Below are 144,179 nucleotides of genomic sequence, written 5' to 3' on the forward strand. Positions count from 1 at the left end.
ATTTATTTAAAATCTCAGGATAAACCAGCAAAAGAGAAAAAAGTAATAAAGAAACAATGAAAATTAAAACATTTTCTGGTCTTTCTATTAGGTAACTACTCCTTTCTAGAAAACCAAAGCACAGTCTAAGGGAATGAAATCTTCTAAATAATTCTGATCTCCAATCTCAGCTTCACCTTTAAAGCCACCCTTCCACATGATTTCATTAAGTTCTCTCTCATTATATGCATGTCTAACTGTAGGATTTTAAACAAAATTTTGAGATCAAAAACTATATGTTCTGCAAAAAGGTTTTTGGATGAAATATTTACATTATAAAGAGTTGAAGTCATCCAACATTAATCTATTCCTATAGTCCAACGTCAATCAAAAATGTATGGCTGGGAGAAGAACTTCTGGTTACAGTGGTAAGAGGTCAGTGATTCTGCCAAAACAATAAACAGATAAATAGGTCAAAATATTCAAAATAAATTATTTCAGGATATGAGAAATTGAGCACAAGCAATCAACAAATTGGAAAACATTTATTCCAGCTCTCCCCAGCCTTTCCCAGCTTGGCTGGTGAGAATGGTAATTTTACCTACATGTAGTTTGTCACGAAACCTGGAAATTTTGTTGCTAATGAAGCAGGCTAAAATCTGGAGGTAGGAGGCAAAAGCACATGAATTTGCTATGTAAATATAGTGGAATAAATTGGTATCGAGCTATAAATACTTGTACCTGGGTATCCTAAAGCTGCAGTGACTATTAAGGAGAGCAAAATAGCCAGATATTTTTTATTGACTACAACTAGAAATCAAAAAAACCGTAAGAAGGTGAGATAAGCTCTCCATACATCCCAGGCTGACGGGAAAACTATGCATGCACAAGAATGAACCAAGTATGTGCAGTGAAAAATGAAAGCAAAGGAGGTATGAAAATTGGCTACAACTCTGACTGCATTCCCCAACCCATACAAAGATCACTTGGTAGAGATAGGAAGACCTATGGGGTCCAGGGTGTTATGTACAATCTTTACCAAGATCATTGTCTGATCATTAATTTCTGCAGATACATGAATGACCCCCAGGAAGCCAGGTTAAAAAGTAAAAATAAGAATCAAAAAAAAAGAAGTAAAGGAGCAGAGACGTCAGAAGCTGCGCATCAGAGAGGAGACAGGTTCCGAAGTTTGAGTCTAGGCAGTTACTAAAACAAAACCAACAGTCCTCTGAAAAATAAAACACAATCCAGTGTTGTTATATTATCTAAAATGTCTATTTTCAATGATAACAACATAATACTACAGATGCAAAGAAACAGAAAAGTATGGCCCATACTCAGGAAATATTATAAAAAGAAGCTAATCGAAACTGACTGAATTAAAGTAAAATATATAAAAATGACAATAAGAAGGAGATAAAAGATAATCTATAAAAAAAAGTTCATGTGGAAATTCTAGAGTTGAAAACTATAACAAACAGAATAAAAAAATTAGCAAATAGACCCAAAAGATTTTAGATGTCAGAAGAAATAATCAATGAATTTGAAGATAAAACAATATAATGTTTCCAATCCATAAAATAGAGAAGAACAACAGAAAGAACCCTGTCATACTGTCATAAGTCTTTCAACACATATAGATTCCCAGCATGTTATTATTACAAAAGTAATAAAAGGCTGCTGGAAAAAACTATTTGAAGGAACAATGGCTAAAAACTTCAAAAATTTGATTAAAAAAAATTACCCTATTGATTCAAGAAGCTGAAAGGATTCCTAGTAAGATAAACACAAAGGGAACTCCATTTAGACAAATCACAGACAAGCTACTGAAAGTCAAAGACAAACAGAAAATCATTAATCTAAGTTTCCACCACAAAAAACTTTGAAAAGCAAATGAAACTCAAAAGAGAATAAGAAAATAAGAATACAGCATAAATCAATGAAATAGAGATGAAAGAAAATCATTAAAAACAAAAGCTTTTTCTATCAGAAATCACTAAAATTGTTAATCTTTTAGGTAGCCAGACCATCGAAAAAAGAGAAAGGCACAAATTACCATCAAGAATGAGAGAAGGGGCATCTCTATAGACTCTTCGAAAACTAAAAGACTGGAAGGAAATGTTATGGACTACTTTATATCAACACATTAACAACTTAGATGAAATGGACAGATTATTAGAAAAACACACATTACCCAAATTAATTAATTATAAAGTGCTGAAGATAACACGTAATTCGAATGTATTTATTGTGTAGATTATAGATAGAGTTAATTGATACACAATAGAAAGACAAAAAAAGAAAGTAATATTTTAATGACTTGCCATGTGTTAATTACTGAATTTGGTGCCGTAGATACAATGTTTTAATCTAATTTTCACAAAACTCTATGTAGCAGCTATAAACTCCCTTAATAGTTGAGAAAACTGAAATATATCTTGTAAAATATCACACAACTTGCAAATCATAGACTTAGATTTCTCTGCTTCTAAAGTCATTTTTTTTCAAATGCAACTAACTGCCACCCCAACTCAAACCACGTCCTTATGTGTTAACAAAACTCCATGGGATTTGGATTTAGAGAATAATTCCAGAGGTGAAACTTGCCTTGGACTTTGAATGAGGTGAAAATGGTTAATGGGCATAAACAAACAGCAAAATTATCAGATCAAAGATAAGTAAATAGAACTAGCCAGTTCTTCTTGGGACAGAGAGGATATGTTGATGAGGACCTATAATGGAACTAGAGAAATATGTGGAGATTAATTAAGAGTTGAAGTAAAGAAGAGAGAAGCTTATAGCGAAAATGGGGCATTATAAACTCAGGCCTTGGAGATGTGTGGATAATAATCAAGGGATCTGAATGCTGAATAATTAGGTTCAAGCAAAGCATTCTTGCCTTACTGAAAATTACATTGTTCTTGGTGAGTAGTTTTCTTCTTCAGTGCAGTGGGAAAGATACTTATTTCAAAAGTTGACCTTAAGGATGTTTTAATGCTATTTCAATTTAATGCGTTATAAAATGTCTTTGCTATTCGATGACTACAGTTGATGAAAAACAAAAACAGAAGCAATAACAAACCTACAAAGAATATTGCTATTGCTGGATTAAATCTTTAAGAAATAGCCAGAACAGGCTATAATACACTGCCCCAAGACCACAGGGATTTTGTTAGCAGTGATAATATAGAGACGTGACTTAAGGCTTAATTTAAGTGACTCTATTTTACATTTCCATGAGCTAAGACTCTCCTTGAATACTTAGGGATATGGTAATATCCATTATTGTTACTAATTAACAACTAGTTTCACATGAACATACATTGGAGAAGGGCGGGGGGGACCTGAGAGTGTGCATATTTTTGGGTAACCAAGCCTCAATATCTAATTACTTAAAGACTTAAAATTCAGAAGAGCTATACAAGAACCTTAACTCTAACATTTAAAATCCTTTCCCCATTACTCAAAAGACACCAGGATTTGCTACCAGTGGTAAAAGAGTTAAAATGAAAAAAACTTCACTAATAACATTACAGCAAAATGAATGAGAAAGAATTTCTCCTTCAACTGGAGGGAATCGGATAGTGAAAAGAACTTAAGAAAGTTAAAATTGTTCCAAGGCTCAAACCTTTGTAACTTTTAGGATGAATATTCCTGAGAGAAAAATATTCTTTGTTTCCTAGAGTAATTGAAGATAAAAAAAAGAAAAGAAATAGCAACTAGCTAAAAATGGCTTTTATCTTTTAGATAAAAGATATTCAGATATTTCTAAAATGTATGTTTGGCATTACTCTCATATACATTTATTATTTTACAAGGATTTTACTATATAAAGACATTAAAATATGTTGAAAAGATTACTTAGAGTAGCAAAGAAATTTCTATGGGATGACTTTAAATCACTGCAAAAAATGCTTTAGGTCTGAAAAAGAAATATACTAATTAGGTCACCTGAGGAAAGAATTCATATTTGAAAAATGCATGTCCTTTGTAAAGACTTACCATTTGCAATCTTGTTCAGAACTATATGTATATTGGTTCCAAAAAAATGATACTACGTGAAAAGCTGAGACTACAATTATTTTTTAAATGGCAATTTGCTCTTGAGTATTAAGTGTAGCACCAGTTTCTTGAGGTTGCAGCTTGGGCAGTCACAAAGAACCCTATACTTACAAGGTCCCACACCTGCTTTAAAGCTCTGCTGTTGCTGTTTTAACATTCTTCATAACTTTTGAACAAAGGTGCCACATTCTACATTTTCATTTTGTTCTCGGCCCCGTGAATTATTTAGCTGATCCTGATTTTTAAGTGAGTTATTGTGATCCCACCATGACCACCGCATCCACCAATATGATCCCTCTTCCATGAAGTTCCTCTGTCTCTTTCTCACATTAACAGAACCACTACTGTTCAAAAATAGTTCCCCAAAGCAGCAACCCTATTCATCTTCTCAAAATAATTAAAGATTTCAGTGAACTTTTTGACTTCCTGCTACTGCTGAAAAAGAAATGATTTGACGGATTCCTGGCTTACACCATTGTCGGAATCCCATAGATCCTTTTTTAAATTGAAAGATGGTATGATGATTAGAGAATAAAATGAATTTGCTACTATCCAAGTGTATAATTTTTAAATTTTCTTCACTATATATCTTACTATATAATCAAATTATATTGTGAATTGTCTATACACGTCATAGCCACCAGGGGTGTTTATTAACAATGAAGAATTCTGGGCCTTGTCTCCTGAATGTTTTATTCAGTAGTTCTAAGATGATGAGGATGATAGCGTCTATTTTTAGTAAGTGCTCCCAAGTAAATTTTACCCTAGGTGAAATTCATCATTCTCTAACAGATACCATATGTTCCCACTTACAAGTGGGAACTAAATGAAGAGCAGTAATGGACTTGGGAACTAAGAAGTGGGGAGGGTGGAATGGGGATGAGCAATAAAAATCTACCTGTCGGGTATAACGTACACTATCCTGGTGATGGGTACACTGAAAGCCCGACTTCAGCACGATACAATTTATCCACATAACAAAAACATTTGTACCCCCTAAATTTTTTGAAATAAAAGAGTATTTTAAAAAAGAAATTAATGATTTTCTATTTTGTTTTGTTTACTTAATGTTATAACAGTTTTTCCATGTAATAATATTATATTCAAAATATTTTAATGACATTATGATATCCCATCATGTGGCAATGCCATAGTTTATTAAGCTTTTGTTGTATGTTATGTATCTAGAATATTTAATATAATTGATTTAAAACCATTGCAAATTGTAAGATAATTTGATGAGGTAGATGAATACAGAATAAATATGCAGGAATTAATATTCTTCATTAAGACAATCAGTGGACAAAATGGAATGAGAAAGTAATAAAAATACAAATTACGTAGGAGTAAACATAAAATAGCTGTCATATGTACATGATTCAAAATCAAAAACATTCCAAATGTTACTGAGGTATAAAATATTAGCATAATTGAAAAGATTTAACACATCCTTTGATAAGAGTAATTATCTTTAAAATATCAACTCAGACACTTCATCAAACAAAAAGGATACGGTCATGTCATTACACATACACCCTGATACGCTGCAACCAGAAGGTACGTCACCTTTGCAGTATTATTGCCTGAAACCCATAACCACAGTCTATTCATCAAGAAGCCTATACAGGCTGGGCATGGAAGCTCACACCTGTAATCCTAGCACTCTGGGAGGCTGAGGCGGGCGGATTGTTTGAGCTCAGGAGTTTGAGACCAGCCTGAGCAAGAGTGAGATCTTGTCTCTACTAAAAATAGAAAGAAATTATATGGACAACTAAAAATATGTATATAGAAAAATTAGCCAGGCATGATGGCGCATGCCTGTAGTCCCAGCTACTCGGGAGGCTGAGGCAGGAGGATTGCTTGAGCCCAGGAGTTTGAGGTTGTTGTGCGTTAGGCTGACTCCATGGCACTCTAGCCCGGGCAACACAGTGAGACTCTGTCTCAAAAAAAAAGAAGCCTATACAGATCATAACTGAAGGATATTCTACAAAATGCCTGAGGACACAGGCATATCTTATGTAACTCTATTGAGAAAAGACTCTTGGAAGTTTGCATCTGAATCACTCTGGACTTTGCCCCATGCAGCTTTATCCTTTGATGATTTTTGCTTTATATTCTTTCACTGTAATAAACCTTAGTCATGAATACAACCAAAAAAATTGTCAAGGTCATGAAAAGGAAGAAAAGACTGAAAATTCTGAATTCTACTTCTGAATTCTCTCTCTTATTTCATTGATTCATTTGTCTTCTCACCAATGTCAAACTCTTTTGATTATTTTAGCTCTATAAAAACACTTGAGTTCTAGTAGTAAATAACCATGAATTTTATTGTACTCTAAAGTTGTTTTGGCTATCATAGATCTTTTGCATTTATACGAAAATTTTGAATCAGCTTGTCCATTTTTACAAAAAATCTTCTGGGATTTTGTGGATCCCAGATTGATCTGTAGATCGATTTGGAGAAATTTGACATCTTAAGTATATTAAAATTTCTAATTAATTGCCTTGACATAACGCTCCACTTGTTTGAGTCCTATTTAATTTTAATCACCTCAAGTCCTAATTTTTAGCGTATAAGACTTATCCTTTTCTCAAATGCATCCTATAATATTTCATATTTTTGATGCTATTCTAAATGGTATCATTTTATTATTTCAATTTCCAATTTTTTGCTATTAGTATATAAAATTGACTTTTGTATACCAGTCTTGAATTCTTCAACCTTGCTAAATGTGTTTATTAGTTTTAGTAGATTCTCCTCCCTACAATTTTTAGGACATTCCACATAGAAATCTTGTAATGTTGAAATAAAGATAGTTTCACTTCTATCTTTTGAATCTTTGTTTTATTTTCTCTCCTTACTATGCTAACTACAACATCAGGGACAATACTGAGTGGAAGTGGTGAGTACGGACACCATTGCCTTGTTCCTGATCTTACTGGGAAAGAATTAAGTCTTTTAACAGTAAATACGGTATTTGATGTAGGTTATTGATAGATTTCCTTTATCATATTGAGGAAATTGCTTTAAAGAACTGTAAAGCATCTGAGATATTGTTTTATTTGCACACTAGCAAGTTATCCTGCCACAGTTTAATGGATGCTGGAAGGTCAAGACTTCTGATTCAAAGACAAAAGATTTTAAATAACATTGATAGCTGTTGTCAAAGCATTTTCTTGCAACAGTTCTTTGAGCCCTAATTTCTACCATGTGATGCAAAGAAAGCCAAGTTATATCTGCATATTTAGTGAGTTGTGTTACTGAAGAGGAACTCTAATCTTGGGGGACCCAAATATTTTATAATGGCCAGTAAGTGTGCCTGACTTTTACTGCAGAGAGACATTATTTTTAAGTGTAAAGAGGGGTATTGTTTATTCTGGATGGAGACACTTTATCTGTTTTTCAAGGCACACCATATATACACACACTATATATGCCAGAACTGGGGAATTAATCATAGGTGTGTGTCTGTGGTCCCAATTGGACCCACAGCAAGATGGACTCTGGTCAAGACCTTTTTTTATCATCCAATATCTATAAGCCACACTTTGATCAGTGGCCAGGGTGTTATATGGGAAAGTGGTGAGGTTAGGAACTAGTTTTCACTCAAATTCACTACCTAGTAACCTCCAGAAAACCAGAAAATTTCCCTTTTTCCAGTGCACACACCCTGGAAAATGGCCACACATCTTGCAGGCCTGGAGAAAGTGTTACATTATGCACTTATGGCCACACTGCCAAGGGATCAGGCTCCGCCTCAATCAAGGAGCTCTATGTCTGCAAGCTGAGTAGGGCTATGGTGACTGGAGTCAGGTTTCTTCCTACTACACCTAGAATTTATCTGTTTATATAAGTCTAGACAGCCCCTCTATTTCATTCCTAGATGCTCCTCCCTTGATTGATTGATTCCTCACCTACACAGAAGCCTGGGAATCAAAACCTGAAGTTCCACTCTATTCATTACCTATGAGAATAAGGTCCACCTGTGCTGAAGTGCTACCACTTGTCTTCTGCTACTGTGAGATCCATTTATTTCTACTATAACTGGGAAGCCTAACTACATGCTGGGATCATCTGTGATCATCTCAGGCCTTCAGAAGACAAGCTCTGAAGAGCACTTTATAGATATTGATTTTCTTTCTTTCTTTTTTTTTTGTATAAAGGGAATATACGCTAGGTTTTCCTAGGGTTAGAAAGTGGCTGCACAGGTTACATATAATAGTTCCACACCAACATTCCCATCTCCTTGAGTTTTCAAAACTTTTCCTTTCGATTATGCTTGGGAGGTGCCACTATGTCCATTCCTTGTAGGTCATCTTTAAGACCAGGCCCACAGTCTTGTGCTTGAGTCAACATTATAAATCACAAATTCCAGATGAGTTCACTCATACCAATAACATAGGCTTGGTCCAACTTTCTGTTATACTTTGTTAGCTTTTGTCCAACACCATTAGCAATCATTTCCATGCATGCCCCCTGAGCTCTTGCAGATACAAATTGGCAAGATTCTGCACTATTTAAGTATCTATATTATATGCTCCTTGAACAGACATCATACTTCCCTGGGGCTCTGCTGGAAAATAGCTATAGTAATTGGTCTGGGGGCAATAATGGATGGTGATTGTGGGCCTGAAGATGATCTGCATCTCCTTACAAAGCCAGATCTCCATTTGAAGTTCTTGAAAAACTTTTACACAAAGGAAATCTCATTTCCCCATTTAGGCAGGAGAGGGGCTGCTTTCACAGGTAAGGGAGACTTTACAATAATTTCAAGTTTAAAATTCTCAGCCATATTTTAATGTGCCTAAATTTGTCCCCATCCCATGTCTCAGGATCCTGTTATTTCCTGTTTATTTTATTTTAGTATAAGAGGCCTCACAAGGATGAGATTTCAATGATTCTATGATACTGTGAGTTGTACAATCAAGTTCCGGATCTGATCCTCCTGCACATCTGCCTTGCAGCTACAAACAATAAGGGAGTCCTTTAACAACCATGTAGAGGCATTCTCATTCTGCAACCATGACCTGAGCTGAGAGTGCAAGGCCTTAGCTTAGCACTTTCATATTAGGAGCGCTCCATGGTAGTTGTAAGCAGTTACCTAAACCCACCGTCTTCGTCATTACCCTTGTCAGTAAAGTATGCACGTGGCACCATATCCTATGATTTCCCCACGACTCACTATTCACTGACAATTCATCCTCCACCAACATGTGTAATTACTTGACCAATTATGATGACACTCTGTCCCCAAACAACTTCTGTCCCCTCTATATCAGTGTCCTCAGGAAAGTGATAAGACCTCCCACGGGGCAGCTGCCCCAAGTTTCCAACATCAGCAAACATCCTTCTTGTGTCTAACAGGTGACGTTTGGAATCAAAGAGCTGCCAGAATAAAGGGGATTCTGGGAGATTGGACAAGTAAGATATCCATGGCAACTGTTGTGAAGTGGAGATTGATTCAAAGTCTGTCCTTATTTTAGAAGTTTTACTGTCATTTTCTGCCCAGATACTAGTACAACCCTGGGAGGGAGTGGAATCCCAATAACAACTGCAAGATGGAGGTTGGATGTCCAATTTAAATTGATGGGAAACATCACAGAATTGTATATTTTTTGTAGCATCTAGGGCCTTAAACAGAACATATCTAAGTATGTTATATATTTTAGTAAAAAGATGTTAAATTCACCTTTTCCTGATGTTTTGGGCAGGTCTTCAAAGACTGAAAACAATACAAAACAACGCAGGACAGGCTAAATACCTGTGAGACCAGTTTTTGACTTACAATTCATTCCCCACCCCACCTCTCAGCTACAAAGTGGAACTGCATAGGGAGGCAAAGTGACTACAGCAGGAGACAGTGAGAGCCAGTTGGCAGGAAGCCAGCAAGTGAGGGGAAAGCTGATATGTCTAGACTGAGGCAAATTCACCCACTACTGAACATGGCCCTAAAATTCCCCTGTGTTTTTCAGGTAAAAAAACATCAGCCTTTGACATTCAACGTACAGAGTACCCCATTAACGATGCATTAGCACACGAGACTACGCCCACCCTCCCCTTACCAAGACTGAAGGAGCAAAAGTAGCCAGTAACAAGTAGACTAAGTGGTGTATCCAGATGGAATGGGGAGACCTAACACACCTGTATTCCCAGCTACAAACTTAGAAGTCAAAAGTGCAGCGATAGCAATTTGGGGGCGGGGGCAGAATATGGCAGTTGGGTGGGTGAAAAAGCTATAAATCATGAAGAAGTAACTGCAGTGCTAGATGTCTTTATGTTTTAATGCTTAAAAAATATAACTACTAATTAATTACTTCAGAGTGACCAGAAACCCCAATGCAGTGGTTGTCAAAGTACAGTCCCCCGCTCTCCCCAGCAAGATCAACAGCGTCTGGGGACTTGTTAGGAACACAAATCCTCAGGGCCAGCCTACACCTGCTGAATGCCAAACTGTAGTAGGGCCTAGCAATCTGAGTTTAACAAGCCCTCCAGGTGATTTTGATGCAAGCTAGAATCTGAGAACTACTGCCAGAGTGGGAGTTGCCTATGATTTCATCCAGGTGTGTGGAAGAACAATCAGCAGAAATTGTTTAATGCACAGTAATAGAAAAGAGTTTCTTTTAACATGAGACCTTACGAGTCCACCAGGCCCAATAAACCAGTTATGTATAGCGGCTTGCTGATGTTTCAATGTGGTAAATCTACAGATTTAAAAAAATTTTTCTAATCTTAATTTTAATAGCTCTAAAAGTTTTCCTTTGCTGTCAGTCCTATTCCTCTTTTCTTTAGTATCTGCTTTATATTCTGGTATTTTTCTGGCTCTTCTGACATTTTTATCTTTCTGATAATTTCTTCCTTGCATTGCATGTTTGTCTTTGATTTTTCTAATCTCACTTCTCAGCATCAATTGAACTATTTCATGATTTCAGTCATTATCCGAAACATGTTATGGCAGTCAGCTTCTTTATTCTTGAATGCTGAATTCTCTTTTGATTTAGGAAAAAAAACTTTTTTGTTTATTTTAATTTCAGTAATAAATCTTTGGGCTTTTCCTAGGTTATATTTATGTCACAGATGAAGATCTTGTGCAGAAATTTTTGTATTCCTCATTCAAACTATACAAACATTATGATCCAATATTATTCCCTGTTTGCTCATATTTTCAAAATGATTATGTTTATAATCTTTGAAGGCCAGATTTCTTTGAATCTGCTTTGAAACCCTGCTTCATAGCTCAACTAACAGCTGAGGGCAGGTCTGGAGTTTAAAGTGGAGCGATAACCTGTTAGGTGTCACTCAAAGTCAACAGCAGAGCAGAGAAAGCCCTGATACAGAAATGCGGAAGAAAGCGTGCGTGAGGAAGGCTGGTGGGACAACAAAGCTGCCTGCCACCACTGTACTGATGTCAGGTGGGACAAATGGATTTGGTGGGGGCACCAAAATCACCTGCTACACCTTGTAGAGTTGTCTCACACATCACACTTTGAGGAAGAAAGCAACCAATCTCCCTGTAGTAGAATGAGCGGAACAATTTGGAACAGAGCCATGAAAGGGAATCACTGTGGATACAGTTGGCTCACGATACCCCAGGTGCAAATTCAAGTTCAACCCACAAGAGGGAAGCAGCAGCAATAGCAGATTAAGGGCACCAGGTGCAAGTTCCAACAGTTGATTACATCTTTTCAGAAGCTAGATTATGACTTTCTGAAGTCAAACAATGACTTTTAACTCATCTTTATTTACCCTTCACCTAGTGAAGGACTTGCTATTTCCAACAGTATTCAAAGAGACACTGCTCTTTCTTTAACCCCGTAGCAGTCATAGTAAATTTATTCATGGCTCATAAGGATTTATTGTCACCTGTGAAATACCATATGAATCTGAGGGATATTTTTCCTTCTGTTCTAGTGTACATCAACAATATAAATGTGAAGTATTTCAAAGGGGTAATCATGTTACTCTTTTATATTTGCCAAAAGTTAAATTAATTACATACCTGCAGTTGGACAATGCCCCTACACACCTTTTTGTTGTCTTTTGGGATGGCAGCAGGTGTAGAGTCACTGAGCTCACACCTGAGAAACAGCTAGCATAGTAGTTGGGGAAGAGAAGATACTTACTAGGAACCTCTCCACTGAAAGTGGATGCTAATCCATGGACATACTTCCCATATATAGTGACTCACGCTTCTCTTGGACCAGGAATCCGTGTTTAACCTCACTTTTTACTCCATAATGTATATGATATAATTATATATCTCCACATTTTCTCCCCTATTGCTTTTTCCAGTTTTTCCTCTGTCTTCTTTCTGACTTCCATTATTGAGATAAATTCTTCTCTGTTGTCCTTTCTGCACCTTCATTCTTCCATATCATGCTATAATGACTTTTCTCTGCTTAAAAAGGAAAAAAAAAAAAACTTCATAATTTTAAAAACTTTAATACCTGGTGATCACCACTTCACAGATTGAAGGGTATATTCTCTCCTTGACTTAGATAAAATACCATCTTTTTTTTTGAATGCTTCACGATATACATCAGCATTTTAATAGTAAGTCCATAGATTTCCACTGAAATGTTTGAAATATGTAAATTAGTACATTTTACATTTTAACACAAACAACATAAGCCCTCTGTCTAAAATACTTCTCTGGGGGGAGCCCATCCCCAGCCAGGATGTATTATGTAGATTTCCCTACTGTCCTAGTAACTTTATTTTGTTGCAAATATGTAGGCAGATTTATTTTCAGGTAAAAGTGAACTGAATTAGAAGTGAAGGTGAGGCCTTCTCATCTGATTAAAAATATTATATAGTACTTCAGACATTCTATATCAAGTTCAGAAATCTTCACTACATTTTAAATAAGGATCAAATTTTGAATGTTGATTACAAAAATGGGCCTATAAATTAAAAATGAAAATAAAAAAGTATGCCATCTCCCATCAAATAACACATCAACTTTTATTTCTCTATGCTTCATTTTACAGTTATTCTTTATGTTTTCCTCCCAGTAATTATAATGCAAATATCAATTTCTATTTTGTTTTCATTTAATATTTTATCAAGAACATTTATCTGTATTGCTACATTGTCTTCATTATTGTCATCAAATAATGGTATATTATTTCAAAAAGTACATGCATCATCATTTAATTATTGATTTAATCATTTTTAAAATGTGGTATTTTCTACCAATTAAATATAAAATGATGCACTGAGGAAAAAATAAGTATGTACATAGCTTTTAACTACTTTAAGGCATCACTAAGTACATGATCCATGCATGTGTGTTCTACCTGACATTATGCAAATACAGTGTTAGAGTAGTTATAGAAATTCTATAAAGTGTAGCTCCAAGTGAGTGATGAATTGCACCATGGGGTGGTCTTTTACTTCCTGTGTATTCTTAAAATTTGCTATAATCTCTATTGAGTTCACATTTTCGATTCTAGGACCCTAATCCACAGCTGTTTTGTTTTTACCTCTGTATAACACAATCTGGCAATTCTTTGCTAATTTAATTATTCAATTCTCTGCAGAGAGAGAAAAATAGTAATAATGGCAGAGTCCAGTTTTGACCCAGACTAGGACACCTAGTTTATTTTGAGTTCAGCTGTCCTTTCCACACTTGTCTGTGCATCATGCTCCCAAAGGCCATCTGCCTCATCCCCAGGGCGTTAGGTCTGTCCCTTGCTTGAGAAGGAGCTTTCAGGACATTTCCATACCTTCCACTGACTGAAGACTTTGTGGGTATTCAGGAGACTGTAGAGTCCATGGCAGTTGCAGCTGTGATGAAGTGGAAAAAAGGGACTGACCTGGGTCCCAGCACTTTCTACATCTTTATCTGTAAAATGGAGGGATTCATGACTATTTTTCACAGAATTTACATAGACCGTGTCCTGCTGTAATGGAACATTCTAAAAACAAGGAGAGCTGATCCAGAAATGCCTTGGAAAGTTGCTACCCACTCATAAAGGCCAAATCCAAGGAAGACTGGCAAATTTCAGGTCAGTGATGGTTGAACCACCCATTGCCGCTGTACCTTTCATAAACAGTACTCTCCAACCCAACCCGGCCCCTGGTGTATGCCAAGCCCACCACCTGCATTCAAACCTCCAGGCCATTGCTCAGTGTGGGCACACATCCTGCCATGCTCCCACTCTTTCCCATGAAGAATGACATGCGATTTTTATTGCAAGACTTAGCTCAAACTCAGCAGTTTCCTTAAAACCTTCCCTATTGCCTGAGTTGAAAGGTATTGTACCTTCCTTTATGGTTCTCCATCTCATTTCCATCCACGTTAGAGCTTATATTTTATTGCCTTTAGATGGTTTTCTGCTTCCATACTTGTTTCCTCAATCAAATAATGCCTCATAGATACATCTTTATTATCTAGATTTCTACTATGGAATTAATTGCATATAATTTTCTAAAAGAAATTTGATAAATATTGATTAGAATGATAATAAACTATTATTTCAATACATATGATGAGAAAATAACAAAGAATTCTTGATTCATCATGAGTCTTGGATAAAGCTAAAATGTTTTTTTCTGAATATTTGAGCAAAGATAATTGTATGCTATATTTTGTATATTATATTTTGTATAAAGATAATGTTCAAGAAAGGTAATGTTACCATCTTAATCTGCATTAAAACAGTGGCACATTTGTATAGTGCTTCAGTGTTTTCAAAACATTTTCACTTGCCTTATATCATACGATCATCACAGCAACTCTACAAGTTATGAAGTTGGGTGTCTGGAATGTGTCTGACCCATTGGTAAGTACTTTGTCTCCACTTTTACAATAGTTTCTTATCATGACCCTGTAAGGAAGGTCTGATCTTGCTCATTTCACAGGTGAAAAAGTAAGGTTTAGGGATAGTAACATGCCCAATTCATATAGGGGCATAAGTTGAAGGGACTGGAACTTCAACCCAGATTTGTGTGATACCAAAACCCCTGCCCACAACCTCAAGTGTGGGTAACTTGCCAAAGAGCCTACAATCCTGACTACTCAGGTGTTTCCCGTTGTATATTCTGCCTTCTTTGGGAAAAAAGAACCTTAAAAAACCACCATTTGTGTAAAGCTAGAGAAAGCATTTCTTCTATTTCCAGAAACCATTCTCTCTCATAAATGGTGCCTCTTACACGGAGTTATGCTCACGCTAATAACCAAATTACATGTGCCAACAGAATCACCTCTTCAAACCCTTCTAGCTCTCTCATACATTCCCAAGGTAGGATGTGTGGTATTTATACAACTCAAAATTTTGACAAGACTTATATTTATATGCAGAGACTGTTGTTGATGAATATTTACCTTGCCAGACTGAACTTAAGTTTGTTTTTAAGGATTTTTAAGTTCTGTCTATTACAGAAAATTACAAGTTTTCAGGTACAGCTGAAATAAGAAGCAATGGTTACATTATAATAAAATTTAAAAATAAAGTACTACTTCTATTTTCAGCTATAAACCAACATATTAAATTGCTTAAAAAGACTTTTCCGTTAGAAATATTTAATGGCAAGAAGATAGTATATTCATATTGTATGGGAAAACCAATAAATACTCAGCTGTTTATGTGATATCAAATTTTAAAATTCATTAATTTACTTGCCCTTAATGTGGTTACTATTGTTATGTATCCTATACAAAATAATGACGTTTAAGTTTAACAAGTCATTAATCATTGCTAAATTATAACTGCCTTTTTCTCTTCCATAAATTAACCACTAATAAGTGTATTTTTTTTTGCTAGGATGGTAGAAATGACTAGAGACTATTTCCTACTCCTGAAAACTTTACTAGAGAAAATTTGTGAATGTAAAGAGCATCAGTCCGGTTCTGCATCAAAGCAAGGTGTAAAGAATATTATAAACCTTAAAGTCTTTCACGAATATTTTCTCATGTGTTCTGTATCAAAAATTATATAAGCTCCATAGGACAATATTTTTCTGTTATTCATTTATCTATTTATCCATCACTGCATTTATTATGCCATGAAGTATTTGATGAATGTTATACAATAGGAATGGTTGTAGTGTAGAAAAAGCGAAAAGGCATAGTTCTTCAAGGGAAATCACGTGATGCTTGAGAATGCATAAAAGTAAAGTTTCTATTTCCAGTGATAAGGCTAACTAGATGTTCAGAGAAAATGCCCCAGAATAATCCTGAACAAAATAAATGTAGAACATATATGTGAGTGTGTATGTGTTTGTGTTTGTGCTTGTATTGTAATATGTTTGATGGGTGGCAATCGGAAAAACTCATCAGCAACGGCGAAGCAGCATGACTGAAAGTAAGAAAGAAGCAGAGGACCAGGGCCGCCCATGTCTCGATTTTAACAGCTACTGCCATGGACGGGAGGCAAAGTCTAAGCTCTGAGACAGATGAACAGTCATACTGGAAACGTCTATAAAGCCAAGATTCCTGAAGGGCAACACTTTCAGCAGATGAGATAAAATGTACCCCAGAGAGGGATAAAACTGAGAAATGTGCCTGTGTTAGCCTTTATTCTAGGTAGGATTTAAAAATAGTCTCCCCGGAAAATTCTGATCACAAGTTCATAAGTATGTGGACTTAGGGAATAACCCATGTATCACAGTGAACCCTAAGCTAGGGATTTAGTTTAAAATGATCCCAGGTTGTGATTTATTCTAGGTTCTTGGAAGAAGTAAACCTGAATCTCTCAGGTCACAAATAGTTACAATAATATTTCAAAAGTATGGACTCAAAATCAAAACTCTAGCCAAAGAACACAAGAACCAAGACTATAATTCAGCAGAAAGAACGGAGGATCAGACCCCTCAATACTGAAGATACTAGAATCACTGGATTTACGATATAACATTATTTTAATATTTTTAACAATATAAAAAAGGAATTGCAGGAATGGTGAAGGCATAAGAGACTATCAAATTGAACTAAACATATCTGCAAAAAAGAGTTAATAACAATAGAAAATAGTAATGTAACAATTGTGTTAAGCACCAGAGTGAACACATTTAAAGAGAGAACTTATGAACTGGAGTATTGAGCTGAATAAATTAGTTAGAATGTAACCCTGAGATACGAAAAGATGGGAAATATAAAAGAGATATAAGAAACGTGAAGGAAAGTCTGAGAAGCTCCAACATATTAAGTTCAAAATATTGTAATAGAGAAAATGGGCAAAGAGTAGTATATAAGGAGATATAGCTGAGAATTGAAAAGACATCAGTTCTTATGTGCAAGAAGTTAAAAAATAAATGCCAACGAGAACAAATAACAAAAAAATTCACATGGAGAGGCATTATATTGTGACCACAGAAAACCAAAGACAAAGAGTTCTGAAAAGTAGCCAGGAAGAAAAAACAAATATCTACAAAAGAAAGACAATTTGATTGATGTCAGATGATTTAATTTACTGGGCCACAGATGTAGAGAGTTAAGTTATGATTATAATGAAACTTCATGATCATTTGTTCCCCCAAGACTCTTTTTTAGATTCTTCTAGTTTATTCATTGTTATTCCCATTCTTATTTTCCCACCCACATAAATATAATAGTATACATCAAGTGAATAATCCATTACCTGTTTGTATGTGTTCTTATAAAATTTGCAAAAAAAAAGAAAATATCATATATCTATCTCATTCTGTTTCTTTACTCATCTCTCTTGTTAGAATTAATTCTTTTGTGTGCTGTATACATCTCCTGTTTCTCCTAATTGCTGAGTAGAACTCTGTGGTGTACATCCACAATATTTTAACTATCTTGATAACCAAATCATCTCTAATATTCCACCATTACAAAAAAGGAGTTGAAAACATATTGTTATTTTTATTGAAAATAAATTTTATTGATTTCTAAAAAAATAAGATGAATGCAATAAAAAGGTTGGTTGATATTATACTTTTTGCATTAATCTGGAAAGAATGATATATTTGTTATATTAGAATATCTTATCTAAGAATGAGGAATATTTCTCTCCTTAGTTAGATGATCTATATGTTTTATTGCAGCTTTGTATGTGTTTTCTTCACACAAGTATTATGCATTCTTGACTATGTTGATTTTTGCATATGTATGTTTTTCTCTCATGTAATTTCCAATTAGTTTATAATGGCATGAAAAAAATGTTATTGTTATTTTTATGTCGACGTTGTATCCAGCAAATTGCTGAACTTCTCCCAATTTTCTAATAGTTTCCTTATTTTTGTTTGATTTTATTATCGTTTTTTTATTTAAGAATATTATAGGGGCACAAACATTTTGGTTACATATATTGCCTTTGAACCACCCGAGTCAGAGCTACAAGCGTGCCTATTCCCCAGACAGTGCGCACCACACCCATTAGGTGGGAATTAACTAATCCCCTTCCACCTGCCCAACACCCAATGAATATTATTTCTATATGTGCATATAAGTGTCACTCAGTTAGTATCAATTTAATGGTGAGTACATGTGGTGCTGGTTTTTCCATTCTTGTGATACTTCACTTAGTAGAATGGATTCCAGGTCCATCCAGGATAATACAAGAGGTACTAGATCACCATTGCTTTTTATGGCTGAGTAGTAGTCCATGGAATACATATATCACATTTTATTAATCCACTCATGGATTGATGGGCACTTGGGTTGTTTTCAAATCTTTGCAATTCTGAATTGTACTGCTATAAGCATTCTAGCACAGATGTCTTTATTATAGAATGTTTTTTTTTCCCTTTGGGTAAATATCCCATAGTGGGATTGCTGGATCAAATGGTAGTTCTACTTCTAGTTCTTTGATGTGTCTCCATATTACTTTCCATAGAGGTTATATTATTAATAATTTTCAGTCCCACCAGCAGTATATGAGTATTCTTATCTCTCTGCATCCATGCCAACATTTGTTGTTTAGGGTCATTTTGATAAAAGCCATTCTCACTGGAGTTAAGTGATAACTCATTGTGGTTTTGATTTGCATTTCCATCATGATTAGAGATGTTGAGCAATTTTTTCATATGTGTGTTGGCCATTAGTCTGTCTTCTTTTGAAAAGTTTCTGTTCATGTCCTTTGCCCACTTTTTATGGGGTTGTTTGATTTTTTTCTTGGTAATTTTCCTGAGTTCTATATAGATTCTAGTTATCAGCCCTTTATTGGATGTGTAACATGCAAATATTTTCTCCCATTCTGCAGGTTGTCTGTTTACTCTAATGATAGTTTCCTTGGTTGTACAGAAGCTTTTTAGATTTAGTTATATCACCTGACAAAAATGACAGTTTTGTGAGACGGGCGGTTGGGGGAGGAGATGGGTGTATGCCTACATGATGAGTGCCAGGCGCACTGTCTGGAGAATGGACATGCTTGAGGCTGTGACTCAGGCGATGGGCGGGACACGGACAACGTATATAACCTGAGCTTTTGTACCCCCATGAAGAGCTGAAATAAAAAAAAAAAAAAAAAGAATAAGAAGACAAAAACTAACAAACAAACAAACAAACAAAAACTTTTCTTAACTTTCAGCAAGCCTGGTATTTTGCTAATGAGTAAGAGCAAAAATGTACATCCTTCTTGATTTTAAAAAGAATATATCAAAGGTCACCTCAGGTATTTGATATATAAACTTTACATAATTAAGGGAATCTTCTTGTATTCATAGTTTGTTAAGGGTTTTGTTCATCAATAGGCATTAAACTTTATAAAGTGATTTTCAGTGGTTGAAGAAATCATTTAAATTTTCTCTTTCAGTCTCTTAAAATGGCAAATTAAAATAGTTTTTTACTAATGTAGAACAATCTTTGAGTACCTGAGATAAACTACACTATTAACACATTATTATCTTTGATAAGTCAATGTTTTTTGAGAATTTTTGCATGTATGCTCATGAATAAATGGTCCAATAATTTTATTTTTATGTAATTTGAATATAATATGGTTGTGGAATTAGGACTATATAAATTCTAAAATGATCCAAGAAATAATCTTTTTCTATTTCTAGAAAAATTTGTATATGAAAAGAATTATGGATTCCTTTAAATAATTTGGAGAAAACACCTGCAAAATCATCTTTTTCCCCCCTTTTGAAGGGAGCAACCATTTCTATGGATATAAAACACAGGAGTCTATTCTAGTTCTCTATCCCTCATTGCACAAACTTTGACATTTATATATTTAGTAATTTATTTATTTTAGCTTTATATTTTAATTTTTAATATAGAATTATCAACAATAATCTATTTTTATTTTTGTTTTGTTATTATGAATTTTTTATAATTTTCACTTTTTTCTCCAATTTGTTAAGTTGTGTCTTACCTCTTTTTTTCTTGGTTAGCCTTGCCAAAAATTTACTTATATTATTAATTATCTCAAGGAACTAAATTTTGTTTAAACGTTTTAAACTTTTATATTGTTCTCTATTTCACTTATTAGAAAAATTATTTTGGACTCCTTTTTCTTTTTTACCCTTTATAAGTTGAAAGCTTAAGCTATTTACATTTAACTTACCTTGCTCCTTGATGTATTCATTTTAAGTAACACATTTTTCTAAGTACTGCTTTAACTCTTATAGAAAAGTTGGCATTTAGTGTTTTATTAATAATTTTCATTCAGTTCTAAATATTCCTAAGTTTGTATTTCATGTAAAATAGTAACTTACAGTAAGATATTATTTTAGTTTCTAAAAATGAGATACTTTTACTCTATGTCTTTTTTAAAAAAGCTTATTTTTAATTTTGTTAAAATTGTTCAATAAAGATAGTTTGATATAATATGGTTTGTTTGAAATTTATTGAGGTTTCATTTGTAATCTAATTTGTGGTCTTTTAAAAATGTTTTTGTTTGTTTCCAAAATATGACTGGGAATAGATATCTCATTCATATATATGCATTATTATTTATAATGGTATTGTCCATTTCCGTGTAATTTCTGGATAATTTTGTCAATATCTCAAAATACAGTCATTAATTTATCTAATTCTCCCTGTAGTTTTACCAATTCTATCTTGTTATAAAAATGTCATATTTCCTAAGCATATTTTCATCACTTTTTTGGTATGAGTAGAAAACAGCTATATTTTTCTATCATTCATTTGCCTTTACACCAATAGATTTATACACTAAAATCATTATCTGTATTTTCTTATGCTTTATATTCCCTGGTATAACTTTGGCCATCCTTGTTTGAAGTTTTCTGAGTTTTATTATGGCAAGATAATATTGGATATTTTCTTGCTTCTTGAATCCAAGTTCAGAGACTATATATTTTAACTGGCCAGTTTAATATTTATATCAAGACAGGAGTTGGTTTAAAAGTTCTAATCTCACATTCTCAAACTTAACAAGGATTAAAATATCCTCCTACTCCGTACTCCCCAAATTTGAGCCCAAAGGAGAACTGCACAGCACGCCCATCTCACCACAGTGCCAAAACATTTTGTTCACCTCTAACTCCCTCCACATTTCTCTCCTCCTCCCACAAAGATGATAGCCTAGCCTGCTATCTCTGAGAAAAAGGACTAGTAAGAGGAGAACCAACTACCAAACAAGTTATATCCAAGTTCATTTTCGTTAAGAAATATCTTAACAATCTTACCCTACTTTGTTACAGTCTACTTATGACACAATTAATGAGAAAGGAATGTTTCCCAAACCTAGGCTGGAATAGTCGTTTTTGCTTGACATAATTCATGACCTCCATCTAGGAAGCAATTATAATTTCTGATAAAACATTTTAGCAATTTTCTGATAGACCTAAATGAGATTAAGAAAATCTGGGAAGCTAAGGTTGCCCATCCAGCTGAATAAAAATCCATACACACACACACACACACACACACACAAATAATTTTATTTAACAATAATTATCTAACCATTTTTTCTATAAAATATCTCTTTCAGGAGAGAGACCTTTAAATAGTCTTTCTTAAGGACCCTCTTCCCTAATGAAAAGCTTCCAAAACTACTTATTCTGCGCCTGGAACAATTCAGGGATATGGGAAGTCCAAGATAAGCAAGCACTCCTTGTATTGTTGTCCTCATTAAAGCAGATAACACCTTTACTGGATCTATGGATTTACCACCTCAGCTAGGATCAGACATATGGAAGATACTAAGAGGAAGGGACATGTGGTTTGAAAGACTGGCAGACTTTGTGTCCTCAGGGCCACTGCCAAGAAGCTGCGCGCATTATCCCTTTGGACCACAGTGGCAGGCTACCTTGAAACATTTCTCTCTCATGTTCATGTTCTTTGATCTACTCCTGGATACCCCGTTTCTAGTCACCTAGAAAAAGCCATCAAATTTATAGATGACCCCAATGGAAGAGTGAATTTAATTACCTGATGTGTTATTTTCAAAAGATTAATTCAAAATATCTTGTAGCCTCTTAACGGTTATTTCCTTTTCCTTTTTTGTCCATTTCAAAACCAAGATACTAAATTCTGGTTAATTACTCTCCTGACTCAGGACGTAGAGGGGCTGTGTGTGTGGGTTTAGCTTCATCTCAAAGTGAAAAAGGAAAGAGAGACAGAGAAAGAGAGAGATTCAACTCAAGCCAAGGAAGGTACAAATATAAAACCAGCCACAATGTTGCTGGTTCTCTTCCCTCAAACAAAGAATAATTTTAATGTATATCTTCCATGCTACAGTAGGTTAATACTATGGCATTAACTGTTTGCATTCAATTATAAACAAAAAAGACAGTTCTTTATTTAGAAGGCCTAGATGCAATTCTTGGTTCTTCATGATTTTTTTCACAGTCTCCTGATAAAGGCAGTAGTTTTCCAGTGCTTAAGGAACTCGTAACTTAAACTGGCTGGTCTTGTCAAATTCAGCTTGAAAGAGTCACTGTGTTAATAAAGTCTATATTTCATATAATTTTTTCAATATACATACTCAGGCATTAAAATTATAAAACCTTATTTCATTTAAAAGAAAACCAAATCAGAACACACATACCTACCTAATATCCCATGTCATTAACCGCAGGTGACTCTATATAAAATACTCTCAAGTGCTTTCAAGACTTTGTAGGAATGAATGAAAAGGGAGGGTCTGAATTAGCTAAAGTAAACACGAACTATAATTGAAATTGCTGACTTGATGTATTTTAAAGGCTATTTAATTTTCTTGAACCTTTACTCCAAAAGTATTTGCTTTGTGCCCTGTAAGAGAAATCCTATGCAACATATATATATTCAATAACAAATTAATAGTCATTCTATTATTGTGGCACTTAAAATTGTAGTTTGACTATTTTTTCCACTTAAAACCTGGTTATCGTTGTAATTAAAATTAATATAATAATTCAGAATGATTCAATGGAGTAAGCAAGGTGTACTGTAAATAAAATTATTAAGTCAGACTCTATTTTATCATTTCTTTTACTGTAGGATTACACAATATTTCTTAAGTGCATACAGTAACATACCAAAACAATCTAAAGTATACAACATTTGATTCTATTTAACTGAATATTCACCATTAAAACATTTAGATCAAATACTTACCAAATATCAATAAAAAGCTCAAATCAAGACTAGATCACAAAGAAACTCTCAATTTTACCCCCATATTTTAACCACACAGACTGTTTTCTCTATCAAAAATATATTTAAATTAGAAACCAGGCCGGGCGTGGTGGCTCATGCCTGTAATCCTAGCACTCTGGGAGGCTGAGGCAGGTAGATCACTCGAGGTCAGGAGTTCGAGACCAGCCTGACCAAGAGCGAGACCCTGTCTCTACTAAAAATAGAAAGAAAGTATCTGGCCAACTAAAAATATATATAGAAAAAATTAGCCAGGCATGGTGGCGCATGCCTGTAGTCCCAGCTACTCGGCAGGCTGAGGCAGGAGGATTGCCTAAGCCCAGGAGTTTGAGGTTGCTGTGAGCTAGGCTGATGCCACGGCACTCACTCTAGCCCGGGCAACAGAATGAGACTCTGTCTCAAAAAAAAAAAAAAAAAAAGAAAGAAAAAGAAACCAATAACAAAAATGTTAATAACTCACATATATTTGATGCTCATTGGGCAAAGAAGAAATCATAATAGAAATCACAAAACATTTGCTACTGAACAATATTTAAAACATGGTGTATAAAAGCCAACAAGAAAGTTGTTGTACGTTTATGTTAGAAAAAGACCAAAGATTAATGAGCCAAGTATACATGTCAAGAATTTAAGAAAATAAAAATAGAATAAACTGACCAAAAGTGATAACAAAGAAAGGAACAGAAAATAATACCCTGAAAAACAATGCAACAATGGGGAAGATCAAAAAAACCCAAACAGGCCAAGAGCAGTGGCTCATGCCTATAATCCTAGCTCTTTGGGAGGCCGAGGTGGGAGGATCACTTGAGGCCAGGAGTTTGAAATAAGCCTGGGCAACATAGCAAGATCCCATCTCTAAAGAGAAATAGAAAAATTAGCCAGGCATAGTGGCATATGCCGGTAGTCCCGGCTATTAATACTTGGGAGGCTGAGGTAGGAGGATCACTTGAGCCCAAGAATTTGAGGTTGCAGTGAGCTATGATGACGCCACTGCACTCTAGTCTGGGCAACAGAGAAAAACCATGTATCAAAACAAACAAAACAAAATAGTGATTCTTTGGGACTTTGCTTTTCACTGAAGTAGAGTAATGGCTTTATGAAGCTATAATTTTAAAAAAAGGAGGAAAGGAAGAAGGAAGAAAAGAAGGAGGGAAGGACATATAAAAAATAAGGTTTTGCAATGTTTCCAGGCCACAGTCCAGGGAGGGGGATCCCAGCAGTTTCTTATACTATATGTGAAGTGGTATAGTATTCCTTGAAAGTAGACTATATTAAGTTAAATACGCACAATATAAACTCCAAATCAGCTATTAAAGTAACAAAACAAAGAGATAAAGTTAATAAGCTAACAAAAGAGGTAAGATAAAATCATAAAATATATTTAACTAATAGAACAGAAGGCAAAAAAATAGGAAAAGAGAAACAAAGACGATATGGGAAATATAAAATAGGACATTATATTTAAAAGTAACCATGCAATGATAACCTTAAACATAAATGTTGTAAATAAACCAATTATAAGACAGAAATGCTTACATTGAATAAAGATCAAGACCTTACTATATGCTGCCTATAAGTGTAGAAAATACACTTCCTATAAAAATAGAGTGCATTAGTAGTTTTAAAGTAAAAGAATAGAAAATGATATGTCATGTTAACATAAACAAAAGCAAAGCTTAACTCCAGTGAGAATGGATTTTATCAAAAAGGCCCAAAACAATAAATGTTGGTGTGGATGCAGAGAGATAGGAACATTCAGACGCTGCTGGTGGGACTGCAAACTAGTACAACCTCTGTGGAAAGTAATATGGAGATACAAAGAGCTACAAGTAGAACTACCGTTTGACTCAGCAATCCCATTACTGGGCATCTACCCAAAGCAAAAAAAGACATTCTATAGAAAAGACATCTGCACTAAAATGTTTATAGCAGCACAATTCACAATTGCAAAGATGTGGAAGCAACCCAAGTGCCCATCAATCCATGAGCAGATTAATAAAATGTGGCATATGTATACCATGGAGTTCTACTCAGCCACAAAAAACAATGGTGATCTAGCACCTCTTGTATTATCCTGGATAGAGCTGGAAGCCAGTCTACTAAATGAAGTATCCCAAGAATGGAAAAAGAAGCACCACATGTGCTCACCATCAAATTGGTATTAACTGATCAACACTTAGTGCACATACAGTATTAACTTTCATCGTGTGTCGGGCAGGTGGGGGGAGGAGGAGGAGATGGGTATATTCACATCTAAAGGGTGCAGTGTGCACCATCTGGGGGATGGATACTCTTGTAGCTCTGACTCGGGTGGGGCAAAGGCAATATATGTAACCTAAACATTTATACCTCTGTAATATGATGAAATAAAAAAAGCTTAGGTGGCTATATTAATATAATAGTAGATTTCAAATCAATAACTGTTAACAGGGATATATATACTAATTTCACATTGATAAAGGAGCTGATTTATGAAGAAGGATATAGCACCTGTATACTTTATACAACTGGTATCAGTGCTTCAAAATACATAAATAAGAAAAAACAAAAACTGACAGAAGTGCAAGGAAAAATGGGCAAAGGCATAATTAAAGTCATAGCATTCTATACCCACTCTCAATAGATGATAGAACAAGTAGATAGAAAATTGATTGGAATATAAAAGATTTGAATAACCAACCTGACCTATTTGACATTAATAGGACACTACCCAACAACAGCAGAATATTATTTTCTGGAGAAAATGAAAGATTTACCTGAATAGACTATATTCTGTGTGATAAAACAATATCAAACAGTTCTAAAATGATTCATGTAATATAAAATGTGTTCTCTAACCACAGCTAAATTAAAATTAGAAATCAATAACAGAAATATATCCAGAAAAATCCTCCAAAATTTGGAAACTATATAACTTCTAAATAAATCATGAGTCAAGGAAAAAAAAGAAAAATTAGAAAATATTTGAAACTGAATGAAAATGTAAACAAACCATGTCAGAATTTACGAAATGTTACTGAAGTGATACTTAAGGGGAAATTTATAGCACTACATGACTACATTAGAAAAGGTGAAAGGTCTCAAATTAATGATGAGGGATTCTTTATTAAGAAAGTAGAAACATAAAAGCTATTAAAACCAAAATAGGTAAAAAAAAAAAAAGGTAAAAATCATTAAGGAACAAATAAATAAAATAGGAAACTGAAACATAATTTTTTAAAAATCAATGAAATCAAAAGTTCATTCATTGAGATCAATAAAATTAATAAACCTCTACGCAGACCATTTAAAAAAGAAAGAAAGAAAACTTCAAATACCAATATCTAGAATGAGAGAGTTGACATCACTACAGATTTTACAGATGTTAAAATAAAAATAAGGAAATATACACAAACTTACACATTTAAATTTGACAATTTAGATAAAATGGTACTTTGAAACAGCCAACTACAAATACTTACTCATGAAGAAATTGAATATATACATATATTTAATTTATACATACAAAAATCACATATATAAATATAAATAAATAAAATATTAATAAAATGTATACAATTGAATCCATAGTTAAAAACCATTCCACAAAGAAAACTCCAGACACAAATGGCTTTGCTGGTGAATTACACCAAACACTTCAGGAAGAAGTAATAGCACTTCTAAACAAATCTTTCAGAAAATTGAAAAGGACAGATGAATTTCCAGCTTCTTTTTGACTCTGTCATCACCCTGATACCAAACCCAGAGAAAGATATTACAGGAAAAGAAAATCATAGGTCTATGTCCCTCAAGAGCCTAGATGCAAAAGGTTGAAACAAAATTTAAGAGAGTCAAATAATTTACAAAAAGAATAATTCATCATAACCAAGTAGGGTTTATCTCAAGAATGCAAGCTTGGATAAAGATTTGAAAATGAGTTAATGTAATTATCTTTTTTTAAAAGTTTAAAGAAGAAAAAAAATCAATAGATGCAGAAAAAACATGTGATCTTTAATAATTTCAGCCAAAAAAATTTCACAACCCAATAAATAGAATCTATGAAAACAATTTACAGCTAATATCTTAATTATAGCAGACTAAATGATTTTTCCCTAGGATGAGGCACAACAGCAGGATACTTGCCCTTATCTCTTCTATTCAACATTATGCTAGAGATTCTAGCCAAGGCAATGATGCAGGAACATAAATAAAAGCATCTAGATTGAAAATAAGGAAGTCAAACTGTTTTTATTTGCAGACAACATGATGCTCTATGTAGACAATGTGATGGGCTTTACAAAAAAGCTGGAACAATTTTTAAGTGAATTTTTTAATGTTGAAGGATATTAAATCAATATATGAATGTCAATTCTGCTTCTGTATTTCAGCAAATCACAATTAAAGTAACTTAAAAACTAATATCGATACATATAGCAACAAGACTGTGACAAATGAATCTTACTGTATTAGAAATGTAAGACACATGACCTCCCTGAAGCGGGTGGGGACAAAGGGAGTTGACATAAGTGACTTTAGAAGATAGATAGTGTTTTTTTTGTTTCGTTTTTATTTCAGGATATTATGAGGGTACAAACATTTCGGTTACATTTTATGACTTTGCCTCACCCAAATGAGGATTAGAGGCATGCCTTCCCCCTCTACAATGCTCACTGTGTCCATTAGTTGTGAGTTTACCCCCCTCCTAACCCCCTAATCCCTGGAGAATATTACTACCGTGTGAGCACCACAGTCTTGATCAGTTAGTGCCAATTTGATGGTGAGTACATGTGGTGCCTATTCTTCCATTCTTGTGATACCTCACTTTGGAGGATGGGCTCAAGCTCTATCCAGGAAAATATAAGAGGTGCTAGATCACCGTTGTTTCTTATAATTGAGTAATATTCCATTGCATACATATACCAAATTTTAATAATCCACTCATGAATTGACGGGCACTTGGGTTGTTTCCACATCTTTGCAATTGTGAATTGTGCTGTCATAAACATTCAGGTGCAGATGTCTTTATTATAGAATGTCTTTTGCTCTTTTGGGTAGATGCCTAATAGAAGATAGTGTTTTGACTGGTGTCTATGAGACTAAAGACAGAAAGAACTACTCAAAAATACTGTATTTTTTTAGCAAATGTGTTTCTCACAGGGGTATGGGCTAGCAAATGTGAAAGTAATTTACATGTATATTAAGTTGGCCATAAGCAAGATGAGCTTGGAGGATCTTATAATGCCAGAAAATAAGAAAGTGTACAAAAATTAATTTTAAATAGGATCCACAATGATGACATCATGTTGAAAGATAAAGGAGCCAATTGAAATACCTTCCAATGACCAAAGCTAAAACAATTTCAGCACATAATAAGGTAGATTGGATTATACCCCTCCCCAAAAGAAATATCCATGAGTCTTTATCAATATAAATTAATGATTGGCTAAATAAATGAATGAAAATAATAGACAAATATCTCATGCAGAAGAATTCCAAGTAATTTATGTAGATATTCCATCATCAAGGAGGTAGATTATAACTCCCCACTCCTTCAATGTGGGCTATGTAGAATGAGTTTATTCCAAAGGTATGCAGTATGAAGAAAAAAAGTAACTTTACAATGGAGAAATCTGACAAGTACTATCTCCAGCCAGGTGACCAAAGTTAATACCAACAGTGATGAGTCATCTCATTAGTCTGTACTCTCAACATGATGTGATAAAAATAGCACTTTGTCTCCTTTATGTTCTTTCTCCCCAAAGTGATAACCACAGTCTAATCATTAGGAAAACATCAGACAAATCACAATTAAGAAATATTCTACAATATTCCAGATCAGCAATCAAAAACAAGAGTAAAGCTGGCAAGGTCATTAAAGAAAAAGAAAAAAAAAAGAACAACTTGAGAAACTGTCACAGGCAAGAGGAGCTCCCAAAAACATGACTACTAAATGGTTTTCTAAATGGAATTCTGGAATAGAAAAAAATACATTAGGGAAAAACTTTTTTAAAATATGAATAGAGTATAAACTTTAGTTAATGATTATGTATCAATATTGGTTCAACATTGGTTTTGTGAAAACTCATAATAATAAAGTAGGATATTAATAATAGGGGTAGCTTTTTGTGAGGTATATATGAATTCTCTGTACTATCCTCACAATAGTTCTACAAAAGTAAAACTATTCTAAGGTAAAATGTCTATTAAAAAATGCGAACAAACAACAACATGAATAAATACATGAGGAGAAGTATAGAGTTCTCTAATACAAAAAGTCTAAATGATGCATGTGAACATTTTCCACTTCAGGAAGTAGAGCTTAATCCCTCTTTCCTTGAGTGTCTTTTGGACTTCCAAAGGTAGTTGACTTCCAAAGAAGAGCACAGAAAAAAAGAAATAGTAACTTTACAGAAACGAAACCTAGCATACATCATCTTAACCAGGGGAATAAGATTAACATCACAGAGAATGACTCACACTGATGTCACCTATTTTAACTGATGCAATTAAAAGGGTATTACACTTCTGTGGTACTCTTTCCCAAAACCAATAACTCCAGTCTAATGAGAACCAAAATTGAGAGACTTCCTACAAAATACCTGATTAGTATTTTTATTAAATAATTTAAATATTTTAATACAAGCTTTCACTCTTCAAAAATGTCAATCTCATGGTAAGCAAGGAAACACTGGAAAACTATCACAGATCACAGGCAACATGTATTCCAAATTAGATCCTGGAAAATGTAAAGGACATTAATGGAAATTTGGAGAAATCTGAACAAAGTATGAAGTTTAGTGAATGTTGTTCTGAGCTAATTTCTAACTATGACAATGATCCATGGTAAGCGAAAATGTTAACATTAGAGGAATCTGGATGAAGCGTATATGGGTACAATTGTGCTACATTTACACTTTTCTGCAAAACTAAACTTATTCCGAAGCAAAATAGCCTCCAAAATATGAAATTATTAGAAATAAATATAATGAAATATTTTTAGGATTTTTATGTTAAAATCTTCAAAAAATGATGAAACAAAGAAACCTATATAAATGGATATATCTTGCTCATGAAATAGGAGACTCAATATTGTTTACATTCTGAATCTCTCAATTTGATCTATAGGTTCAGTGCAATTCCAATCAAAATTCCAGCATGCTTTATTGTAGATATTTACAATATTATTGTAAGGCTTTTGGAGAATACAAAAGTAACAAGAGTCAAAATGATTATGAAAAAAGAAGAAGTTGGAGGTCCTACAATATCCAATTTCAAGACTTACCAAATCTATAATAATTAAGCTAGGTAATGCTGAAAGGAAGAAAATAGATCAATGAAACATAAGAGAGAGCTCAAACATAGAGCAAAACAAATATACAGTTGAGTAAATTTTGACAAAAGTACAAAGGCAATTCAATGGAGAAAGTACAGTCTATTCAACTAATGATGCTGGAAAAATTGAACATCCATTTATAAAACAATGAACCTTGACATATGCTTCATATCTTATATCAAAAATTAACTCAATATGTATTATATCCCCAAGTGTAAAACATAATACTAAAAATTCTTCTTGAAGAAAGCAGGAGAAAATCTACATGACCTTGAGTTTTATTAGGAGTTTCAAATAGGACTTCAAAAGCATGATTCATAAAAGAACATATTAATAAATTAGACTCTACCAAAATTAAAAGCTTTTGATCTGTAAAAGACATTTTTAAGAGAATAAAAAGACAAGTCACAGACACTGAGATAATATTTGTAAATCCCACATCTACTAAAGAATATATCTCCAGAAAATATAAAGAATAGTTAAAACTCAACAATGAGAAGACAACTCAATAAAAAATGGTAAATCTGAATCAACTCTCCACCAAAGATATAAAATTGGAAATAAGCATATGAAAGGATGCATAGACAATTTGTTATTAGGGAATTGCAATTAAAAACAAAGTTATATACTGTTGTACACACATTAAAATGGCTAAAATAAGCTAAAAATTTTAAGTGTTTAGTGATGCTATACAGCACCAGAAACTCCATTCATTGCTATTTTGAATACAAAATATCAGAATCATTTTGAAAAATAGTTTGTCAAGTTCTGGTAAAGTTAAACATGTACTTACCATATTATCCAGCAGTTCTTCTAGAAATTTACCCACATAAATTGAAAGCTTATGTTGATACAAAAACTTATATATGGATATTTTTAGCACGTTTATTTATAATAGCCCAAAACTGAAAACAAAGAAAGTACTCTTCAACAGTTGAATGGATAAAAAAAATCCATGGTACCTAATGGAATACTATTAGAATAAAAAAGAACAAGCTATGGATTCATGTACCAACATGGGTGAATCTTAAATCCATCTTGCCTAGTAAAAAAAGCTATATCTAAAAGCCTAGATATTGTGTGATTCCATTTATCTGACATTCTAGAAAAGGAAAAACTACAGGGATGAAAAACATACCAGTAGTTGCCAGGGGTTGGGGGTGGTTAGAGTACCAAGAGATTGTAAAAAGAGAATTTTAAGATAATGGAACAGTTCTATACAGTGGTGGTGAATACATACTATGCAATTATCAAACCCTAATATTATCGTACAAGTAAGTATTAATTTCTTAGTCATGAAAAAATCTATCATAAACGTTCAGGAAGCTGGATGAAGGGCATGTGGAAGTCTGAACAGGAAGCTTGAAATTAGTTTGTGAGTTTTATTACTTTGTTACTATTTTTAAAGAGGAGCTAACAAAGCAACAGGGGGAGCAAGTTTCAGTAGAAAGATTATATGACGATTGCTTTGCTCTTGTTTATTTTTTACAAATACAGCAAAACTGATCATAAAATAAAACTATTATTGAGAATTTATTCTGTATTCAATTATGAGCAATTGTTAGTTCTTTAAATTAGTATAGAACATTATTCAATATTAATCAGAATAACAGCACAAAGAAAAATGCTCTCTTATCTTGTCCTCAATGGAATATTTTTGATTTTGAACACAGGCATGTCAAAGTTCCCAGGAATTACAGCACATTAAGGCTGGGATTTTAAAGATCTTATTCAAATATCTTCATAAAGAAAAGCTGAGGCTTAAAGGTGAAGGTCACAGCTTCAGGATGAACAGAGGCTAAAAACCAGTTTTACTGACTCCCAGTTCAATGTTCTTTCATCAGCAGCACCTAGCAAATAGGCAGTGATGAGGACTGATCACTTAACAGCCACCTTAGTCTGTTTTCTGATGCTATAACAGAACACCGCAGACTCTGTAATCTATAAAAATGAGAGAAAGAGAGAGAGTTTGGCTCATGGTTCTGGAGGCTAGGAAGTCCAAGAGCATGGTACTGACATCAGGCAAGGGTCTTTGTGCTGCTTTATAACATGGCAGAAGTTGTATGAGAGACAGAGAGAGAATGGGGGCCAATGAACTAGTATGTTCATTGTCACAATATCAGTTCTTCCACTCCATGGAACATGGGATGTCTACTTTTTGTGTCCTCTTTAATTTCTTTCATTAGTGTTTTATAATTTCACTTGTAGAGATCTTTTATCTCTTTTGTTAAATTTATTCCTAGGTACTTGATTGTTTTCGTAGCACTAAGGTTTGATTCTTATTTCTTTCTCCTTTTTGTATCTGCTCTGTTAGTAAGTTTTATACTTTTGTGTTTTCTATAATAATGATTACTTGTCATTTGACTCTTTTATTAGGAGACCACTCCTGCATTGACTAACCCACTCAAATGACAGCTGCATTAATCCAATCATGAGGGCAGAGCACTCTGATCTCAACACTTTTTAAGGCCCTACTTCCCAATATTGTTACATAGGCAATTAAATTTCAACTTGAGTTTTGGAGGGGACATTTGAACTTTAGCAGCTGCCTTTCATACTGATGCTTTAGAGAAAAACCCAGATATCAAATTTTTTAGCTTTTACATGTGAGGGAGAAAATACAGTAAGTATTTTGTGTCTGTGCCTGGTTTATTTCATTTAACATAATGACCTCCAGTTCCATCCATGCTGCAGGAAATGACAATATTTATTCATTTTGACTGAATAATATTTCATTGTATATATGTACCACATACTCTTTATCCATTCATCTGTTGATGGACACTTATGTTGACTCCATATCTTAATTATTATAAATAGTGTTGCAATAAACATGGGAATGCAGATATCTCTTTGACATACTGATTTCCTTTCCTTTGGGTATATCCCCAGTAGTGGGATTGCTAAACCATATAGTAGTTCTATTTTTAGTTTTATGAGGAACCTCCATACTCTTTTCCATAATAGCTATGCTAATTTGCATTTCTACCAACAGTGTACAAGCATTTCCTTTTCTCTACATCTTCATCAACTTTTGTTATTTTTTATCTCTTTAGTAATAGCCATTCTAACTGGTGTTAGATGATATCTCATTGTGGTTTTGGTTTGAATTTCCCTGATGATAAGTAATGTTGAGCATTTTTTCATATATTAGTTAGTGATTTGTATGCCTTCCTTTAAGAATGTCCATTCACATCTTTTCCCTGTTTGTAATCAAATTATTTGTTTTCTTTGCTGTTGAGTTGTTTGAGTTCCTTATATATTCTGGATATTAGTCACTTGTCAGATGAATAGGTGGAAATATTTTCCCCATTCTGCAGGTTGTCCCTTTACTCTGTTGATTGTTTCCTTTGCTGTGCAGAAGATTTTTAGCTTGCTACAGTCTTATTTGTGTATGTTGTACCTTGTTGTCTGTGATTTTGAGGTCCTCTCCAAAAAGTCTTTGTCCAGAACAATGTCCTGAATCATTTCCATTCATTTTTATTCAAGTATATTCATAGTTTCAGGCCTTACATTTACATTTTTAATGTTTTCTGGTTGATTTTTGTATATGGTAAGAGATAGGAGTTTATTTTCATTCTTCTGCATGGAGATATCTAGTTTTCCCAGCACTACTTATTGAAGAGGCTGCGCTTTCCCCAATGTATGTTCTTGGAATCCTTGTTAAATATCAGTTGGCTGTAAATGTGAGGATTTATTTCTAGGTTCTCTGTTCTGTTCCACTGGTCTATGTGTCTGTTTTCATGCCAGAACCACTCATCTTTGGTTACTATATAGCTTTGTAGCATATTTTGAAGTCTTGTATTGTGATATTGTTATGATTCCAGCTTTGTTCTTTTTGTTCAGGATTGCTTTGGCTACTTGATATATTTTGTAGTTCCATAAAAATTTTAGAAATTTTTTCTATTTCTATAAAGAATGTCAGTGGTATTTCCATAGGGATTGCATTGAATTTATACATTGCTCTTGGTAGTATGTTCATTGTCACAATATCAGTTCTTCCACTCCATGGAACATGGGATGTCTACTTTTTGTGTCCTCTTTAATTTCTTTCATTAGTGTTTTATAATTTCACTTGTAGAGATCTTTTATCTCTTTTGTTAAATTTATTCCTAGGTACTTGATTGTTTTCGTAGCACTAAGGTTTGATTCTTATTTCTTTCTCCTTTTTGTATCTGCTCTGTTAGTAAGTTTTATACTTTTGTGTTTTCTATAATAATGATTACTTGTCATTTGACTCTAGTTGTAGGACTCCCTTGAGCATTTCTTGTAAGGCCAATCTAGTGGTGATAAATTCCCTAAGTGTTTGCTTGTCCAGGAAAGACTTTATTTCCCCTCATTTCTAAAGGATAGCTTTGCTGGGTATGGTATCATTAGCTGACAGTTTTTTTCAGCATATCGAATAAATCATTCCATTCTCTCCTGGCCTGGTGGAGATGAAGTGGAGCATTGTTAATGTAATGGGGATTCCCTTATATGTGATTTCATGCTTTTCTCTTGCTGATTTTAGAATTCTCCCTTTGTCTTTGACTTTGGACAATTTGACTATAATATCTCTCAGGAAGAATCTTTTTGGATTGAATCTATTTGGAAACCTTTTAGCTTCCTAACTCTGGATGTATACATTTCTTTCTAGATTTGGGAAGTTTTCAACCATTCTTTTATTAAATATGTTTTCTACACCCTTTTCCTTCTCTTCTCTTTCTAAAAATCCTGTAATTCCAATGTTTGTTGACTTCATGGTGTCCCATAAAGTCATGTAGACTCTCTTTGCTCTTTTTAATTCTTATTTCTTCTTTTTTTCTCTTTGGGTAAATTCAAATGACCTATCTTCAAGTTTAGTGATTCTTTCTTCTGCTTGATCATGCCTAATGTTGAAGCTTTCTGTTATACTTTTTATTTTGTTCATTAAATTCTTCAGCTGCAGGACTTCTGTTTTTTTATAATTTCTATGTCTTTGTTGAATTTCTTATTCATACTGTGGATTGTTTTCCTGATGTCATTGAATTGCCTGTGTTTTCTTGTATCTTGTTGAATTTCCTTAAGAATATCATTTTGAATTTCTTTCTTGGCAGTTCTTTGATTTTCTTTTCATTGAGTTCTGCAGCTAGAAAGTTATTGTTCCTTTGGGGATGTCATATTATTGCTTTTTCATATTTCTTGTGTTCCTATGTTGATATCTACAGATCTGGTCAGATGAATGCTTCTTCTAAACTTTCTAGAGTGGCTTTCATAGAGAAAGCCTTTCATCTGCAATGGGTTTGGTTTTAGTGTGCTGGTTGGGAAAGGTGTGATGGCTCTGTTTCCAGATAAGCACAGTGGTATAGTCTCCATGCAGCCTCCAGCGGCATTCAACATCAGCAATAACTATGTGCACCTCAGTGGCCTAGGCTATAGAATTTCTTGGCAGTGGCAATGGCAGCATAGGTTGTTAATCTTTTCAGTGTTGAGGGCTTCTTGGGTTCTTCTATTTTTGTGAGGACACAATAGGGAGAGTTAGCTAAGGGCATCTCTCTTGATGTCAAGTCTGACATGGCCTAAAGCAGTTGCAGTGGTGCTGGGTTCCAGGTGCAGGTGTTCAGAGTGGCTATGGGGCTGAGGTCCCCACCTAAAGGTCTTGTGAACCTATTATGGCACCTGTGTCTTGGGGTGCAGGTTTGCTCTCTGTGGTAGGATTGGATGTAGAGTGCTCATAGAGCCAGGATTTGTGACTGAAGTACACCTAGTATCTTGGGACCAGGGGCCTGAATTATAGCTGTGATTCTACCTGGGGGTTGGGGACAGGGCACAGAACTGGCTTGACTCTGGAGAAGGAGTACTCTGGAGTTTGGAGCCTGGGGAGCAGGATACAGCTACAATTCAGGAACCTGAGCCAATAGGGTAACTCAAGTCCCAAGGGATGAGGTAATATATGTTAGTGACTCTAGACCCTGGGATGGAAGGGCTTAGTGGTACCCTAGACACTGTGAAGCCAGGTGCTATGACAGAAAGTACCCCAGAATGGTAGATCTGAGCTGTCATTTGGGCCCTGGGGGGCCACAGGGAAGAGCACAGTGATGATTCCACTCCCCAGGGAGAAAGGTGTCTCAGTAGCTCAAATTCTAGGGAGCTTGTCCAGATCCAGGAAATCAGGGTACTAGAGTTGTTTGCCCTGTAGGGCACAGTGTCTCAGTTCAGCCACTGCTCTGTTCCCTGGAATGCAGAGTACCACATCAATTCAGCCCAAAATGTTTGCCTGCTTAGCTCAGCCTGGGCACCAATTCCCCAGGGGGAAATTTACCACTTCAGCTCAGGCCTGGGGGCCATGACTATTCTGGGTGGCTCAGGCACTGTTTCCTTGGGATGCAGGGTACCACTTCAGATTAGGTATTGGGGGGTGTGACTGCTCTGGGCAGTCAAGGCACAAATTTCTGGGATGTGGGGCCTTCCTTCAACTTAGGCACCAGGCTCTGAGCTGCCGAGGTACTGTTTCTCCAGGAGGCAGGGCTCTGCTTCAGCTGCAGCCCAAAGGGTCAGGGGAAGGGGTAGGTGTAGCAGCTCCACCTTTGCTTAGCCCCACAAGGAAGGAGGTAACAGCTGCTCACAGCACAGCTTGGGTGGGTTTGGCAGTGGCTTAGCCTCAGGGATGAAGCGGAGCATGGCTACTTGCCCCCAGAACAAGACAAACAACAGCTGCAGTTCCAATTCCGTTATGGTGTAGCACAATAGCTGAGCAGACCACAGGGGTGGTGTGGGGGCACAGTGTTAGCTCTTTCTCTGTGGGGAGCACAGCTATGTGGACTCCAGGCAGCTCCCTCAGCTGGGCTGAGACCTGTGGGTATTGCAGGGGACCCCAGTGGTGACGTTCAAAGTGTTGATGGGGCTTGCTGGGATCCTGTTGCTTACCTCCTTGCCAAAAGGAGAAGTTCCTCCTGGCGCCCAGCTGATGATTCTGGTTGGAGAATGGGGTGGTGGAGGCCCAGCATTTCCTTCCATTCTGTATGTGGCCACACGAGTTTCTCCACTCCCCAGGGTTTCTGATACTCCTCTGATGCATGCTGGTGCCTCCCCCCAATTATTTTCTTAAAAATGTATTTGTTTATTTGTTGTCTGGCTGTCTTTGTGAAGGGGACAAGCTATAGAGACTCTCGGCCTTCATCCCACCTCATCTCTTCTTTTGGTAACTCTCCTTCCTTTTCCTCCTTTAGGGGACTGCTCCTCACACATGTGATGAGTTTCTGACAGGGCTTCTAGTCCCAGTACCTCCCCGTCCTGCCTGGGCCATCACTCAGTCCAGAGAAAGCAAAGCATTGCCCCTCCCTTGATACCTACTTCATGACAGACCAGCGTTCTTCCCAGGACTTTCCTGAGTTAGAGTTGAAAGAATGGCTCTCTTCTTCCTTGCATCGTGACCCACATGTACAAGATACCACTCCCGCTGGTGGTGGTGTCTCCCCCTGTGTGGAGCAGCCTAAGAGAAGGAAGCCAAGATGAGAGGCGGAGAAGAGAGAGACCAGGAGAAGCATGAAGATTGTCATGGTTTGGGTTCCCCTGGGGGCAGACCCTGAAGCAAGGACGTCAGGGTAACTAGTTTATTTGGAAAGTAAAAGAAATCCCAATAGAGGGATGTGAAGAAAAACATGGAAGAAAAGGAGGCCAATAAAATGTGAGTTACCAAACTAGTAACCCCTGTGGATAATGCACAACCCAGAATGCTTTTTTGTTTTGTTTTGTTTTTTTAATTTACAGCAGTAAAATGGATGCCTTTTGGACTGAGCTTCATATGCTGGCATTTGGAAAGCATCTCCCTGGCTCTGAGGGGAACCAAGTCATAAACAAAATTGCTTAGCAAGGATGGAATCCGAGCAAGATGGCTCAGTTACTGGAATCCAATATTCAATGGCCCCAGGCTAGGCAAGCAGGGAACATCCATCACTACAACAGAGAATCTGTGTCCCAGCCCCAAGAGCATGACTCACAGCCCATGAGTCCTCATATCTCCCCTGGGCAGCACAGGGTGGGCAGCAGGGTCCATTTTCTTCGTCAGACTCCCCAGATTCCTTTTCATGTGGAACTGTATACGTATTCATTTCTCTCTTTCTCTCTCTCTCTCTGTCTTCCTAATAGCTCTCAATCACTAGTGGTTACTATATATCTGGCACAGTCCTGAGTGTTTAACATGCACCATCTCAGTTAGTTAACCTTCCAAGCTGGTTAGTTAGTAAGCATTGCAAGCTTATGACTCAGGTACTACTAATAATGTACTTTTACAAAGGCAGAAATTCTTATACAAGAGGATGTCACTTATGTGCTTATGTGTTGATTAGCGCTCAAGAGTTTTGAAAGTATTTTGTTATGTTTCAACAACATTCCTTATCACTTTTTCTCAACATTTCTCTGCTTTTACTTTTTATTCTACCTTTTTCTTTTTCTCCCAAAGGTACTCTGCTCTGTCTCTTCTTTTGCTTTTGATATGCCCAATTTTTCACCAAGTACATTGTAAAGAGCACTCATTTTAGATTCCGAAAGGTGCTCAGGTTTGAAACATATGTTTTAACACCAAATGGCCATTTAAACTACAGCAAGTGGCTTAAGCTCTCCAAGCCTTTTTTCCATCTCTAACTTGGAGCCAGTGCTTGCAGAATCCACCTTGCTCTTAAATACAGTCACAAACGTAGAACCCATTTGTGAACTGGCAAGTGCTATGAAGACTAGGAAGTGGGGAAAGGGCATGGTGGGGTGGGAGAGGCAGTTTTGGAAGTGGGAAAAGGGTATGTGCAAAAGTGCAGGTAGGGTGAGAGAGGCAGTAAAGCAGGGCTTGGATGTCCCCATTCCAGGCTTAGGGTAGCTCCCCAAACAACTTGTGGAACAAAGTGCAGAGTGTATAAGCCAGAAAGGGATTTACAATCACCGAAGCTTGAAAAGGACATGCTAAAATGTTTTTTTTTTTTTTTATTAACTGTTGACTAAGTAGTTTATCAATCCTCCTGTTCAACCTGCACACATTTCATGCTCTGCAGCATCTCGGCAAATGCTTTAGTTAATTACCCACTAATTATACCATCATTGAATGGCTACACTGAGGAAACCATATAATTATGGAGCAAAAAGCTCTGAGCAATTACAAGGCTGTGCATATTGGTTGATTACAATAAATCCCCAGCTCATTGTTGATATTTGTCACCTGCTTAATGTTCCTAATCTCTTGATGCATATGATGAACCATGTGCACCATGGGAAGCAGGACCTTTGGAGGGAAAGCCCAATGTAAGGGAGAGATAAGAACACATATGCAATTTATGAATGAATGGGATGATGTATCCACTTCTATTTGTCTAGCCAACACATAGCTTCAGGTAATCACTATAGTGGTTACCTTTGCCCTCTAGGACCTCGAAAAGGGAAGACAGCCATGTATGCACAATACATACCTGAGTTAGCACTGGTGGAGATGGGTATGGAATGTAATGGGAGCCTAGTGGAATCAATAACTTAACCAAACACTGAAGAAGATTCGGGAAATTCCCCACAGAGGAAATGTTATTGAGGTCATTTTGAATGATGGAAATGTTGCGAAGTGTACAAGGGAGAAAGGGGGTCTTTGAGAACAAAAGATTTTCAAAAAGAATATGAGTAAATTACCAAAAAAAAAAAAGCAGCAAAAATTATCTTTTGTTGCAGCCTCTGAAAATAATACCCTAGCTTCAAGTGAACAGTAGCAGTGATCTCAACATTTAGGAGTGGGGACCATCTTATATAAAGAAACCACTGTGAAAGCCTATTTTTTAATTTTTTTTTTTTACTTTTATAGATTTAGAAGGTACAAGGGCAGTTTTCTTACATGAATATGGTACATAAATGCAATGTTTGGGCTTTTAGTGTGACCATCACCTGAAAAGTGTTCATTGTACCCATTAAGTAATTTTTCACCCCTCCACCGTACTCCCACCCTTCTGAGTCTCTAATGTGTGTTATTTCATTCTCTATATCTGTGGGTACACATTATTTAGCTCCCACTTATAAGTGAGAACATTTAGTATTTGACTGTCTGTTTCCGAATTATTTTACTTAAGGTAATAGCCTCCAGTTTCATCCATGTTGCCACAAGGGACACGATTTCATTCTTTCTTATGGAAAGCTGATTTTTAAATGGGATGATTCTTTATACTATACCCAGTCTCCTCAAGCAACCTCTTTGTGTTTTAGAAACAATCTTACCTAAGACCTTCTCTTGGCAATCCTATAATTGACCTTCATCATTAGAACAACAAAGGAGACTTGAATCAATCTGGAAAAAAGTTATAAAATGTAATGAAGTAATTGTAGAAAAGTTACTTTACATTCTTACATTGCCTTCAAGGCTGCCTTGTGCTGAACATTCTCTCTTTCCCTCCAACTTGAAAACTTCTGAAAATGCCTCAGGTATTTCACCCCAATCATTTTCTCAGAGAGAGGTTGTAAATATTTCAAAATATTGGATTGACATTTTCAGTATATGGTATATGGATTTCTCCAGAGATTTCTTTTTTTTTTTCAGATTGTGTCAAAGCAAAAATTCCACTGCTATATAATTAATATTTACTTTTAATACCTAAGATTGGTTTGTATTTCCCTGAGAAAACTGAAAATTATTGATTGAATTTATTACAAAGCAGAGAGCTGTGCAAATAGATTTGTTGTGTAGAACTATGTTTCTCTTCTCAGCAAAAATATTGAACATGTGACAAAGAAAAGCAGCAGTCAATTTCCTTTGAGACACTGCAACAACACTTATGTACTATGCTTTGCACATAGTGACATTTAATAAGTATATGTTGACTGACTTAGAAATTTGAGACATTACCTTCACAGAATTTTGTCTGTGTTTGTAAGAGATTAGATGGGGGACAAGAAAGCAAAACACTATCATAACTCTATACACAGCCAAAGACTATTTTTTAAAATCATTCATTTTATTGATACGGTGAATTGCATTTATAGATTTGCATATGTTGAATCACCCTTGCATCTCTGCTATAAAGCCCACCTGGTCATCATGAACTATTTTTTTGATGCTGTTGGATTTGGTTTGCTAAGATTTTATTGAGGATTTTTGCATCTACATTCATGAGGGATATTAGTCTGCAGTTTTCTTTTTTTGTTGTGTGCTTTCCTGGCTTTGATATCAAGGTGATATTGGCTTCGTAGAATGAGTTGGGGAGGATACCATCCTTCTCAATGTTGTGGAATAATTTCTGAAGTATACGTATGATTTCTTCTTGTAACTTCAGTAAAATTCAGGTGTGAACCCATCTGGTGCTGGACTTTTTTTTGTTGGAAGATTTTTAATTGCTGCTTCAATTTCTGTGCTTGACCTTGGTCTGTTCAGGAATTCTACTTCTTCCTGATTGAGCCTAGAAAATATTTGCATTCTACATATCCAATAAAGGACTGATAACAAGAATCTGTATAGAACTTAAGAAAATTAACAAGAAAAAAATCAGACAGCCCCATCAATAAATGGGCAAAGGACATGAACAGAAACTTTTCAAAAGAAGACAGAATAATTGCCAGCAAATATATAAAAAAAGTGCTCAATATCTCTAATCATTAGGGAAATGGAAATCAAAACAACAATGAGATATCACCTAACCCCAGTGAGAATGGCCTTTCTCAAAGAGTCCCAAAACAACAAATGCTTGTGTGGATGTGGAGAGATTGGATCACTCTTACACTGCTGGTGGGGCTACAAATGAGTACAATCCCTGTGGAAAGTAATTTGGAGATATCTCAAAGAGATAAATATAGAAATACCATTTGATCCAGCAATCACTACTAGGCATCTACCCAAAGGAACAAAAGACATTCTATAAGAAAGACATTTGCACGCGAATGTTTAGGGCAACACAATTCACAATTGCAAAGATCTGGAAACAACCCAAGTGCCCATCAATACATGAAAGGATTAATAAAGTGTGGTATATTTATACCATGTAGTACTACTCAACTATAAAAAATGGTGTGAACTAGCACCTCTTATGTTATCCTGGATAGAGCTTGAGTCCATCCTTTGAAATAAGGTATCACGAGAATGGAAAAACAAGAACCACATGGACTCGGCATCAAATTGGTACTAACTGATCAACACTAAGGTGCTCACATGATAGTAATATTCACTGGGTGCCAGTCAGGTGTGGGGGGTTGGGGGATAAATGCACAACTAATGGATGCAGTGTGCACTGTATGGGGGAATGGCACACTTGTGGCCCTGGCTTGAGCGAGGCAAAGGCATTATATGTAACCAAAATGTTTGTACCCCCATAATATTCTGAAATAAAAAGAAAATCATTCATTTTGTAATAGCTTTTTTCTGCATGGCATTGGAGAATTAACACTGTCTCTTAATCTCTTGCCCAATTCTACTGCCCAATCAACTCATGAAGAGTAAATTCTCTCCACGGAAACAGGAAGTTATCAGTTGAAATTTCCCAATCATTCACTACCCAGATGTATTGAAGAAGTCAACATTTTCCAGAAGTATTAATCTATTGTTTTAGGGAAATCTCTTGTGGACATTTATAAAGAAATGTCACTTTAACAAAATTAGAAGAGTGAAGAATCATTGTTTTATCACAACTTAGACCTTATTAGCATTTTGTCAACGTTTTGTCTAGTGCAGCATCTTGAAGACTGTAGGTACTCCTCAACATCTTTTTTCTTCATTTGAATTTTGTGCTATTAGTTTACCAATTTTGCCCGTAAGGTTTAAATTATGAACATTATATTTTCACTGTATATATCAATAATTCATATTAATATATTATATTATATTTGTAATGTATAAAATATAACACATTTTATTTTAAAAATTGGTAAGTAAAGCCCTGCCCATTATATTATTCCATTATATAATGGAGTGCAGTATAACATATTCCATACTCATGCTAAATAACTGAATGTTTACTGTATCTAGTCAAGATAACTACTCAAAGATTCAGTTTCTCATTTACAAAATGGGAATAGAGATATTTATCCAGCCCTATGGCAAAGTGAAAAAGACGTAATGGCTCTGAAAAAAACTTGTGGATTGTTAAGCAGCCTACACAGGCAGGCAATTGTCATCATTGTGAAAGATCATTAGTGAGCACAGCAGAGACATGTGTGCCACTACTTCATAGTAGAGTCCCTCAAAATAGATAAAGGAATTCCCAAACTTTTAAGTAAACACAGGGGATTCTTAAATCAAAAGTGATAGACCATTTGTCACTTTCCTCAGCATGATGCAACCTTCAAGCCAACCTGCTCTACGAAGCAGAACCTCCAGCTGAAGACACTACATCATCTTTCCAAAGAGTATTGCACTAAAATATTATGCAACTTAATCCTTGAATCCTTGGGCTCAAAGCCACTGAATACATTCATCTCTTTCCAAGCAAGACTGCTTGGAAAAGAAAGGTGCTAAGTAAATATGGTAATAAATGGATAATGTAGATTCTAGCTTCTGCGTGAGTATGAAGAGTGAGTGTTTAGTGTCACTGGGACTCTGATCCAGCACTGGAATTCTCATCCTTCCATTGATTTTTTATTATCTACATATTATTAAAACATACTATCACATCCTTATGTCATTATGCCTCTAGCAAATGGAATGTCCTAGGAGGTGGGAAATTTGAATAAATGTGAAAAGAAAAGTAACATTTTCTATGTTCAAGAAGAAAACACCTTTAAATCAGGAGGTACCATTGTCCTCATGATTTAATCATAAGGCTGCTTTTTTGAATATTTAGAAGACTTTTAGAATATAAGCTGGGACTAGTACAGAACTGAAGGAACATCCCATATGTATTAGTGTCTTGATAATGTGACATTCTATTGCCTGAAATTTGGTTTATTGTTGAACAAATCCAGCTTACTCTTAGGTCAAAGTAATTCATTCTAATCTCGAAGGATATTTTTGGAAAATTTGTTTTCTCTTCAGTTCTTGAACTCCTATCCTCTTACTAGGAAGGTTGGAGACACTGGGATTTCAAAACCTCTGTTTAGAGGGTTATCATAATGCAAAATGAATATTGAGAAAAAAGAGATAGTATTTTTCCATTTCAGTAGAAGAAAGTATGAAAGGATTAGAGGAATGGTTGTGGGGACAATCTGGTATCAAAAAATTGGAGACTGGCTTTCTCAGTGCAGGCAGCTCTCTTGGCTGTGCTTAATCTGGTCACTTGATGTCAAAGCATCTTAATATCTGGTTGCCTGATGTCAAAGCATCTTAATATCTGGTCACCTGATGTCAAAGCATCTTAATACCTGGTCACCTGATGTCAAAGCATCTTAATATTAATAGCTACCAAAGAAAACATGGAGTCCACCTGCCTTAAGATATTCAAGAAGAATATACTAATTATACCCTTTCCTTGGGAGTTTTGAAGTGTTGGAGCTAAAATTCCTGTGTGATTTCTACTTTGTATGAGGTGTTTTCACAACAAAAGGACTATTTAAGTCACAACAGATGACTCCAGCCACCCTGACCAATTTTCCACCAAATTTAAGTTGTCAATTGGTTTGTCATGTATAAATATACTGGCTTATATCCAGACACAAAGGTATAATACCAGCTCCCTCAATTAAGAATTCAGGAGTAAAGAAATATGATATTGAGATGTTCACAATACCCCTTCATTAGGATGCCAGAAATTGTGACAAAGTTTTCAGTGTTCATGTGACATTTGTCAAGAATGTAGCATTGTGTGAAGAATAATTCTCCAGGGACTTGACTTTTATAAATTCTGCTTAAGTTTTTGGCCCACACAGCAATGGTCATACTCCTGTATTTCCATGTGATATCTTTTGTTCTGTATATACATAGGCCTAAAATACATATACCTGTTTATCTTAAAATTTTGTGAACACAACCATTTCACAGTATTTACCACCAACCCTTTGGAAACTTAGAGCATATGGGCCCAAGATGGCATGCAAAGCAGTCTCCAGGTGGACCAGATGTGCAAGTCCTAGCTATGCTGAGAACCATGTTTGTGAGTAATGATAGCTATTCCAGTCTCTATTCCCTTCTTGGGAGCTGGTGGCCAGCATGTCCTTGATTAATGTTTTCAGCCAGCCACGAGCATGTGATCACACCACTTCCCTTTGCCAAGCACTGTCAGCCCTTATCTTCTTTTTCCCCAAACTTACAGCATGCATGCTTGCATGCATCGATTCCTTCAACAGACATGGATTTATAGCTGTGGTACATGGCTTGTAGGGGATAATAGAATAAATAAAGCACGGCCATGGCCCTGCATGAGCTTTAGTCTTAAAGGTGAATGAGCAAAGTGGCCAATGAACGTATCATACAAAGCAGATTGGTTCGCTTGCTCTAGGAGAGGTTAAGAAGAGACACTGTGGTCCTTCAGAAGAGGGGGATGAGATAAGGCAGTGGAAGCTGGGCAGAGAGTAGATGAAGGTGAAGAGCATTTAGGGTAACATGGGATTCAAAGTGGCTTTTAAGAGAACACAATAAATCCATCTGGGAATTATTGCCAGCATATAAATGCACTGGGAGAAGAGGATTGTGTTCCATAAGTGTCTTTGACTTTTTAGGGTAACCAACCATTCTGGCTTACCCAGCACTGCGGGTTTTCTCAGGATGCAGGATTTTGAACATTCAAACCAGGAAGGTCCTGGACAAACCATCACCCTAAATTTTCTACTCCTTTACCCACATACCGATGTGATTTAAGGGTGATCTGTTGACTTCGTCTCCTGAATATTTCTTTAAAATGTCTCCTCCTCTCTTTTGCCCCTTTCACATTTCTGTTCAATCTTCATAATTTCTTGGCTGGATTACTTCAGCAGCCTTCTATTCATCTTTCTCACGGCTGACAAGTGATCTTTCTAGGACACAAGTCTTGTCATGTCACTCCCCTACTGAGAATTCTTCAATCACTTTTCAACACCTTCAGGATAAAATCCAATTTCTTTAGTTCCTTAATTTTCAAGCTTTAATGTATATAATAATCATGTAAGAGGAAAATCTCTTTAATAATTGAAGTGCCTATCCACATACATGTTTGTTAATCCAACAAATACGTGCTAAGTGTCTACTATATGTCAAACATTATTCTAGGAAACAGAGTTAAGGTGAGCAAAGCAGGCGATGGCCCTATCCTCGTGGAGCTTGCCTTCCTAGTGGGACAGGGACAGACCATTACCAAACATGTATTGAATGCACTGTCAGGTAACAATATGCGCTGTTAGGCTTTCAAAGAAAATAATGGCAAGTAAGAGAATAAAGGATGGGTACAATTTTAGGTAGTATGGTCAGGGAAGACTTGTCTGAGTGACCCTTGAAAATAAAACAGGGCCTTGAGAATATTTGGGGTGTGAATGTTCTAAGAGAAGAGAACAACAAGTGTAAAATTCCTGAGTTGGGAGAGTGTTTGGTGCCCTCGTGAGAGAAGAAGGAGGTTTGTGTGGCTGGAAAGGAATGAGCTTGGGAAGACTGATGGAAAGCAAGAGGAGAGGGGAAGCCTGGAGCCAGAGCATCTAGAGACTTATAGGCCATTTTAAGCACTTTTGATTTCATTCCAATGAAATGGTCAGCCACTGACATTTCTGATCAAATGAGTGACATGATTTGCATTTTCAAAAGATCTCTCTGGCAGCTGTTGTGCGAAAGACTATTTGATAAAAGAATAGAAACGGAGAGACCATGCAGGAGATTATTGTAGGCAGAAAAATGATACCAGCTTGGAATGTGGTGGGATCAGAGTTTTTAAGAATTGGAAATGCTGCAGGCTTCCCCCCAGCAGCCACACCTCACTCCCTGCATACTAAGCTCACACCTCTGTGTGATGTACACTCTGCCATAAATTTCTTTCTTCTATGCACATGCCTTGCCTAGCCCTGGATAGCTCATCTTTTTAAAAGCTTAATGGAAGAGTTATCTTTTCCAGGATGTCATGCACAGGTGCAGGTTTGGGGTTGGTGTTTTGCCTTCACTGCACTGCTCCTATACTTAACTTACAAGCTGGATCACAATGGCCTGATGACTGGTCTATTTATATCTCACCCATTCTTATAGTCATCAATCTCTCTCTTTCGCACACCCACCCCCACAAACACAAACCCCACATGTGATCTCTCTGAGAGAATTAACTGGCACATAGTAAATACAAAATACATTTGTGTTAGGTAAATGAAGGCAGGAGCTTGCATATTCAAATGAGAAGAATAGAAACTGGGCATTGCTTGGAGCTATATCTTGAAAAGGCATTATAAAAACAGTCATGTTTGATCAACGGACTCATTCATCTATTCTGCATACATTGTTTGGGACCTACTAAATGTAGATGCTGTGCTAGGTGCTGGAGATGCAATAATAATACGACGCTATTAGCATTGATTGCTAGTCCAGTCATGAACACATTTCACTTGTGACTGTAAGAATGCATTATCAATAACACCTAAAACTAAAAGGTGAACAGGATGCATGGAGCCTCATATATTGTGAAATAATCCCAGACAATACTTTACAGAAAGCTCTCCCTCCTGTAGTTGTGCTATAAACAGAGTAAAAATTTTTAAATGTGTAACAAATGTTCTCTATTTTAAAGGGTTCAGACAAAAATTATTTTGATAGAAACTGTGGAAATGCATGGTTAATTATGAGTGACATGAAACCAACCTCAGTCCAAGTCAGGGACAAGCTATAAAATACACTACAGGCCTATAAGAAAATCAGCAATATGCCCAGTGTAATTCTGTATAATGGAGTACTGATGGCAGCTATAGAAAGCAGTTTTTATTTGTGTATAGACACAATAAAGGCCTAAAAACAACTTACAGGACAGGTGGCTTGTGGCAAATACTACCTTCTTGTAAAAATTATATTAAGACGGATGAAAAAATCATGGAGTGAACCCTGGATAAGCCAACCTCCCCAGTGTATGCCGAACCAACCAGGAGGACTTGACCTTTCTGTTCTCACTATGACCAAGCTTTGCACAGGACTATGGCCTTCCACTATCCACGTTGTCAAACAGCTTGCAGCTGGAGTAGATAGCTTAATTACTGACATCCACAAATGCCGTGGCCAACAATTCTCCTGGGGATGTCTGAAACTACTCAGCTACAGATGGAAGAAAGGAATCTGCTGCAGGATAAAGAACTGCTTGGGTTAAAAAGCATCAAGGCAATCGTGCACGCTGTGCAAACCATAACGCATACTGCTCCTGTCTGTGGCTGCTAAGATGATAATTAATAGGAAGCCAGAAGGTGATTGCAATCTCTGAGAATTGATTATTAAAGGACTAAAAATTCAGGGCAGTGCATTGGTTCAGAGCCCAGACTTCAGAATCAGACAAACCTAGGTTCAAATCAAAGCACGTTGTATTTTTTATTGACAGATCATGAAATGTTAAAATCATTATTTTTTCTATTCTTTTTAAAACTAACATCCTTTAATAGCATTACCTATCCTATCAGAATTGATCGACGTTATTTCTTGCAAGTAACAGTCAAAGTATCTTTAAACCTAAGATCTCCTTCTGGCCCTATTTCTCATCCACTTCTAATATTACAACATATTTTATGTTGATTTCATCCACTTAGGATAAAATAATGAAAACCTTTCTATCTTTTTCCTCTTTTCATTCATTCTGTTCTTATAGTGATGATTCCTTCGAATACAAACAAAATACTTAGAAGAAATCCTGTGGACAAAAAAACTAAAAAAAGCAATTGAATTCAGACCTCTCACATTCAGGAAAGGATTATCAGAGACGTTTGAAAAGCCCTTGTCTTCCTTGGTGTTTTTCAAAATACCTTATGACAAAAATCAATCACCACATATCAACCAAGCATGAGAATTTATTGATTTATATTTAACCTACTGCTGGAAACTAACCTCTAACCCAGTTTCAGTGCTGGCGCTGGTGGGAGGGCATCTTTTGCTATGTTCCAACATCAGTTTTCCTCCCATCCCAGAGATTCTTTCTGATGCTTAATTGTGTCCATTTCAGATTATCAGTGAACAGCATTTATTATGTCTTGGGATCATATAAACCATTCTTTGTAATCATATTTTTGAACCAATTGTGTGAGAATAAGAAAAATTTATATCAGAATGGGGGAACGCAGGATACGGATTATAATAACTATTAGAAATAGCATTAACAATAAAACATGATCTTCATTGCTTGCCATATTCTAGGCACTATGCTCATTTTATCAGTTAGTGGATTTTAATTCTTATTCTGATATTTATTAATTTTGTATATTTGAACAACTTATTTGAGCTGTCTGAATCTCACCACCTTCTATAAAAATGGCACAATATTGCCTCTCATACGGGGTCATCATGCACCTTAAAAGAAATAAAAACGCAGAAGTGCAGTGCCTGCTCTGGATAGATAAATGCTAAGCAATCATTTTAAACATGGCATCAGGAACTGACCCTCTATAAATCTGAAAAAGGAAGAAATAATAATGTGCTCTTTATGGTTGTTTACTTTAACCATGTGTCTTCATACAATCCAATGAAGGAAAATGTCAAAACAGGAGCAAGGGAGAGAAAAGGAGGGAACCACAGTCCTGAAATTAGATTTTAGATACAGACCTTCAGCTGACAGAATCTTGTACATTTGCATATGTAAATGCTTCAAGAAATGCCAAGATCACCATAAGAATTCAACAAATATTTGTTAATTAGTAAAATGAGTGAATGAATAAATGTATGCATAAATAAAAGGAGAACTATCACTACAAATTAGTAGTGCATTCTAGGACCAGCAAAGCATACGGGATGATTCTAATGTAAAAAGCAAGGTTTTCCCCTGTGAATTTGCTGTCATTCACTGAAGATGAGCAACTCAGTGTGTCCATCTCCAGGACCCACATATTTTTACTTAAAGGGGAGTCCACGTTGAACAGTTCCTGCAGAGAGGCTTCTTCCCTGTCCCAGCTGGGTGAGTACCCTGAGGATTTGTCCTTGCAGATTGAAAAGGCCTGTCTCCATATGGTCCATGTCACCTGGTACATCCATATCCAGTTTGCAGCAAAATATTAAGTCATCTATGCTAGTGGCCAGCATTAGCCAAGGCGGTGGCAGTTTCAGGCCAGTCAGGGAGCTGCCTTCCAGTGCAGCCACCTGCCTTAGGCAGCAGTGGCAGCCACGCTGGGCACAGCAAAGTGATCCATCAATGGTATTTGGGGTCTTCACTAAGGCGGATGCCTCTGTCAAGTGCCTCAGTGTGGGGAATCCTATGAGAGACGGGCTGTCAAGAGAAGTTTCCACATACCATTCTCTCACTATATAAGGGAATCGTGAAAAGAGATATTGCTGTGAAAGAGATACCAAATCCATTTACTGTGACTAAGAGCACAGGCCAGGGCGACATCTCTCTGCCATTCATATGATGGTCCTTCCAGCAGCACTCCACATTGCCTTCAAGTACAGTATTGCAACAAGGGGAATATCTATATGATTTAATTTTAGAAAACAAGACAAATGTCCCATGCCATGGACTGTCCATAAAATAATCATGCTACAAATGTGGTTATATTTAGGGGGAGGTAATTTGGTATTTTGACTTGCAGTGTAATGAAAAACGTACTTTTTAAAAGACAGAAGATGACAGTTCTCATTGCATTTTACAATTTAGAGAATTTAATTACAAGTATACATCTCTAGTCTAAATCTCTTGCCCAATTCCCAACTTCCTCAAAGATTATTCAAAATCAATGTCCACGTCGACTTCCACTTTTCCCCCTTTTTCCTCCTGACATGTATGCATTCATTAAAAATGAATCTAATTTCCACTCTAACTCAAATTATCTCTGATCTATGGGGTGAACAGTTCAGGGAACCCACACTGGACCTTCAGTATGTGCAAATTCCAGCTAAGGTTAAAGATAATTCTTTTTTGCTCTGAATTCAACCTCTAGCTCCTATGCTAACACCTGTATTTGAGCTCTATGGGACTTTCATGTCCTAGCTCTGCCTGGCTCTCTCCCAAGACTGACCACACCCCTTAGTGATGACCAGCTTCTTCAGACATCCTTGGATGCTTTCCTCTCTGCTGGAAAGTATTTCTCTCTTCATTCCTCACCCCAGCCTCTCTGGAATGCAGCTGTGTCTCCCAAGCGAAGTTGACCTGGTTGGCATCTCTGTTCCCTTATTGTTCCCTGTAGGTCCTGCACATTCCAGACATCTCATAAGTTAGCACACTACAAGGAAATGGCTCTATTAAAGATTTTTTAGCAGAGTCAAAAACCCCAGATAAGAGGATATTAAATATATCAAACAGTAAACTGTAAAGAAATAGTTTTCCCAGTTTGTTGGAAGGGGGTACCAGAGATACTCATTGGACATACCTAAGACCAAGCTGAGCTTTCTCCCTATGATGCAATCGTCTCATATGCCAAGGATAAAAATATGTTTTTTTCTAACACTGACATTGATCTGAAAGAAAATCTGTTATTTCTCAAACACATCTTTAAATGGAAACATGTAGATTATATATGTTATTTATGAATATACTGAAGTTGAAAATAAAATAAATGTGACATGGTAGGAATTGCCTTTGTCAGGCCCTGCAAGACCCTGCCTTGTAAAGAGAGTGTCATCCACATGCTGTGCATCCTCCACGGGTCCTGTGGGGACCGTGAGTTTGCGCTGAGATGTGCTGCCACTTCCTCTCCTGCACGGCCACCTTGCTTCTGACTGGACTTTGCAATGGCTTCTAATTAAAGGTGTGGCTTCCTATCTTAAATCTTTAGCCTACCTAAAATGCTGCAGGTACTCAGAAGACGCCAAATGAATAGTAACTATCAAATATGGCCTTCAAGACTCTCCACAGCAGCATTCCAACCTGTATCCTTAGCCTTGCCACCCACAACTCCCCTGGGTGCATTTCATGCCTCAGCTGAGCTGCACTGTGAGTGGGCACTGATTATCACCCTTACCTTTCCACATCTGTGCCTTTGCTCTGCTGCTCTCCTGGTAAACTCTCCTTATGTCCACTTCGAAATTTCCAAGTCATCTCAAATTTTATCTCAAAGCTGCCTTCTGTGTGCTGATGTGTCTCTCTGCTGAACCCATCACAGCACTATATTAATCCTGATTTTTTTTTTGCATTTTTTTCAGTCTTCCTTTTGCTTTTGTATCATCATCATCAGCCTCTTCCTCATTTCTACCACTGGATTTGACTTCGGCACTGTATCCTTTGGAACCAAAACATGTTTGATGACTTAAACTGTATATTTTCAAAAGGGGAGAAATCCTTTTAAAAAATCATAAGCAGAAGCTTCAAAGTGAAGTCAATAGCAGTGGCTCACAAACTTTAGTGGGCAAAGCCAAAAGGAACTTTATTTATGAAACCTATGATAGGTTCAGGAAATTGCATTTTTAACAAGCAGCTCAAATGATTCTGATGCAGGTGGCCCTAGGATCGTACTTTGAGAAATACTGCCAGAAGGAACAATGACTGACTAAAGGGAGCAAGGGCAGGTGGTAGCCAACGTGAAAAACAAACAATTATCTGCCATTTAAAACTTAACTAGTTTTGGCTTCACAGTATAGAAAGCTGGTCCAAGTACAGAAGGTAGTTAGTCGTTGACAATAAAACCTCATGATTGAAAAAGTGCAGTGGAAGGGAATTAAGCTGGACAACAGTTCTGGACAACTTGAGAAATAAACATGTAGAACTCTTTTTTAAAAAATGAAACAAGCTTTTTTCAACTGATTCTGTTGGCTTTTCAAATAGTAGGCAGAACGTTCATACAGATACCATGTGAGATCTTACTTAGAAGCAGTCAATACAAACACAAAATTGTGCAATATCAGCCTAGAGCTTAAGATAGCTCAAGTACCATGAGTTAGAGGAAGAGTAAAATATGTAGGAAATAATCAAATTTGTAAATATGAACTGCTTGCAAAGGAGGTATCTAATCGCACATAGGAATTATCTTTTCCTTATGCTCTGATTTTGTGCCATTTAGAATACGTATCATTTATTTGGAAAAATAAAGTTTATATTTATAATATAAAGTATGTTATAAGTCTATCCAAAGTTTCCTCATGCCTAAAGGCCTATGAGAAACACCTGGCTGGGCATGGTGGCTCATGTCTATAATCCTAGCACTCTAGGAAGCCGAGGTGGGAGGATTGCTTGAGGCCAGGAGTTCAAGACCAGCCTGAGCAAGAGTGAGACCCCGTCTCTTAAAAAAAAAAAAAAAGCCTATGAGAAGAAAATAGAATCACATGAAAAGATGAATAGCAGTTGTTCTGGTTTTGCTTTTGCTTTTACTTGTCCTGCTTGCAAAAGACTCCAGTCTCACTGCAAAGCCCTCTCTACTACTGGGAGAATTCAAGGAGTGTCACACATGTGCAGAAATAGCTTCCCTTTTATTCTGCACAGATGCTGAGTTTCTTGGCGTCATCTGGGTATCACTGTATTTGCCAAGTTCCTATCATCTTTTGTCAGTCACCACGGAGTACCCTCTTGTCCATCAGATGCTGTAATCTCCTTCCGCAGCCCAGCCATTGGCACACCTCCATGGTGTGCTTTGCAAACCAGGGAAGGCTAATTCTCTCCTTTGGTTTACACTACATTGGAGTGAACTCTGCACACTCTGACTTAAGACCAACACTTTACAGAGTTTTCAGCTCTTTTTGCTTACAAATTTTCATGGCACTTAGATATGAACCTAAAGGTAGCTAGGCCAGGAAACTAGTGTGAACTACACACATAACCACTGCCCTCCATAACACATACACACCTAGTGTATAAGCTGCTCCAAAAGCTTCTCATTCCTCATGTGAATGAGCTTCTCTTCCTCCTCCAATACTATCTGTGACCAATTTTGTTTATAATCCAACAAAGACAGCTCTTGTTTAAGTAATAGTTATGTTTTATTGTTTAAATTAAGAACTCTATTTTATAGTGAAAATATGCTGAAGTGGGGGAAGATGTGTTAATTGTATAAAATATAGGTATCGTATCTTTAGAAGCTAGCTTTCTTTTAATTATAAAAGCTTAATCCAGAGACTACCAACCACCTGATGTATACCTACGTAAATTATGTAAACAGTGGCAGGAATAAAATAATTTGTATAAGATTTAATCTGATTGCACACTGGCAAATATTTTTGTTTGGACTGGACAATGTTTATGATTTTAAAAAATAATTGAAAATAATTAAATAGTAAACATGATAACTGTTATTCACTCAGTGTTTATCACATAGGGCCTTACATGAATTTGACTCATTTAGTCCTCAGAAATACAATGAGGTAAGCAACAGTGAATGTCTCCATAACAATCACATTTTAGTCTTCATAGCCTTTGAAACAGCACTGTCTTTTTTAAATTTTTTTAGGGAGAGGGTCTTGCTCTATTGCCCAAGCTGGAATGCAGTGGTACAATCATTTAGTTCACTGCAACTTCAAAGTCCTAGACTCAAGCGATCCTCCCGCCTCAGCCTCCTGAGTAACTGGGATTACAGGTGCGCACCACCACACCTGGCTAATTTTTTTAAATTTTTTGCGGAGGTGGGGTCTCACTATGTTGACCAGGCTGGTGTCAAACTCCAGGTCTCAAGTGATCCTCCTGCCTCGGCCTCCCAAAGTGCTGGGATTACAGGCATGAGCCACTGTCCGCAGCTGAGACAGCACTATTTTTAAATTCCTCTTCAGTTGAGAACAATGAGGTACGGAATAGTTGAGTAATACACCAGAGTCACAGCCTAGTGAGCGTCAGAGCCAGGAGCCAAGTGCAAGGTCTCAAGCTCCAAAGCCTGCCCTGTGCCATACTGCCTCCGAAAGCTGAATATTTCACTTCATGACTCATATTTTTGGCTCCTGTGGAAAAATCAGATGATCTGGCAATACAAGCCCACCATTTTTGCAGGATGCCAAAGGCTTGGAGGGGATGACGGCTGCCCCCCTGCACCAGCACCCACACATGGCCATCTCAGCACAGCCCGTCCCTCTCTATCATCTTCCTGACAGGAGCGTTTCAGCATTATACTGGCTTGATTGTCTTTCCTATAGTGAAGCTGAAGGAAAGTGAAAGTTTTCCTTGTATGCATGTGTCTAATCCAGAGGGCCTCCCATCCCACAGGCCTTCATGACTGTGTCACTGCTCGGCCCTGTAGCCATGTGAGTAGCTGGTGAGTCTAGATCCAAGCTTTCAAACTAAGACCTATAAAATAATGGCAAATCTCGGAATAACATCTGTAGCTATATAATTTAGACTTCTACTCCAAGGCAGTAGAGTCCACAGGTTTTGATCACAGGCTTTGGATTAGACAGATGTAATTTAAATACTAGCTTCACCACCTGATAACGGTGTAGCTCGGGATAATTAAATTTTAACCTCTGAGCCTCAGTTTCTATTAGTGTTCAGGGCATTTAATAAAGTAAATAATATGCCCAACACATTCATAGTGAGTGAATAAACAATTAGGTGAATTAAAATACAAATGAGACTTGGTAAAGTGCTAAGTGACAAATGCCATTTTTATTATGTTTCTGCATTAACTCCATTTCATGCATGAATTTTTGATACTTTAATTGGAAAAAGAAAAGTGTTGATATTAATCACTCAAGGTTATCTATAGGCTGATGATCTTGCCCTTGGAACTTCTAATCAGGACGCTATGAAACAGTGGTTGGTGATTTGTTAAAGCTGCACTTTTCTTTGATCTATGGCTTCTAAAGTCAAAGATCATCCTGCGGAACTGGCAGAGATACCTGGCAATGGATGCTCAGATCCTGGTGGATGGCTCTGTTCTTCTAAAGACTGGGATGACTTGCACTACCTGAATGTACTCTCCCTCTAATAATACTAACCTTACAGAAGTAATCATTTGCTTAAAAATATACTTCTTGTTTCTTTACTGACAGAGCATTTGCAGAAAGGGGATAGTACCAAATATGGTTATTTTCCCATAATATTCACCTGTTTGCATTATAAAGTTTGGATATTTTACCAGTGCAATATTAGATCCTCAGAGCCTAATATTATTGAGGGCCTAGTCAAGTGTTTTATGGAAAGCAGATATTCAAGGAATACTTGCTCAAGTAATAAGTGAATGGATGAATAAATAATTTAATGCATGGCAGGAAGTTCACTGTGTATACCCTCATTTGCATGAGATCACATATACATTTGGCCTCAGTATCAAGAAAAGAAAAAAAATAAAATGGATTAAGTCATGATCTCAGCAGAGCACCCCTCACCGCACTGGATTAGGATCCCTCTGCATTTCCAAAGGTAAGCAGTGAGATGCAGAGCTGGCTTTGGCTATTCCTTTGAGTACATAATGATTTCCTAAAGGGAACTTAAAGGGCTTCCTAACTGCCCCCATTAAATATACAAAGATTTCTAAAGTTGAATTCAAAGGGGCATTTCTCATGGGAACTGGATGTAAAATCAAACTCCAAATGTCTCCCTTACGCCACAGCATGGACCAGCTGTTTCCAGAGAATTTCTTGAATATGTCAGGATCAAAGAGGAGTGTGAAGCAGGCATTAAATGAGAAGCCAAGTTCCAGTGAAACATCTGATGGAAGTTTTGATTATTCCATAAATGAATAACCATCAAGAGATCCATAAATACACAACTCAGAATATAGATTATATTTAGCAAAAATCATTTCAACAAATGCTTACATTTTTATTTAATTTCTCAAAACCCAGCATCTGTGAGGTTTTTCAGTAAATGTTGCTATTATTGACTGTGAAAATATAAAAATATTTTGTATGTTCTTATCTATCAAAAGCATCATAAATGAGTAATTTGGGGAGAAAAAAACACACTTCCAAATATGACCTATGATTTGATGGTGGTGGAAAAATATATATTTTAAATATTTCAATATATCTTAAATTAATTAAAGATATATTGAAATATGAATAATTGAAGAAAGAAAAGTCTCCTATTACCCTGAGATAACTTCATAGGTATTCTTCATTGTTTTCTGAGAAATGCCATAAGTGGATGATAGCTTAAAACAGAGAAAAGTAATAACTTCCAATAATACATGATTGAACAGCACCATGTTTATTTAATTCCTCTCCTTAAGTAAAATAAATGATTAGGAAAAAAGTGAGAGGAAAATTCTGTCTACAATGAAAATAAAAATGGATACAGGCCAGGCGCAGTGGCTCACGCCTGTAATCCTAGCACTCTAGGAGGCCGAGGCGGGTCGATTGTTTGAGCTCAGGAGTTTGAGACCAGCCTGAGCAAGAGCGAGACCCCGTCTCTACTAAAAATAGAAAGAAATTATCTGGCCAACTAAAATGTATATATAGAAAAAATTAGCCGGGCATGGTGGCACATGCCTGTAGTCCCAGCTACTGGGGAGGCTGAGGCAGTAGGATCGCTTCAGCCCAGGAGTTTGAGGTTGCTGTGAGCTAGGCTGATGCCATGGCACTCACTCTAGCCTGGGCAACAAAGTGAGACTCTGTCTCAAAAAAAAAAAAAAAATGGATACAAATCTCAAACCATAGTCTGTCAAAAATGCCCGCCAAATATTGTGCCACTGGGTTTAAATCAAGGTGGAATTCTGAAGCTCCCCTCACCTCACTCCTCACACCATTCATGAGCAAATCACAGATCTGAATGGAACCAAAACACATTAAAGTTAAAAATCAAACTAACAGTATCGATAATGGGACCTACTAGTATGTACTTTCTCAAGAGGAAGAAGAAAGAAACATCATAAATCAAGAAGATGAAGAATACATCATGAAGAATGAAGAAGAGTTACTTTAAAAAGTGCAAAAATTTAAGTAACTACAGAAACATGGTCAATTTGGGTATGAAAGAAATCAATAAAAATACAAGATTTAAAAGGGATGAGATAATAAAGAAATAAGATAGTAAAGAAAAAAGAACACATCATTATATCTCACCATTCTGAGGGTCAGGAATTCAGACAAGGTCTGCCAGGTCTTGTCTCTGATCTATATGTTGGAGCTCTGATGTGAGTACTAAAATGTTTGGTAGCCAGCACAACTGGAGCTTGGGCACCATACTTTCTAGACATGGCCGACTTAGACTTCCTCATAGCATGGTATTCTCAAGGGAGTCAAACTAGACTACAGTCTTCTCAAAGACTAGATCAGAAGTGTCAAGTGTCATTTCTGTCATACTCTATAGGTCAAAGTAGTCATGATCCAGCCTAGATTCAAGAGAGGAAACAGAATTTATCTCTCAATGGGTAAAATACTTTTTAAAATGTGGATATCTTTAATCTGACACAAGCCATAATATCCTCTTTGCCGGTAGTAGAGAAAGTGCTCTAACTTCAAAATACTATTTTAAAGTCTGCCTTCTCAACCACCTTTTGGCATCAAGTGTCACAGATTGGGTTCCCCACAAATCTGACCATGAGAAAATTTGAGTGCATGAATTTTGCTGTGAAGTACTTTTGCGATCAACATCTATTGGGAAATGAAGGAAGCAGTATTAGGTAGAAGGAGAAGTTGGGCTGTTACTCAACCACAACAAAGGAATGAACTGATTTAATGGTGATTTGGGAGTTGGAAGTCCCTGCAAAGTTGTCCCAAACTGTCACAAGGGACTGGATTTTTATAACTACATTTCTAGTTGTTGAATGTTTCCATAGGGACTGGGCATCTCTCTTCAACTGAGAGCATTATCTACCAGCTGGAGGAATGAATGCTTCATTCCTGATGTTGGTAGGTGGGGATCAGGGCAGAATATGACAGTATTCTTTAAACACATTTGAGTCAGCAAAGTACACTATAGGTACTGCTGAAAACAAAGTCTACAAAAGATTTTCTTGAAGAAAATAATCAAAATCTAAAGTAAAAACAATAATGATATAAGACACTTAGGAAGAATATAATAGACAAAGAAGATAAAAATTGTCCAGCATATGCATTAGGGATAATTCTTGAACAAAGCAGAATGATGAAATAAAAAATAAATCTCCATATAACTGTGTAGCACAGTCCATCACCTACTTAGATCAGATGTCACCTTCTCAGCACACTGTATTTGTTTTCTATTGCTGCCATAAAATTACCACAATTCAGTAGTTTAAAACAACGTCAACTTATTACCACACAGATCTGCAAGTCAGAAATCTGCATGGGCTCAACTGCTTTCTCTGCCCTGGGTCTCACAAGGCCCAAGGTGTCAGTCAGTGCAGGTGCTTATCAGGAGTCACTGGGGGAATGTGCTTCCAAACTCACTTAGGTTGGTGGAATTCAGTTCCTTGCAGCTGTAGGACTGAGTCTGTTTCCTGCTGGCTGTCAACCAGGAGTCTTTCTCAGCTCCTTAAGGTCACCTGCATTCCTCAACACCTTGCCCCCTCCATCTCCAAACCAGCGAGAGTGTGTTTTCTTTCACATGCTTCTGATCGCTCTGATTTCTCCTTCTGCCGTATCTCATCTGCTTCCAGCTGGAAAAAATTTTCTGCTTTAAGGGCTCCTATGATTATATTTAGACTACCAGATAATCCAGGATAATCTCCCTATTTTAGGGTTCCTAACTGCCATGGTTTGAATGATGGTGTCCCCTCCAAAATTCATATTGAAACTTAATCTCTTTGTGGTGGTATTAAGAGCTGGAGCCTTTAGAGGAAATGATTAAGTCATGAGGGCTCTGCCCTCATGAATGGATTAGTGCCTTATAAAAAGTGTGGGAGGAACCAGTTTAGGCCCTTTTTGCCTTTCTATCTCTCCTGCCATGTGAGGACACAGGGCTCAAGCCACCATCTTGCAAGCAGAGACCTGTCACAAGACACTAAACCTGCTGGTACCTTGATCTCAAACTTCTCAGCCCCAGAGCTATGAGAAATAAATGTATATTATTTATATATTACCCAGTCTGTGGTACCTTGTTATAGTAGCACACACAGACTAGGGCAGTAACCTTAATTATATCTGAAAAGTCCCATTGCTGTGTAACATAACAGATACCAGGCATGAGGGTGTGCACATCTTTAGTGGGGGACATACTGCCTACTGCCCCACTCTGACCACTCTGCTTAAAACAGCAACAGCCTACAGCCAGCCACAATTGAGTTCCTTTATTAATTTTTCTCAAAAGCACTGATCATAAATTATATTACATAATTGACTTATTTATCATTTATGAACCCTTCCTAATCTATAACTTCAAGAAGGCAAAAATTTTATATTGTTTATTCATTGCTGTATTCCTAGTACCTAAAAAGGTGCCTACCATACATTAGGTATTCAAGTATTTATTGGATGAATGTGTTAAAAACTATTTGTCTAAGAATATAAACAAAAAGTAAATATTCTCTATCAATTTATTTCAAATCTAGTATAATACCATAAAGTTTGACAAAGATAGTTCAAAGAGAAAAAAATATTTTAAAAAAATGACTGAAAGTATGGCCACTGCACTATGGCCTACAATTATTCCTGCAGGGAAAAGTAGAATTAGCAAAGACTATAAAGAAGTAATTTGATACTTCATTCTAAATAATTATTTATTGTTTAAACGTTCCATGACAAAGATATATTTAGTTATTACTCAGGTAATTAAAATGTGTAAAAATAGTCATTGATTTCCTCAAAACTAAAAAACAAAGAAAACTTCTGACCATAGTCTAATTGATAAAAATTAAAATTCTCTCAAGAATCAGTGGAACATTGACAATATGGTTTTAATGTTAATTGGAAAAAAAAATAGATTGAACCAATCATCAGAAAATTTCTTCATCAGAAGAGTAGGAAGAATTTATCATATAAAATATTATATTAGATGATATAAGTTTTTATAAATGTTGGGTATTGGCAAATGGTAGATTAACAGAACAGAACATAAATTCCAGAGATAGAACAGAACATATACAGAAGTTGAAATATGATACAGAATTCAATTCCATCCAGTAAATATTTTTTAGAAGTAACATTTGGATACCTTTAATAGTTTGAAAAACAAATGAATAATTCTGCATCTGTATCTTACTCTTCATACCCAAATAAATTCTAGGTAAAGAGTAAATTTTAATTAAAAACTACTGTAATCTTGCTAGAAAAAACATAGATAAGTATTTTTTATGTTCTTGCATTAAATAAAGCCTTTCTATGAAATGCATAAATCCCAGAAGGCAAAATGGAAGGAACTGATAAATTTAATTATGTAGAAAATTTAAATTTATGCAAAACAAAACTTCAGCCCACTATAGGCAAAATATGAAGAGGAAATATGATAAAAACATGTACCTCACTTGCATATATTTTATACAACAATTCATGTTCATATGACAAAAGGCTAATTTTTCTTAATATAAAAACGTTTTTTGAAATAACCAAACTCAGATACAAAACACAATAAAAGGAAATAAACAAGATTGCCTCAGAAATGAATTGAAAACTGTCCATTGACATATAATTAAAGAAATCAAATATGAATACTTTTGGTAGCACTGTTCACCACTGGATTAGTAAATATTAAGAAATATTAATATATAAAACTCTCATGCAGTATAAGAGAGACTGTAATTTGTACAATCATTTTGGAAGACATTTTGACTGTCCATCTATTTATCTATCATCTGTTTATCTGTATGCACATAGAGCATAGAGATCTCAGCAGTAGCATAAAATACATATCAGAATATAAATATTTTAGTAAGAATATATTTTGATGCCCATGAGCTCCATACTTGAGTTTGTATCACATACTCATACAATTGTGCCAAGATTAGAAATCAAAGATTGCACTGCAGTTTTTTAAGTTATATAAACTGCAAAATAAGTAAATTTTAACTAATAACATATTGTCAAATGAATTATTGGTCTTTTGTATGATAGTATGCTACACAGATCTTATGAAGAATGAGTTAGCAAAAAATATTTAAGCAGTTTGCTATTTTTTTTTCACACTGAAAAATTCCTATTTGTATTTAACAAATATCTTAGGGAAAATACTTTGATACTATGCAATTATCTTGTTTCTCCTGAAAGAGGGAAATATATTTACTAGAGTATAGCAGTTTTTTTATAGTTCTTATTATCTTTAGGCTTACAGTGTGCAGTCAAAATACTGTTTTCCAAAGTTAATTATGTTAGTTCTGTTTTTCCTACCCTTTTCAGTATGGTAATGTTAGTGAACTGTAATCCAATTAGACTAATTTGTTTTAGTTGATATTCCATGTAGAGTTCAAAAAAATGTCAAGAATTTGCAGTTTGTCTAGGGTTTTTTTTTTTTTTTTCATATTTAGGAGTGACACTTTTACCAGCTGCCTACATACCCAAGTGAAAACTAGAAGTTTTGATCTGCATTATTTTTCAAGTAAAGTTTTCTTTTATATATGAAGAAAACACAAGTCATACTCAAAAAATCCCCACTTCATAAAGGCACATAAATAAAAACATGTCTAATGCAATTATTAAAATGAAATTTCAGGAAGACACAAAATTCTAAGTATATTACATGGATGCCCTTGGGTCCCTTGTTCTGCAGGCTTCCGCAATTTGATTTAAGAGATACTCAGCCACATTTGAAATGCCACTCTCTGCTGTCTTTGTTGCCCTTTGGGCTCTCAATGATTTCTTCAACATAGTTGTGCCTCCATCAGCCTTGGTAACTACCCAGGCTTTTTTGAGTTAAGATAAAGAAAATGGTAATTGCATGAATACGATTCTACTCTGGCCTTCAGTGAACTTAGTTTACTTTGTAGGTGTCCATTCAACTTTGTAACTAATGTGGAGCTTTAGGCAAGAATTTCTAAGATATTTGGAGAATCAAAGCAAGTGATTCTAAATCAGGCTGCACTGAGTTCATTTTAACTATAATTTACAGATGTGTTTAGATTTTTAAAATGTACAGCAGCTTATATATAAGAACAGATTTCCTTTGTATTTAGGTTTAACTGTCACTTATAAAACACACATAGCACTGTGCTATCAATGGAACGATTTGAAACACCTGACAACTGTTGAACAAACACAGTAATTCATTAAAACCTTGGGGAAGTTTTCTCTTCAGCAGCATGAATAGCTTTGCTTTTACTCTTAGACAGAATGCTAATGCAGAGAGCCTGTGATCAAAGTGCACTGGAAATGTGCTTTTAGGACAGGGAGTCACCCCACACTAGTGCTTCTGTTTGATTCTTTTGTTAAGCAGGAATGCCACTTGCAGTAAAAGTGCACACGCAGAGGGGAGACTGACAATTCTGAACAAGGAAATCAAGCAGGCTGAGATGTTTTCTGATATCTTGATAAATCTAAAAGGTTTTTCTTTGTAGCCCGGCCTTTGCTATCTCCTTCCTCTGTTGTGAGCAGATCCATTGGCTGGAAAAGCTACAGCCTCTCTTTCTAGCTGGCAGGAATGTTCCTGGATGTTGACAACCAGCCCACACAATATGGCGTGCACTCTTATTACTGAAGACAGGCTGAAAATGCATTGCATGCTCTGGTGTTCATTGTTGCAGCTGTTGCTAATGAGTTCCTTTTTTTTTTTTTGGATAACCAAGGGAGATTTCTGTCCTATGACAAGTCACATATGTGGTTGTTTTTTCAGGTGTGGATCTAGATAATTCTACCAGACTTGTCTGTAAGCTCAATTGTAAATGGCTCTATTTCATGTGTGTATGCACTGATTCTAGACTTTACACTTTGACATTAAATGCTTTTTAGGGACATTTAACTCTCAGTCTTGCTTATGATGAAAAAGGTATATTTAAATTAAAAATTAGTTCACTTTTTAAATATTTCTTTCTGATTTTTTTGTTTCATCAGCAATATGAAAGTTTTACAAGGAAATGTATTTAACAGAAAAAATTATGTTTTCAAAGAATAGTTAATGAAATGAGAGATATTCATAATATAATAACAGATATAGAAGGTTAAAAAACAAAAAATGTGGGGTGATTTTAGTTCAAGTAGACCACATAAACCTCTATTTGTATTTCAAGACGTTAATAATTGGAACCAAATAGAGTCCAGAAATAAACCCCAGGTATGGACAATTAATGGACAGCAAGGATCCAAGGTAACTCAATGGAACAAGGCAAATTTTTTTCTGAAAATGATTCTGGAAATAATTCAAATGTCCATTAACTGGTGAAAGGATGAACAAAAAATGTGGTATATACATACAATAGAATATTATTCATAAATATGAAGGAACAAATGACTGATATGTGCTGCAACATGGATGAACCTTAAAAACATCATTCTAAGTAAAAGGCGGCACATGCAATAATCTACATATTACAGGATTCCATTTATATCAAAGCTTCACAAAAGGCAAAGGTATTGAAATAGAAAGCTGATATATGTTTATCTGAGCTTGATGGTGGGAACAAGAATTGATTTCAAATGGGCATAAGAGAACATTTTGGGGGAATGGAAATATTCTGACACTGAATTGTGTTGATGGTTGCGCAACTATAAATTATCTAAAAATATTTAATTTTACTCTTCCAGTGTGTGAATTTATAGCATGAAATTTATATATCTGCCCAGAAAACTATAAAAATAAAAACTAATAAAAATAAAAGGTAAGAATTATGTATGTGTTAGTGTCAGGTCTTTTCAAATTTAAGAATTCTGGATAAAAGAAAAACTATAGAGTTCTAACGATGTTGAAAGGAAAAATAAAGCTTCACTTTGCCTTTCTCTTTCCTTTTCATGGCCTAGTTTAATGTTAACACATGAAAGTACTCAGGTTTTAGTGGCACTCTTAGCAGCAGGTAGGTCTACTAACTGTTTCTGTCTTACATTTATTCCTTACTCCAGCCTTTTTCCAGCATGTCTGGCTGAGCAGTGCATTATGGCCTCAGAGCTATCAATTCTACAGATAGAATTCCACAAAGTGTGTTCCGCCAGCTGTTAATGGATGTTATTACCCCTCCTAACAATCTCAAAATATTTTAAGGACCAATAAGTTTGGATAACAGAGTGCTAAAAAAGGTTTCATTATTGCAGAGCCTCTCAGAATCCTTAGGACGTTGTTGTAATTTTGTTTTCTTTTGTTTTTACAAAACACATATTACATGACCTCATACCATCACTCAGAGACCCACCAATGCCAATTTCAATGATCAATTTTAAAGCCCAAGCATGATGGAAATGGAAATAGAAATGGAAAATATAATTTCAGCCTGCATTTCCCTAGTCAGAGCTCCATCACATGATTGCTCTTAACTGCAAAGGGAGCTAGCAATGTAGCCCAACATGAGGCACGAGAGAAAAGAAGAAATGGACGTGATAAACACCTAGCCTTTTTAAAAACGAGGAAATCTCACCCGATTCTTTGGTTTGCACAGCCCATGAGCTTCCCAGTGATGTATGGAATATTACTACTGTTTGATACACACAATACCTCCTCTAGAGAAGGATATAATGTATCTAACATCATTTCTTCAAATTCCCATATTCTACTCTACATCACCACTACCCTTTATCCTCTATGCTTTTTGAAACATTTTGCCTGAAACTGCCATATAAAATGATCCTGTGGAGGGAAATTGCTTTTTAAAAAGCACTTAAAATGTTTTCTCTAAATGCACAATGTGTTTACATTATCTACATTTTCTTTAGGTCGTTCCTTTATTAACATGACTACTGTTTGTGGAGTATTTTGTAGTTTTCACATCACTTTTACATGCAAACTTTCATTTAATCATCATACTTTCCCTGGGAAGTATATATTATTTTGCCCATATAACAAATAAACTGCAGATGGTAAGGGACAGCATACCTTGTCACTGACATTGAAAGTCCCTGTGATGCATTTTAGGAATGTCTCACAGGAGTCCTTGATACAAACTCAAATCAAGGAAGATTGGGGGATTTTTCATCTCAGTTATTCAGTGGCAATTTTGAGAACCTGCCTATATGAAATAAAATTTATCTTCAAAGGAAGGACTTACTCGTGTATCCATTACATAATATCTCCAAATTCATTGAGTACTTCTTTTAGGTCCCTATGCCAAATACCAAGATTACAAGGAAGTTTAAACTTTTATCTCCTGTGTGTAGCTTTAAATCTAACTTAAATGCCAGACTTACATGGGCAAGACTAAATAGTCTGTGTGGATGCTTGTTTTAATGTCAAATGAGTGTGACAATAAGTACTACAAATGTGGATTTGAAGTGATGCCTTAGGGTTGGAGTAATCAGGAAAGGCTCCCAGGGGTTGTGAAATTGAGCAGAGACGAAAATATCCTTAGGTGACTAGGAAGAAAGAGAAAAGAGTAAGGTAATGAAGGCATGAGGAATGGAATGAACCTAAGCAGAGAAGTAAGAAGTAGCATGGGGCATCCAAACAGCATTGTGCAGGCCTGCTTTACCTACTGAGACTTCCTATCAGAAAATTGAAGATGATAAGATTAGAGGAAACAGATTATGGAGGTCTCTGAGACAACTATTTCAGAACAATTTCCATATCTGAAATTATTCTATTTATTTGTATCCTCTCACTAGAAGATAAGCTTTCTGTTCACTACATATGGAGCAAAAACTTATACTCCATACATGATATATACCCAATAAGTGTTGACTGTCTGGCTGATTGGCATTTAAGGTTTGTAGGCACACTAATTCCCTGCACAATGTAGATTAATTTATAGGATTAGTTTATAGTGAGGGCAGAATGGATCTATATATTGAAAGACTATACACAGAAAGGCCAGTTAGGGAGTTGTGAAGGAAGGTTGTAGTGGCTAGTCATAGCAATTTGGTGGGAGGTGGAGTTGAAGAATTTAAGTAGGAGGCAAGTATTATTGATATGCAACTATTAAAAAGTTAAGAATTAAAGTGCAAAAAAGGCACATCCAAATGGGAAACTAAGAATTCTGAATATCCTCTCCTCCACAGAAGCAACAGAAACTCTGACAATAATAAAAACCCACCCTTTCAGAGCTCTGGAAATTAATCAAATGCTTGAAAATTTGAGGAGCATTTATTTAAGAAAAATGGCTAACTCTTGGTAAGAACAGTAAACTTTTGGTTGTTTTAACTTATGATATTCCCAATCCCTTCTTCTCAGCTCTGCAAGAGCCTTGAAAACCAGTGGAATCACAAGCATTGGAGCTTTGAGAGACAGCAGCCTTGAAGCTACTGGAAGGAGCACACCAGATTTGGAGCTTCCCCCAAACCCCATACCTAGACAACTTTTACTATTTAATATATCTCGAAGTTCTCTGGAAAATATCCTCACAGGGTTTATCTTTGACCGGATTGAGAGTATTCTCAGTAGGAAAGCCTTATGCCCAGGTTTTACATCAAAAATATTCAGGAGCAATTGTTTAACATTTCAGATTAGCTGAGATAACAAAACAAGTTGGGACAAACAAGAGGTTGCTCAAAAAACTCAAAAGGAAAGTTTTTAGAATGAAATATCAAAGGGGTCTCTGAAAAGTTTTAAAACATTCTTGGGACTCTAGAAGGCCATGTGCAAATAGAGGGCTGTGCACACGCTCAGGAAAGGCCTGAGAAAACCCTAACATCTCATCTCTGTCTGACCTTGAGGTTTTCCTTTGCAAGCAGGAAGTGAAGGGTAAGGCAAAGTTGTAAACTGCTTGAGTGATTATGACATTTGTCAACACAAATGCAAAGCCCCTCTGTGATGGGTGGGGAATTTGTTAAAGCATTTAAAGAAATCTCTGTCCAATCAGTAGCTGATAAAAAGCACTCAAGAAACTAGAAACAGAAGGGAACCTCCTCAATCTGAGACAGGGCATCTATGAAAAACTGACATGTAATAGTTTACTGTGTGGTGTAAGACCAAGTGCTTTCCTCCTAAAATCAACAATAAGATAAATGTGTCCAATCCAGCCACTTTCATCCAGCATTGTAGTGGAGCTTCTACTCAGGGCTATTAAGTAAGAAAAATAAATAAAAGGCATCAAGATGAGAAGAGAGAAATTAAAACTGCATCTATTCAAAGATGACATGATCTTGTTTATAGAAAATTCTAAGAAATCCAAATTTTTCATAAACTGCCAGAACTAATAAGCAATTTCAGCAAGTTGCAGGATATAACATCAATCTACAAAATGGATTGCTATACACTAGCAATAAGTAATCCAAAAATAAAATTAAGAACACTATTCTATTTACAATAGCATCAAGAAGAATAAAATACTTAGAAATACGTTTAGCGAAAGAGGTGCAAGATTTTTAGGATGAAACTACAAAAACTGATGAAAGTATTTAAAGAAGACCTAAATAGATGCGATAACATCCCATGTTTATAAATTGGAACACAACATTCTTAAGATGGTAATACTCCCCAAATAAATTTAGATATCGAACACAATCTCTATCACAATCCCACGTGGATTTTGTTGTAGAAATTGACAGATTGATCCTAAAATTTAAATACAAATATAAGAATAGCCCAGACAATCTCTACAAAGAAGAAAACGTTGGAGGATTTACATTTGCCAACTTCAAAACTTACTACAAAGCTACAGTAATCAAGACTGTGTTGTACTAGCATACAGATAGACATATAGATTATTAGAATAGAATTGATAGTTTAAAAATAAACCTTTATATTTATGGTCAATTGATTTTGACAAAGGTGCCAAGACAATTCAATGGGGAAAGGAAAGGATATCTAAATACAATATAATAAAATCAGACCCCTCACTTCAAACCACATACAAAACTTAAATGAATCTCTACCAAAATATAAAAGCTAAAACTATTAAATTCTTAGAAGAAACATAAATGTAAACCTTTGTTCTTTTGGGTTAGGCAATGGTTTCTTACAAGTGACACCCAAAACACAAGAACAAAAGAAAGAGATAAATTGGACATAATCAAAATTAAAAACTTTTGTTTTAAAGCATACCAGAAGAAAACATTTAGAAATTATATGTCTGATAAAGGCTTTATACCCAAAATATACAATGAACTTATACAATAAAATATATATAAAGAACTCAACAATAGAAGACAATATTTTTTGTCAACAATAAAAAGACAAATAAGCCAATTTTTAAAATTGGCCAGCAATTTGAATAGACATTTCTTCAAAGGATTCATATAAATGGCCCATAAGCAAATGAAAAGATGCTCAATATCTTTAGTCATTAAGGAAGTACAGATGGAACCACAATGAGGTACCACTCTGATATAGGCAAGACTTAACTTCAGCAGTTGCCTAACTCCTACTTTCATGACCTTTCCTTCATGCAGTCTACAAAATATAGTGACAGAAGGGAATTACAATTCTGTAATTGTGTGATTTTGGAGGGCCCAATTTACATTGCATTCTATTGTGACAATGCTCCCTGGATTTGTGCAATGTCTCAGTACTGCCTCTGTATGTAAGAAATTGAAACAATGAGAAAACGTTAATAATGGCATCATGCTCTGACAACCTGATACGTCTTCCTCCAGGGGAGCTGATGTGCCTATTGAGGTGGCCAGTTCAAACATCTGGATAACATTGGAGACATGCTGAGGAATCTAAAGGTCATCAGGTTCCTTTTGCCTAAGTCATCATCCTTCTAGTGATATTTTGAACTATAGATTAGAATATAACTTCATTCAGGCAAATGTCTTTCTTCTACACAGCTGGACATGAACTAGTCATTTCATAGGGTGACTTCTGCAGACAGCTAGGCTCATTAAGTTTGATTCTACTACCTTCACAATCAGAAAATGGCTTTTGCCTTACAATTCACCAAATATACTGATTCCTTAATTATAACAGCTTGTGGATGAAATATCAGCTGGAAAAGAGTTTGATCTCAGTACCCTGTGATATTAATGTAGTAGCCATAATGATGTCTGTGAGATTCATCAACAGAGCTTGCTTAGAGGCCATATTTATCTCTTCTGGACCCCAATCACACACGAGGGAATTTTTCTGGGAGAGTTTGGCCCATTTTATTTAATTGGATTCTTGGTGATGTGTAGCATACTTCTTTGAAAATAAAACTGTAAAAGTTCACAACCCGCTATTTTCCCTTCCAAGTTGTAGATTTTTTTTTTATGTTTTAAAAAATGTCTCCTTAGTTTTCATTAGGAATTCTGGAATTTCTTAAGACTTACAGAAGACAATTATAATAAATTTTAAATATATACAAAACAAATTGATAATTATGGAAGGCATTGCACTATGCAAAAGCATTCTTTAGACTTTCAATTGATACATACTTGGGGCTCAGGGTCCTGGGAACTTAAAAGCTCCTAGAAATACAAGTGTTTGAAATATTAACATGTTCTGACTATAATACCTAGGTAGTTTTAAATCTTCCAGTCAAAATGTGTTAATATAATCCAGTGAATCTTTGTTAGAATCTGTGCTTTATCACTGGGAAGGCTGGCTCTTAAATAATTCTCCCACTACACTACACCAGGAACAAGTGAACTATATTTTAACATAGGGGAGTTTTTAAATTTAAAGATGTTTATTTTATTTTTTAAAATATTTGTAGCATCAAATTTTATTTAAAAATATTTAAAATTATTTAAATAATAACAGGTATATCTTAGCAAAATAATATAATAGCATGTTTTATAGAAAGAAAATATTAATAATTCTTCATATTCAATCATTTTATGTACTTCAATGGTATTTAAAAAATATTTTCTACCTATGACTTTTTTTTGAGTTTTCCAGATAACATTTGATCATTTAATGACAAATCATATTTCATATTCATTTAAAAAGATTGTAGTAGTTCACTGTGAACTGGGAGTATAGCCACAATTATAAATTTGACAATTAAGTGAAACATGTCATTAAACACAGTATGCAAAACTCATGCCTTGTAGGGGTACTAATTTTTTTTGATCATTTAGTTCCAATTTAATAGTGAATACATGTGGCATTTGTTTTTCCACTCTTGTGATACTTCACTTAGGAGGATGATCTCCAGTTTTGTCCAGGTTGTTACAAAATGTATTAGTTCACCATTTTTTTTATGGCTAAATATTACTCCATGGTATACATGTACCACATTTTGTTAATTCACTCATGTATTGATGGGCATTTGGGCTGTTTCCATATCTTTGCAATTGTGAATTGTGCTGCCATAAACATTCAAATGCAAGTGTCTTTTTAATAAAATGTCTTTTATTCCTTTGGGTAAATACCCAGTAATGAGATTGATGGATCAAATGGTAGAACTACTTTTAGTTTTTGAGGTATCTCCATAGCACTTTCCATAGAGGTTGAACTAGTTTGCAGTCCCACCAACAGTGTGTAAGTGTTCCTTTCTTTCCACATCCATGCCAGCATCTGTTGTTTGAGGACTTTTGATAAAAGCCATTCTGACTGAAGTTAGGTGATATCTCACTGTGGTTTTGATTTGCATTTCCCTGATGATTAGAGACATTGAGCATTTTTTCACATTTATTGGCCATTAGTCTATCTTGTTTTGAAAAGCTTCTGTTCATGTCTTTTGCCCACATTTAATGGGGCTGTTTGATGTCTTCTTGCTGATTTGCTTGAGTTCTTTATAGATTCTGTGTTATTAGTGCATGGTGGGTAGGGAAGCAATATGGCACCTGCTTTCCAGGCTCGGGTCTGTGGGGGCAGAAAGTGCCCCAGTGGGGCTGGGATCCTGGGGCCCTGTCTGCAACAAGCTCCCAGCTTACGGGCAGCAGCAGCCTCTGGACTTGTGTGGACAGAAAGTCTCTCCAGCAGCTCAGGAACCCACCGACTGTCAGAGATGTGAGGGATGGAGAAACAAACAGCTCCACCTACCCTTCTTGCTGGACTCCAAGCCTCTCAGAGGTTGAACTTTGCCAATACCTTGCTACCTTCTTGTTCTGTACCACAACTTCCTCCTGTGGAGTCTCCCTAAGGCTCTGGCACCCTTCCTTCCGACCTACATCCAATCTATGTTTGTCTGTCTGTTTTTTTCTTTTTCATCTAAAATTTATCTTTCTTACTGAGATGCTCTGGCAGCTAGTGTCTCCAGTCAGCCATCTTGCCTGGAAGTCCAATTTAAATATGTTTAAATTAAACAGCACCAGTTGGCTGGTAAACTTTTGGGATTTGGAGATTATCAGAAGTCCAAATGTCAGTTCCATCCCTTTTAATAGGTTGATGAAGTGTTAGTCATTCAATCTCTTATACTCTAGTGACCTCATCTTCACAACAGGGTGGTGTACACATACCTCACAGGATCATTTTGAGGCTTAAATAAATAATGTATCTAATGCATGTGGAAGGACCTAGCACAGTGACTTACACATAAAGTGGCCTAATAAAAGTTAGTTAAATAAAGAGTAGTCTCACACATTCATCCAACAGTATTTGTTGAATGTTCACTATAGGCCATGAGATATTCAATAAATAAAAATTGAATTTGGGTTTAGGGATGCATTTGATTTTCCTGAAGGTTTTTTTAAAGACTAAGATTAATGTGTTAACAAAAGTATCTTACATCAGCATATGCAGAGCAAATGAAGACTTGAGAAGGCACTAAAATATTTTAGACTCCAAACCCATTCTTAATTCTAGGAGTCTGAGTTTTTCCTATCCATTTCCTGCATTACTGAGTAGCAATACAGAGTGGTTAAGAGCATAAGTGCTAAAATCAGGCCCCATGGAATCAAGTTAGACCCTGTCCCTTTCTAGCTCTTTGACCTTGGGCAATTTACTATGCTTCAGAGTTTTCATCTGTAGGGTAGTAGTACTAATAGAGCTATCAGGGTTGCTGTGAGGTTCAAATACATTAATTCATGTCAAGCCTGGTACATTGTAGGCTCTTAATACTTGTTGACTGTTTTTGTTTTTATTGCATGAACTTACCCAGTCCTCCTCTTCATTTAGCTATCACTTAGCTATGAAAATACAAAGTAATATACTAAGAAGCATGATTTTAACTTCTTAAAAGCTATTTTAGTTTGACTCTTATAATTTTTTTGCCTTTAATCTTCTTTGATGAAGGCTTTAAACGTTATTCTAGCTGTGGGAGACACTTTTACTTTTTCTTTATTGAAAACGATTATAATTCTTCATTTTTTTTAATTCACAAAGATTTCCAGGTCTGCTGAGAAAATTTCTCACATTTTTAATCAGAAATGGGGTGGAGGAGGGAGCATGAATCTTGAACAGGTTGAGAGATAACTATGTAAAGAACAGATCCTCAGACAATGGGAACAAAACACTGTAATAGATGACCAGAGTGTCTTCTTTCATTTTTTGACCTTTAGTTGAAAGATTGAAGATAAGTAGCTCCTGTGAGAAAGCAAAAGGCTGATTCACTTACCCTGTAGCTTAAAGTAAAAAAGCTTCCAGGAAGCCTTACTGTATATTATGAATCATTCTCTTGTCACTCTAAGAAGTTCATAGCGAAGTAAAATGCTGGAAATGGATTGACGGTGCTCTGACAGGCACCAGAACTGGAAGAAGAGGTGAAGGGCCTCTAGATAATACATCTGGATCTTCCTCAAGGCAGTTTTTTGTAAAGCTGATGTTTCCGACCTGAGGCTGTCCTGTCTCACTGTATCAGGAATGATTGTTCTTTAAAAAAGTCCCACTGTTTTAGAGCATACCAATCTGTAGGGTAGGGTTAGAAAAAGCCAAGTGCATTTATTGTCCTTTCAATTTGAACATCCCCTGTGCCTTTTGGAATTATTTGGAGGGGGCATTCAAAATAAGTCCTAAAGAACTGGTAGTTTTTGTTAAGGAAGTCATAGAAAAAAATCCCATGATAATCAAATCTTGGACAAGAAACTGCTGAAAAGAGAAAAAGTTCAATTTAAGTCACTCTCTGACATGTCATTTTAACAAGTTGCACAACCGCATTTCATTTTTTCCATCAATTTTCCTCCAAGGCAATCAAACTCATGTGTCTCTTTGTGCAGTATTTACTTATGATAATTCAGCCATATTTTTTACTAATCCTTTATAGATTTTAAAGCTCTTACCAAAAAGGCCCATCTAAATGTGGGGTGGTTGACAGCCACTTCCTCATTCAAATTAAGGGATCATTGGTTCCCTCTGCAAAATTTCCATTCAATATTCTGGACTCTTACAATATGCAAGGCATTGTAAACACCTCAGCATATAGAGTGATAGCATACAGAGAGGTCAAGGAGTGCATCTAGTTGATTAAAGATAATAAAACATTTATGCAAATTATATAATAAAAGGTAGCTTCAGGTTAGTATCATATGGGGTTGCAAAAAAATTCAACAAGGTCTATGCAAGGGACAGTTATATTATGGTGGAGAGTTCTAGAAGAGGACTCTCTAGAGACATAGAGGAAACAGAGACATAAAGAGAGAAAGAGATGGAATCCTAGACAGATCTAGAACTCAAGGTGACATTGTACAGAGGAAGAAAGTGCAAGGTGGTTTGTGGAAGAGTGAGCATCCCCCTATGGCTTGAAGGTAGGATAAAAGAACTGAAGTAGACAATACTTTAGAAAAACGGTTTGAGTGGGGCCAATGGTGTTTCACTTAATATTAAACCAGCTCTTTAGCCATTTATTAAGCCATGGAAGAGAGGCCACATATTGCACTAAAAATTGCTTGAGTTATGTTATTAGACTTAGGGCCACATAATGAATCTAACGTGCAAGATTGAGTAGACTCTACTCACAAATCACTGTTTCTTACTATTTGCATAATGCTAAGCAAATTACGTAATCTTTCTGTGCCTCAGTTATCTCATTTATAAAATGGGAATCATGCCTCGTTTTAAGGGTTGCCTAAAGTTTGCAAGTAATACATATAAAATATCTATCATTATGGTTGCCAATATGTAGGCATATAACAAAAATGATTAATAATAATAAACATTCACATTGGAGTTTACTATTTCATAGAAATGCTTTAAGTTATGTTATTGTTATTTGTTTGATTATCATGCTCGCCAGAATTTACGCTCCCTCAGGGCAAGGACTTATTTATTAAAATTACTGCTATATCCCTAGTGAGTAGAAAACTGCCTGGAGTGTAATATTTGATAAATCGCTAATTGTTAAATGAATGAATGAGTAATAACCATATTCAGTGTATTATTACAAATACTCATCACTGTCAAAATAAAACTTTAGGAAGATGAATCTGGAAGTTCTATGTAGGAAGGATTAGAGTGAGAAGAGGTAGGGGCCTTTATCTGGATGCCGTAACAGTAACTTAGATGAGAAGTAATGTACGATTGTTCTGAGAATAGATGGAATTAAGGGGAGATATTCAAGAGACATTGTGGTGGACAGCTGAAATGCCAGAATTTAGCAAATGATCATATAAAGGTGGGATGAGGAGGAGACTGAAAAGTGATATGCTGTCTTTATGTAAATCAAGGGAGTCCATGGTGCTTAAGATTTTGATCCTTAGCACTTAGAAGGAGATTTATCTTAATTCACCAAAATGAAGATGTCAGGACTAAGAGCTTATTTGCAAAGGAAGGTAAGCAAGGCAATTTTAGATATCATGTATGTATATGTACACTTGTGTGTTTTCTATGTCAGATACTATGCAAAGAGCTTCATATTCCTTATTACTTCAAATCCTCTTCAAAGGTGGGCATAATAATTGCCTACTCTTTACACAAAAGAGGAGACTAAGGTATGCAGTGACCATATAACATGCCCAAGCTCACATAAATAGAATGTCGAGATTTGCCCGTAAACTGTCTCAACTGCAGAGATTCCAACCACAAGGAAGGAATAGTTTCATAGTTTGAGCTTGAGGTGCTATTGGGACATCAGGGAGAGGAAGGAATATAAGTCGTGCAAAACCTCATGTGGAAAGGTTTGTCATTTCATCATTATAATAGGCCTGTAATATGCTGTCAATGATTCTTGATTTCTAAAAAATCTCTTTCAAATTGTTTCTGAAAACAGTTACACCATAGAATATCTTGCCAAATAACCCCATATTTATTTGGTCAATCACAAAGTATTTATTGAATTCTAAGCAGAGGTTGGCAAAGATAGGATTCCCTTTGCTCCTGGGCTGGATGTGGTGAGGACCACAGTGGAGAGAGGGAGAGTGATGGGAGGAATCCTAGTGATCCTGACCTTTCCCAAGGCTGAAACCAACAGCGCTCACCTGGTATTTTACCATTGGCTTTGCAGGTTCTTATTTTCCACATGAATTTCTTACGTGAATTTCTTCAGAAACTACTAGAAATATAACCATCTCAATTCTCAGTAGTCAATTTTCAATTTTAAAATATAAATGGTCAAAGCAGTTTTTAGGTTATATTTGGTTGATTCATGAGATTAACAAACGTCCTTGAGAATTGCCCTCTGCCTCCCACTTATCCAAACAAGTAACACAATATCATTCCAGTAAAGTTTATAACTTGAGCAACATTTCTGATGCAACAGGACCTTTCTCTTTGCTTACATTTTAGCTGTCATGTTAGATCCTAACAAATGCTTAACTGTTAATCAAATTCATTTTTAGGACATTCATTTTTAGGTGTTTTTAAGTATCTAATTTTATTGTGCTGTCCAGGCCGAAATATCACCTAACAAATTAATCCCCGTGTTCCCTAACTTGGGAGGACCTGAAAACCGCCCGCACGGAGGCAGATGTGAGCACGCAGCAGGATTGTCGGGCAGGGAGCACTCGCTCTTTCTGGAGCTCTGGGGAGGACATCAGGACTTACTTCTCAGGGGTCATGTGTCCCATTTGTTTGCCCACTGGAAATTCACAGATCTTGCACCCCAGGCTCCTGCTGGAACTTCACAATGTGTCAATATAGACCGTGAATTGCAGTCTGCAAAACATCTTCTCTTCTGGAAACTTTTAATTACTTTCATATGACAGCAGCAGTTTCTTCAAATAGAGTCAAAAAAACGGGGCACTGAGGGAGACCCTTTACAGCAGTGGATTTTTTGACTCAAGGTAATAACAGGTCCTCATGTGTATCTGAGGTTCTTCCTTGACTGCCACCCTGGAGAGTTTCCTCCTGACCCCTCGTCAAGCTCACTGCTTTCCTAGGGGTAGAAGGCTTGTTGCTCTGCAGTATGAGTCAGTGCACTGCGGAGTCAATGCTCAATGGAAACACGTGGGTGTTCAGGGACCAGGTTGGTATCACTCCAGCAGCTGCACACTTACTGGAGGGAGGTGCTCTTTTCCTTCCGATGAATTTGGTTTACATCACAATGGCTGCAGTGGATGAGTGAGAATCTTTTAAGGTTTTTCTAGCCTAGTGAAAGCTTGGGTTGTCCTGGAAAATGGAAATGAAAATGAAAAGGTTTCCTAGGTCTCATCTTTGAAAAGCATTTTTTTCTTTCTTTTTTTATCTGCTATTAAGCAACAGAGCTACTAAGCAGAACTGACATTCCAAATGGGTGGTGACAGTAATAGCCTATGAAATAAAATAAGGTTAAAAAAATCTCTATTTGAACTCCACTAATTTGGAATTTATTATAATATCAAGCCAGACTGGACATAAGTCTATTTTTAGAAGGGGTTTACGACCCCAAAAATGAAATAAAATAGAACAAAATGTTAGCATAGATGGCTCTCACCTATCTAGGCTCCTTTTCAACTACCTGAAGCCAGGACATTTGCCAACAATTAATGAAAACTTTAAACAAACAAAAAAATAACAAATGATGATCTAATCATTAAACTATCAGGTGTTCCCTAGTAAGAGCTAGAAAGTTTTGTTTTTGTTACTATCCATGTAGGTACCCCTTATTTTAAAGGCAGTGTGACAGCGAAGAGATTTGTGTCAGTGACTTGGAGACAAGGCACTTGGTGCCCATCTGTATAAAAATGATTGAAATTTACCAAATAGCCTTATATGAGCCAGCACTGTACCTACATTATCAAATTTAATTATCACAACAAAGACAGCAGGTGGGTACTTCCTTATTATGTTTTATAGACTAAGATACCATGGCTTAAAAAGTTAAAAGCAATTTGCCCAGGGCCATATGGATAATATGTGGCTGAGACAAGGTTCAGAGCAAGGTCTATCTGACACTAAATCATGTGCTTTTAACTCCTCTGTCAAACCATTTCTCTATTTCTGCTTACAAAATGATTTCCATGTACAATCCCTAGCATAGCAGCATTAAGATATAAATTCTATGAAACGAAGCTACGCTGTATAATGTACACACCCATGTGGAATCTGGCAGTGTTTTGTTCAGATTTTTTTAACCATGTTGTTTTGAGTAAGTGTGAGAGATTTGTTTAAGTGTGCATGGTTAGTTTGGAAGCACTGAAATAGGAAGGGCATCGGTGTAGTAAATAAAAGTGAAAGTGAATGAGGCAAGAGGGAAGGGTCACTGTTAGGGACCATGAACATAGGGAGCAAAAGTTCCATTTCAGGACAATTAGACTGCGAAGACCCTGTCACCTGTTTCAGCCATTCCTTATTCTCATGACTGAAGGTTCTGGGGTCTACGTTCCAAAAGAAGTTATACAAAAATTCTAAAAGTTTGCTATTATTTCAAAATCCAAGATATTTTCCCACTGCTTTATCTAAAAAAAAAATCAGAGAGAAGAGAGGACTCCCTTTCGGTACGTTTTCATTTATATATGATTTTACTTTGTCAACAGATCAAATTAGAAAACTTGCTTTAGTGGTAATAATAATAAATAAAAATGCATTTCTTTAGATATTCACTAAGTCAGACTGTCCTCACCTCCAATAATTATGAGGTAAATGAACTTTTATGTTGTTCCTAAGTAGAGTCTGACTCTGAACTTCTTTGGCGTAGCATAGCACTATTGAACCACACATTAAATAAACCCCACTTAGGCTTTTACCAGATAGACTGGAAGAGCCTCAAAGGACCCGATGCTGGCTCTGCTGTCAATAATTCATGCACTAGAACTTGGTTTGGTTTGATGGACTTTGGTTTGATAGACTGCAGGCTACAAACCATCTACAAAGTATGTATTAATGCATTAAAAGAAAATTCAATCTTACTCTAGGATCATTTTTACACTTTTCTTTTTTACAATTTCGGACCTACTCATAGTTAAGGGAAAAGTTGACTCCTTCTTCTCTTGACTTTCTCACAGCCCTTTTAAAAACTGAAAACTAAAGAAAGATGGGAGGAGAAGGTCCTGATGAAAACTGGGACTTATTTATTACTGGCCAACAAAGGACACAGGGAAGAGTGCTTGAAAACCTATGCCCACCCTCAAGAAAAATTTAGGGCTGGGTGGAATTTATTCCTAAATCCTAATGTTAGTCATTCATCAAACTGAATTGCACCACCTTGAAACCTAAACCTGGAGCATGGTAGGAAAATGAGGCCCAGCAAAGTGGAACGGTACACTGAGACACGGGTGTGTTAAGAGAAGTGATCCAGCTGTACACTTTCATCAAATATGTATTTGTCACTAGACACCCAGCAACCAGGTGAGAAATACTGAATAAAGGCAGGAAACAAGCATAAAGCCAGGATTCCGCCTTAGAGGAATTCAAACCTAGCAGAAGTGATAAGATATCTACTATGGACAGGATAGTATCCCATAAAATTTGTATGTTTAAGCACTTACTTGCAGTGTGACTATATTTGGAAATAGGGATTTTAGGAGGAGGTCATAAGGGTGGGATCCTAATCCAATAGAATTGATAGAAGAAGAAGAGAGGGAGTTGTCTTTTTCTCTGCACACACACCAAGAAAGGGCCATGTAAATACACACTGAGAAAGCAGCCCTCTGCAAGCCAGGCGGAGGGCCCTCCCCAGGAACTGAATTGGCCGGCACCTTGATCTTGGACTTCCCAGCCAGCAGAAGTATGAGAAATAAATTTCTATTGACAAGCCACCAGTCCATGGTGTTTTGTTATGGCAGTCCAAGCTGACTAACACACTGTGTAATACATAATTGTTAAGTAAATATCACAAATAATTCAGGGAGAACCATTGATGGGACAGTCAGGGAAGCCTTTTTAGAGGGCATAGATCTTTAGTGTTTCTGCTTTAAGGAGGGAAGAAAGGACTTGGATACGTCCAGGTTGGACATTGTGACACAAGAACAGAGCAGGGGGCTGAGCATAAATGCCCTGAGCATAGCCAGCTGAAGTGCAGATTCCCATGGAGGAAAAGGACAGATGGAATCATGGGGGTAGGTTGGGTCCTCACTGTGGGAGCCTTCAACACCAAGCTAAGCAATCAGATAGAGCAGAGACACAAGCTACAACTTCAGGAATATATATGGAGCAGTTGTGTGTTGAGGTATTGAAGAAGGAGTAGATTTAAACAGGGAGATCAATTTGTTTTGCTTTAGTGTAATCAGATGAGGAGAGCCTTACCTCTGAGGGTGACAGCTAATCAGAGGTTTTGTCAATTCATGAATTAGGAAAGAGTAAATAAAATTATGCTTGGTTTGCATGGCTCTGAGTTCAGAGGGGGCTAAGAAGGTTCCCAGCTGAAGGGAAATTGTGGAACTAGGCAACAGTCAAGTCACAACCTGAGAAGTTCTGAAGGAAAGCAAAGGGCCACATGCAAAGTTGCATTTGGAATTTGTTGTTGAATGGTGATTTTTCTTATCCTCTTTAAGACTTCAGTTACCTCCTATAAACATTGATGACTAACAAATGTGTTCTCTCATCCAAACATGAGTCTTTAGCTGCTACAGGGTGTTTGTCCAGTGCTTCCTGGATGCCTCACAAGTACCTACCCTCAAAGTGAAACATTCCCAAACTGAAATCATCTTCTGAATCCCTGATCTCCACTAACAGAGCCACTGCCAACCCACCAGCCCAAACTTCTGTTTCCTCTCCCCACCTCATGCTCAAGGGGTCAAGAGAGTTAAATTATCCCAGAAATCTCAGCACAATATGACCCCTCCCTTCTGTATAACATCCCACTCACTGTCTTTGTTCAGAGCCTCATCTTCAATGACATGGTCCATTGAAAAATCTAACCTCCTGGTCTTCCTGCTTCTAATCTTGTCCCCTTTACAACTTTCTTCATTCTGACAAAGGCTTATGTTTCTAAAATGCAAATCTGATCACGATATTTCTCTGTTTAAAATCAGTTTTTGATTCTTTGGTATTTGCAAAATAAGTCCAAATGCCTTAGCATGACATTATTCAAATCTGGGTTGACAGCCATTACAGTCTCATATTTCTTCAACATTTCTCCTGGTGTGCTGATATGGTTTGGATGCTTGGCCCCTCCAAATCTCATGCAAAATTTGATAACCAGTGTTGGATGTGGGGCCTGTGGGAGGTGTTTGGGTCATGGGGACCGATCCCTCATGAATGGCTTGGTGCTCACCCCATAATAATGAGTTAGTTCTGGCTGTATTAGGTCACGTGAGAGCTGGTTGTTTAAAGGGGTCTGGCACCAGCTCCTCCCTGTCTTGCTCCTTCTCTCACCATGGGACACAGCTGATCCCCCTTTGCCTTCTGCCTTGATTGGAAGCTTCCTGAACCCCTCCCCAGAAGCAGATGCTGGTGCCAGGCTTGTACCGTCTGCAGAACCATGAGCCAAATAAACCTCTTTTCTTTATAAATTACCCAGCCTCAGGTATTTCCTTTATGGTAACAAGAAACTGACTAATACATGTGCCATTCTATCCTAGAGTTGAATCAAGATTTTTAAATGTGTGAATATACATACTCTATGATGAACTGTGTCACCCCAAAATTCATAGGTTGAAGTCCAATACCTGTACCTCAGAATGGGACTGTGTTTGGTGATAAGGTCTTCAAAGAGGTTATTCAGTTAAAGTGAAGTCATTAGGGTGGGCCCTAATGCAGTATGACAGGTATACTTATTAGAAGAGCAAATTAGAACACAAACAGGTACAGAGTAAAGATCTTGTGAAGACACAGGGAGAAGACAGCCCTCCACATGCCAAAATTGGTCTCAGAGGAAATGAATGATCTTAGATTTCTAGCCTCCAGAACTGTGAAAAGGTAAGTTCCTGTTGTTTAAGCCACACAGTCTGTGGTATTGTGTTATAGCAGCCTTAGAAAAATAACACAAAATAGCATTCACTTAAGTGCCTGCTATGGTCTGAATGTTGTGTTCCCCCAAAATTCATACATTAAAATCCTTGTGAGTTAAGGTGATGGTATTAGGAGGTGGGGCCTTTTGGAGACAATTGGGCCATGGGGGCCAATCCCTCATGAAAGCAATTAATGCCCTTACAAGCAAGGCTCAAGAGGGACACCCCAGTCCTTCCACCATGTGAAGACATAGGTAGAAGTTGCCACCTGTAAACAAAAAAAGTGGTCCCTTATTGGACACCAATTCTGCTATCACCTTGGTGTTGGACTTCCAGCCTCCAGAACACTGAGAAATAAATTTCTGTTGTTTATAAATTACCCAGTTTATGGTATTTTGTTACAGCAGCCAGAACAGACTAAGGATATTGTTCAAGACAGTATTTATTTAAATTTTTCTTCCTCCTCAGATGCCTCACATAGTGCTGTCTCCCTAGTAAAATTCCATTTATCCTTCATAACTAGCTGAATTTTATTGGAGAAATTTCCTCTTTGTCCTCTCTAAATACTTTCTACACTCCTCTCTTATAGCATGTATCACATCATCATACTTTATCTTAAAATGGTTCCAATTAAATTGAAAGAATATATGGACTTAGAATTTTTTATCAAGGTATAGAGTTATAACAATTTCAGAATTAGTCAAGATACTTTCCTGGACTTTTGTTTCTATTAAGTAGAACCACTGACTGATAACCTACACTCCTGTGTCTCATATTTTCCCCCTTTTTCTTTTAGTTACTATTCAAGACAAATATAATTCTGGGTATTCATCTGCTGATCTATTAATGCTAGATAAGAGAGAGAAATCAAAGTGGCAAGGTGATTTTATAAAACTTAAATGAAGTTCTCGTGGCTGAAGTGTTATAAGAAGATGGGAGATATACTTCCAGGACAACGAAAAATCATTTTATAGTGGTTGGATTAATTCAATCTCAACTGAGAATACATCCTCTATACCCTTCAACCCCATATCATGAAATAACAATTGTTAATTTAGGACAGGAGCAAGAAAATGTTTTCTGTAAAGCACCAGATAGCATATATTTTTGGCTTTGTGGGATATATTTCTCTGTTGCAACTACTCAAATCTGCCACTGTAGCACAAAAACAATCATAGGCAATGTGTAAATAAGTGTTCCGATAAAAATTTATTTACAAAACCCTGTGGCAAGGTGGATTTGTCCTGCAAGCCTTGTTTTCTGACTCTAATTAGAGAATAGGGGAATAAAGGATACTCCTTTTATTTAGCAAGGGACTTTGAAAACCAGACCAGGGGACTTAGGTTAGCTCTGGCCAAATTAACCTTTGGTGACATACTAAACATTCACTTATAGCTATTTGAAATTGCCAGTGGAACAGTTTAATAGAGTACTTCTATCAAAGAACAGAAAGATAAATCCTAAACTTAAATTTTGAAATATTTTGATAACAAAAGTCCAGAAAGAATAAATGGAAGGAAAAAATAAAGATCAGCTCGATGAGAGCAATATGCTGGTTAAGAAATTCTCTTCTTAATCATAGATCCCTTTGCTAATTGACTCTTCTCTGTCTTTTAATTCCTGTCATTCATAATTCCAAATAACAGACCATGTGCTACAATGTATACAATTTGCTCACACTTACTGTTCCATAGTACAGGTAAGCACTTTTAACTCTTGCAGTAGGCGCTGTGCTTCCTAAAATGTGTTTCCATGGAGGTAAAAGGCTAATGAGAAGCTCCAACCTATTCCCCTTGCTCATTACTAACAGAACCCAAAATTTGTTCAGGGTAGCAATGTATCTGGCTAAGAATAACAAGTTCTAAGCCACCTTGTCACAAGCGTGGCCAGATGCACTTGTCTGGCAATGATATAAAATCTGAAGAGGCTAAGTAAGCCTTCTGGGAAAGTTTTGTAAAGATGCTACTTTGCATTCTGCACACTCATCTCTCAACTGTCTTCTTGGAGTCAGGATGTGATACCTAGAGAAGCAGAAGCCATGTTGCAACAACAAAAGCAAAAAACACCTGCCACGAAGGCCAGAGCAGGAACCTGAAAATCATCTGGGTCTGCCTCACACTTTTGACCAGGAGCACCTGCCATGGGCTGCAGAACTCTGGATTCCTAGTTACATAAGAAAAGTAAAACTCTCTCGGTTTCATCCAGCGGTAGTTGGACTCTGTATTTTTTTTTTTTTACACCTACATTCCAAACTAATAAGATGAGTAAGGAAATCCATGCTTGTGGTAAACACATTAGAACATGACTGTATTAGGTTTCAATGATTGCTATGGCTACAAACTTAGTGGCTTAAAACAAGACTTATTATTTTACAATTTTGTGTGTCAGAAGATTGACACAGTTCTCAAAGGGCTAAAATCAAGGTGTTGCTTTTTCTTTTCTGGAGGCTTTAGAGGAGAATCCCTTGCCTTTTCCTTGGTTCATGACTTCCTTCCTCCATCTTCAAAACCACTCTCCTGTAGTTATATTCCTCTCTAACTCCAGAAGAGAAATATTTTCTGCTTTTAAAGACTCATGTGATTAGACTGAGGTTGCATAATTGAAGATAATCTTCCTAATCCAGGTCCTTAACTTAATCACATGTGCAAACTCCCTTTTGCCATGTAAGGTAACATATTCATAGGTTCTAGAGAGTAAGACGTGGACACTTTTGTGTGCCCATTATTCTGCCTACCACAAAACCATAAAGAAAACCATATAAATTATGAATTCTGTGACCTTGTTTCCTGGTATAACTCAAGTTTCTTGTACAGTGTTATGCAAATAGCAGAAAGAAAATGAAAAATAGGTATTTTACCAGGCACGGGAAGTATTATATCAGTTCTGGATATTCCATACTAAAGTAATACTATTATATCAGCAATAATCTACCTTTCCCTGATGGATAATGAGCCTGAACTTCCCTTAAATTGGGAAAGCTAAAAATTGAATTAGGCAGAAATAATGAAAAATTTCTATTATGCACACATGGGTAGTTGCAATTTTTCAGCAGGACAGATTATAGAGGTAGAAAATTTTACAGAACAAATGGCCGCTTCTCAGGAAAAGTAGTTTTAGAAATCAAAAAGAAAATTGTATTCAAAAACATAATTAAAAATCTTTTATAATATATAATGTTAGATTTTACATTTATCACCCACTTAAACTTACATTTTCTCTAATATTAAGGCACAAAATTAAACATGCATTTTTGATTACTTCCTTTAATTTCATCTTCTAAATATCAAAAACCCCAAATCATTTGGTTCTTTTGCAGAAATTCCTTTTGGTTTCCATGCTGTAGCTATACATACTGTCAATAATCATTCCTGGGTTCTCATAATTTAATGTTTAGATTACCTAGTTATTTGATTCTAAACTGTCTTCCCTACAACATATCCTATATGCTGCTGCCAGAACAACCTCAGAAACAAAATTTTACAAGTATTCTAGATTTGTAATGGATATATTCATTTAAGGGAAGCTTAAGAAGTAGTCATCCACTCTGGTTTAGCACTTCTCATGGCATATGTTTTGCAAGGCTCTCTACACTATTTTTTTATTTTTTAGAAAATTTCCATTCCTATTTTTATTTAACGTTCTATTTTTACTTTAAAGCTATATGCATTAAAGTCTCTGTTCTACATAATAAATTTTCAAATATTTGAAAATAGTGTCTTCTAAATCATATCTTTTTTCAGTTAAGCATTCCCTGTTTCTCCAACTCTTCCTCATTGCAACTGAAAATTCAACATCTTTCCACTCTCTTTTGAATACATCATAGTTCAGTAATGACAGACTGAAAGATGTATTGCTTGGTTAAACTGAGTACTCCTAAGACCAGGACAGTGCAATGTACAGCAAAGCAGGTGGATCTTGCCTTAGTTTTTTATATTGTCTGTGATTACTACAGGTTCTGTGACTTATATGTTATATTTCCTTCCATGACTTTTCACATGACCTATTATAAAGTATGGTCTGTATCATCCTGATCTTTAACAATTCATATTTTCAATTTTTTATTATGAAGTATAATACATGTTTATTGTAGAGAATAAAGATAAATCAAAAGAAAAAATAAAAACCATAATTTCAGCATTCAAGAATTATTAACTGCTGGAACCCAAGTGTGAAAATTACATTTTCTATTTCAGTAATAGTAAATTAAATAAGTTGGATTAATCTTCTCTTCAAGAACAACTAGAATTGATAGAAATAGATGATAGAGAAAAAGACAGAGAAGTATAAAGAAGTATAAAGATACATAGATACCCTTGAACATTAATAAGGGAACCATATCCAAAAGAAGATGGAAATCCAGGGAGGTTAACCAGCATTTGGGACCACTTCTTTCCTGCTAGTGTTTGATATGCTGAGGGTCTGACAAGCATTTGTGATAACATACTGGGACAGGGGAAAAATCTTTTTGGAATCCAGGGTTCAAAAAGTATGGAAGTCTTTAGTATACTCAACAATGTGGTTTAGAATTCCACAGGGGTGCAACCTAGAAAACAGAATGAACTAAAAATAAAACTAAACTGGCTCTCATAGAGACTGCAAAAACAAAAACAAAACAAACAAAAATCTTTCAAATATTCTCAATTCCCGGATTGCTGGTGTCCTCAGATACATAGCTGGAGTAAATATGAATTCTTTATGCAAGATAACAGCATTATACTAATCTTTAAATTATTTCTACAAATAAATTTCCAAATATAATGTCCATTATACAATCAAAGTGACCATGCCTATAGTCTACCTAGTTGAAAACTAAAAAACCCAACAGATATAGACAGAATAACAGGGGCTATAGAAATTGTGCTTATAACTAACATATTTTAATTAAGAAATAAGTTGAGAATTTAGAAAGAGAAATAGCATAATATAAAAGGAGTTGGACTTAAAAGAATAAAGAAATTCTAGAACTGAAAAATATGATATAAAATCAAAATCTAATAAATAAATTTAACAAGCTAGTCTCACTCATAATCATAGATAAAAATTCTTAATTAATTATTAAAATACTAAATTCCACAATATATAACATGTCACAACAAAGTATGCTGCATTCACAAGGTTTAATTTTTGAAAATCAGTGTAATTCACATCCTTAGCAAAATAAAGGAGAAAAACTATGTGATTCTTTAAATAAAGGCAGAAAAAACACTGAATAAATTTCAATACATTTTTATTCTGAAAACATTCAGCAAATTAGGAAATTTCCATGATCAACAAGATATACAAAAAAAATTCTACACTTAACAGCATACTAATAATGTATTGAACAATTTCCTCTAATCTAGGAAAAAAACAAAAATGTCAACGCTTTTGGTTGGTTTTAGATATTATACTGGAGGTCTTGGCCAATACAAAAAGCCATTCACCATGATCAAGTGAGATTTATCCCCAGATATAAGGATGTTTCAATACATGCAAATCAAAAATGTGGTTCACCATATTAGCAAATTGTAGGATAAAAATCATATTATCATCTCAATAGATGTCAAAAAAGCATTTCACAAAATTCAACAATCTTTCATGATAAAAACTTTCAATGAATTAAGTATAGGAGGAATGTAGCTCAAGACACGAAAGGCCATATAGCACATGTCTGTCCACAGTTAACATTATACTCAATAGAGAAAAGCTAAAAGCTTTTCCTCTAAGATCAGGAGGAAGACAAGGGTGCCCACTCTCACCACTTCTATTCAGTGTAGTACTAAAAGTCCTAGCCAGAGCAAATAGGCTAGAAAAACAAACAAACAAACAAACAAATAGGCATCCAAATCAGAAAGGAAGAAGTAAAATGGTTTCTGTTTTCAGATGATATGGCCCCATATACATGGAAAACCCTAAAGACATCACCAAAAAATCTGTTATATCTAATAAATAAATCTGTAAAGTTGCAGGATAAAAAAATCAACATGCAAAATCAGTAGTGTTTCTGTACACTAACAATGAACTATCTGAACAAGAAATCAAGAAAAACACCTCATTTACATTAGCTACAAAACCATAAAATACTTAGGAATAAGTTTAACCAAGGAGATGCCAGATCTGTACACTGAAAACGATGAAAGAAATTGAAGGCACAAATAAAAGGAAAGATATTCGGTGTTCATGGATGTAATAAATATAATTATTAAAATTTATACAAAGTGGTCTCCAGATTCAATGCAATCCTTATCAAAATTCCAATGACATTTTTTCATAGAAATGCAAAACATAGTCCAAATATCCCTAAGAAAAACAAAAGACCAAAATAGTCAAAGCAAAAAGAACATGGTTGGAGGCATTACAATACCTGATTTTAAAATATACTACAAAACTATTATAATGAAAGCAGCATGATACTGGCATAAAAACAGACAGATAGACCAAAGGAACAGAACAGAGAGCCCAGGAATAAATCTATACATTTATGGCCAATTGATCTGTAACAAAGCTGCCAAGAGCCCACGATGGGAAAAGGACAATCTCTTCAATAAAAGGTGTTGGGAAAACTGGATAGCCACTTGCAGAAGAATAAAATTGGACCCTTATTTCACACTACATACAAAAACCAACTTGAAATGGATTAAGATTTACACATAAATCCTAAAAACATAGGGAAAAACCTTCTTGACATTGACCTGGGCAATGATTTTTTTGGATATCATACTAAAACACAGGCAACAAAAGCAAAAACAGACAAACAGAATTACATCAAACTAACTGCTCTGCACAGCAAAGAAAACAATCAATAGAATGAATAGGCAACCTACAGAATGGGAGAAAATATTTGTAAGCTATATGTTTGATAAGGCTTAATATCCAAAACATATGTGGAACTCAACACAACAGCTAAAAACCAAATAACCTGATTTTCAAAATGGGCAAAGGACCTGAGAGACTCTTTCCAAAGAAGATATACAAATAGCCAACAGTTATATGAAAAGGTGCTCAACATCATTAATCAGCATAATGCACATTAAAACTGCAACAAGATATCACCTCACACCTGTTAGAATGGCTATCATGAAAAAGATAAAATATAACAAGCCTTGGAAAAGATGTAGAGAAAAGGGAAACTTTGTGTATTGTTGATGGGAATGTAAATTTATACAGCCATTATGGAAAGCAGTATGGAGTTTCTTCAAAAAATTAAAAATAAAACTACCATATGATCCAGCAACCCGTGCCTAGGGTATATATCCAAAGGAATTGAAATCAGTATGTCGAAGAGATAGCTACTTCTCCATGTTCATTGCAACATTATTCACAATAGCCAAGATATGGAATCAACCTTAGTGTCTATGGACGTGTAAATGGAAAAAGAAAATGTGGTATATATGTATACAATGGAATATTATTCAGCCCTACAAAAGAAGGAAATCCTGTCATTTGTGACAACATGGGTGAACTGGAGTCCATTATGCCAAGTGAAATAAGCTAGGTGCAGAAAGACAAATACAGCATGATCTCACTTACATGTGGACACTAAACATGTCGAACTCCTAGAAGCAGAAAATAGAATGGTGTTTGACAGGGGCTAGGGGTGCAGGGGAAATGGGGAGATGTTGGTCAAAGGGTACAAAGGTTTATTTAGGCTGGATGAATTAATTCTGGAGACCTAACATACAGTATGTTGAATATAATTCATAATACTGTATTTCATACTTGAAATTTGCTGAAAGCAGATCTTAAATGTTCTCAGCAAAAAAAAAAAAAAAATCAGTGAGATGAATATGTTAATTAGCTTAATTGTGGTAATTATTTTATAATGTATACATATATCAAGACATCACATTGTATACTACAAATATACACAATTTTTATTTGTTAATTATGCCTCAATAAAGCTAGACAAAAATCATGAAGGCTCTTGACGGTGCTGTCTCCCTCCAAAGATGGGCAGAAAGACTTCTGGCAGGACACTGATCCTAGGGAGGCCTGGCTTCATGCTTCCCACCCCTGCTCCTCCTCACATGTCCCCTCATTCCCAGAGTATGATACTTGCTCCTTTTGTGGGCCCATCCTCCCAGGACATGACCTTTCTAGAGTCTCATCTGAAAGTGGAAGGTGTTCATGAAGGCTCTCCCACCTTTGAAATGCTTGAATGCCAATCTCTGTCTCTGCAGCCGAACACAGATGCTGAAATCACTGCTCAGCTTTTCACCCTCCTAGGTGCCGCGTTTCATTGGGTTTCTTGGCGACTTGCCCAATACATGCAGAACTTAGGTGCTGGCCAAAAACTCATGGCCATATGCAGACAGATTGTGGAGCTCCCTCACTGCACTGCCCTGCATTCCAGGATATGGCTTATAAAGTACTACAAGACCTGAACTCTGTCCTCTTAGTCAATCAATTCAGCCAATCTCCTTTCCCCAGGAAATAGTTCTGAAAATGCCCTCCGAAGGAAAAGCTGGGGTGAATATGGGGCTCATCTACTGTACTTCTCTCCCTTGCACAGATCATAGACCCTGAAGCCCTGCCTGCATTGGTTGCTCTTCAATGCCTTCCAATAGCTTTTTATTTTTTACCTACTTTTTCCAGCTTTTATACTCTCACTTCCTAGTACCCTTCCTGGCCTCTCAGTAGGAAAGTTATTCTGATGCAAACTACTCTACCATAGCTAGAACTCAAAGGCCATGTGTTTTCTTCAAATATGGAATATAAGAACCTTAGGGGTGAAGAAACACATCACATACTTCCACGTTTCTCTGGTCCTCAATTCATTTCTCATGTCATAGTTTCTGCCCAGAAAATTTTTAAGACTTGAATAAAGGGAAGAAAAACACGCAGACAATAGTTGGAAGTGAATCACTTTGGTCATAGTGAGAGCACCTCACTTAAATCCAGTATTTGGGTAGTGAGGGACTAATCAAGGATCTCCTTCAGGTGCTTGGACCTGTGGGAACCATCCTTCAGCGCACTGTGCTTCTCTGACGTCTCTGTGTGCACCTTTCATCACACAACGTGGGGCAGCAATCACAGTGCCTTTTGACATGTCACTTGTGAATTCATAAATAGAAATATAGATCTACTTCCCTGAAGTGCTTCAGAAAATTTTATTTGTAACAGATAAGGAAACTGAGAATCAAAAAGGGTAGAAAAAGTAGAGAATAGAACTAACTTTCTTCGAATCTTTTCTGAGAAACATTGTACAGGTTTCTTACACACAATATTTTTTTTTATTTCCCACAACAACCCTAAGGGTTGATGGTTAGTAATTTTCAGAGATTTATTTTTTATCCGTTAATAGTTTCTCAGGTAATAATGAAATGGTCCTGGAATCTGAATGCATCTTCTAACGTATACTTCAGTATAGGTTCATATACAATACTAATTAGTGCACACTGACCACAGAACTTAGCCCTCAAATACCTCCTGCGTATTAAATTTGAGGAGACTGGAAACAACATGTTTGAAACAAACTTGCTCATTAAAAGCAAATTTAAGAGGTTTGTCATGATAAATAGTCATTAATAAAGAATTGAATATCAATGTGTGCTTTGGAACAACTCTTCCCTAAAGGTACAAGCACTATTCAAATGCTACACCCAAGTACTGCATGTAGAGCTTGGAGATTTTTTAGAGAAAGATATCATAAAACTAGAAAATATAAATCTGACACCACAAGCTGTCCAATATTTTTCTCGTGTTCTATGCTATTTAAAGGAAATTGTTCCCCTTTGACCTAGACCAGGACTGTGAACTGCAGCAGATACTTTCATCAGAACAACAGAAATAAAAAAAATCAAAAATTATAGGCAGTCTATACATACGTTCACAGAAGTCAGCTGATCAAAGGATTTATTGCATCGCTTTTCTTTGAATTTGGCCTTTGGACAAAAATATAATGAACAAGAAGATAGGGAAAACTTTTACAGTACATAAAAATGATTTTGCTAATTTCAGGTAATGAAATCAGTAGGGACTGTATTCTCTGACTATGAAGTAGCACAAGGACCTTTGAATCTCTCACATGTGCTTTAACTGCAAAACTAGATCTTGATTAGCTGTGCATATGGGGGAACTTGGGGAGGGCTAGACAGAGAGGAAAGTTTGTCACAATATGGGCCTTGAGGCTGCTCTGCTGCTCAGTGTGTTTAGTAAATACTGTGAGGGGAAAACCACCTCCTCTGAGGAAACCCGGGCACAACTGAGCCTGTAATTTCACCAGGTCAAGCAAGAAATCTTGACTTTCTATTAAATAGAAAATGTCTGACCTAGCAATCACTTTTTCTTCTAAGGTTTAAGACTTTTCTGTTAAGATGTAATACTCCAAAATGCTAAATTTTTAGACACTGAACTCTCTGCTGGGGCTGACTATACTTGCAGAGGTCTAAGGCAACCACAGTTGTTCCTCATGAATGCCAAGTAAGTATAATCTAGAAAAAATACCTAAGATTTATAGTACATTGTTCAGAGACATCCAAGTCGTCTGACACATTATCTCATTTATCAAAACACATTCTATTAGAAAAAAAGTTTTCAAAGGGAGGAAACAAATTCAAATACATTCTTGAAAATACAGTAAGTATTTATGTACATTTTAACCCACCGCATTGTCTAGAATCTATCCTGTAAATATCAACAGTCATTAGTGAAATATAAAGGAATAAATGGGAATAGGATTCTTGTCCCATCTTTACAATTTTCAGACAACTGTTTTTCTCTGTTCTATCTCATATTTTAGCTTAACATTTCCTTTATGAAGTCAATATTATTTTAAAATTGTCATGAGTTGTAGATGTATTGTATGTTTAGCCCTTCTCATTAGTATTTGTTTTTTTAAAGATTAACTCTTTTTGAAATTGCACACGCTAGTGGGGGAGAGTTAAATAAGCAGGATTGGGCAGAGAGCAAAGCTGAATTGTGATGTATTCCCAGTAGAGAATCCAGTCCATTCTGCGGGGCTCTCTAGAGCTCAGAGGTTCTTCAAAGTTTTCCGGACTTACGACAACAGGGAAAGGCCTATTCCTTTCCTTTTGCATTGATCAGTCTTCAGATGAGGGCTGCCCTCAAATAAGTGGTCTGAACTTGAATAAGGTTGTTTTTCAAGCAAGGGTAAGTTCCAGAGCGAGCTGAGCAAGGAGCGCTTTCCTCCTGTGCAGCACCCTCCCAGTAGCCTCTGCTGCTCTCAAGTAAACTACACATCCCATGTCCTGGCCTCAGGATTTGCTTCTGAGGGAGCCCTATCTAAGATGGTTCCCTTGCAAAATAGGAAGGACCCTCCAAATGTCTGTCATTAGCCTGACTAGCATTACAGGAGTGTAGAGCAATGCAGAGGTAATCACAGCTACCTGGAGTCAAACGAGCCAGGTTAAAGCTGTCCCCATAGCTCACTAAGTGCCTGAAACTGAGTAGAGCTCCCGGTCTTTCCATCACTTTTCTCGTCTGCCAAACTAGGAGTAATAATAATTCATCTCAGTCTATCTCATGGTTGTACTAAACTCTCAAATAAGATTAAAATTTTGCAGAACTTTTTGCATTGCATAGTGCTTTCACATATTATTTAAACATAAAAAAGCCATTATAGCAAATTCTATGAAGCAAACTAGGTGATTTTTAAAATAATTGCGTTAGATGAGCACCTGCTGGAATTTTTATTTCCAGACTAAATAATATGAAGATATAGAGAGACTTCCTTTGCAAAAATTTAAAAACAGAAGGCTTTGTAAGAAGAAAAATAAGAGAAATTATGTTCGAATCTTAGTGCCAGTACTTTAAAGCCGACCTCTAAATAAATCACTTAACCTCACCTTAATATCTAAACTTCCTTATTTGTAAAGTGCTAAAAATAATATTGTTTTTATAAGATCAGCATGTAAGAAGAGTTCAAGTATTAATCATTTATTCATCAGATATTTATTGAGCATCTACTATGTGCCCGTTATAGTGGTAGGTGCCATTAGCTATTTTTGTTTTTTTGTCATTGCTATTATTTATCATGCTTATTATTTATTATTTATGATTCCAGAAAGGCAAAAGGAAAATAGCACACCTACTCATTTACTTCCTGATCTTCCTTAAACCTTTAGGGCTTTCACACGTTATTTTCTATAAGAAGTTCTTAAAGTTTATTCTAGTTGAACCACAAAATTCCATGAAAATGAACAAGTTTTCTGTTTGTACAATGAATTAGTAACTAATTATTAAAACTGGTAAATATCTGCTGTGTGACCTTGGAAAATTTACTTGCTCTCTTTCTGCTGCACTTTATATGTGAAATAGGAAAGAATACTAGTGACTATTTTCTAAAGTTGCCATGGGGCTGAATGAGTTACCACATCCACCATTATTACAATAGAGTCTGGCCCACAATCAGCACTCAGTAAATGTTTCCTCTTCTTATTACCAGTACTAGCACGTAACAGAAGATGGTCTCTAATGTACCACACATGGGGGTTCTGTTATTTTAAGTTTACTACACCAATATTCCATTGAGTCCCATGAAAATTACTCTGATAACAAATATTCCATCATGTTTTCTAAAGTTAACCATTAGAAAAGAATTCAGACTTCTTTTCTTCCCTTAGCAATGCAAGCGACACATCATCATGACCCTCCTCTTAGAGAATGGAGGTTAAGTGGACAGTAACTAACAAAAATATTTATTCGATATTCTTTGAGGGTTTGCCTGTTAACAGAATACACTTATATGGGACATAGATTGGAAAATGACATAATTTTAATTATATACTTACTTTTAAGACGATGTATGCTGCAATGAATGTGAAAGTTTAACAAACAGAAACTGAAAACTGTCTGATACAACATCCTAATTGAACATTATAAATACATCAGCTGTATTAGACCTGTCTTTCTGTCCCTCTGTCTTGTTTTCATTCATTTTTTTTTTTTTTGCTAACAGTTTCTCCGTTACTATGTTAATAAAATATTTTAACATTTGGTTCTTCATTTCATTGCCTGTCTTTACTTAATCATTCTGCATTTGCTTTTATTGACCTCAGAACTTAACTATATCTGTGTTCTCCTTAGTATAAACTACTATAGTAATTGTTGTAGGCCACAATTTGATTTAGTATTTCAATCTCTTTTTAATTGTTATTTGCATTCTCTTAGTCTCATTATAAATCGATCAACTGTTAAAGTTAATGATAGCTAACTTCTATTAAGTTTATATTATATGCCAAGCATTGTACAAACCATTTTACATGTTATTTATTATTCACAAAATCCTCTAAGGTTAGTATTATTATCTCCCATTTATAGATAAGAAAACTGCTGCTCAGAGAATTTAAATAACTTTCCCCTGTTCATATAGCAGGTAATTTTCAATAGTACTATTCAAATCAAATTATGTCTTTGACCAAAGCCCAGCATTGTGTAATCCTCTTTTGAAATTTTAATATTTTATTGAAAATAAATAACATAACCCTCAGATTATATCTAATCCTGCTTTTATATTCTTAGTATTCTGTAATTTTTGCACAGACTTTATCAAAATTTATGCTGGGAAATTACCTATTCCCCATAACATAAATATATACCATGAGTGAAAGGACTTTGTTTTACTCATCTTTTTTTGTCTAGCACATAGCACAGTGCCTGGTATATAGTTGACATACAGCAAATACATATTGAATGAATACATAGATACTAATTGATAAATTTTAGAAAGATTCCTTTTTGCCTGAAAATTGACATCTGAAGAATCAGAATGCTGTGTTTCTGCCCCCTGTCTAAAGGAATGGCCATACCTTCTGTTGTAAGCAGATATTACCAATGTAGGGAGAGTCACTCACAACTGAGAATTAGTGCAAGACTTACTTTAAGAACAAACAACACTTTCTACTCTGAAATAATTATAGATCCTCAGGAAATTGCAAAAATAATACATAGAGTCCCACGAACTTATTTTTAAATAATACACAACATGTGGTCATTATAGAGAATTTAAGGAAACATAAAAACAATAGAGAAAAAATGGAAGATACACATTACTATCTGTAAGTAAAAAGGATACCCTTCCAGACGCTATAGGCATTAAAAATAAAGGGAATATTAAGAACAATTTTATGGTCATAATTTGACAGCCTAGATGAAAGAGACACATTTCTTAAAAGGAAAAAATACCAACATTAACACAATATGAAATAGATAATCTGAAATGGTCTTCATTTATTATAAATACTATAATATAGTATACTATATAAATATATAACTTCTGCAGGCCAGATGGCTTTGCTGATGAATTCTATCAAACACTTAAGGATGAAATAATACCAATGATACAGAAAATGTTTCAGGAAATAGAGGTAGTAGGAGCACTTCTCAAATCATTTTATGATGCAATTTTACCTGCCTACCAAACCCTGTCAAAGATATTGCAAGAAAATAAAAACCAATATCATTTGTAAACTCAAATAAACATAAATGTTACTATTTTAAGAAAATATTAACCAATAAAATCTAATATTAAACAAGCATGCTATTTCATGATCAAGTGGGATTTTTCATGTTACAGGAAATAGAGGTACTAGGAACACTTCTCAACTCATTTAATGATGCAGTTTTACTTGCCTACCAAACCCTGTCAAAGATACTACAAGTAAAACTGATCATCACCTAAGAGCACATTTAGGAATAACATTAATCGGGGGTCGGGCAGATGGGGCGGGGAGGGGATGGGTGTATACATACATAATGAGCGCGATGAGAAGCGTCTAGGGGATGGACACCCTTGAAGCTCTGATGTGGGGTGGGGGGGCAAGGGCAATATATGTAACTTAAGCTTTTGTACCTCCATAGTATGCTGAAATTAAAAAATATATATATTGCAAATAAGAAAAATAAAAACCAAGATCATTTGTAAACTCACATAAACATAAATGTTACTATTTTAAGAAAATGTTAACCAATAAAATCTAATATTAAACAAGCATGCTATTTCATGATCAAGTGGGATTTTTCCCAGAAATGTAAAGCTGTTTTAACATTCAAAAATGAAACATTGTAATTCACCATACTGACAGAATAATGGGAAAATATTACATGCTAATTTCACTATATTTCAAAAAGGCACTTGACAAATATCAACACACATTTATAATAAAAACTATAAACAAACTAAAAATAGAAAGGAGTCTAGTTTGCTGAAGACTGCCTGTGGAAAACATATAGTTGATATCCTGAACATTTTCTCTATAAGATTAGGAATAAAACAATGGTTTCCTCTTTTACCACTTCCATTCAACCTAGTACTGGAGGATCTGGCCAATAAATAAGGTAAGCAAAAAAACCACATAGATTGAAAAAGTAGAAGTAAAACAATGTAAAGGATGCATGGTCACATATGTAGAAAATTCAAAAAAATCTACAAAAAATGCTGCTAGAATTAATAAATGAATAGTAAAGTTTTCGGATACAAGATTATTATACAAAAATCAACTATGTTTCTGTGTACTAGTGACAAACAAATGGAAAATGAAATTTAAAAAGCATTGCCCTTTACAATGGCATGAAAATCATAAAATGTGTAGGAATAAATATTACTATATGTAAGATATATAACAACTATAAAACTTTGCTGGGAGAAATTAAATCCTAAATTAATAAAGAGATATGTCATGTTTATGGATAAAAAAATTCAGTATTGCTAAGATGTCAGTTCTTCCCAAACTCATATAAGAATGCAACACAACCCAGCTCAAAATTGCAAAAAGATTTTGTGTAGAAATTTAAATAGAAATGTAAAGGACCAAAAGATCCAAATTAATTTTCTTCTTAAATAGAACAGAGAGCTTACTCAACTTATGGACCTATTTTCAGAAATTAAACTGTAATAATTAAGACAATATACTGTTGATAAAAAGACAGACATATAGACCAATGAAACAGAATACAGAGGCTGAAAATAGGACAATAAATATATGACTGATTAAATTTTGACATGAGTAACAGGAGAAATCAATGGGGAAAGGATGGCATATTCCACAAATAGTTTTGGAAAGTCTATATATCTTTAAGAGAAAACAAAGTGGACCTTCATCTTTACCTCAATGTATGCACAAAAATTAACTCAAAATATAATTAGCACTAGAATGTTTATAGCAGCACAATTCACAATTTCAAAGATGTGGAAACAACCCAAGGGTCCATCAATACATGAGTGGATTAATAAAATGTGATTTATGTATAGCATGGCGTACTACTCAGCTAATAAGAAACAGTGGTGATATAGCAACTCTTGTGTTATCCTGCATAGAGCTGGAGCCCATTCTACTAAGTGAAGTATCTCAAGAATGGGAAAACAAGCACCATATGTACTCACCATCAAATTGCTGTTAACTGACTAACTGACCAACACTTGAGTGCACATATAGTAGTAACATTCATAGGGTGTCGGGCAGGTGGGAGGGGGGAGAATGGGGGGGATATAGTCACAGCTAATGGTTGCGGTGCACAATGTCTGGGGCATGGACACACTTGAAACTCCGACTTGGGTGGGGCAAAGGCAATATATGTAACCTAAACATTTGTACCGCTGTAGTATGCTGAAATAAAATAAAATAATATATATATGTATATAATTAGCAGAATTATTCTTTAGAGTAAAAAAGCAGACCAAAGAAAGATTTCCTGTGGCTGGGGTGGGTGAAAATTGACTGCAAAGAGGCATAAGGTAACTTTTTGCATTGATTGAAATGTTGTATACCTTTATTTTAGTGGTGTTTACATTGTTGCATATACTAATATTTGTCAAACACATCAAATCATTACCCTCAAAATGAGAGATTTCTATTGTTCATAAATTATAGCAAAAAAAGTTAATTTAGAAAAACTAATCAATGCACATACTCTTATAAAATATGTAATGGTATTTCAGATATATCTTTCAAATTTAGCTAACTAAGGTTGTACTATGAATCTCATTTAAAATACTTTTTTCATAATTTTTCCAAGATCTACTCATATCTCTGTGTTTATCATTTATTTTTTTCTAGGCATTTAAATTTATAGATATAAAATCCTGATGTCATGTTTTTAAAAGCTGTTATTTATATAATTATGTTCCTTTTGTCTTTCCTAAGATTGTTTATTTGTGCCTTTCTCAGGTTAAAAAAAAATCTCAATTGAGTTGTGTCTTTTAGTCTCTTTCAAGAACAACTTTACCTTTTATTTATCTTCTCTTGAATCTTTTGTTTTATACATGACTAATTTCTCCTGTTATCTTTATTTTTTGTCTTCTCATTTATTTTGGGTTTGCTTTCCTTCTTACTTTCTTAAGTAAGCCATGGTTTTGCCCCTTTTTTATAGAAATGTTTTATGACATAAATATTTCTCTCTAAAAATGCAGTTTCAGCTGCATCCCGTAGTTACGATAAGTAATATCTACATTACTATATTTTTAAAAAGTTAATATTAAAGTAAAATCAAGTTTCTTTTAGTATGATTATATTATTTTAGATATAAATATAGTAAATTACTCCAGTCAAACCAAAATTACTTTTGGATTTTTACCTCTCTACTGATAAACTGTACATATAATATTCCAATTAATACTGATATCATAATGAAGTGGTAATTATAATTAAATTACAATAAAAACATAACATGTATGATAGACTCATATCTAAAATGTTTACCAAGGATGTTTCTGAAAATGTAGTTTTATTGACATTTAATTTAAACAAAAGGGTAGGCTCTTAAGTAGCCACAAATTCTTAAACTGATAATAAAAGACAGATAATCAAAATTCATGTTGATGAAAGAGAAAAAAGTCCAAAAATATTATTGGCGTGATTCTGATAGTCCAATGTATTAAAGGGTTGAATTAAACTTGAAGAAAATCTCTTCTATTTTCAAAATCTGAAGTTGGCAAGAAAATCAAGGCCAAGAAGCAACCGAGGACTTCTTGTCATTAATAGTCCTGTGACCCACTACCAAGAATGAGCTTCAGGTGGAATAGGAAGGAAGGGAGTACAGACTGAGAATATAAGGGAAAGCCAGATTGAAGAGAGAGAAATGTCCTGCTTTCAGATAGGTTCCACCTTGAGAAATTCAAGCATTCTATTTAGAAAAATGTCTTGGGTTGGGATGTCTCTATTCACCTTCTAGCAAATGAATCATTCTTATAATTTAAGCCATTAGCTCATCTTATTTTCAGTGTTAGATTTGTCTTTACTGAGTTCTTGACCTCAGAAATTTATGTTCTGCTTAAATTCTAAGCTGATCCTCTTCGACTTTTCATAGCTTTCCTCTTGTTATACTTCTGATGCTTATCCAGACTGTTATTTCTAAGGATGACTCAATTTTTAATAGATTTTATTTTTTAGAGAAGTTTTAGGTTTACAGAAGTTTAGTAGCAAGCACAGAGATTTCCTATATACTCCCTGGACCCACACATGCCTAGTCTCCCTATTATCAATATTCCCTAGCAGAGTGGTACAATTGTTACATTTAACGAACCTATATTGATACATAATTGTCACTCACAGTCCATAGTTTACATTGAGTTCACTATTGGTGTTTCACATTCTTTGGGTTTGGAAAAATGTATAATGACATGTATCCACCATTATAGTAGTATCATACAGAATAATTTCACTGCCCTGAATATCCTCTGTACTCTGCCTAGTCATCCTTTCCTCTCTACAATCCCTAGCAAGCACTGATTTTTTTCATTGTTGCCATAGTTTTGTCTTTTCCAGAATGTCCTATGTTGAAATGTATCTAGCCTTTTCAGATTGACTTCTTTCACTTAGTAATGTGCATTTGGGTTTCCTCCATGTGTTTTCATGGCTTGATAGCTCATTTCTTTTTAGTGTTAGTTAATATTCCATTATCTGGAGGTACCATAATTTATTTATCTATTGACCTACTGAAGGACATCTTGATTACTTCCAAGTTTTGGCAATTAATAATAAATCTTCTATAAACATCCAAGTGCAGGTTTTTATGTGGATGTAAGCTTTCAACTACTTTGGGTAAATGCCAAGGGGCACAATTGTTGAATCTTATAGTAATTTTTAATTTTAATGAAGTCCAACTTATCAGTTCTTTCTTTCATGGATTGTGCCTTTGGTGTGGCAATTAAAAAATTATCACCAACTGCAGGGTCATTTAGATTTTCTCTTATGTTATCTTCTAGGAGTTTTATAGTTTTGCATTTTACATTTAAGTCTGTGATCCATTTAGAATTAATTTTTGTAAAGGGTAGAAAGTCTGTGGCTTTTTTTTTTTTTTTTTGGCATGTGGCTGTCTAGTTTAAAAGACTTTCCCTTTTCCATTGTATTAACTTTGCTACCTTGTTAAATACCAGTTGATTCTATTTATGTGGATCTATTTCTGAGCTCTCTTCTGTGTTCCATTGATCTTTTCATCTGTTCTTTTGCCAGTACCACACTGTCTTGATTACAGTAGCTTTATAGTTAGTATTCAAGTTGGATAGTGTCATTAATTCAACTTTTCTTCTTCAATATTTTGTTGGCTATAATGGATCTTTTGCCTCTCCATATAAACTTTAGAATCAGTTTGTCAATATCCCCAATATCCACGAAATAACTTGCTGGATTTTGATTAGAATTACATAAATCAAAATGGGAAGAACTTACATCTAAATAATATTGAGTCTTCCTATCCATGAACATGGAATATATCATTTATTTAGGTTGTCTTTGTTTGTTTTAATCAGTGCTGTGTAGTTTTCCTCATATAAATCTTGTCCACATGTCTACATTTTGTTAGATTTACAACCAATCATTCATTCATTTGAGTGTTAATCTAAATTGTATTTTTTTTTTCAAATTCCACTTGTTCATTGCTGGTACATAGAAAAGAAATTGACTTTTTTGTATTAATCTTGTATCTTGTAACCTTGCTATAATTGCTTATTAATTTCAGGAGAGGATTTTTTGTGTGTGTATTCTTTCAGTATATCTACATAGATGATTGTGTCATCTGTGAACAAAGAAAGTTTTATTTCTTTCTTCCTAGTCTATTAACTTTTTTAAATTGTCTTATTGCATTAGCTGGGACAACTTTTTTGTACTCCTTTTAAATAGAGCTAAGCTTGTCAATTTTTAGATTTCCATTAAATCGGTTCAACAAGTTTTAGGGCATGCTGCTTATTTTCTATTTTATACAAAATAAGCTTTCAACTGACTGAATAAGCCTTAACAAAACTCAGAAAGCTTTGTAAATGCTAAGTCTAGTTGTACATACTATTGTCTCACACAGGAAGCTATCTAATTTGGAGCCTGACGATGTGCAGCACCATGTCGTGCAGCTTCACAAGCATCAGACCAAAGTCCAGCTCTGCAGTGTTTTATGTCTTTACCATGCTGCTGAAGCTCACCACAGAGCCCCACCTAGCAGCTTTGGCTCCAGTAAACCATAACAAATTAGAGAATATCTGAGAATTTTTCCTGGAACTCAACCTACCTAGAACCAGGAAAGATCATTAGTAGAGACAGACAGATGAAAAAAAAGCTACAGTAAGGAATTTGCAAATTCTAATACTATCCAGTATTCCTTCTTTACATTCATTTGTCTTATTTTTATCAAACATATTTTATGACTTATTATAAAGTATATTGTAAATATAATTATATCCTAATTATATGGAAGCATTCATAAAATTTATTAATATATTATAGAATGTATTAAAATCTAATAAAATTTAATTTAAAATATTTTATTAGAAAAATTTTAAACAAAAGGTAAAATGGAAAGAATAGTATCATCAAACTCCAAATCCAACAGTCATTAACATTTTGTCAAGTTTTCCTTTCTCTTCTCTTTGTGTTCTCTCTCTCTGGATGCACACACTCACCTCACATACATACATAGGCGTGTGTGCATTTTCTAAATCATATCAAAGTAAATTACAGATATTTGACACTTCAAAATGCATCTACCAAAAATAATGAGATTCTCTTCCTGCATTATAACAATATCATACATAATAAAATTAAAATTTCCTAATATAATCTAATATTCTGTCTATATTCAAATTTGGACCATATACTTATGATTTTTTTATGGAATTGAATCAAGAATGAGCATTACATTTGGGTGTTATATCTCTTGACACTCTCTTTGCACATTTTTATTGAGGTATCATATACATACTCTTGAATCTCTTTTAATTGAAACAGAACCCATTAATTATTTGTATTTTTTTTGTTATACAGCTGAGACATATATACACAAAGGTGTATAAAATTCCATAAAGTTTCCTCTAATCTCATCTAGGTGTATCCTACAGATTTTGATATATTGCTTTAACATTACCATTCATTTTGAAGCATCTTACATTTTTTCTTTGACCATAAATTATTTACAAGTGTATTGCTTAATTTCACCTGCTTATTTTTCCTTTATAAATATGGCTACCATAAATTTTTAAATTATGTATGAGTAATTTAAATTATCAATTCAAATTACATGTGAGGTTTACACTGTATTTTTATTGGATAGTGCCATTCTATATACTTATTAATCTTTAGACTGATTTATCTATTAGACAGATACAAGAAAGATATGTTTGGCTTGTATAAAGTTAAAGATTATTACCTGTATTCCTAGTTTTCTGAATATTTTCATTACAGATATTGCACTTCATCAAATTCTTTTTCTGCATTTATTACAATAATTATATTTATCTCCTGTAGTCAAATAGAGTGGTGAAATATATTAAAAAATAGTAATACTTCTTTATTGTTTTAGATGAGGTCTTTAATTAACAGTGAAATTAAAAATTAATGACAAAGAATGAGAATTCCAAGTAAGTGAGAAAACTAAACTCAACAGTGTGGAGCCACTGAAGCCAAGGTTAGAGGGTGTTTCTACTTTATTGGAAGAGGATTAATGATTAACTAAATAGAATATCAAAAAATGTGTCCAGGAAATCATATAATCCAGAAGTCAAATCTAGAAAGACTGATTGACAGTGGTTTTGTGGGATAACCTAAACTAACATGGCTTGAAGATACTGTACGTGGTGACAAAATAAGGGCTAAGCTTTATTGTCTTCACTTATTTATCTCTAACCCAGAGGTTTGTTTCATGAGCTAGAAGAATGTCTGCGCCATGACAATTCTACCTTCTTTACTCTAAGCACCATTCACCCACCTCTGCAGACACACACCCCAAAAGGAAAATTTTTCTTCATCTCTCAGAAAAATAGCATATACTAGAGAATTAACTAGCACAATAATAACTGACTATCATCCTAACACAAGATATATATTATCAGACATTACCTTTGATTCCAAGAAACTATTGCCATAATTACATAGAAGAAAATACTGAAGAAAAAAATTTTATTGTTTTTCCGTCTTAATATTATTTTACAAAGTAAAGCCTCCTGTGACCTTCAGGCAGAGAAAAATAGCACATTTAGTAATTGAAGCTATTTTCCAATTTCTTGTAAATAGTCCACTATTATATTATTTCCCTTTAACAACCTAATTCTCATTGATATTTTACTAAGCTCTCTCCAAAACTGAGATGTTAATCAAGACATGGATAGGAAAATGATGTAAATCATTATGTTCAACACCATAAATATCTGGTTTATTCCTACATAATGACTTAAAAGATCTCACCCACAGGCTTTAGACCAGAATTAGTGCAATCATCCATTTTCAGGTAGAATGTGTAGCAACCCAGTCTTTATTCAGCATTAATGCTAGTGGTATAAAAAGAAGCATTTAAAATTCATAATAGGATTTATAATAATAAGGAATAAATTCTCCACTCATTTGTATTTCCATAGTTCCAACAGAATTGCCATTTATCTAGTTATTTTTCCAGACCTAATGATAACAATGACACCTCCCTCGGCAATGGGGATACATTCTGAAAAATGCATCTTCAAGCAATTTCGTCATTGTGCAAACATCATAGAAATATACTTACACAAACCTAGATGGTATAACCTACTACACACATAGTAAATTGTAACACAGTGGTAAGTATTTGTGTATCTAAACATATTTTTACACAGAAAAGGTGCAGTAAAAATATGATATTGTAATATTATGGGACCTCCTCTCATATGTTCCATCATTGACCACAACATCGTTATGCAGCACATAACTGTAATTTGAACTTTGAAACATTACATGGTGATTTCACAAGTAGCTTTCCAATGTATCATGTATTCTGCTCTTTTTATTTTTTAATTTCTGGCAGACTTTTCTGCTTCTCCATTTTTAAGGCTGATGTCTCATGTGTTTGAAATTACAAAATCAAATAAGTGAAAAAAACAGGACCACAAATATTGTCCATAAATGTTTCACTATATCTATCAATTTCTTGAGAGAACTAAATGGGTATTCTTACATCAAAACAAAATGAAAACTGGCTTTCCTTCTTTTTAATTTTTATTATATGTAATAGAAAGAATTGATTTTCTTGATAATTATTTACAGTAGAATATAATTGTACTTGTACAATATAACATATCTGGAAATATGACATTTGTGATTGATTACTTTCATACTAACATGCAAATAAAATGTTCTTCCTTGAAACACATTTGTAGTATCTTTATAAATTTTAGAATTATTATTTAATGGATTAAACTGTGTTAGAAATTATGATGTTATGCAGCCTGTATTGCATTACTGAAATTACAAGTGCTAAAATTACACAGAAATGAACATGCCCAATTCATCACACAAAAAATCTTCCTTTTAAACTATTACAAAATTATTGATCTGTAGTCAATAAAGCAGATTAAGCTGATATGTCACCCACCACACGTACCATCTAAACATACAGGAATGTCTGATAAAAAATGGCAAAGCATTTATATTACAGCTTGAAATCAAAATACAGAATGTCTTCATAAAAAATGGCAAAATATTTATATTACAGTTTGAAATCAAAGTGATTTGCCAATGATTCAGAGGGGAACATCCAGGACTTGCCAGCTCATCCCCAATATGCGAGAGACATTCAATTGTTGTACATGATATCTCAAAAAGTTTTTCTATACAAAAAGCTAAAGTACAAAATCCTTACCTACCAGCCCATAAAAGCAACAAGGAATCTTGCCATCCTTCTGGGCCACTGGTAGAAAGAAAGTAAACAACAAGGACACTGAGCCCAGCTCCTGTGTGACATCCGTGTGAGGGCCAAAACATACAACTTCTGTGGTATTGGATCTCAAGACAAGCACTGAGCATAAACATAGTCTATACTAAATAAAACATATTAGGCTGACAGAGGCAAATATGAAGTCATCTCTGTAAAGTCACTTCTTTGACTTGGGCACTCTGTTGAAAATAAGTTATCAGTGAAGTTTAATTCATGATCAAAAATCAAAAACCACCATTTGGGAGAGACTAGATAATTCTAACTCTGAATTACTAGACTATTCTAAAAGTGACAGTTAGGCTAAGAATGTTTTAAACATTCAAAGATGGCAAAAACAGAACCGGATAGGATAAAGTGATTCCGTCTGTACTCTGAGTTAAGAGAGAAGGGCTTTAAGTAGAATGCATCTCCCAAAGGTTTGGGATCAGTTTCTGAATCTAGCCTGGAAACCCACAAAGGGATGGAGGTAAGTGGACCTCCTGATCCGAAGGTGGCTGAAGGCAAAGTCCTACTCCATTTTGTACACCCGCTCAGCATCTTTCAGGGCCAAGAATGCATGAGTGATTTTCTTGGGCCAGGTGTGGGCCAGGTAGAGGGAAGAGCATCCCTAGAGGAATAAACATATTCAGAATAGGGAAGATAGACACATACCTAGATAGCTAGGCATGCAAGAAAGAGGTGTCAAAAATCTGTAATCAGGATACAATCTCCCTCCAGATACAATCTAGGAAATGTAGATGGGAAATCCCCACAGATTAGGCAGAGGTAGGGGAAAGAAAAGGAAAGATATTTGAAGACCCATCAAAGTACCCACAAGAGAATGATTTAGCTTTATAAGCCTGCCCCTGCAGGCTGACCGATTTAGATTGCATCAAGCCTCTAGGTGCTGGCTGGTTTTAGCCAATGGAAGATACCACAAGGTATTTGAGGGTGGAATGAAAGAACTTGATTTATTTATTCCCTGGCTCCCTCACAGCTGGGCTGCAGATTGGCAGTGACCATACTCCTCTACTTGAGGCCAAAGCTGTTGGAAGTGAACTCAGGGATGGTAACGGCTTTTCACTGCCACTAGTCATAGGATGTTTCACTTTTCCTTTGAAAACACTCCTTTCATTAAACTCTTGGTAATCACCCCTTTTGGGTATGTTTCCTGCCAGGACCTTGGTTGATACAGACCTTGATGGGTTAAGTCAGAACATTCCTCATCTCCTTATAAGTCCTCTCTACCCTACCTCCTTCATCCCTGCAGGCCTCAGACACAAGGTTAAGAAGCAAGGAAAGCCCTGTAAAAACTCAAGGCAGAAAGAGAACAGAAGCAAACCACAGTCCCCCGCCCCCACCATCAAACTTCAGACTTTCCTTAAGCACCTGGACCAAGCTAGGTGTGGGGAGAAGTTGCAACATTAAATCAAGTTTGGAGTTTTGATCATTACGTGGGACTGTAATAATCCTATGGGACTGGAAATTTTTAAGTACTAGATTAAGGCAATACTTAGTGCCTCTAAATAACCATTTGACTCTGTTTTAACCACAGGTAGCCAGAAATGTCATAGACTACCCAAATTTTGCCTACTGCTTGAGAAGAGTAAATATCCAGAGTATCCAGATAAACGGACAAGGGAAACACTGGAAAATGCTTCATGATTAAATGATACAATGTATGCTTGGACAATTTACCATGTAGAATTTACATATAGACGCAAAACAAGGTTCAAAGGCTATACACCAAAATTTTGGTGGTGGTGGCTCCTGGAGAGATGGTAACCCAGTGTTTTAATATTATGCCTTTATCTAGTGTATACCTTTTATCAAAAAGGTATCTAAGCAGCAGTGTTACTCTTTTTAAAATTTTTTGTATGGTGGGTGCATGAATGTTTATTATATTATTCTGGATACTTTTTCCTCTTTCTTTTTAAACTGGACTTCAATGTATTTTTAGTCTTCACAAACCCTACTTTTGTTTAACCCATAAAGACAAGTTGATTTGCACTGTTAGCCTGAAAAATGGTCCTACTATTGGTCATTTCTTAGTTTACAATCTGCTTTGAAGCTTCAAGGGCCCTCACAAAGGCAGGAATTCACAACTCTACTGCAATGATGTAAATGCTAATGGGAGCTAAATGACATTGTTAGCTACAGCTCATTTTCCAGTTATAATTAGGGGCAGTCAGACATGGGCCTGTAACTCAAGAACTTAATGGGAATCCCTGAAGCAGAACTATTGAACTGACAAATAAGTCTGTAAGAACTAGATATAACACACCCCCAACAAGGATCTTTCACTGAAATGACTTCCTAAATTTAGAAGTTGACACTTGTCTGTTTTACGGCTACTAGTTAGAATGAGTTGTTGTTTTTTGTGGCTTTTTTTTTTTTTTAACTACACAATCCATTCCAAATCCTTCAGTCAATATTAAATTACTGTTTTCCAATTTTACTGAAAGATGTGTGGAAGCATTTTTGGCCTTTGACAAGATAGTCCCCGTGCTCTGAAAATGATCAATGTACACAGTATTGTGACATAACCTAAATTAAACTGGGCCATCAATTGGCCAATCCTAGACAGATGTCAAAAGTTAAAGAAACAAAATCCAACACCTAACATCCCCCCCATCGCAACGCCTGGAAGAGTGATGTATTTCCTGAAATCTATTGATGAGCCACCAAAAGAAGAATTATGTTTTATAAGAAAAGTCAAAATTTTCTAAAAATCATCATTGCCCGATTCTATTATAAATTCCCTTCCTAATATGACACATACTCCCCAAACTCCCTTCTGCCAAAGCTTCAGTCCACCACTACAATCTACCTCTTCTCCACTCCTCCTGTTCTTTCTCCAACTCCCACTTCCCAGCTCTACTGTGTCCTTCAGAGGGGATCCTCAGCTTCTTTCTACTCCAAATGAATGTACCCTTTTGGAGCAATTATTTCATTCTTACCCAATATTCTAATGAGAATAATAGAATTCCAAGGGTTTGGTAGACCATAAAAAGAATTTTCCTAGGAGAATTTGGGGAAAAGAACATTGGATCACCAGGTTCTGCAAATAAATATACAAGATACTCAGCTAAATATAAATTTCAGATGAACAACATGTATATATTTTTAGTGTAAGTATGTCCCAAAGAAATAATTTTATAACATACTTATATTAAAAATTGTATTTGTTGTTTATCTGAAATTAAAATTAAGTGTTGTCCTGTGCTTTATCTACAACCCTAGAAGGGGGGAATCTGTAAATGTGTTATGACATTAGTTTTGTCCTTGTGATACATACAAAACACCGAGCTCTAAGACACTCCTACAGTTCCTCACCTAAGCATGTTCTGATGATAAGTATTTGTGATAGGACTACTTCCAATTCATGTATCACTCTGGCTTGGTGTGGGTTAGTTTCCTAAGCTTTTCACTGTTATTTTTCCGTATGTTTGATGCCTGTGGTAAGATACTACAACTCACTTTGGAAAAATACTCTCATTTTTCATGGTTTTACTTTTTTTATTCATTATCAACAAAGGGACATTTACATAAAAGTATAAGGAATGTCATCCACATCATCTTAACCATGAAATGAGGAATTTTCATAATTATCTTTGTAGCCAAAACCTGTATTACTAACATTAAGATCTCCTCAGACTCTAAGAGAGAAAAGCAAAGGAGAATGGAGAGACTCAACTTCTAAAACGCCTTGAAATTGTGTAGTCCAGAACTCTTTCAGGTTCAATTCCTATGCTGAATTAGATGTATGATCCAATTTTCCTCCTTAATCTTTTTGCTCAAAAGAAAAAAAAAAAAAAAAACTCCTTCAGTTACTTAACAACTCAAGATTTTAAAGCAATTGACCTTAAGCTCCTTGTTATAATAGCTTTTGTGCTAATGTACTTATGCCAAATTATTTAAGTTGTAAAGAGAAAGACTTAGGACAATTTTTTTGTTGTTACATATCATTACCAGTCTCACATGGCCATGTGCACTATTAATTAAAGTGGTGAAAACAAAACACTTCCTGGGACAAATAGCAAAGCACATATAATTTTAGAAGTTGGATATACAAAGGTTAAGTGAATACTGGATGTGCTTTGACTTCTTTGACTAAAGATCTATTAGCAGAAGGATGGATTTTAAGGAAAAGAAAGAAGCAATGGGTTTACGCTCACAGGATTTATTACTCCTAATGCATTGGCACATCCCTTTACTTAGAGCCTTTGGTTTGATGGAACAGTGAACAGGTGAATGCACTGCTGAAGTGCACTGCTGAATGCACCTATGGCACCAGCTGACACATAACCCTTGAACGTAGGCTGCTGTTGTACAGGATACAGTATACCTCTTAAGACAAGAGCCAAAGTATGGCTCTATCTTCTCCATATGGGCCTAGATAACAAAAGAAGAAGGTGGACTTTCCTTTCTATTATTCTAATCAATCTATTTGAAGAATCTATGATTTATGTCACTGTAACCTTGAGCTCCATGGGTTTAGACACCCTAAATCCAAAAAGAGGGATGTTTTTAATACCAAACATCATCATGGTTCAAGTGATTTGGATGCTGCTTCTATTTTTTGACCATTTTGGTTTCTGCATAATGGTAAATGAGCTTTCAGAGAAGAGGGTCACTTTACTGGTCAGGGTGATGGATCATGATTACCAGGGACAATTGTACTGATGCAGTGGACACAGTAACTCTGTTTGCATCCAAGAAATGCATAGTATTTCCTGGCCCAATAGTCATAATATGTGGGGAACTGCAGCATCCCAATAAAGAGAAGACCACTAAGAACCCGGATTCTACAGGAATGAAATGCTGTGTCACCCAACAGGTAAGAAATGCCACTGAGTTGATATGCTGGCAGATGTTATGGGCAAAATGGAATGAGTGCTAGAAGAGTACAGTATGACTCCATTGATACATTCAGGAAAAACTTTACATTGCCAACACATGGGGAAGCTATGGTTTGTGTTAATGTATTATTTTATATTTCTTCACTTTCTCCCACTATATGAACATGGCTGCTAACATTTTTGGTTTTAGATGGAATTATGATTAAACTGATATCACTCCATGATGATATGGTAATTGATGTATGAACCAAGGATGAGTAGATACTAAGGGAGAAGGGGTAAGATGTGCCAGATAATTTCCATTTGCTCTCCATATACACTTTCCACATTTCCTCATACTAACCTTGGTAATCTTAGGCCATATACTCAATTTTTTAAATATTAGGTTGCATGTGCTATTTTATACATATAAAAAAGATGCATGACACTTAAATAAGTTTTTAAGCATAATTTTAAAGTGAGAACCCATGAGCCCTCTACCCAAATAAAAAACTAGAGTATTTTCAACATTCTTAGTGCTGTACTTTTTATCCATTTATTTCTGGTTAATTTCTAGAAACATTTTCTCTCATACATAATAGATATAATAACCTATCATCAAATGCCATTAATTCAGTCTTCAAACTATATCCAGAAGCTGATCGTGTATTACCACCTCCACCACCGAAACCCTAGATGCCCCAGATAAGTCACCACGATCTCCTGTTTGAACTTCCTAACTGGTTTCCCAGATTTCTCATTTGTGTCCCTCCTTTCTATTCTTCCCATTGAAGCTAAAATAATTCTTTTAAAATATGAGCCAAATCTCTTCTCATTAATTCTTCATCCATTCCACTTCAGCCACCCTGTTCTCTCAATTTCTCAAACTTTTTGTTAATGCTCTTGCTTTTGTACTTTCTGTTCCCTCTGATTGTAATGTTCTTCTCTCAATATCTCCGAATCCTATTCCCACAATTAGCTCAATTTTTGGTCTTTTCTTGGAGAAATTTCTCAGATGTCCCCACCTACAGTGTCACTAATTTATTGTCCTATCACTCTTCATTTTTTCCCTAGTTACACTTGTAGACATATTATATATTTGATCACTGTATAGTGCCCACCTTTATAATGTAAACATGATAATGGCAGGATCTTTGCCTATGTTGTTCCCTGCTGTATTTCCAGCTTGCAGAGTAATACTTGGTACAATACATTGGTCTTGAGTGATTAAAGCCCCTAAACCTTTTACCGCAAGCAGCCTTATGTGTTTATTTACAATGTGCTAATTTATCATTGCTTAAGTGTACTGTGATATGATAATGCAAAATGTTGGAAGGACTTAATTACACAGGATAAAATAAATGTGACATATAAACTCAACCCTCATGCAAAAACTTCTGTGACAGTGTTGCAAAACCCATAAAAACACAGGAAATGAATAAATACAAGCCACACCATATTGTGTGAATGCATGTTTAAGTCACAAATACATATATCTGAAAAATAAATGCTCTAGGCATGCAATTTGATGGTAATGCACTATGGGATGATATCAGAAAACTTTTCTAATGAGAGAAAATGACATATAACTATCAATATGAAGATTAAAACATTTATGAGATAATAAACCTCTAAGTAATCACTAAAATAGCAGCAGAAGAGATTTCAAGATAAAGGATGAAGTTCATTCCTGAAGATAATTTTTTCATGTGTTATTGGCCTCAAAATACTCAGCCTTTACAGAAAGAGTCTGAGGAATTGAAGGCAAACTGGGAAGAAATATGCTACTTTGGTTTATTTGAAGGTATAGGTTTACAATGAGATTTATGCTCACTCTAAAGAAAGCTTGGCTCTGGAGGAGAGCCACATAAACATGTCTAAAATGATTGAAGGTTATTGTAGGGACATACTCCACAAAAGGGTTCTTTAGGAAGGGTCCACGTAAAAATATTTCCTCAGGCAGCCAATTATGAATAGTTAAAGATATGAGAGATGTTTGGCCTTTTTTTTTTTTAAGAAAAAAAAAACAGACCTTTTGAGAGTATTCAAGTGCTATAGCAAATCAACCATTTTATATCGGTTTAAGATTCTCCTATTTTTGAAGTCTCCATAAGTGTAAAATAAGAGTAGTGATATCAGCTATAATCATCAGCATTTACTTTTATCTCTGCTAAGCCTAGCAAGAAAAAACAAAAATGTAATACAAATAAAAACTAAAAGGCATGGGGAACAGAGAGAGAAGTAGATTATGACCTCAGACGCAGCAATGCAATGTACTAAGTTTCCTTCAGAAGAAGATTCCTAAATAATCCTTTGCATACCTTTAAATATATTCTGTGATCTTTGTTAAACAAGAGTGAGCTCAGTCACTTAACTAATTATAATCAAGGAACATGTTTGTATGTGAGATACACAACATCATTGACTTCTTAAGCCATCCACAAAGTTGTACAAAGGCAACTGCAGCTATTTTTTTAATGTGAGGGCAGAAGAATCACTTTTTACTTCCCTCATAACATCTTTAATAATGCTCTATCAGTGTTAACATCTTGGTCAGACACTTTCCACGAACTGTCAGCATAAATGGAACACAGAAGATACAGAGGAGTCATTAATCTAGCAGGTAAATAATTAGCAGTGATAATTTTTTCCACGCAGACATTACATCATAGTCCGTAAAGATTATCAAGAAATCCCAGTGTGTCAAGTAAATTTTGATAAACTTTACTTAGAAAATACCTTACAAAAAAATACTTAGAATGTCCCATGTTACGGTGAAAGTGTGCATATGGAAGCCATTCCTAAGAGACTCTTGATGGTATATTTATAATGAATAAGTATAGTGAAAACCACTATAAAATTGTTTTTATTCAAAATTCATGTAGCAGCCACTCAATAATGGATTTTTATTACATATTGTTTATACTTCAAAATGGTAGGAAGGTCTGAGTTGAATTATTCATTTTGTCTAGGGATTATTTGTGTTTTGCTTTCATGAAGCATTCAATATTTAACACCTAATTTTTCTTATCTCTTATAATTTCAACATTTTAATCATTTTCATCAGAAAAATCTACCCCAAATCACAAAATTCAACACAGATTAAAACAGAGAAGATGCTTATATTTAAAGGAGAAAATAAGCAGAATTCGGTATGCTCAGATACCTCCCCCTTTCTTTCTATGAGTCAGAACATTTATTTCTATGCATTAATCTCATAGCTAAAGAAGATTGAGTATCATCACTATTTTATTTTTAGAACCTCAAGAATTACCCATATGGAATCATTTCTTTGTGTTCGACTTCTTTCAATATTGAAAGGATTCATTCTTGCTGTTATATGTATTGATGTTTAGTTTCTTTTTATCAGTGAATATTATTTTATTATATGAATACACCATGATTTGTTTGTACATTCTATTGTTGGAAATTTGATTGTTTCTAGTTTTTTACTATTATTAATAAAGCTTATATGACATTCTGTACATCTGTGGTTCTGGATAGATGCTTAATTTATCTTGAGTATATAAATAAAAGTGGAATTTTTACGTCATAGCAAATATTCTAGCATGATAGAAATGCTCTCTATCTTTATTGTGGTGTTGGTTAAAGGATTGTGCAAATTTTTTAAAGCTCATCATCCCACTGTGCACTTAAGATCTGTACAATTTACAGCATATAATCATACCTTTAAACAAAAAAATACTTAGAATGTATTTCCCATTCCTTTATTCACACAGTTAATAGTTTATTCGTAATACCAAAACTCAAGAACAACAAATTATCTACCTATTTACTGAGTATTTCATGTTATTTAAAGAATTTTATGTACATTATTATAACCTGGAATTTAATAGCAACTTTATATGCTAGCTAGATAAAATACTATCACTCCATTTCTAGATTGAAAAAGTGAGACATGCAGAAACTAAATGGCCTGATCAAGTCACATAGCAACAGATATTAGGAGAGCTCAGGATCACTGGTCTAGTGGAGCCAACAACCACCAATATTTTATGGGTTGTTTTTGTAGAAATCCTCCTCATCATATTTAGAATATTTTCTAAATAAATAAATTACAAAAAAAGAGCTTCCAATTATAACCTAATGTACAGCTACTTCAAACTAGATGCAATGGTGGGAGACATTGCCCTTTAAGAACTCTCAAATATACTTAGAATGAATAACTGCATTTACTCCCCATTTCTTCATTGAGGTTGTCTTGGAACAGGAGAGGTTTTGCACTTGCATGCCCATTGTTAGCTCATCCTATAAAACTTTTAGGAGGCGAGGTAGAGCTGGCAGAAATTACTGAATTTACTAGACCAAAGAGAACAACAGCATTCCAGGAATAAAGCTGTGCTCAGAGCAGATGCTCATCTTCAGTGCAAACAGCTCTTCTTGATATAATATCTTTATGAATCAGTTGCACTGCTGTATGGCTATCATTTTTATGTCACGTGAATCTGAGCAAATTCATTCGTGTACCTTCCTCCTGCCTCTCTATACTCTTCTTCCCTACTATCTAGATTGTTTAGCAATCAACCTGCACAGCAGGCAGTGATGGGGCAGACTATATTACTTTCGTGTCCACACTCTGACCCAAGGTCAAAATTACAGTTTCTTTCCTTTCTATATATAGTAAATTTAGGAGGAAACATATGAAACAGTGACTTCTCGCCTCTTTTTATACCCTCTGCAAAGACATATTACTAGTTCAGAAGCATTTCTCTAAAACAGTGTTTTTCCCTCTTAGCAACTTCCAATCCTTCCCTAATTTCATATGTTTCTATAAACCAGGGACAGGAGACAAACCCAAAACAAGAGAGAATTTGGTTGGGCGGGGCCTGTGGAAAACTGGAGACAGTCCACAATCTTCCTAAGTATGACAGCAGCTACTGAGCTCCAGCTACTTTTTCTCACACAGAAATTCAAACTTGAAATGTAGATTTGTATGTAAAATCTCAAAGTTTGGGGATGTTATAAACAAAATCAGTTTATTTTAAACACTGTTCAGCACAAGCAAGTTCATCAGTGGGTTTGGGTTTGTTCAGTCCAAAACCACAATCCTGTGAGCTTTGCTCCAATAAGAGCATAACTTCTGACCAACCCTTTCTCCCAACCTTGGAGCCATTCTCTTTTCTATTGATTCTCCACCTCTTACCACGTTCATCTCCAAGTAGAGGACATAACAGAGAATGTGCAAGCCTATCGTCACATTATTACTCTAACACTAATTACCCTAAGTTCCAAATTCCCCTGCTCTTCAGGTGGCTTTGACATTTCATAAGCCTTGAATCTCTCTTTTTCTTTTGGGACGAGATAGCTGAATTTACCTTTCTTAGTTCTTTCCAACTTAATTCATTGCATTTTGAACACTGTGTCTGAAGTGCACCTTGACTACACTGGATCTCTACCAGTGGTGGAATAATTATGAGATACGTCTCTCTCTTTTATTTGACCTAGACCGACATTGTTGTCCTACTTAACATATGTTAGTCCTACTTGACAGTCTTTGCTAAGTAGGCATTTTCCTGTAAACCAATAACACAAAGTGAGAGCAGCTAATAAATACACGTAAACCAATGAACCCGAATAATATGTCTGAAATTCTTCAGTTTATTCAGATAGTTCAGAGAATGGGGCCATGCAGTACACACTCCCCAAACTTTGCCAAAACACTAACTTTTTCTCTAGTATAACTATTTTCAGTTTGTAAAGTCAAGATGAGTAAAATAATGAACATAGTTCGCACATAATCTCAGTATGCCATTTTTCCCATTTTCACAACTATTTTTCTCTCTCCAGTCTAACCTCTGGCTATACAAGATGATTTACCCATTTTTTCCCCTAGCCCATGTTTAAAACCAATGATTCCCTTCTTTACGTCAAAGTTTTCTTTTAAAAGGATGTATTGTCTCAGACCCTTTGCTATGCTTGCTCTTTTTCCATCTCAAATATACAATATTTTTTTCCTTTCCTTTTGTCTAGAATGATGGTTATACTTATTATATCATATAAAATATAAAACCAACCACACCTAAACAACTACAATTTCCCACCAACAAATTCACCCCCCTACTTGTACATATGCCTACATACTCGTCCTTCTTTCCTGTTTTAGTATATAAACTATTCCTAATTTTTTCTAATGTCAACTTTTACCTTTATGTATTCTCATTCTCTATAAGTTATTTGCTTATTAAAGTTTCCCCCACATAAGACATTTTTAAAATAAAAATTTAAACACACCAAAATATCTCCTTTTGAAAATAAACTTCATGGAAATACAATATACCAAAACTTGCAAGATACAGTAGAAGCAGTCCAAAGAGGGAAGTTTATAGCATTAAAAGCCTACATCAAAAAAGTAGAAAGATTACAAATTAATAGCCTAACATCACACCTCAAGGAACTAGAAAAGAAGAAATCAAACCTAAAATTAATAGAAGAAAAGAAATAATAAAGATTACAAAAAAACTAAATGAAATAGAGACCAAAAATAAAACAATAAAAAGAAAAGTTGGTTCTTCAGAAGGATAAACAAAATTAATAAACCACTACTTAGACTGACCAGGCGAAGAAGAGAGTAGATCCAAATTAAAAAAAAAAAATAAAAATAAGAAATGAATAAGGAGACATTGCAACTGATGCCACAGAAATACAAAAGATCATCAGAGACTATTACAAACTACTATACTCTCACAAACTAGAAAACCTAGAGAAAATGGGTAAATCCCTGGAAACATACAACCTTCCAAGATTGACATGGGAGAAATAGGAAACTTGAACAGACCAATAACAAGTAGCAAGATTGAATCAGTAACACACACACACACACACACACACACACACACACACACACACACAAAAACCTTCCCACCAGAGAAAAACCTAGCACCAGATGGATTCACAATTGAATGCTACCAAAGGTACAAAGAAGAAATAATACCAATCCTTCTGAAACTGTTCCAAAAAATCAAGAAAGATGTAATTCTCCTTAACTCGTCCTACAAGTTCAATATCACCCTGACACCAAAACCAGACAAGAACACACACACACACAAAAATACTAACTACCAATATCCCAGATGAACATGGATGTAAAACTTTTTGATTAATCAAAAAAGGAAACAGCAGAAAAACCTGCACAACTTTACTATAATTGAATGGAAGAAAACCTAGGTAAATATAAAAATTGTGGCCAAATTTCACCATAATTTTTTTAATCGACAAAGCCATTGCTTCTCTGAACAAAACACAAGAGTATAAAGTACATTAGTTCAGGGAGGCGACTGCCAACAGCAAGAAGAGCTTAACAGTGAGTAGACAGCGTTCAGGAGAGAACTGTAAGATAAATAATATAAAATTAACTGGTAAAGAAATGAAGGTAAATTTGAAAGGACAAGAAGAAGAAACAGACAATGCTGAAAATGCAATAGTGATCCTATATCATAGAAATAAAAAATCAAGTGAGCAAAATGAAACAATCATAATGAATAAAGAAATGGCTAAAAGAATGATATAGAAAGTGCTGGTTATAGAATAGAAACAAAAGGATATTATATATTTGTAAAACTGAGCACTACCCAAATTCTTAAAAGTCTGTTATAATAATTTCCTTGCTGCATAACAAACTACCCTAAAACTTAGTGGCTTCAAACACAAACCAAATCATTTACTCACGTTCTGTGCGAATCAGGAAGGGCTAGGCTGGGCTGGGCTGGGGAGCTCTTTTGCTCTTAGCCCTGTCAACTGCAGTCAGCTGGTGTCTGGGCTGAATCAGGTGTTCTAAATATACTTGGCTCTTACACGTGTCTATCTTTCCATATGGCTAATTTGGGCTTCATCCAATGGTAGTCTGACCCTCTGACCATCCCATGGTGGCTGGCTTCCAAGGGGGAATGTTCCAAGCAGGGTGAAAGCAGAAGTTGCAAATCTCTTGAGGCCTGGCCTCAGAAACTGCACAACCTCACTTCTGTTATGTTCTGTGGGTCAAAAACAGAGAGAGAGAGCTAGCCCAGATTCAAGGGCAGGATAATATTCCCCATCACTCAAATTTGGTGGGGAATTGCAAAGAATTTTCACCCATCTTTAATCTACTTCACAGCAAGTGGATAATTCAAGAAAACAGCACTGGAAATAAAAGAAAATTTGAATAACATGTTGAAAATGCACCCTGTATTTCAGGAAAAACTGAACCTAAATAATCGCCATCAAAACATAGGTTTATCGTTTTCACAAACTCCAAATCATCCAAATAGCTAACACTTATTGAGTACATACCATATGCCAGACATAAGGTTCCCAGATTTGGCAAATAAAAATGCCCCATGCAATACTTGGGGCATTTATACTGAAAAGTTACTTGTTTTTATAAAGTTCAGAGTTTAAGCATCTTTTATTTTATCTGACAATCCCTCTAAGCAATATTCAAGAAATATACTAGAAGTGGAACTTCAGTTTTATAAAAACTAATTATAAAACTAGAGTAAAACATCTAGTAGTAAGGGTTGAATTTAGTTAGTAGAATAACAAGCTAAAAATATGGCAATTAGTTTATTAAAATGGGATGTAAACATATGCACTATGTAGAAAACCTATAACTAATGAACATTTGGATGTGGGGGAAGGAGTGAAAGATGAGTAGAAGTGAAGTGTGCAGAGTTCTTCATTTTTAATGCAAGAAAATCAGAGTTTAGAAGTTAAAGCTGACTACTCAAATAAGGAGCTGCAATCACAGTTAATAGCATGATAGTAGACATTAGGACAAATCATGATTAAGTAAAATCTGGCATTAAGGAGAGTAAAGGAGAGAAGAAAGAAGGAATTATGCTAACTTTATCATTGCTTATAATAGGCATATCAGTCAGGGGCCCAGCAGGAAAGAGATGGCACTCTTGAAATAGGAAGATGTGAGGTAGGCTTATTTTTAAAGAAACAATTTACAATGTGTGTGTTTAGAGAAATCACAAAGAATAGAACAGAAATCAGGGTTACTACTCCTAGCCTAGAAAGAATGAGAGAAGCAGCACAGCTATAATCTGGGAGTATGGAGAACTACATAGAATTGGTCCCAGTAAAAAGAACAATGATGGTAAGTCACAGGATACAGCCTTTCTCTTCTTCCTCCATCCTATTTCTTGCCAGAGTTCATCAGAAAACAAAGGTTATAGGAATTTATTCATAAAGTCCATAAGGGTCAGACTTCTGGATCAAAGAGAGGAGGTAGAAACTTAGAAAGTGGATCTGGAGGGGTGAACAAGATGTGGGGTAATAGAGAAGTATTAATAATATGGCTGTCCCAAAATAGAGATCACCCAGGAGATTATACGATGATATAGTTATAAGAGTAACCATTATGGAAAAATAAATATACCAAAGAAAATAGACATCAAAAACCAAAGCAAAGAAAGAGCCATGTTAAAGATTTTTATAAACAATTAAAACGGAAAGTGGATTATAAGATAATTTGAGATAACTCATATATGCCATATGAATAAATATGAATGGCTCATACTCAGTAAAAGAAGAGGCCATTCATATTAGCTTACAAAGTAAAAAATTCTTTGCATTATTCATGAGACACAATCTAAAGCAAAGTGAGTTGGCAAAGTAAATAATAGAATTTGCAAGAAATACCAGCAAAATGCAAACAAACAAATAAGGAAGGATGACTGCGACCTTTATTTCAGATAAAGATAAATTATTTGAAAAGGCATTAAATAAATCATAGAAAGGCACTTGCAATCTTTTAAGGATGAAATTTACAATAAAGAAGTTACAGACATGGATACCAAATAAGATGGCATCAATAATCATTAAGCAAAGATTACAGGAGTTAAAATATATGATAATGAAAGAGAAATAAGTTGGAAACAGATTTTAATGTACTCATCTCATTCTATGAGGGGTAAAATGGATAATTTTAAAAAAACCTAATGATACACATGACCTAAATGACACAATTAATAAGTTATAACTCTCTATAAAATGAGTTAGGAAGTGTTCATACCATTCCTATTTTCTGAGCTGGTGTATTACTAATAATTTTCATCTTTAGTTGATAGAACTTATCAGCAAAGCTATCTGGCCCTGGAGAAATATTTATATTTATCAAAACTTACTTTAAAGGAAATAGAATGTCAGAAAAAGAGAATCATGAAAAAGAAAAAGAGTTGTCAAAGAGGTACTTCTAAAAAAGCATCAGGCTGAGAGAGTTTTAAGAAGAGTTCTACAACATCTCTTAAGACCAGATAACTTAATGCTATTTAAATCGTTCTAAAGCACAGAAAGGGAAAACTTCTAAATTCTTCATGCAAAATGAGGATAACAATTTAAAACTATTACAGCAACAACAATAAATATCGCAATAAAAAGTGTCACAAATCTCACTATGACAATTGATGGTAAATCTTAAGCAAAATATTAACAAGCAGAAGCCAGTAGCACATTAAAGAAACTAAGACAACAAGGTCAAGTGGAATTTTTTTTAAGAAATGCAAAGATGGTAAAAAAAATTAATAAAAAAGAAAACCTCTGACATAATTAAACATATTAGTACCTCAAAAAGGAAATATAGGTAATTCTCACAGTTCATTATACAGAAATTGATAATATTTATTATCTATTCTTGATTTTTAAAATCTTAATAGAATAGACTTATATTAAAACAAAATAAGATGATATGATATATGGTAAGTTATTCATTGTCACCATTATTATTTAGCATTGTTCTTGGGGTGTTATCAGTTCAGTTATAAAGCAGGGAAAGGCAAAGTATGTGAAATGACATCTACTTTCAGAAAATATTATTTTATATCATTAAAGAATACAGTACTACAACTGAAAAATCAATAACAAATAGTAGAATTCCACCAGGTGAGTGGATATCAACTTGATGCATACAAATCTATAACATTCATACATAAAATGGCAACAATTTAAAAGGTATAATAATTTTCCATTTCCAATAGCACAAGAATGTTGAAATATATAAGAATAAATGTATTAAGAAATATTCAAGACATATATGGATAAAACTTGAAAATTCTCCTGACTCAAAAAATGACTAATGGAAATTCACATTAGATATTTTTAATGGGAAGGGTCAACATTATAAAAATAAAAGCTTTATATAAGATAATCTTTAAATTTAACATGATTATAATTATAATATTAACCACATATGCAAGCTGATAACAAGGTCATATGGAAAATTAAACAAGCAAGAATAGGCAGAGAAAATAAGAAAAGGGAAAAATATTGTGAAAAAATTAGCAGATATTAAAACTTATAAGTATAAAATATCTAAACTAATGAGAATTTTGCTTTTGTAGAATCAAGATACATCACTGGGATGGAATGAAACAATTTAGAAATAGATCCAAATACAGAAATGAATTTAGTATGTGATAAAGTAGGCATCAGAGTTAAAAGGAGAAAGTAAGTTGGATTATTTAATAAACTATGTCGAAAAACTACATTGAAAATTATAATTTTCTCCAGATGAAGTTTCAAATGAAGTAAACATTTACATGTAAATTAATAAATATATTTTAAAAGCCATAGTAATATTTGAGAATTACTGCATGACCTCAGAGTGAGAAAGACCTTTCTACTACAATTTAAAACCCAGAAGCTATTCAAAAAAAGATTGATAAATTATTGTTAAATATTTTGCATAAGTAAATCACAAGGATAATGACAAACTAGGAAAACTGTTTTCAAATCATATCAAAAGAGCTAATTTTAAATAACATACATAGAAATCCTATAGATCTGTAAGGTAAAAATCTACAATAGAAAGAACACAAAACAACACAAAAGGAAAGAAAATTTTAAAGATTTATAAACTTTAAAAAAAGTTAAAAAAAAAAACTTTAAAAATATGCTGGTGGGACTGCAAACTAGTGCAACCTCTGTGGAAAGCAATATGGAGCCTTAAACAGATACAAGTAGACCTACCATTTGATCCAGAATCCGATTATTGGGCATCTACCCAAAAGAACAAAAGACATTCTATAACAAAGGCATCTGCACCTGAATGTTTATAGCAGCACAATTCACAATTACAAAGATGTGGAAACAACCTAAGTGCCCATCAATAAATGAGTAGATTAATAAAATGTGGTATATGTATACCATGGAGTATTACTCAGCTATAAGAAATAATGAGGATATAGAATCTCTTATGTTCTCCTGGATAGAGTTGAAACCCATTCTACTAAGTGAAGTATCCCAAGAATGGAAAAATAAGCACCACATGTACTCACCATAAAATTGGTTTCACTGATCATCACCTAAGAGCACATTTAGGAATAATATTAATAGGGTGTCAGACAGATGTGGGAGGGAAGGGATTGGTGTATATCTACATAATGAGTGCAATGTGCACTGTCTAGGGTACGGACACGCTTGAAGCTCTTACTCAGGGGGGTGGACAGGCAAAGACAATATAGGTAACCGAAACTTTTGTACCCCCACCATATGCTGAAATAATAAAAAAAACATAGTCGGTCTTATTTAGCATAAAATAAAATTAAACTACTTTGCAATACTACTTTTTACTTATCAGACTAATAAAGATTAAAAGACTTGATGGCTCACAGTGTTGGCAAAGATATGGTTAAAGAAGTAAGTACCCTCATATATTGCTGATAAAAATCCATCATCCATCACAGAATCTTAAAAAATTACAAATGCACAAAAGCCTCTTTTAACCATCTATTTCACTAGAAGAATTCTTCACATCTAGTCACACAAGTGTGAAATTATATATGCTCTAGGTTACACATTGAGTCATTGCATTTAAAATTTAGAAATAAGCTAAACCTTCATCAATAAAGGGTAGGCAAGTAGGAGAAAGTATACCCTCATATTGAAAAGCTATTTAGCCTGAAAGGAGAATTAAATAGCTCTTTCTGTGATGATATAAAATTATTTCCAAGACAAATTTTAAATGAGAAAGAAAGCTCCATTTATTAAAAGTGAGGTAACATGCAAAAGTGTATATGTATGTATTTCACAGTATATGCATAAAATATTTATAAAAATATCTAAAAGACAGAAAATGTTTCTTCTCTATAGTAAGGACAATGGCTGAGGTCAGAGGTGGACTGAAGAATGTTTTCTAAATACTTTATGTAATGTTTATATTTTTTACCATGTGTATGCATTACGTATTCAAAAATACAAACAAACAATTTAAACAAATAAAAAGTTTAAATTCACATAGGGGGTAAAAGTAACTTTTAATTCAAGGAATAAACTAAAGCATTATCATAAATATTTCAAGCATATTATAGAGAGGGAGACTTCCAACTCCCAAAATTATCATCATGTCTCTATCTGCTCACCTTACAGATTTGGTATAAGAAGTGTCCTGGTTTACAATGCCCTACTCAACCCATACATCTTAAGGATATCTGGAAATTCAACATCTTCTGATTTTATTGAAGGATTAAAAAAAAAGTTGACAATAGATTATTTTTATCCTCTCTGAAATACTGCAGTTAAAAAAAACAGATACAAAGAAAATGTAATATATTTGATGGATTATATTAAAATTTCCATGAGCATAAAGATTTGGATTTTGTGGTTTTATTTTAGGAACCTGCGTCTGGATGGGAACCAGGTACCCACCAGCAGATGCATCTGGTGATCTCAGCCAAGGCCCCATTAGAATGATGGGAGACTCCTTTGTGGATGTTTGCCTCTGACACAAAGCAGTCTTAAGTCAGGATAGATTTATGTGCATTGGCAGAGCCACATAACAAATGGAATGCATTCTTACAGTATGTCTGGCCTGAGCCTATGTGATTAAATCCTGACTTTGATGAATCCCAGACCTTCAGGGAAGAGAAAATAAAGTTAGAAGACAGTTGGTTAATAAGAAATTACTGAATCAGCCATGTTCTAAGATGGTGTAGCAAAAGGGGCAAAAATTTAGTAAGTTTACAGAGAAATAGAGGAAAAAAATAGAGAATAAATATTACACTTTTCCAAAATTATAGTCCATTTCCTCTCCATTTTGTTTTCATAACATTTTAGATATTATAGACAGGTAGGGTATTTTATCATTCAAGTTGGGTCTTTTGTTAAATTCAGAGAAGGTACAATTAGCAATTGCATTATGACAATAAGTATAATCTGGGACTGTTCTGTGCAAACCAACTTCCATGGTCACCCAAAATATGGCACTTATTCCAAAGCCTTACAAGATTTTGTATATGAGCCTATTTTTTAAATTGTCTGTGTATCCCTTGAAAATAAAGAAAGTATGTTATCCTTATATCACCATTGATTCACAGAATATGTGATACATAGTTAACGTTCAATATTTTGTTAGGAGAAGGGGACAATGGATGAATGGATTAGATGGATGGATAAATATCAGGGACACCCAGTCTTGTAAAGAAATTTTCTGGTATATTTTCAAATGATGTGATATAAAATTGTTAGGATAAAGTAATTTTATTTTGTCCATATTAAAAAGTTATCAAAAATGGTATTATGTATCAAAAAGATGTGATAATTCAAAAGGTTAGAGCTGAAATTTGGAAAAGATCTAGAAAACTATATCCAACAGGAGGTGCTGTTCAGTACTTTTAAGTATTCTCAGTGACTTGGTCATGGGTGCTGGTGAGCTTTATATAGACTGGTACAGTAAGCTTTATAGAGCTCAGGAAACTCTTGGTTAAGTCAAAAGCTTGAGGAGTTGAGTATTATGATAAAATTAGCTGGAAAATATTTATGTCATCATCTCATAAAAATGCCTCTAAAATCTAGCAACCCATTCTTCATAACTCCCTTAATAAAACTAAAGTCATGCACTGTATAACAACATTTTGTCAATGACAGACTGCATATACAACAGTGGTCCCATAAAATATAATATAATATTTTTGCTTTAACTTTTCTATGTTTAGATACATAAATACTTACCATGGTGTTACAATTGCCTCCAGTCAGTTCAGTAACATACTGTACAGGTTTGTAGCCTAGGAGCAATCAGCCATACAATATAGCCTATGCCTATAGTAGGCTGTATCAGTTAGGTTTGTGTAAATATACTCTGTAATGTTCATAAAAAGACAAAATGACCTCATGACACATTTCTCAGATCATATCCCTATGTTAAGAAATGCATGTCTGTTCTTATAAAGACACAGATATTACAGAAGTAATGGCCATTGTTCAGAACATCCATTTTAATCACACAGAATTGTAGATAGACAATTAGGCCGGATGCATATTGACACAAGGCAATATTAAACTCTTATTTGGTTACTACAACCAATTAAAATTGGAAAACCGTGATTCAATATCAGATAAGGACATCATGAAAAGGGGATCCAAAAATCTTAAATGAAATATTTAAGAATCCAAACACAGCAATGCGTACAGACTATGCATTGAACTTAGTCCAGGAATTCAGTGATGGCATAACATTAAGAATTTATTAGAAGTGGTATCAATACAAATGGTGGAGTAAAGACCTCAGAAAATTTTCTCCTCCACAAAAGCAATGAGAAACCTGGAAAAAATAATTATCAGAATAAACTTTTTCAGAATTCTGGAAATTAACCAAAGGGTTGCAAAAAACCAGGGAGCATTTATTGAAAAAAAAAAAAAAAGCTGAATCTCTGTGAGCAGGTTTGTAGCAATGTAACTTGCCCCATTTCCATATCTAACAGCTGCACAGCTTTTTGCTATTTTTGATAACCAATGGCCTGTGATTGCAGTGAAAGTAAATATCACGGTAGCCACTAGAGAAAACGAAAAAAGATTGAAGTGCCTTCAAAGCCCCATTCCAAGAGAACTTTTAGTATTTGATCTGTCTTGTGGTTTGTTGGAAGATGCCTCTTGAAAGTCTGTCTTTATTAAGTTACATAGCGTGAACAGCCTTTTCCTGGGGATAGAGGAAGCATCTGCCAAAAAAAACCAATAGAGACAAATGTTCAACATCACAGCTGCCTAAACTGGTGGATAACAGTTGGGGCACATAATAGGCTCATCAAAAAGTTAAAAGGAAATGCTATGGAATGAATGTCCGTAGAAGATTTGGAGAAATTCTGACTTATTCATGGGAATCTAAAATGCCAAGGATGTATGGTTTTCTGCATTTCCAGGGCAATGTACATGCTCAGGAAAGATGTGGGAATGCCCTACACTCTGATCTATGGCTTACCTTGATGCTCCACACAAGCAGGAAGTGAAGGCTAAGGCAGTGTCATAAACTTACTGAGTGTTCAAGACATGCACTTACGTTCACACGAGCCACTTGACAAAGATTTGGAGAATTATTGATTCCAGGCATCTAAGAAATCTCTGTGTAATCATCAGCAGACCACTAAGCTTACTGAGCAGAGACTTCACATGACAAAGACATCCATGATAAAGAATATTAACTTTACAGAATTATTCCAGAAAAGTCATTAAACAAACATACTACAACAATCATCAAAAACAAAAATTCTTTGAAGCATAAAAAGAAATAAGAAAGTATGACCTGAAAACAGAAAAAAAAAAAATCAAATAAACTGTTCCTGAGGAAGTCCAGACTTGTTAAGTTTTTTTTAATATATGTTCAAAAAATGAAGGGAAACATTTAAAGAACTAAAGGAACATACGAGAATAATGTTTCATCAAATAGAGGATATTAGTAAGAAGATGGAAAGCCAAACCAAATAGAAAATCTGAAATTGAAAAGTACAATCACAAAAATTAAATATTTGCTAGCAGAACTCAATAGCAGATTTGAGCAGAAAGAATAAAGAATAAATTACCTGGAAGATAGCTAAATTGATTAAAGATCCAAAGGAACAAAAAAGGAAAAAAAAGAGTAAAGACAAACGAACTGAGCCTCAGAGTCTCATAGGACACCATCAAGCACACCAGTACACACACAATGGGAACTCCAACAAGAGAGGAGAGAAAAAGAGCAAATAAATCTTTTTAAAATAATGACTGAAAATCTCTAAAACTTGATGGAAAATATTAATCAATACATTCAGAAAGCTCAATGAACTCAATGTACAATACACTCAAAGAAATCTAAACCTAAACACCTCATGACTAAACAGTTTAAAGCTAGCAAGTGAGAATCCTGAAAACAGAGAGAGAGAAACAAGTCAACATGTGCAAATAATCCTAAATAAGATAAACAGCTGACTTCCCATTAGAACCCATGGAGTGCAGGAGGCAGTGGGATGGTATCTTCAAAGTGCTGAAGGAAAAAGGCCATCAATCAGGAATTCTATGTCAAGGAAAACCATTCTTCAAGAGAAAAAGAGAAATTAAGACATGCCAAGAAAAACAAAAACTGAGAGTTTATTGCTAACATACCTTCCCTACAAAAAAAGTGCTAAATGGAGCTCTTCAGGCTGAAATAAAAAGCATTAGATTATAATCCAATTAAAAAGTGGTGAAAGAATCTAAATCAAAAGAAGACATTCAAATGGCCAACAGGTATATGAAAAATTGCTAAACATCTCTAATCATCAGGGAAATGAAACTCAAACCCACAATGGGATATCATCTTACCCCAGTTAAAATGCCTACTATCAAAATAACAAAAAATAACAAATACTGGCAAGAGTGCAGAGAAGAGGGAACTCTTATACTTTGTTGGTAGAAATGTAAATTAGTATATCCATTATGAAAAATAATTATTTAGGTTTGTGAAAAAATTGGAAAGAGAACTACCATGTGATCCAGCAATCCTGGGTTTTTATCCAAAGGAAAGGAAATCAGTATATCAAAGGAATACCTGCACCTCTATATTTCAGCACTATTCACATGAGCCAAGAGATGGAATCAACATAAGTATCCATCAACAGATGAAAGAATAAAGAAAATGTGGTCATATACATAATGGAATACCATTTAGCCAAAAAAAAAGAATGAAATCCTATTATTTGCAGCAAATAGATGGAAGTGGAGGTCACTAAGTTAAATGAAGCCAGGCACAGAAAGTCAAATATCACATGTTTGTACTTATATTTGGGAGTTTAAAAAGTTGATCTCATGGAGGTAGACAGTAAAATGATAATTACTAGAGGCTAGGAAGGCTGGGGGTGGATAAAGAGAGATTGGTTAATGGGTACAAGCATACAATCAGATACAAGGAATAAATTCTGTTGTTCAATAGAAAGTAAGGTGATGATAGTTAACAATAATTTATTGTATATTTCAAAATAGCCATAAGAATATTTGAAATGTTTCCAACAAAAAGAAATGATAAATATTTGAGGTGATAGATTTCCTAATTGCTCTGATTTAATCTTATACTTTATATGCACATATCAATATATCACAAGTGCCCCATAAAATTTACAATTATTATATATAAATGAAAATTTAAAAATGTAAAAGAAATAAAGAGCACTAGTAAAGGTAATGATATAGGTAAATAGAAAACTATAAGGGAATTGGAAAAGTGAATATAAATGTATTTTTGTAATGCTTTTATCTCCTAATTTAAAGGATAATTGGATAAAGCAATAATTGCAAATCTGTGTTAAGCATACAATGGAGAAAGATTTAATTTATATGACAATAACAGCCAAATTAGGTGTCAGAGAATGGTGATCACAGGAGCAAAAGTTTTATGTATTATTGAATTTATATTAATACTAATCTGCCTCAGATTGTTTTACATTAAAATGTTATTTGTGAATCCCAAGGAAACCACTTTAAAAACAAAAATGCTAAAAGAAATGACAAAGGAATAAAAATGATGCACTAGAAAATGTCTAGTTAATAAAAAAAATTAGTAATGAAGGAATGGAGGAAACACTTACTATACATATAAAAAACAAATAGCAAAACATCAGATGGAAATACTACCTTATCTGTAATTCCATAAAATATAAACGGATTAAATACTCCAAATCAAAGGCAGAATATGGCACAATGAACAAGAAAGAAAATATAATTCAACTATATATTGTCTACAGATTATACTCTTTAGCTTCAAAATACAAATAGGTTGAAAGTAAAAGGATGGAAAAATATATATCATGCAAACAGTAACCCATCGAGAGCTGAAGTGGCTAACCTACTATCAGACAAAATAGACTTTAGGACAAAAATTGTTACTGGAGATAAAGAAAGGCATTTCATAAAGATAAAAGGGTAAATTCATTAAGAACATGTAACAATTATAAACAAATTTGCAATCAACAACAGAACCCCAAAATACATGAAGCAAAAGCTGATAGAATTAAAGGGAGAAATAGACAAAACCACTGCAATAATTGGAGAATTCAATGCTTCACTTTCAATAATGGATAGAACAACTAGACAGAAGATCAACAAGAGCACATAACCAACACTATAAACCAAGTAGACTAAGCAGACATGTATAGAACACTCAAACCTAAGAGCAGAATACACATCCTTTTTAAGTGCACATGAAATATTCTCTAGGACAGATGATATACTGGCCCACAAAACAAGTCTTAATAAAATTAAAAGGATTGAAGTCAAACAAAGCAGGCCCTCCAACCACTAAAAGTTATATTAGAAATCAATAATGGAAGGAAAGGTGCAATTCACAAACATGTGGAAATTAAACAACATACTATTAAATGATTAATAGGCCAAAGAAGAAATTACAGAGCAAATTAGAAAATACCATGAGATAAATAAAACACAAACACAACATACCAACACTTTTAGCATGCAGATAAACCACAGCTTAGAGGGAAATATTTAGCTGTAAACACTAAAATTTTAAAAAAAAGAAGAAAACTTTGAAATAATCTTCCATCTTAAAAATTAGAAGTCAAAAGGCAAACTAAGCCCAGAGTAAGCAGAAGAATATCAAATATAAATTTTAGAACTTAAAATTATTAGGACTGAAAATGAAGATGTAGTATATTGGATTAAAACAGATGGCATATGACAGATAAAACACTAGTGAATTGAAGGTAATTCAATAGAATATATTCATACCAGAGCACAAAGATAGAATAGTAAGACCAATAAAGAAAAGAAGACAAAAGATTGTGAGCCATATAAGAAGATCTAAAATACTTATCAAAGGAATTCCAAATGAATTAATGTGTTAAAAACAATTGATGGACATATACTGACCAAGAATTTTCCAAAATTGAAGAAAAACAATCACCTAGAGTTCTAAGTAACTCAATGAATCATAAGAAAGAAAAATACAAAGAAAGCTATACCTATGCAAAGTAGAGACATGCTGACAAAAACTAAATATAGAGAAGAAAATCTTATAAGCAGCCAGAGAAAAAACAGACACTTCACCTTCAAGGAGACACAATAAACTCACAGCTTACCCTCCAACAAAAATAATGGAAGCCAGAAAAATAAGAAACCATTTTTCTCAAGTGCTGGAAGAAAAAAACTTCCAAACTAGAATTCTATATGCAGTGAGAATATTCTTCAAAAATGAAGGCACAGTGAACATGCTGTTAGGAAAAAAGAAACCCTGAAAGAATTTATCCCCTGCTGAATCTTACTAAAAGAGTTACTAAAGGCACAAAGTGAATTTTTCTGCCAGGAGACAAATCATGTCCAACGGAAGCTCAAAAAAAAAAAAAAATGCTAAACAAAGAAAATTGAATATATGTGGTTAAATGTAGACTGTATTAAACTATGTTTGTGGGATTATATATTGGTGTAGATTAGAATATATGACCCAAAAGCACATAAATTAGTAGACAGATACATGGACTTCAGTATTGTAAGTTTTTCGCATTGTCAATAAATTTGTACATGCTCAATTTACCTTAAGATTTAATAAGTCAATGATGCATGTTTTAATCTCTTGGGTAACCATTGAAAGAATAATAAAAAAATGTATAACTACAAGGCCACCATTGTGAAAATATAAAAATAAAATTAATAATTTATTAATTTCTAAAAGAAGAGAGGAAGAAAAAAATGGAATAAAGAAAAGATGGACCAATGAGAAACAAATAGTATGATGAAACATTGGAATCCAAATATGTCTATAATTATATGTAAGTGGACTAAATGCTCAAATTAGATTAAAAAAAAAACAAATTTCTATCGTATATGCAATATAGCATACATTTAAGGACACAGAAAAGTTGAAAATAAAATAATGAAAATTGTATTGGATGAAAACACTAACCACATAAAAGCTGATACAGCTGTACTCATATTAGACACAAGATACATTAGGATAAAACATTATTAGATATTAAAATTATACTCATTTTTAGGTATGAAAAGGCATAATACAAGGTTACTCTATCAGAAAGATGGTCCATTATATATACACCTAATAAGCTAATGTCAGTAGTAAAAAAAAGATTTAAGGAGATCCAAAACCATAATGAAAGATTTTCATTCTTATTTCTTAGTAACTGATAAAACAGAGAAACAAAAGGAAATTGTAGATGATTAGGAAATATGAACACAATTTTTAGAACCTGAATCCAATTGACATATATGAAATATTGAACTTAATAAAAGAAGAGTACACATTTTTTCATATGCCCATAGAATATTTACCAAACATAGCCATATACTTAACTGGAATTAAACCCTCAATGTTGTTCTCTGACCAAAGTAGAATTGAGCCAAAAATATGTAACAAAAAATGCCTAGAAAATGCTCAGATAAATGTTTGGGATACTAGATCATATATACTTCTAAATAACATAATGGCTAAAGTAGATAACAAGGTCATTGAAATTATTTTAATTAAATGACAATTGAAATATTACATGAAAACACAAAAATCTTGAGATATACAGCTAAATCAGTACTTAGAAAGAAATTTAGTGGCTAAAACGCATATAAAAGAAATGTCCTAGAGATTAATACATGTATCCATTTCAAAAAGTTACTGAATACCAGCAAATTCAAAGAAAATTCATAAATAGAAATAAGAAAATAACTATAGCTATTAATAAAAGAAATTCACAACTGAGAAAATAAATAGTGACAAATCTGGGGTCTTTGAGAATACCAACACAACTGATAAACCCCTAACAAAACTACCAAAGAAAAAACAAAATCCTAGATTATAAGTATCAAGAATAAAAATGGGAATTTTTATTTCATATGCTGAAGACATTAAACAGATAATAAAAGTAATAGCCAAGGAATTTTCTCCAATAAATTTGTTGTTTCTTTAAAAATACCACATACCAAAACTGGCACAAGAAGAAATGAAAACATGAATACCCTATTTTATCAAAGAAAATTGCATTTACAATGTTCCTACAAATAAAGCATAAGGCACAGATAGTTGCCTTTTTAAGTTCTTTCAGTTTTAAAAATGAAATAATATCAACCTTCTAAAAACTCAGAAATATATATATGTATGTACATATGTGTGTGCATGTGTGTGTATGTATATATATATGTGTGTGTGTGTATGTGTATATATATATGTGTGTGTATATATATATATATATATATATATATATATATATATATATATATAAAGAGAACACTTCCCAACTCATTTTTACATGGCCAGTACAAACTTGCTGTCAAACCTGACAAAAACATGATGAGAAGCAAAAATTTAAAACTAATCCATCATCATTAACAAAAATTCTACTTCAAATAATGATAAATTGAATTTTATAATTAATATAAAATACGAACAATTTGAGGTGTTACATGACTGCTAGTTTGGTCCAACATTAAAAAGTAATAATACATATTACAATTCACCACGTTATCACCAACAAAAAAAATTCATGAAATCATTTCAACATATACTATAAAGCTTTTCATCAATTTCAGCATCTATGATGGGAACTCTTAGCAAACTATGCAAAAAGGGAACTTGCTTATTCTGACAAAGAGTTTCAACAAAAGACATATCCTTACAGGTAAAAATAGAATTTTATCCCACTGAGATAGTGAGCCATGCAAACATGACTTGTTAGCACCACTTCCATTTAATATTATACTAGAGGTAATAGCAAGCACAGCACCTTAAGTAACAAAAATTCTAGATAGACTAAAATCGGACCAGTCTTGAACCCAAATGTCAACAAGGAGCTGACTTCAGTTAATCCCAACCAAGCCTAGCAGAGTTATATTCTACTTGCACCCCCATGAGAAAGGAATAAATACTTGTTGTGGTAATCCACTGAATTTTGGGATTATTTTTACATAGCGTTATTTCAACCTGAACCTGAACAATACAGCTTTCAAAGATTTAATGGAATTATGGGTAATTATTAATTTTAGTCTGTAAATTTATAAGGCCTTTGAGAAGCAAAAGGACTGGATAATCAAATAATACTGGACAGTTAAGGTAAATTACAATGAATTAATATTAATAATTATAATTAATTAAATGAATTAATATTTTTCTGTTGCATGTCATTGTTCTATAATTTTTCATAAATTTTGGTGCATTGACACATAAAATATACTTATTGGTGGTGGAGCATTTCCTTCCATAAAATAATGTAACACTGCCTTTTTTCCTTCAGTGAATGACGAAAACATTGGCAGGTTTCTTATTTGTTTCTGGTGATATTTTGACTATATTCCTCTCTTGTGTAAGCATGGATGGTGACGCAAGTAAGTGCATGGAGAGACCGAGAACAGACATCAGAATTGGGATCTGTGCTTTTCTTTGGAATTGTATGGGGCATCACCACGTGCATTCTCAGCATGCACACATATGCACACATACCTATGACTCTGCCATAGCCTTCAGTCTAATTGCATGATTTTCCCCATTATGTTTCTTTTCATATGTAGCTCAAGGTGCCATGTGCCAGTTTCTTCCAGCTGGGAGATCCCCAGAATCATATCCACCAGAACTGCTGTGCAGATATATTTTTATTACCTCTTCCTCTCAGTGCTGCCAGTAGCAAATGATGTAGTAAATCCATTCTAGGCTTTCACACAAAAATCCCTTAGCATTTTGCAAGGCCAAAACACAGATGGGCACTATTTTTAATTTAAAAGCATAGTCAGATGTTAAAAAGAAAAAGAGCTATTTCTGTAAAAGGATAATAAATAAACACATTCTTTTAAAAAACTTATTTTTTGCCCTAACTTATAAAACCATTCTTATTTTTAAATATTATCTTAATTATTATTGTCTATATTCTTGTTTCATTCATATTATTACACTGTAAAATACTTACTTTGTTATACAAATGTGGGCATCACCACACATATCTGCTATAGAACTTCCTCATAAAATGTCAATTGAAAGAAAACTATAGACTTTTATTGCTAATATCAATGACAGATGCCTCAGGGGCCTATAGAAATGAAAAACTCTTTTATGCTGTTTAAGATATGTATAAGTATATACATATATGTTTTTCACACCTTTAAAGACAGGAAATCCTGCAAATCAAAATTTATCTCTTGTAAATAATTATGGCATTTTCTCATACAATCATAGTATTTGATCACAGTGTATCATTTGTAATCTTTTGGCTCCATATTTTTTCTATTAATATTTAGAAAATGAAATTAGATATAATTTGAGGAATTTTTTAAATTAAAATACCCAATCAGATTTCACTAAGACATACTTCTTTTTCTTCCAGATTAAACTTTTTATTTTAAGACACTTATAGATACACACATGCAATTATAAAAAATAATACAGAGAGATCCCATATATATAAACATAGTATGTAACTCTTTGGGATTGGTCTTTTTGACTCTAAATAATTCTCTAGAGATTCACGTAAATTGTTGCATGTATCAATACTCTGTTTCTTTTTGCTTCAGAGTGGTGTTTCATGGTATGGATAAGCCATAGCTTGTTTAATCATTTACTCATTGAAAGACATTTGAGTTTTTTCCAGTTTAAGCTAATATGAATAAAGGTATTAAAAAGACTCTCACACAGATTTTTGTGTAAACATAAGTCTTTCCCTGGGATAAATGCCTAGGAATACAAATGGTACTCCATATGGTAATTGTATGTTTAGTTTTTAAAGAGACTTTCTATCTATTTTTCAGAATGAAAGTAGATTTTCATCCCTGGAATAAACCTAATATGGTGATGGGGTAGACTCCTTTTTATGTATTATTGGATTACATTTGGTAATATTTTGTTAAGGATTTTTGTATCTACATTTATGAGGGATCTTAATCTATAGTTTTCTTTTTTCGTATTGTCTCTGGTTTTGGAATCAGGTAATACCAGCTTTTAAAAACGAATTGAGAAATCTCCTCCATTCTACTATTTTCTGAAACACATTATGTAGAATTTGTTTTACTTTTAAACATTTGGTAGATTTCTCTCGTGAAAACAGTGAAACCATCAGGGCTTGGAGATTTCTTTGTGGGGGGTAGTTTTTAAATTACAAATTCAATTTCCTTAACAGTTAATAAGATAATTAAAATTATCTCTTTCATAATGATGAGTTTTGGTAGTTTGTGTTTTTAGGGGATTTGGAGCATCTGAGTTGTCAATATTATGTGTGGAAAGTTGTTTGTAGTATTCTTTTATTATTGTTTTGATGTCTATAGACTCTGTAGTGATATCCACTCTTTCATTCCTGATCTTGGCAACCGTGTGTTTTACTTTGTAAGTTTTGTTAAAGGTTTGTCAATTTTATTATTGTTTTAGAAGAACCAGTTCTCTGCTTCATTGCTTTTCTCTCTTTTTTTATGTTTTCAATTACATTGATTTCTGGTCTTTTATCATTATTATTATTTCCTTCCTTCTGCAGCTTTGGGTTTAGTTTACATCAATTCTTGTGTTTTTGAGGTGGCAGCTTAGATTATTGTTTAAGTCTTTTATTCTTTTTTAATGTATGCATTTAGTGCTATAAGTTTCCCTCTCAGCACAGGTATAGATCAGTCTCACAAACTTGGATATGTTATGTATTTATAGACCCCCCATATTATTTAGAAGTGTATGGTTTACTTTCCAAATGCTTGGAAATGTTACGTTATCTTTGTGATAGTGATTTGTTTGATTCTATTGTGGTCAGAGAATACCCTATGAATTTATCTTTTAAATATGCTGTAGTTTGTTTTATGGTCCAATATGTGGTCTATCTGGGTATAACTGCTGTCAGCACTTAATGTCTGTTTTGCTGTTGTTGGGTGTAATGTTCTATGAATGTCAATTAGATTCTGTCACTTGATAGTGTTGTTGAGTTGTTCCATATCTTTCTTAATTTGAGCCTAGTTATTCTACCAAATGCTGTGAGGGGTGTTGAAGTCTCCAGTGATAATTGTGGATTTGTTTTTTTGTCTTTTTAATCCTATTGGTTTTTGTTTTGCATATTTTGCAGCTCTATTGTTTGGTGCAAACACATTTAAAATTGCTTTAAACTGACTCTTATTGTTATGTAATGTCTGTTTCTGTCTCCGGTAATTTCCGTGCTCTGAAGTTGCTTTTGTTTGACATTAACACAGTCCTGCTTCTTTTCTTTGATTAATGTTTACCTGATCTATTTTTCTCATCTTTTTACTTTTAACCCACCTGTATTGTTATATTTGAAGTGAGTTCCTTTAGAAAGCGTAGAGTTAGGTCACATGCCTAATCTGCTCTGCCAATCTATCTTTCACTTGGTGTACTTAGACCATTTATGTTGAATCTAACTATTGATATGATAGCACCAAGTATGCCATTTTATTTATGTTTTCTTTTTGTTCTCTCTTTTAAGTTACTGTTAATTTTATCCTGTTGCTATGGTTTAAATGTCTGCTCCTAAACTTATGTTGAATTCTAATTGCCATTGTGAGAGTAGTAAGAGCTGGGACATTTAAGAGGTGATCAGGTCATGAAGGCTCCACCCTCATGAAGGGATTAATGCCATAATCATGGGAGCGAGTTACTTATCCCTGGAGTTCAGCCCAATATTCTCTTCTTTCTGTCTCTGGTGCTCACTTGCTTTTCTGCCTTTTTCCATGGGATAACGCAGCAAGAAGGGTCTCATCAGATGGAGCCCTTAATCTTGGGCTTCTCAGACTCTAGAACTGTTAGGCAGATAGTGAGGGATTCCTGCTCTCCTAGGGAGGAAGGTGGATACCTGTCTTTGTGCTGCCCCACCTTAATCCTGCCCCAAGCAACTGCCACTTGCCACACCTTGGGGAAGGAAGAACACCTGCTAATCTGCAAAAGAATGCAGGAAATCCCTCAGCTAACAGGCCAGGCAGCCCAGGCACCATAGGATTTGGAAAGTGACCTAGAATAACCTTAAAGCTAATTATCATGTCATCAACTGTCCATCAAAGTGATTCAGTGGTGAAGTCTGAACCACAAGGAGGGCCCAATCCAGACACTATAAAACAACACCCCAGACCGTAACCAAAGCCCATTTGTTATGACAGGCGGGGCCCATTTGTCATCTGTGGCGAACCTATCTTGCTCTTGCTCCATAAACCTATCTTGTCCTTCCTCAATAAACTTTGTTTCACACTTACCTTGCTTTTGGTGTGTCTGGTCATTCTTCAGCCAAGAGCACACCAAGAATAGGCAACTATGAACCAACAGAACCATAAGACAAATAAATCTCAAATTACCCAGTCCAGTGTGGCTACCTGCTCTGGTTTTATCCTGTCCCTCACTGGGAGGTTTATGGCCAAGGGACCTAAAGTCAAAGACTTCTAGCCAATTAAATGTTCTAGGCCAGATGGGAATGTAGATGGACAGACATTGATCAACTTTTACAACATAAGAGCAAAAAACCAAATATCAAAAACAAGGTTATAAAATTAACTTATCTATAAGTGCTGAGCTATTGTAATCTTGGGTTTAGTTATAGACTTATAGCAATTTGGTATATAAAACATAAGCATTGTTAACCATTTAAGCTAAGGAATTTAGAGACTTTTTTTATATAACAATATTTGTTGCAGTCACTTTAGTAATTTATCTTAAGGTGTCCCATAAATTTCTTATTATATGTTTATTACATTAACCTCATAACTGGGAACAACTATATCTAGGAAGCTCTGTCACCAGGTATCTTGATATCCTCTCTGGAGTTTTTTTTTAAGGCTATGGGAAGCAGGAAATTCTTTATGGTTGGGATGGATGCCTGGACCATGTAGCCTGCAGGGTCAAAATCCCTCATTTTGCCAGCTGTTTAAGCATCTACGTGTCCATCCTTGATCTGGAGGGTCCGAACTAATTCCATCCCTCAAAATTAACCCTTACAATCTCACATGGCCCCTTCTTCTATGATAGTCCCTGGGCCTAGAGGGAAGAGGTTTATAATTTCAGCAGCAGGGAATTGGCAATGGAATAGGGTTTTTTTTTTAATAATTTAAATTTCTTTTTATTTAAATTTTAGTTGACTGGCTAATTTTTTTTCTATTTTTAGTAGAGACAGGGTCTCACTTTTGCTCAGGCTGGTCTCGAACTCCTGACATCAAGCGATCCTCCCGCCTCAGCCTCCCAGAGTGGTAGGATTACAGGCACGAGTCACTGAGACCAGCCTGCAATAGTTTTTAATTCTAGAGATATCAGGCAAATTTTGCTATTTACTTAAAATTTATCATAAAAAAAATTCAGTTCTTTCTATGACTTTTTCTTAAAGAAGCAAATCTTGGACCATAGCTGATTACAAACAGTTGAATTTACACTTATGTTTCCAGAAATAATTCAGGCATTTTATGATTAGCTCCTACTTAATTTACTTTAAAATTTCAAATTACTGAAAGGAATATTGAAACTATGGCATACAAATACATAGTTAGAAGAAGCAGATCTTATAGATTTATAAGATTTTTTATTTGCCAGTTTTCAAATAGTTTCTTTTCTCCACTTAAGATAAATGATCTCTTGATTACTTGTTTTATTCCCTAAATAATTGTTGCTAGGCAACTCTAAATTTGCATTTCCAAAGACATGAAATCAGGTAGAGAATTTTTACATCTCAAGGCATAGAACTTAGATTTAAACAAAGATTATGTTTGTTATATAAAATTTGAGCCATTGTCCTTTTTATCCTAAAAGTTTTTAGTGGTTTAGATGGAGAGAGAGAGAGAGAGAGACAGAGAGAGATGCCCTTACAAATGGAGATTTTTTAAATGTCTTTTACAAAGAGCTAACTATAGATTGATTTAGTTTGATAGGTGATCTTTTCAATATAGCTTGTTTCCTAATTGGATTACTAACTTTAGGGTGGAGCCCCTTAAAGGAATAGGGTGAAGAAAGCCCATAATTTTAGCACCAATACAGCTGGGAGGCAGAATACGTAGAAACCAGTTATCATTTTGACTTACTCTCTGTTAACCATTTTTATAGCTTGTGAATATTAAATATATAACCAGCTTGATTAATTGTGCCTTCAACAAAGTCATTCAATGTCTAAAAGAATTCACAATCTAAACATATTTTCTTAAACAAAAGTGGGGGAAAAGAGAAGGAAATAATTTTAAAACATAGACCAAGAAACAATCACAAAATACAGCTTTAATCGTTACTTTTAAACTTAAAAAATCTTACCAAGAAACAAATGTAAGTATTCTAGTAAGACTTGCTATTCTGAATAATGTAGCATCTTTACGTTCTATAAATATAGTAGAAGTTTTAGAACACATCTTGCTAAAGATGTTAATTAATTACATCTTTTTAAAAATATCTACATCCAAAATAAAATTTATTGACATGACATCACTTAACTATAGACCAAATAAACCTATAACATCAATCCTTACCTTCTCAATTAATGACACAAAGTCATAACCTTTTTACATAAGGATCAAAATCAAACTATTTTTTAAAAAATCCAAATAGTCTCAAAGCACTTTTCTTTTCTTTTCTTTCTTTTTTTGTTTTTAATTTTAGAATACTACAGCGGTACTAACCGTTTTGTTACATATATTGCCTTTGTACCGACCAAGTCAGAGCTACAAGTTTGCCCAATCCACAGACATCGTGCACAGGCACCATACTCATTAGGTGTGAGTTTACCCCTCCCTCCTCCCCCCTCCCACCTGCCTGATGCCCCATGAGTGTTACTTTCATATGTGCACATAAAAGTACCAATTTAATGGTGAGTACTTTTCTTACGAAGTGTAAATTCAAATACATGTAATACTTCCAAAGAGTATGATTGTTTTGAGATTCTCTTTCGATTCTAAGAATAATTACTATGCAAAAATTATCAGTTCATAAAAGTAGACCTACCATTTAATCCAGCAATCCCACTACTGGGTATCTACCCAAAGGAAAATAAGTCATTTTATCAAAAGACATCTGCACTCCAGTGTTTATTGCAGCACAATTCACAATTGCAAAGATCTTGAATCAACCCAAGTCCCCCTCAGTTCATGAATGGATTAACAAAATATGGTGTATGTATACCACGAAGTACTACTCAGCCATTAAAAAGGATGAATTTTACAAATTTTGTTTAAAAAAAAAAAGGATGAATTAATGCTTTTTGCAGCAATTTGGAAGGAACTGGAGACCATTATCCTAAGTAAAGTATCTCAAGAATGGACAGACAAACACTTCATATACTCTCTCATAAATTGGAACAAATCAATGGGCATGCAGTACACAGAGGGAAGTAAAAGTCATTGGAAATCAAGTGGGGGGGGGAGGGGTAAAAACCCACCTAACAGGTACAATGAACACTATTTGGGTGATGGGCGCATTTATAGCTCTGACTCAAGCCATGTATCAAATCAAAAACATTTGTACCCCCTTAATATTTTGAAATAAAAAATACTAATTATTGCTGAGATGCAATTTACATAAAAATTTTCAAAATCTTCTCAAGAAGCAGGGAATAAGACAAAATTTATGAAATAAATAAACAATAAAATGCATATAAATAAAATAATAGGTTCATTATCAGACTGATAAAAATTCCAGAGGGTGAGTGAGAATCAAATAATCAGAGTATGTAAGAGACACATGAGTCTAACGATTGAATGTACCTACCAACTACCCACCAAAATGAATGAAAAGAGACATGTATCATACTACCCAAAAATTTCTAAAAATTAGAGTTGAGATACTACAAAATCCAAGAAAGAAAACAAGAAATTAGATATGAATAGAAATAACAGTATGAGATTATTCAACAACAGTGTTGGCTAACCTTAAAGAAAATGAACATTACTATCTTATTCTGCTCAGGAGTCTATAAAAGAATACCATAGACTGGGTGGCTTAAACAATAATTTATTTCTCACCGTTCTGGAGCCTAGGAGTTCCAAGATCAGGGTGCCAGTATGGTTGGATTCCGCTAAGGGCTCACTTCCTGTTGTGCAGACAATGGTCTTCACCTTTTAACCTCAAATGTGAGAGTGTGTGTGAGGAAAGAGAGAGACAGACACACAGGAGAGAAGGAGAAAGCTCTCTCATGGCTGTTCGTACATGGGCACTTAATCCCATTATAAGGTCTCCACTCTCATGACATAATTACCTCCCAAGTCCCCTCTCCAAATGCCATCACAGTGGGGATTAAGGTTTCAACATATGAGATTTGAGGGGGCACAAACTTTCAGTTCACAGCAATTGCTTTTAGAATTTTGAGGAAAAAATATCTTTAACCTAGAATTCTATAATCAGTTCTTGAAAATAAAATAAAAGAAAGTATAGTAAAGGCATTTCCAGAAACATGACACAAAAATTTTACCCCTCATAGATACTTTCTAAGAAATTTACTTGAGAAGATGTAGTAATAGAATAAGGACATAACATAGAAAGTGGAAAACTTTTGGTTAAAGTAACAGTGGATCCATTCCTGATGGGTTGATTCAATGTAGCAATCAGCACAATTGGAACAATAGCAGAGAGTTCTCATTGGCCATCTCCAACAATAGAAGGAAACAGAAAAATAATTGATATGATGACACAATTGAAGAATTTGAAAAAATAAAATAACATTTAAAAAGATATTGAAAGAGAAAAAGACAAATGGAAATTAAGGAAAAAAGGCCACCCAAGTATGGAAGTATGATGGCACTGAAACATTTGGATGGCGATATTAGTATAAACATGTTATTTGTATTACAAATAGTGTTTCAACAATTTGGGGAGTTTGGGGTAGAAGAGCAGTGTAAGAGAGCTACATTCTCATCCACCACAGAAAAAATAAATAGGTAATTTCTAAATACAGTCTGTTGATTATTTGTTTATGGATATTTTGTTTTCCTTCTCTGCATCTTTAGAATTCTGAAATATTAGCAGGATATGACTAAGTATGGGGTCTTTTTATCTTATCATATTCATCCCTTGATGGTCCCTTTCATTTTGAACATTCTTTTCATCCAAAGGAAATTTTTTTCTATTATCTTTTGGAATATTCTTCTCTTATGTATTCCTGACTCCTTTAATTGGACATCCTATCTGACAGATGTGGGATAGCCTAATCAAATCTCCATGTTTCTTACCTTTTTTCTCATATTTTTAACTCAATCTCTTTGCTCATCATTCTTGAAAATTTTCTTGATCTTGTCCTACTTTATATGTACACATATATTTGCCTTTGTCATTTACCACGAATTTATCAGCTAAATTGTATTGATCTATTTCTGAGTTTCTATCTGTTCAATTGATCTAATGTCTATCCTTTTTATAAAACAATACTTCCTGATTATTGTAGATTTATAGTAAGTCTTGATATTGGATAGTGTGGGTCCTCCAATTTGTTCTTCTTTTTTCAAAGTTATTTTGACTA

The 144,179-nt window shown here is 34.9% G+C and overlaps 1 long non-coding RNA gene across 1 annotated transcript; it reads right to left on the bottom strand.

The window, feature by feature from the left end:
• Positions 1–38,221: 38,221 nt before the first annotated feature.
• On the bottom strand, positions 38,222–119,315 carry LOC123640886. The gene is made up of 3 exons (XR_006736125.1): positions 119,260–119,315; positions 41,068–41,137; positions 38,222–38,320 (listed from the first exon to the last, which is right to left on the bottom strand). It is a non-coding gene; the product is annotated as an uncharacterized LOC123640886 (long non-coding RNA).
• Between the last annotated feature and the right edge of the window lie 24,864 nt (positions 119,316–144,179).

Source organism: Lemur catta, chromosome 1 (assembly GCF_020740605.2).
Source record: "Lemur catta isolate mLemCat1 chromosome 1, mLemCat1.pri, whole genome shotgun sequence".
Taxonomy (NCBI): domain Eukaryota; kingdom Metazoa; phylum Chordata; class Mammalia; order Primates; family Lemuridae; genus Lemur; species Lemur catta.